At 39.4% G+C, this 131,662-nt stretch overlaps 3 protein-coding genes and 2 long non-coding RNA genes across 8 annotated transcripts; 2 read left to right on the forward strand and 3 right to left on the reverse strand.

The window, feature by feature from the left end:
* Positions 1-1,609: 1,609 nt before the first annotated feature.
* rassf10a (Ras association domain family member 10a) lies at positions 1,610-6,436 on the forward strand. The gene is made up of 2 exons (XM_082541989.1): positions 1,610-2,052; positions 2,241-6,436. The coding sequence occupies exon 2, from the start codon at positions 2,317-2,319 to the stop codon at positions 3,757-3,759; it is 1,443 nt and encodes a 480-aa protein (XP_082398115.1). The 5' UTR covers positions 1,610-2,052; positions 2,241-2,316; the 3' UTR covers positions 3,760-6,436.
* Positions 6,437-30,441: 24,005 nt separating this feature from the next.
* Positions 30,442-91,585, reverse strand: LOC309710021 (uncharacterized protein). Its single transcript, XM_082539118.1, has 15 exons — positions 91,072-91,585; positions 90,320-90,407; positions 90,104-90,211; positions 86,248-86,440; positions 86,017-86,142; positions 84,688-84,811; positions 84,349-84,418; positions 80,615-80,729; positions 80,342-80,459; positions 72,614-72,726; positions 54,026-54,127; positions 52,105-52,295; positions 49,775-49,887; positions 44,638-44,922; positions 30,442-32,087 (listed from the first exon to the last, which is right to left on the reverse strand). The coding sequence occupies exons 1-15, from the start codon at positions 91,212-91,214 to the stop codon at positions 32,021-32,023; spliced, it is 1,956 nt and encodes a 651-aa protein (XP_082395244.1). The 5' UTR covers positions 91,215-91,585; the 3' UTR covers positions 30,442-32,020.
* A 1,225-nt stretch (positions 91,586-92,810) lies between these two features.
* Positions 92,811-101,067, reverse strand: olfml1 (olfactomedin-like 1). Its single transcript, XM_082542302.1, has 8 exons — positions 100,517-101,067; positions 98,358-98,461; positions 98,033-98,223; positions 97,828-97,931; positions 96,342-96,530; positions 95,176-95,356; positions 93,877-94,036; positions 92,811-93,765 (listed from the first exon to the last, which is right to left on the reverse strand). Exons 1-8 carry the CDS (start codon positions 100,640-100,642, stop codon positions 93,609-93,611), a joined length of 1,212 nt encoding a protein of 403 aa, XP_082398428.1. The 5' UTR covers positions 100,643-101,067; the 3' UTR covers positions 92,811-93,608.
* A 4,580-nt stretch (positions 101,068-105,647) lies between these two features.
* On the forward strand, positions 105,648-108,489 carry LOC309709447. 3 transcript variants are annotated; one of them, XR_014277517.1, is made up of 5 exons: positions 105,648-105,696; positions 106,140-106,175; positions 106,534-106,686; positions 107,053-107,143; positions 107,738-108,489. It is a non-coding gene; the product is annotated as an uncharacterized lncRNA (long non-coding RNA). The 3 variants fall into 3 exon arrangements; XR_014277518.1 differs by having other exon boundaries at positions 105,660-105,696; positions 106,112-106,175; XR_014277519.1 differs by lacking the exon at positions 105,648-105,696 and having other exon boundaries at positions 105,716-106,175.
* An 8,633-nt stretch (positions 108,490-117,122) lies between these two features.
* Positions 117,123-117,865, reverse strand: LOC309712051. Of its 2 annotated transcripts, XR_014278167.1 has the most exons (3): positions 117,568-117,786; positions 117,341-117,490; positions 117,123-117,259 (listed from the first exon to the last, which is right to left on the reverse strand). It is a non-coding gene; the product is annotated as an uncharacterized lncRNA (long non-coding RNA). The 2 variants fall into 2 exon arrangements; XR_014278166.1 differs by having other exon boundaries at positions 117,123-117,490; positions 117,568-117,865.
* Between the last annotated feature and the right edge of the window lie 13,797 nt (positions 117,866-131,662).

Genomic DNA, 131,662 nt, shown 5'->3' on the forward strand with positions numbered 1-131,662 from the left:
CTCACAGGAAACAAGATCCAAGATAAGAAAAACATTCCGCGTTATCGTGCATCCCAGACGCAGAGCCCACAGTCCTCTTAATCCAAATCTACTGTTTGCAACGCATGCCCAGAACGTATGTGAACATGGTTCTGTATCCAGTAAGTGCGCACACTCACATGCCTTAACGCGTGTGCGTGTGTTCATATTCCCAGATGGTTTCCTAAGCAGTTATTTTACCAACAAACCCGGCCTGATGTATCACTCCTGACAGTACTCAAACAGACTAATGGTGCCTGCTGGGGATCAACGCTTGCCATCAATGCAATATGTTCACTACCACACACACCAAAACACTCTTAATGCACATAAATCCTTTTACGAGTTTGGTCGACCATATTCTGTCCTGAAATAGTTGAAAGAGCCGATTATGGGATCAGACGCTATATGAGGACCCTGCGGGGTGTAATAGATGGATTTCCTTCCGCTTTTTACCCAATCCAGCTGAGCTCTAAAACATTCGGCTCTGTGGAGATTATGAAGATGAAACTGAGTAACAATACATACTGCAGTCTTAACACTGCTGAGTAAGAGCTTCATCAGCGGTTTAGCTCAGTCCGAGTGCCTCTCTGCTCCAACTCTAGCTCTCTCTGTCTTGTGCGGGACACAGTAAGCAAAGCCAAAAGACTGAAGGTTCTGCTCTGTGCTTACCTTGAGATTGCACTAACCTAATGAGGCAGACAAAAACACACACAAAAAAATCTCATAGTTGCAAGCAAAAAAGAAAAAAAGTAAAAACATGAAATTCCACCTCGTCAGAAATTATAATGACAAGTCTTGCAGTTACCCTCATAGTCTTTAGATGAGAAGTATTTGAGTTAAAATAAATAAACCAAACATTAAACGTGTGGACGGTCACGAGCCAGTTTGCATTTCTGAGCAAATGCACAAACTGCAAACTGGTATCTCGCTCAGTCAGCCAGAGGAAGAGAAAGTGAGAGGAGCTGGTGGGGCTGCTGGATAATCTCCTGAGCTCAACCTGCACAGGTGTGCTGCATGGCTGAGCAGGTCAGCTCCACCCACCCACCACGAAGAAAGAGAAGACAAGAGGCCCACTCTGTGCCGCCCTCCCACTCCTGTGAGACATCTGTGAACACATCCGTCTATTTACATTGTGAAGAAACTGGACAATATGGAATTATGTTAAAATATTTTGCATGTGCCTGACCTGACATCCCCTTCCAAACACTTCAGAGTCTGTGAACAGATTCACAGTGAAAAGTGAAGAAGACTGCAGAAATCATGAAAGGCCAGAAAGTCGCGTTAAAGATGGAGATGATCAGGAACTAATCTGACGTGTTTCTCGTCAGCTGTAGTTAAGACTTTGAAATATTATAGCGCATTTTGGCAACCGCACTTTTTTCACCCCTTTTTGCTGACCTGAGAGATGACGGTTCTATTTCCAACCGAACTTAATAACTGTTGATTATTTGACATCCCAGATATCAAGTTTGACTTCACTGCAGTTCTCATGTAGACCAGACTGATCTCAAGAATAAAACCTGTGACATTAATAAAAATACTACAGAGCTCTAAGCAAACGTGGATAACAGCGCTGACTTTTAACCGTGTAAACACACCGGCCCATAGATTATTAAGTCACGCACGGAATTAGTTTGATAAGTGTGTTTCAGACAGTTATCTGAAGGCAACCTTGTCTTAACCCTCAGTACCGACTTTCTACTTAACAAAGGCTGGCATATCAGTCCAGATTACCTTTGTTATCAAGAGTGAGAAAGTGTGTGTGTGTGTGTGTGTGTGTGTGTGTGTGTGTGTGTGTGTGTGTGTGTGTGTGTAAGTGAGAGAGAGGGGGCGAGAGAGCGAGAGAGGAGGCAGGAGGCGTGTCCCAGCGTTACAGCACCCTCCTGTTTTGTCCTACACACCAGAGCAGCTTGCCCTGACGCAAGGACGCACTCCTCATCTCCTCTCCGGAGCAGCGCGCAGGGCTCAGATCGATATGCCGGGGAGAGAGCCATGAGGTCCCAGCAGACTGCCCCAAAACAGACCACGGAGGTAAATAAATATATGTGATTTTTTTCTTTTTAGAAATAAGGCAGATATTTTTAAGCGTAATGAGGTTACATGTCCGGACTTCTGAGCGCATTTAAAGTGAGAGCTGACACAGACGACTGCGCAGAGAATTCCTGATGAATGTTTTGCATCATTAATAAAAATATTTTTGTCTCCTTTATTTTTTTTAGTTGCAGCAGACGAAGGCAGCAGAGAGGATTCAGTGAGGGAACTTTTCTTTCTTTCTTTCTTGGAGTTCAGCCGGAGATGGAGCCGGAGGAGGGAAAGATCTCGGTATGGGTCTGCCGGGAGGAGAAGCTGGTCTCGGGGCTGACTAAGCGAACCACCTGCGCCGACGTGGTCAAAGTCCTGCTTGAAGATCAGAACCTGCAGCAGGGCGCCTCGGCAGCGATGCTGTCTGGCTCTCCTCAGTCCTACTGCGTGGTGGAGAAATGGAGAGGCTTCGAGAGGATTTTACCCAACAAGACCAAAATCCTTCGGCTGTGGAGCGCCTGGGGAGACGAGCAAGAGAATGTTCGCTTTGTCCTGGTGAAAAACGAGGCTTCGCTGCCCAACAACGGGCCCCGCAGCGCCGAGGCCCGAGTCGTCCAGAGCCGGGAGAGTGGTGGTCCGGGCGGCTTGCTCAAGGGTACCGCCCGGACCTGCTGGACCGCAGCGGCCGCCGCGGCCAACCTGTCCCAGGAGAAACAGCGGCGCATCGTCAGGAAGGCCTTCAGAAAGTTGGACAAAATGAACAAAAAGAAGGAGCAGACTGTTTCTAAAGATAAAAGCTCGGTGGAAAAGATGGAGACGTTGGTCCACTTGGTGATTTCTCAGGACCACACCATCCGCCAGCAGATCCAGAGGATCAAGGACCTGGACCGGGAGATCGAGCGCTACGAGGCCAAAGTGCACTTCGACCGCATTAAGAGACACGGGGTGAACTACGTGCAGGACACTTACCTCGTAGATTCCACTTCAGGGGCTCCTGCCCTTTCGGATTGTAAGCGCAAAGCGGAGCGTCAGGACGCGCGGTGCACGTCGGAGACGCTTGCGCAGTTTGAGGAATACGCGCGCCGGTGCGAGGAGGTGGTGAGGCTGCAGGAGGAGCTGACGGAACGCGAGGCGCTCGTGGAGAGCATCACCGGGGAGATCCAGGAGGAGCTGAATCGGCGGTGGATGAAGCGTCGGCGGGAGGAGAGAGGCGCAGAAGCAGCACAGGACACGGACAGTGTTTCGGAGGAGATGTGTCTCACTGTGTCCGCCCCTCCAGCTGTGGAACCAGATGTTGAGAGTTTGTCTGAAAATGAGCTCGTACTGGAAGAGGAAAGGATCAAAACGCAGCTGGACACCAGCCTTTACATCGGCCTGAGACTGAAGACAGATCTGGACGCCATCAGGGGGGACTTGGACCTGAGTCTGGCACTCTGGGAAACCAAGGAGAGTGAACTGCTGGACCTGCTGGCCAAAGTGGAAACCATGGAGATAGAGCAAGCAAACAACACACTGACCGATGATGGAAAGGGGGAGCTGGGTGCAGTGAGCGCTGATGCAGAACCAGCATCAGGGGAGAAGAGCGGCGGTTGGGTGGAACAGGCCCGAGGTCTTTCCAAAGCCTGCAACACAAACGATGAGGACTCGGACACGGGGCTGAGCTCCATGCACAGCCAGGACTCTGACAACACACCTGTGTGCGAGTCACTCGTATAGACTCACTTTGCTTGGAAGCATGTTGGACTTTTATGCAATGCCATAAACTCAGGGGCAGAGAAATCAGTGTTGGCAATACTGGGAGATGTTCTCCCCTACCCAAAATGCACCTCTGTATGGATGATGTAGTTCTATAGCAATAATTCTGACATGTAGTCATGCACAATAAGCTAGAAAGGACAGCATGCTTATAGAGAGAGATGCCATGCTGCTCTATAGCTGACCTTTGACCTGTAAGAGGAAGGTCAACAAAGCACCACTTGTTAGGCGAAATAACCTAGAAGAGTATTATAACAAGCCTCTTAAAATCTGTAGTCCTCAAATTAACTTTAAGGCGTCATTGATGGAAGGATGGCTCAGAGGTAACAGCTCGCTTTTGTCAGGGAGTCCAACAACTCGCTGAAGCGACTGAAAGACACGGCTAAGTGTTGTTATGCTGAAAGTAGGTCTAATGGCCATGCAAAGTTTCCTTTAAAAGGCCAACATGAAATGTATCTTAATGCACAGTAAAGACTAGTCAGCTATCCACTACTATACAGATAGATGAGTCAGCTAAGAACATGTTACAGCTCTTTCAGTCTCCAAAAAAGTAAATGTGGAATCAGTTCATTGCTTCCTTTTCAAAATAAGACTGGAAACTATAAGCGCTGACTATTATTACCCAGAACTGCCTAATATTCTGAATGATATCAGGGTTTGGAGCAATTATACCGTAAAGTTTATGAACGTATACTGATCCCTGATCTAGTCGGCTAAGCAGAGCTGATAGATTGCTCGATATTGTCCTGTCATACAGTATAGCGTGTCTCTTAAGCACAAGAAGTCATACGTATTTAACCATACTGCTGAACTCTCACATTCTAGACTTAAAAAGAAAAAAATGAACTATTTGATTCTTGTGGTTTTTGATTGCTGTGAGCTTGTGACCCTTTAAACCGATGCAAAGTCAACATCATGCATTATATATTTCCATGAGCTCTTAGCGTTTCAAGTAAGCAAAGCCAGAGAAGGCCAAGTGTTATGTCATGAATAGCCCTGAACAAGCACCAGGTTTCCAAACATTTTTTTTTTTAAGTTGATTTATCTATTTGATTATTAGGTTGGGTTAACAGCAAGAAAAAAAGTGCCATCTTTCTAACGAAACAGCTATGGAAAAAGGGGGAACTCCAGCAATGTAGTAACAGATTAGGGGAATCACAGGAAACGGACTGAAAAACAAACAGAAACAGCAGAGGCTCCTGTTTCTCAAACAGATCCCAAACCTCTGAATCTTCAGGATTTCCTAAAATACAACTGGATATGATCTCTAATTAGACCCTCCTGCCCCCTCGATGCCCACAGCTTTTAAATCTTAGACCAGACCATATGTTAGATAAACATGAGATAAGCTAGGTGTTGTCATGAGGAGTGACAGAAACAGAAAACATCAGCAATTTATTTACATCAGCTGGGGATTGCGCCTCCTGATGAGTACTTTGAATTTGGTTAGCGAAACTGACAGAGTGCTCCTTTAAATCTGGGTCTGGATTATTGTAATGGAACATCGGTTTGCTGCTCTGAGCAGTGTTGTTAACATGAAAAGCTTCTTACTCAAGCATAATCAATGTGAACAGACAAGAAAAGCCAGATGTTTATATCAAAGTTTAAGTCGAGGAATTACTTCCCCTATCAGACGCCACATGCATTTGTGTAACAAACTGAAACAGCAGGTTTACATGTGTGAACCTGCACGTTAGTTATTTACATTATGGTGGATATGTTTTTTGCCCAATCAGCAAAATACCCCCCCCCCCCCCCCCCCAAAAAAAAACAAAACAAAACAAAAAAACCCCCACAAGAGAAACGTAGGCCACATTCCACACATTTCCATAAATGAGATTTAATCTTGAACTTGTTTTTATTTCCAGTTTAAATAGGCATGACAACATCCCACTTATTTACAGAAACAGATTAGAAAACTGTCTAATCTAAACCTTTACATGCTGGCGGACCTCTTTGAATAACACCTGTGAGGCTTTAAGATGCTTTTTGGGAGATTCAGCACCCCAAAATTTAGCAGTCCCTCCGTAGCCGACCACTGGACTATTTTAAGACTCTCTTCATCTTTTTTCTGGAAATATTTGCTCCAAAGCAGTGTTAGCTGTGCTGCCTGGTATGCTACTCTAACATCTGCAAGGCAGGGGTGCCTCCAGAATTTTTGCATAGGGGTGGCCAAATGGGGGCCACTAAAAATATTGGGGTGGCACACCAAAAACTGAATTTCCAGTTTCATTATGCTGTTGTTAAATACATGTTACTTCAAAAATATTTCCAAAAAAGAGAGACAGAAAACAATGATATGCCTAGATAATTTCCTGCTATTAAAGTTGACATCACTGAAAATAGATACATGAAAACCACATCAGATTTTGACATCCATAATAATCTGTTTAAAGCTGGAATAAATAACAATTTAATGTTTTAAGTTGTTTTGGGGTTGTCTTCCTCTCACTTGTGCTCACATTTATTAGAATTATTACCAAAATAGGACAGTCTTGCCAGGGGTGCCACTGCGGAGGCCCCCTTGGTGGCGCCCCTGCTGCAAGGGGAGGGGTCAGAAACAGAAGCTAATATATATATATATCATTATTATTTTAAGATCGTCCTTCAAATAAATCATTTACCCTGTGTTATGTCAGCACTGTGTGATTTCAGATCTTGACTCTGTCTACCTGTAAATGGTGAAAAGTAACATGTTTATGACAGATAGCTGATAATACTGTGTCTGTGGAGTTAGCTGTGATGTGTCTCCTCACACCAAAATGACCAGCGTGTAGCTCATTTATGTCGCTTGATCAGGAACAGTTTGGGTTTCTTAGTTTGGGACATTCAGCCTGCTTTTTCTAGATAGACGGCTCTAGATTAGCAACTGTGAGGCTACAGCAACAGAAGTCACATGACGCCAGTCAGCACAATATTACACATGACTGTTAGTGTTGAAATAAATGGGGGAAAAAAAACCTGGATCAGTGTGTGGCTTTATTCGGTATGACTGACAGGGCTGAATGTATTTTGATCTCAAGCACGTCAGTGTTTTCACACCTCGATTAAAAGATGACTTCCTCCCGCTGCTAAACATCTTTTCCACGCACAAGTTTGGGTTTAGCCTGCATGCAGGGGTTAGGGATAGGAAGATACTTTGCATACCTCTAGGCCACAGAGCTTGACAGTGGAAGATGTGTGTGTGTGTGCATGTGTGTGTGCATGTGTGTGTGTGTTGGTAGATTGTGGACTACCTCTCCTGTTATCCTTTCGTACTCGTCATGCATAGTTGTGTTTAATCGCTGCCTCTTGATCACTCTTGCATGAACTCCTACATTAATTATGACAGGATGAAACGGAGATCTGAACATACAGAGCACAGCTGTACAGCTCAGGTTACTGGTTAGTAACACTTCCCTTCACATGGTCCTCAGGGGGTGTCTTAAAGGGTCAATTAACCACTTTATTAAAAGTGTACATTCTCACTTAGTCCTATCATCTTACTCCGTATCATCTCACTTTTTGTGGCGCTCACACTGATGATAAATTGCTTTTTTAAAATATTCATAAGTACAATGCTATTTTAGAAACTCTGTCCTGTGTGTCTGGATCATCCACAGACCTTAGTGTGGATAGTTTTGGATAGAAGAGTTTTCTTAGATGAAACAGGAGTGCTCCATTCACGTCTGCTGTGCTGGTTCTACAAATCCAAGAACAAGGCAAACTTAATTAAGTCAAAAGCTCCAAAAACTATTTTTCCAACTCCTGTTTCCAAAGTCAAGAATGAGTTTTCAGAACCGAGTAGAGAAAATGATTCATATCTAAGGGTAGACTAGCTGTAGTCTCAATATCATATAGTGTGTACTTTTCCTTAATGCACTAGCTCGCGCTCCTTTCTTCAGGCCTCGCGGACAAGTCAGTGCTCCTGTCAGCTTAACCAAAAGAATTCGAGATATTTCCTCGAACATAGGTTGTAATTTGGTACAAGTTTTCCTTGTTTGGTGATGTGTCACTCTGATCAGTTTTCCCCTCCCTGCCGTTGGCATGATTAGTATTATCTGCAGAGCCTGTGTCTACAGAATAAGCCTTGTTTCTACAACCTAACCTGCAACGGGGGAAATGGTCTTAAGTGTAGAGAGAAAACGTGTTTACCAAACAGGCACAGAGTATTAGCATCTTTGTGGGAATTCCAGAAAAGTGTGTGAGATGGAAAATGTGGACAATTGTTCCCCAGGGAGATGTGGAAAGAACCAGGAACTACAAATTTGTGCTTACTTCTACTGATCATTTGATCTGAAGGCACTGAAAGAAGCTGAGGCTAAAGCTGGGTGATAACACTAAGTTTCAATTTTATAGGAATTTAGCCTTGAGTGAAGCTTTCAGTAGAACCATTCAGCTGAAGTCAATGGGCATAAAAGAGTGATTTTGATTAACAGAAGCATCATTAAAGTTGAAGTCCTGAAAGAAAGAATGTCATTGAAAGTATACAAATTAAAAGATTAGATCAGAAATCAGTAAAAACACACAGTGAATGAAGAGAGGAGTGGGAGTGGTGCTGAAGATGTTAACCAATGAAAGCAGCTGAACTGGTAGCCATTGAAGCAAGTTTAAATGTGGAGTGAACTGACGTTAAAATAATACAGTTTTTCAATGAAATACCAGGTGAAATAATAGACTGTATATAAGTGATGGACACTGCAATTTGAGGCTTTAATGTGAGATCTGGCTGCCAAACAGTTATCTTGTTTCCCATCAGCTGTAAGCGTGCAACACAATGAACCGCACTCTGAAGTGCAGGATAGGTCTAGTTTAGTGACTCCAACTGAGACCTCACAGACACCGATTGGCTACAGCAACCTTCACTAGGACACCTGTCAATCAAAACAGCCACTCCCCCAGAATCCAGACTCACTTCCTGTGGTGGCTTTTCTGCTCTCTGTGACAGTAAACATGCTTTTTAAGGCTGCAAAGTTGAACATTTTATCACAGGATAAAACTCATTTTTGGAGCCACCTTCAAACAGCCATTAGAGGAAGTCATGTTTTTGGTATTTCATTCTTCATCCCCAAGGTTACAAGTGATAAATCAGGTTTCCTTGGAAGAAGTTAATGGTAACTAAACTTTACAACCGGGGTCTAAACTGGGGGGATGTTTGCCTCATGGTGCATGCATGAGGCTGGGCACGCTAGGCCTAAACTTTAGAATTGGTAACCCTTAAGGGTGAAACAGATTTGACAGTGTTTGCACGTGTATTAATTCTGTGACAGCGTGATGCTCTTTGAATGGCTGCATCAGCATCGCTGCGAACGCCACAGAGTCTACGTGCAGCGAAGCATATTTCAAACTTCAGTACTGTCATGTGTAGATAAGACATTTTCCCAGAGGGGTCGTCTCACATCTCAGCCAACTGTGAGCCTGCTGATCTGGGTCTCATCTAAACGTGTCACTCAGGATGCCTGCAGTCATCTGATACCATCTGTTTTATTCCTGCTCTGACGGGTTAAATTCATCTGGGTTCTCATTCACTGCTTAAATCCACCAGTGGTTCTGCTGAGTCCATCCATGCTGGACTGACGTAAGACGTCGGAGTGATCCAAGCTGGCAAACGACACCCACTTTCTCCTGTGTCTTCAGGAACAGAGTTTCAGTTACACCAGCAGCTCTTCTTTTTCCTCTTTACTTTCTTTTCTTTCTGCTTTCTTTGACACTCTTTCCCCATTATTGTTCTCCACATGTTTAAGGTTATTTTTTGCCCCTTAATATGATAACAGATAAATATTTTTTACACATGAATGTCTGCATAAAAAGAGCATTTTGCTGCTTTTTTTTTAAAGGAGAGAATATTATTTGCTTACCTTTGCATAAACTCAGAGACAGTATAACTATACTATATATGAAGTAATTTATAAAATAATTCCTTAATGGCAAATATGACAGTTGTCCTACAACACCCCACAAAATAGCCTTGAAATAGCTCATCTAGGAAACATTGCAGGCATATCGACTGGCTGTCGTAATAGAGATGCATGAGGTCTAAATAAAAAGTTCTAAGAACTGGTCCACAAGACTCAAACCCCTTACCCAATTTAAAAGCGGCTGATCTCACATTCAGAGTATTCTTCGCATTCACCTCTGGACCATTTTCAGCATTTAAAGTCTTTCTATGTTTTGTTTTGTGTTCTTAATTCGATTTGAAGTTCACTGGTGATTTTATACATGCAGTTTATGTCTTAGTGATGACTAGAAATCAAATTAATGGATCTCTTTGCATTCACTTATTTAGTTTCTTAAAACTAATTCCCTGGTAGTGTTAGCAAAACTGCCAAAAAGTAGTAAAAGTTGCTTTTAAAAGGGCTTTGCTAAAGTCTAACTCTATTCAAAGTTTATGGCTCAGCTCAAAAGTGAGACAACGAGAAATCAACTTTTTGTTTTTTTTTAAGGATCTTTCAGAAACATGAATTTTATTTAAATGATTAAAAAAAAAAAGCTGATCAGTGGACAACAGAGCACGATGAGGTCCAGTAAAAGGTGGGAGGCCTCCTGAGCCTCCTTCATACTTTTATCCACACTTCATAATCAGTGAAGCTAAAACACCACCTGTCTCATGTTTTATTCTAGAGTGAGACTTTTTTTGGCAAAGCAGAAGGTTTGTCTGTTTTCTCTTTCCAGCAATGACAGCTGCACAGAACATGCCAATTTTAAGAAAACATGTACATTTTCTGTAAAACAAAAAGTACTGGAATATACTGAAAACTGATACTGTGAATTGTTATAACTCTGCTACGTCAAAACACAGACTTACTGATTGCATCAAAAAACAAAAGCTGAAAAATCAGAAAATCTTGTAACTCCATGTAAAACCAGATCGGTCGTCTAACTGTTGGGTTCAGAATTGGTTTAAAGAAATTAAATACACTGAGTGAGAGTTCAGTTTTCGAGAGATTGGGAGTTACTGTCACAGTTCTGGGTCAGTTTGACCCAGTATTTTGAGTTGTGTTTTGGCTTATTTTTGAATGATGAATCTGCATTTCAAGGTACTTTGGTGTGTTTGATTGTTTTCTTATTCTCTTAGTGCTTGTGATGATGATTATGATGATGTTCTATGTTCCAGCTTATTCTGGTTTATTTTTAGTTCTGCCCGTGTTAAGTTTGTGTTTCTCAGTCTGCGTCCTTGTGTCTTATTTCCTGTTTTATTGTGAAAGTCTATGTCTTATGTTAGTGTGTGCAGCTTTGCTCCCCCTGTCTCGTTAGTCCAATTTCTCCCAGCTGTGTCTCCCTCCTGTTGCCCATTCCCTGATTACCACCCTGTGTATATTAGCCCTGTGTTTTCCTGTTCTCAGTGTCGTGTCGTACCCTCAGAATTATGCCTGTGTGTTCAGTTCATGTTTTTGTTTATCACCAGCAATAAAGCTAAGGTTCTCAGTTTCAATTCAGTCTCAGAGTCTCGCATTTGGATCCTCCTCTCCATCCGCCTGCACACAGAGCCCTGACAGTTGTGTTAGTTAACTTTAGACGTAACAAGGCCAGCTGTTCACCTGCACTTCTAGTCTTTATGTGAAAAACTAGGGTAATCCCATTTGGACTGTGACTCCACACTGACTCCACAATCTGACTTCCCACTCAGAGATCGGGCAGGTTTGCAAACAGGAAATAAGTTAGGGCTTTAATTTGTACCCATAGTGAGAGGCAGTTATCAAACATTTTAACAAACACCATTAAAAAAGTACAGTTTTTGGTATAAATGTTGTGTATTTGCATGTCCACCAACCCCAGCATCTTCCTCTTAGTCTGATCCAGTTCATAAAAGTAAGGCTTTATTTCCAAAACGACACCAAACAAACAAAACTCACAATGTGAACATCATCCAGAAACCAAATCTTAATCCTGGAGGAATTGATAGTGTGCTGACTTGTAACGAGGTCTGAGCCACTCTTTTTTCTCACTGAAGTGTGTCTAAACACACAGCTTGCGGTTCGGTTTGCACGAACGTGCCTTTTTCCACTGTAAACACTGGTCACTGTAAGAATTCGTAGCGCTCAACATGTATCCAAGTGAACCACAGAATAAACTGCACACTGTTGTGCAATCAGACAAACAAAACATGCAGTAATAGGAAGGCTGCAATTACTCTTAAACAGCCACTAACTACATGGGTTATGTGTGTGTCTGTGTGTTTCTGACCTCCTGGTGCCATGCTTGGCATACTCACTGCAAAACCATTCAATTTACTCAAAAGACTGGAAATTATGTAACTTGGCATTTAGGCTTCTGGGGATACATTCAGTGTGTGTGTGTGTGTGTGTGTGTGTGTGTCACTGAGATAAATAGAGACAAGCAGTGATGAGAAGACAAGAGGAGAGGGCGATACAGTTAGATTATGCAATTTTGTTAGAGTGTTTTGTGTGTGTGCAACTGTGTGTGTGCTTGACCCCCTGGTGCTGTGTTTGGCACAGACAGTGTGGGGTGGTATAAGGCCCAGTTAGCAGCAGCTGCTCACATCTTTATACCAAAAACACCACGGTTTATGTAACCAGACCTGGAAAAACGTGCAAGGACAACATGCATTATCTATGCACAATGGATGAGTGTAAATAGGACTTAACTAGCAGTTTATCGACATGGAGTTACTATAATTATATATAAACTCACCTGCAGGGACCAGATGCAATACTGAGGGACACAAGAAATGAGAAACGGGGCGAGAGCGTGGGGCATGAGAATGAGAAAAAAAGACATATGTAGTGAATGAGTGTATGAGTTGTGGTTCTGTTGCTGATATTCAGGTAAATTATCTCAAAGAGATGCAACATGCAAGCACTGATGTACTTTTTGAACCTCTCAATGATGGAAATGCTTTGAATTTAACTTAATTTTGCAGCCGGTGAATGTCTTCACCAGCTGTCGAGCTCTTTCGCTGCTTATCCCACAGATAAATGATTTCTTCCTTCTTTTAAACTATAGAAAATCTACGTGTGATTTTTGGATTCACCCTATTGGCCATCTGCCTCTGCGGTCTTAAAAAACCTGAGTTTATATACATACATACAGGCGGGCAGGGATTTATGGACAGCACGTGCACAACAATGATGTAACATTGTTACGTAGAATGAACTGAAAACCTCATAATGAAAAACAAAAGAAAAACAGGCAAAAGCTTACAACCACACAGCAAACTGAATAAATGAGTTTCTCCGAGTCCTTCAGGCCGAGGACGCGGATACACAAACAGCTGTCCAGCCTGGACAAAAGAGGATAGTGTTTGAAAGAGTGTGTGTATGTGTGCACGTGCAGTTGTGTGTTAAGTTAATCCCTGATGACAGCTTGCAGACAGACATACAGACAGAGCTGTGTGTGTGTGTGTTTAGTATTTGTGGAGTAAGATGGTCACCCCGTGTCTTCCAAATCATGTCACAACAGATCTGATGCACATTTCAGTGGAGACACATTCAAACACTATCTGGGCACCAGATCCTCGTCAGGAAATGTGAGACTGAAAGGTAAAATAGATGGAGAGAGCATCTGATCTGTTAAAGCAATCCATTCATTTGCCCTTTAAAGCTGCGAGTGTGTGTTAGCGTGTGTGTGTCGGGCACCCGTCGGTCACACAGCTGGTGACAGATGCAGCTTAATTTCTAGTGCAGCATTTTAAAAACACCTCGTTAGCAGCTCACCATGTCAAAATCTAATCCTCATTGAAAGGCTTTAACAGAATTTAATTTGGAGTGTGAGAAAGGGGCGGAGGTATTCTTAGGATGTGTTTATGCTCGGTGCCTGATTGATATTGTGCATTTCAGCTGATTTTATCTGGCAGCGATCAGCCACTGCGATAAGACTGAAAGCCACAGCTCGTCTTTCTGCTGTGTCCTTAACTGGCCTCTCACTTTTCAGAAGCCAGTTTGTCGGAAACTACCTGCAAAGGGATGAGACATCAACTTATGTTTACTGAATAAAAGAAAAAATGAATGCTATACGTGCAGGACTCTTCTTTATGGGGCTACACGGTGTTTTGCACAGAACCCCCCCATTACTACCACCACCACCACCACTAACAACAACAACAACAAAAATGCAAATAAAAACAGTTTCATTGATCCAGTTTATGGAATCCCAGGGCTGCCAATATTAAAACTAAGCAGATTTTACTTTTTTCTTTTTGCATAACTTGATTAATATTTTTACTGCCTGTCATACAATAATTCTTTTGCCTCACATACTATATTTATACTTATGTCACACAAGAATGTATTTATTCATTTTTTAAAATTATTTTATCAATTTTATTTTATTCATCTATTTTAGTTAATTTATCCATTTATTAATTAATTTAATTTTTTTGCATTTAAATTGGTGGTCATTCATAGTCAAAATTAAGTGTAGACAGCAGTTTAAATGTTTATTTTAATAGATGTAGGATAGAATCCACTGTCAAATATGCTGTGTCTCAAATCAGACAGTGTAGCACTAGCAAAAAGCTGGTATATAGCATCAACTTAAGTTAAATATATACAGTCGGGGCTGAAGTTGCAAAGCAATACGACATCCCAGAGCCCACTTACAAGCTCACCACATCCCTTTTTTCTTCTCATCCCAGTGATGCGTTCATGGTGCAGATGCAAATGAAGTTGTGGTTGTGGTACTACCTAGCTAGCATCTAGCAAGTGAGCACAGTAGCTAGCGAACATAAAAAGATTCGTGATTTCAAGAAGCTCAGCAAATGTGATGAATGTGTTCGAAATTGTACTTTCAGCTAGCAGACACATCCTGTGGAAAAGAGTTTCTCTGCAGTTTGCCACACAATGAATCTACAAGCTAAATATACAGTTTTCATTAATGTGCAACACAGAGATGGAGACAGAGAAGACAGCAGAGGAGGATGAGAGATTATGTTTAAAAGTATAGACTGCTAAGCAAGTCAAAAGTGGCAATTTAAGTCTTAAATTAATTCATTTTAGAGCTTTTAAATGAGATATTAGATCTAACTAACCCCCAGCTAAGTTGGTTAGCTAACAGAGTCATAAGACTAGCCCCAATAAAAGTGATCGTGTTGAGAATATGAATGTGCATGCTGGATTAGAAAAAGTCCATCAAGTGGGTAACTACAAGAACACCTCCCATCAGACACTGCAGTAGGATTGTGCAGTCACTCTGGCACATTAGAGTTCCCTCCATCATTAACCTTTTATCATAGCCTACACAGAGCCCTGACCCCGTGCAACAAGTCACTTAGCTCGTGATTTATAATGCTTGTCAGTGATATTATTTATTTAAACACATTTTTACCCCAGGGTAGAATGTGTCTAAATACACATCCTCTATGAAATCCACTAAGGCTGACAACCGAGTAAGAGTCAGGCCATAAATAATGAAGCAGAAACAGCTTGTAGGGCCAGAGCTGCTGTTCTGTCATGTCAGCCTGTATTAAGACAGGGACTGATGAGGACAGCAAGGGTGGAACGTAATCATACGTTTTACTTAGAGAATCACAATCTGGTGGCAACACTAATGAGCATGTCAACATGCATTAGCAGGCTTGTACTTTAAGAGACCAGCAGGCAAAAAGATACCAGGGAAGAGTTTTTAATGGCATGAATTTGAGCTGTGTGGTTTACAACTTTCAACGTGAAGATACTGGTTAAAACTCAGTAAAGAGCAAGCGTCCCTGACGCCGAGAGGGAAACTTAATCCTCTGCAGCATCGGGGATTTACAGATATGTTAGCACTTTGTGACGGTTTTTCCTTAATAATAAAAGCAGCTGGCAGCAGCGCATTGGTTAATGCAGGTGCAGAGAGCAATGACAGGAACAAGATACTCCAGTCATGGAAAGGGATGAAATAAGCTTGCTTCAGTTTTCTGGCATGAAATCTGACTCAACACAAACTACTTCTGTTTTATTTTGACTGCTTTTGTCTGCCTGCTGCAGCAGTGCTGTCTGACAGTGTCGAATCCTTCAATCCTTCTTATCCACAGTCGTGTCACAGACAGTGTCTGGAGGCCAAAATGCATCAGAACAGTTGATTGTTTTGCACGGCTGATATTTAACACCACGTTCACCCTTTGGCTACTCATCATGCCGGTTTATTGAAGCAACTGCAAATATACAAACAAATTCCTTCTCGGCTCTGTGTCTCTTTGACACGTTCTGTTCTTAAGCTCTGTCGCAGCATTTCTGGAAGAGCAAGAAAACAGGCAGGGAAATGTTTTCATGCTTTTGTATTGAAAACACATCCCCAGGTCTTTAGGAGGAAAAAAGATGATTACATTTTTACCAGCTGCAGTTAAGGAGAAACATTTATTGAGCACACCTTAATGTTTTTGAGAAGACAGATTTATCCCTCGCAGTTTTCTAGCTTAGTGGTATTAAGAAGGAGTTACATGCTGTTACTATCTCAGTGTACAAAGTTCATCTCCAGCGTCTCCAGCTAGTGAGGCTTGTTAGATTTGGTCAATGACAAGAATCAGTGCTACTGGTGAAATGTTACCCAAGGCCACTCATAACTGAATAATAACATGCTGTTTTTAACACATCCATCCTGTCCATAAGTAAGAGATACAGAAACAAAAGCACATTTATAAATAGCCACACCTGATACAGTTTTAGCCACGACTGTGAGAGAAGTCATGATAAACTCACTGGAACAGTAGACTGATTATCAGCCTGGCTGATTATTGGATCTAATATATCTAATGATCCATTTGCTTATTTAATACAAGTATTGGTATAATAAATTCATTTTCACAGAGAACCGCTGTTTTGGTTCTCTGTGACCAATACTGTTTATTTACTCATTAAAACAAAAATATGAAACATTTATGCTAAAAAAGAAATGATTATGTTTTATGCATCAGGACATGGAGGTTAGGCAGCAGCCATGTACTCATCAGCTGGTGTGAGCACCTCTATAAAAGCAGAAAATTTTGGAGTTTGATGCTCTGGAGCAAGGATTAGCAAATGCATCAGCAATGGTCTTAGTCTAGGAAGAGTTATTAGTCCATCATTCTACAGAGAGATTATTCACAAATAAAAAACATTCAGGATCGCTGCCAACCTTCTCAGAAGTGATCGTCCCAGAAAGATCTGCTCAGAGAAACTGCAAACAATCTCAAGAGCTACACCTGAGATTCTGTAGGCCTCGGTTATTGCGTTAAATCTTAAAGTTCATGACAGTAAGACTGAACAAGTATGACTCGTTTGGACGGGTTGCCAGGAGAAAGACTCCTCTCTGTAAAAAGAACTCATATAACCTGTGAAGTGGAGAAAACTCTGCTCTGTTAACTGTAACTCAGATTTGTAAAATCTTTCACATGACCCCTGTGCTGAGGGCAGCTTTAAATTTGGAATCCCATCCATGTACAACATAATCCAACAGAATTGTGTTTGCATTGGATTGTTCTGGCACTCCTTCCTGAAAGTGTCCTGTCAGATTTAGTCACTTATTCCAGAAGAAAAAAAAAGCTGGATAGAAAAAGAGGAAGACGGAGAGAGGGGAGTGCAGGAGCAGATGATAAACAAGAGGAATGAGACACTGTGATTTATACGGCGAGGAGGAGGGAGCTGGGCTTTGACGTTTATGAACTCGATGAGCCGGTTCTTTTTTTCTCCTCTTCTTTCGCTTCATTCAGACTCTTCAATCATTTCTGCGGCTCTGTTGCTGCCAGTCAATTAAGGCAGACGCCAGCAAGGAGGGCGGAGAGATGATCAATATTTCACGAAAGCAGCTCAGCGAGACAGAGCGAGTGCCGGTGGTGACGCCAGAGACATAAAGACACGAACAAACAAACAAAAAGCTCCAGAGTCCAAAAACTAAAGTCAGTCCCATATACGAATTCCATCAGTTGGCGTGAACAGAACAGAGAGGCGTGGGTTTGATCAGCGGAGGCACAAGATTTATTAGACTTCAGCTGCTGATGTCCTCTGTAATCTCAAAAGTTGCATGAAAGTTGTTGAGGCAGTAGTTATGACTTGACTGCTGTTACTCTGCTTCAGTGCCAGAGGAAAGCTGATGCTGCACTCCTTAACTTTTTCATTAGCTCTTCCTGCGCCAGTGTTTTGTGACCTTCACTCAGTCGGTGTAGCCACAGAGGAAAATGACTCAGTTTGATAATAACTTAGTAGTGTGCGGCAAAGCGCGATGAGATAATTGAAGAACGTATCGCTCAAACATCAGGTGCCTTTCTATTTTCAAGCCACGGCGCACAAATTCATATGATAGAAAATCCAAAGAGCGTGGGCTCTTTTTGTGCTGATGAGATCATTTTTCAAGTCTGTGCACTTACTTTCTAATCAAATGTTTAATCAAAATCATGCAAATTCTGATGAGAAGAGAAGTTTGAACTTTTGAGTGATTTCCTCTTTTGATAAACTTGTATAATCAGTACTTTTGGAGCGGGATGGTTAGCGGCCCCTTTCAAGCTTTCCTACATACTCATACTGACTAAAGTGCACCTTTAGATTAGATATATATATATATACCAGATATAGTTGTGGTCAAAGTTTTAAATACACTCATGAACATGAATGGGTTTGTTTAATTGGACCACTGTACAGCTTATGTCTTTAATGACTTTAAAAACCAAGAATTGGGTGAACAAGTTAGAATTTGATCTTTTTAGGATTTTCTCTAATCCAAGTATACGCCAACATTTGGTTAAATAGCAAGGTGCGCTTCAACTCATTTTCCAGCACAGACGTGGCTTCTAATCGCAGTCCAGACATTTCACAAATGTTCAGCTTTGGGAAGCCCAGAAGCTTAATGGTAGCATGCTTTATCCACTCCACGCGTTTGGGATCATCGTCCTGTTGAAACATCCAAATATGTCCAAGTTTCAATTGTCTGTTAATACAGGTGAAGTTGAAAACATTTGGATGTAGTCATTCTCATTCTTCATTATTGGATTTGTACTATTACAACTTGCAAAACAGCCCCAGAGCGTGACGCTAACACTGCCATAAGCCGAAGTAAAAACACAGAAAACAAATTAAAACAAGAAGTAAACTTAAATGAAAACAGTTCAGAGGCTTTTAGCATTTCACTGAATTGTGTCACCTGCACTTCTGTCTCCTAAGGCCTATGAATGAATCTTAGTACACCATGTGGAAATCCTATTGCATTGTGGAAAAGTGCAATCATTCTGAAAATGAAAGAAAATAGGGGACTATTACTGATTAGGCTGATGTGGGAATTTTGCATGTTAATGAATATTTTGCACACCGAAATAAAAACCCTGTTAAAAGTCAGTGAATTTGCTCTTTAAGACATACAGCTGGGAAAGGTTCCACATGGAAGAGATGCAGTATTGTGCAAAGATTTTAGGCATTTAAAATAAAGTGAAGAGGCTTTCAAAAATAGTGCCGCCCATAGTTTTTATTCATAAGCTGACTTCATGTGAAGTGTACCTTCTAAAGTGGCTGCAACCTTGTCTCAGTATTGTGGCTCTGGATACACACACAGTACATTAGTTGGATCAATTCATTATTGATTTTGGTCTTTTAATGGAATTTGTTGAGTGTAATAAAAATGGAGAATATAGCAGGAGGAAAATGCTTTGCACCCCATCTTCTTCCAGCATGGCAAGATGGTGAAAATCCTCTGGCTCCGTCTGAGCTCCACACCAAAATAGCAAAGACAGAAAAAGATTTGTAGTCTGGATGACAATGTCAGCTGAGGACGCACAAAGCAAGTCAGAGAGAACGCAATGAAATGTAGAGAGCCTCATCTGTTAGAGAAATTGGAGATAAAAGACAGAGCAGCTAAAAAATGGCATCGCACACGAGAGCAGTCCTGACATCATTCGTGGATCACAGGAAGGAAAAGCACTCGTCTATTTTAGTCATCGTTGTTCCAGATGGGCAGGGCCGGGTCAGACGGAGCGGAACAGCACGATTCTCCATCACACTGATAGAAAGAAATCGATTTGTGATGAAAGGTGAAAAATACTAAGGAGCCAATCAAATGAACCTCTCAGTTCTGAAGGCTCACGTATACAGAGAGCTTCAGTTTTGTATGCAGAAGTTTTGCAACATCCGCTTTACATCCTTAACAGAAAATGCTGTAAGTTTCAAAAAACCCAGAGCTGCATCGATGGGTGGTCAAGACACCCTCTGCTTACTGCGATGATATTAAACCCAAAACTATTTGCTTGGCAGGACATAAAATATGGCTCTGAAGTTTAGTGATGGTAAGCAGGTGGATTTAGGGAGTTATCTGAGGTTAGTCCCAGATTCACCCTACATGATATCTGTATGAAAGTAATCTGACCATAAAAGATTCAGCTTTCTGATCTGAGAAGTAAAGGAGGTGCTTTAAACCTGCATTCTTTTTAATTGTCAGCAGGGGGCGACTGATCTGGTTTCAAAATGAAGTCTCACAGTGTAGAAGTCTATGAGGAAATAAGAAAACTTCTCACTTGGATTGTTATCTCACTAAACAGTTTCCAGTCTCAGTTGCTACTTTTAGGCTTTCTGCAACACAGGATGACTTTCATTTAGAAAATTATTCTTTCATTTGAAGTACGATTTGTGATGAAGGTGGCATCTGATTTAGAGGATTTGTGAATGAGTTGAGTTTAGGCCCTCAGTGCTCAGTGACATGACATTATCTGTTTTTTGTAGCACACTTTTATAGCATTAATCACCAATAGCCCAATGAGCTCGTTCACGCTCAGTGTAGCAAATGAATGTCACTACACGCTGCTTTGAATCGTGAGACCCATTTAATTTCAGGTCCTGTTTTTCCTTTCATGTGTTTCTTGTAGCTGATGATGCCTGAATGGTTGTGAAAGTATGGAAGATATGACTGGCCTGTCAGTCTGTAATGCCTCAAACATTTAGGACTAATCATTTTACGCAGTGACTATCTTATCAGACACAAATATTGTGCAGGCTGAACCTAGCGCCAGGCAGCGACTGCTACTGGGCAACGTAAGTACCAAGGAAAGTCTCAAAGAGGCACCGCCTTAAGGACACACCAACGAATAAATGTCAAAATGTTCTTCCATGACTCACCGGCTCCGTACGTCATAACCTGACTATCACTCTGAGGCATTATTACTTCTGACTGTGCTACTCAGGACTACAAGCCCAATTCCAAGTTGGAAAACTGTAAAATGTAAATAAAAGTAGAATACAATGACTTGCAAATGTGATAAACCAATATTTTATCTGCAGTAGAACACAGAAAATTTCAAATGTTGAAGCTGAGAACATTTGAATGTGATTGCGGCAGGACATCCCATGTAAATAGAAATAGCTGATTATTTATCTCTCTATCGTTATGCATGTATGTGAACAGCACTCTACCCAGTTAAACATCAGCCAGGAGTCAACACACACTGCCTGAAGCTGCCTTAACCTCACATTCCTCAAAAAGTGTCAACAGCACAAACACCAGCCGATGTTAGGGTTTAAAAAATCATTATTTTAAAACACTAAATACTATATTTAGCAACTCTTCTTCTGTGGGTTGGTGAAAGACAGGATCTCTTAGGAAAAAGGAAGAATCTTTTTTTTTTCTCCAGACTTTCACATTTTCTCCGAAGGAAAATGGTCGATGGGCTGCGGTGGTGTGTGAATGTGTGCGAGCTCTTTCCCACAGGTGGGTGGTATCAGAGCTGAGCACCAACAACTTATCAATCATCCCACAGTGGAATTAGAGACAACACACATGCACGTGCACCCCTCCCCCACAACAAAAGGGTTTCTTTTTCACTGTTTAGTGGTGGAAAAGATTTTTTTTGTTGCTCACCAAAATCACCATTTTTTTAATCGAATAATATTTTAAGGAGGAAAAAAAACATGACCAGTGAAAACCACAGGCACACTTTTCAGTCTGTGAGTCACCACTTGTTGTTTACACTGTTGTCATCATGTCAGTGTAATCTGAGATAAATGAGGAAGGGGCTTAGAAGGCAAAGCTGACTGAGGGGTATCAATCAAAGCCTTAGGAGACTGTTGAAAGGTATGTACATTTAGAGATGATCTACCTTTAGCTGGAGACTATTGAGGCCGGGTGTTATTAACAGGCTCCCCTGGATTACAAAGAAACCTACCCATTCATTACCATTGCTGGCATGATAGGTACCTATTATGTATTAGTATAAAGGATGGATGTGATTTGGATGCTTATTACATAATGACACCATTTATTATATCTAGAAAACCAATACGAAGGCTGTTATGGGGGCTTAACTCCCACACTATTGACAGAAGCTCCGTCTCACATGTACAAGAAAATCTGTATAATGACAGTAGGTGTAATATATATATATGGAAATACTTATTGTATGTAGTTATTGTATGTATCATCATACATACAATAACTAGAAACACTACGTTTTATGGTAAAGCTGAAGAGGTGTTTCGCGATTTTGATACTGGATGATCCCCAAAGAATGTTTTGCAAAATTTTATGGAAAATGTTATTTTCACGTTTTTCAATCAAAACCAACAATGACTCTCCTGGTAAAGAAGAACATAGTTAGGACACCAACGTTGCTCTTCAGTTGAGATGATCAACAGAGTCTGCAATAATCAGAGACAGAAAAGACAAATCATGCCCTCATGAAACAGAGATCAGGATCAAAAACAGCTCAGTGTTAGTCAGTATTTCTGGTAAATGAACCAAAATCCGTATAAGTCAAGGTGGCTGAATCTTTCTTATATTCTGATTTACTGTCACTAAATTTTCGAAAGCTTTGTGCTGAGGTTGTTGCAGTATCTACGTAACACTTACAAGCCACTCTATAGTTAGGATTGATCTTGCTGAGATGGGATGCATGTTGAGTATTGAAAATAACAGTGTGCTGAGAACAGAGCCTTGAGGGATGCCGCGATTAAGTATCGGCAACTCAGGAGCTTGCATTAGTAATGGCCAGAGAAAATGTTCTGTTTGAGATGTAAGAAAATAAAAGATCCTTGATAACTAACCCAGACGTTGTGCAGGACAGTAGAATGATTGATGGTACAAAGACTGAGTTTGCGCAGAGCCAAGTTAGTGCTAGCAACTCCAGATCTGGCACAACCAAGTGTGTAGTAACACCCCCATGAGGGACTTTACGAATGATGCAAACTGGAAAAATGGAAAAGCTGCAAATCTGGATGGGCATGGTGAGTATGGAAGAGGCAGGCAGGATGTTCCCTAGGTCTCCAGCCTCGCCATCGTCCTAACCAAAAGATGAATAGAGGGAAACAGATGCTGCCTTTTTCTTTCCTGTCTGTCGCTTCCCATTACCTCTGCAGTGTGTGCGCACTTACATAAGAGGGGTGTGTGTGTACTATCATCAGCACAGCTACAAATGGGGGTCGGTGTGTAAAAGGGCACGACAGGCCCTAAACCCTGAACTCCTACTTCCTTTTTCTCTATACGCAGGGCACCAAATACCAGGTAAATGCATAAATATCGTTTACACCTTATAATGATATTAATCAGAATAGTTCTGTCATATAATATTTAAAGATGTTTAAATATAAAAATTATAACAAGTCTGCACCTCTGAGATTTCTCTAGTCGGCAAACATCATGTGTTTATGAACTGAAATGAATGTTTTATTCAAGAAAGATTGTTGTTGTTTTTTTATATATATATATTTTTTAATTCTTCCACTGACAAAACATTTTTAATGATTGTCTAGTTAAGGTTTTTGCACTGAATAAATTTGGCTTATCACCTACCCTTGACACTGCCTTTTCTACTTTTATTTTATATTATTTTAGATATATTTTCCCTAAAGCACTTTATGGTTCCTGTCTGTTAAAAGCACTGGATAAATATTGGTTGCTTTTATGTGATGCTCTTCTGCAAAAACAGATTGTAAAATGGGAAATATTTTGGGATTATGGCATCATTTAAATAATTTCCAAGTTCAAGTTTTACTTTAACATACTATCCATCCATCCATCTTCATCCGCTTTATCCGGGGCCGGGTCGCGGGGGCAGCAGCCTAAGCAAAGAGGCCCAGACCTCCCTCTGCCCAGCCACCTCCTCCAGCTTATCCGGGGGAATACCAAGGCGTTCCCAGGCCAGCCGAGAGATATAATCTCTCCAGCGTGTCCTGTGTCTGCCCCGGGGCCTCCTCCCGGTGGGACATGCCTGGAACACCTCACCCAGGAGGCGCCCAGGGGGCATCCTTGTCAGATGCCCGAACCACCTCAGCTGGCTCCTTTCGATGTGGAGCAGCAGCTGCTCTACTCTGAGCCCCTCCCGGATGGCCGAACTTCTCACCCTATCTCTAAGGGAGAAGCCAGCCAACATACTAATCTATCCAAATAGCATCATGTCACTCTACATATTTTGTATTTATATAAAAGTCAGGTAAATAAATGAACTTTTACTGTATGTCATGTTAGAGCAAGACTCTGCTTCTAAAGCAGATTATTACCACATACAGCGACATCACTGACCGATAACCTGGTTTTTCAACATGCTTTTGATTCATTAATCAAAATGTTCATGTTGTAATCGTACCTGACATGAGCCAGGCTCAGCTTAATTTAGTGAAAAGTAAACATCACATCAGATTAAAAGAAAGATTACGTATTGTGACGCATCAAATTAAACATGTCGGTAAAGTGGAACAATCTGAGCTGATGCTCAGATATCAAAAACCAGAATCATGTGTCGGTGACAGATTGGTGGAGATCTATTCAGTCTAGTTCTATGTTGTTCTCTGTTTACTTTGCAAAGTAACAGCGGCAGCACTCGATGCTGTCAGGAGGAACCTATCAGCAAAACAACAGCTTTTCCATGTGGAAACTGAGGTTAAAGGAGCGCACATGAAAAGCTTTGGCTTCACTCCTTCATGTAATTTAAAAGATGGTAGTCTGGTTTATTACACGTTGAGAAGCTGTGAACTTGATTAATATTATTTTACTTCTTCTCTAATGTGTTTAACTTGATAATGAGATAAGACTAGTGCTAATAAACTTGAAGAATAAATACAAATTCGGGAAATTTATGTTCTTTGATGGTTTTTAAATCCCTTTCTCAGAGCAACTGACAGTTTACTGTTTCTATGAGGTAAATCAGGCCACACTGAGATTATGCATCCCTAATCTGATAGATACTGGAAGCCCTCAAATGCTGGCCATTTCTCCCATTGACTTAGTCGTGAGTTGATCTCTTCTTAGGTTGTGAAAACAGTAATAAGCAACGAGCAGAAAAGGACGTAAATCCCAAAATGTTGATTCTGTTCATCTGGATGAAGCGTTTTCAGTGGGAGAAACGTTTCATCACTCGTCCAAGTCACTTCTTCAGACTTCTTTAGCAGAAAAGGAGGAAAATGAAAGATGCACAAGCATCCAGCAGGCTGGAGTATCTGGAAACTACAGGTGATCGATAAGTATTGATACTACTAAGTAGTTTGGGTTTGTCCATAAATATTATCATGTATAGCATACTAGCAGATCAGTACTCTTCTTAGAGCAACCGTATCTACATCTTCACATCTTTATTTACATTTTCACTACTTTAAAATTCTTAACCCAGACTTTAAACTCTCAGTATTTCCAAATATCACAGTTTGTACAGAACTACACTGTTTGTCTGTGAAGGTTCTCAGTCATCCAGGTCATCGTAGTCAAAGGAGCTTGCAAAGAAAAGCGTCTGGACTTCTTTAAGTTGCTTGAAGACGTTTCACCTCTCATCCGAGAAGCTTCTTCAGTTCTTCTTCAGTTTCTTCAGTTCTGATTGGGACCCACACCCAGTTTCACACCTTGGCTCAGGCGATTAGAGGATCATCAGGGGGTCCTTTTGTCCCTCTGTGGGGGGTTTCTCCCACTAGGTTTATATCTGGGACTCTCCACCATTTGACCTTAGAACTGAAGAAGCTTCTCGGATGAGAGGTGAAACGTCTTCAAGCAACTTAAAGAAGTCCAGACGCTTTTCTTTGCAAGCTCCTTTGACTACACTGTTTGTTTTTTCTGCAAATTAAAACTTCTTTTGGTTAATGGTTAAGTCAGATTGCACATAACCATCTACTGTTTGAATTACAAGGTTATTCATATCAAGTTCAGACTTGCGCGCACTGACTCAGATCCAAATGATGTGAAAGGTTTTCAAAATCATCCAGTGCAGTCATATAACTTGAATTTTGTAGCTGTTTACACGTATTGCGTACATTTCCACGCTGTACACTGTGCTAACCTCTTGTATAACCGTATTTCTGGGTCTTGTCATGCCAGCACTTGAACTAATTATGTATACAGACTTGGCATTATTATTTATGGTTTTATGATTAGTTAAGAAGCTGCAGTTCTTGCCTGGGTTGAAACCGACACTCCCACGGTTAGTTCGCACATTCAGCATGGTGCAGGGATATTTGGTTCAGAGGGACTGTCCTCCACTTTACCCTGGAATGAAAGAATGCCATTGTAGATTATCTGAGAGGGGAAGTTAAGAAACAGGTGGCAATCATTAACCTCCGGTTCCTATCCAACAAACTATGAATTCTCACATAAATTTCCCTGCTCCATATGCAAGAGTGACAGTATTTATGGTATATTCATACTAATTTGTTTGTGCAATGCATTTGTAACCATCAGAGAAACTGTAACAAAACAATTAGTCCAACCTTTAAGAATTTGGTGAAAAAAATATATTGAGCGGCATCACTCTTGCCAAAAGTAATTTTAAACCTGCAGTTAGTTGAAAGCTGAAACTAAAATAGCTTTGTTCACATTCTCAGCCACAACAGATCGTGCTACAATATACTATTGTAAATATTGAAGGAAACCATGGGAAAAATGTTTGCTGAAGGCATTGATTAAAAAAAAAAAAGGGTATTAAGGCAGCAGCGTGTTACCTTTAATGATAACTGTACATCTGTGGGGTGTGTTTGCTTTAGTCTATGTCCCATCACGGTTGTATGTTACAAAGAGCTTTGCAGGCAAGTGTCTACATACTGTTACTGCAAACTGTCACTTCAGTGTCAAAAACATATGGAATACGTTCTACAGGAAAGCTTCATTATTGTTGCTGGTCCTTTAGCTCGCTGCTGAGAACCCAAAACTTAAAACATAAAACAAAATGTATTTAGTAAAGTAAATAGATAGAGATGATTAAAAAACAAACAAACATGGACATAGAAATGTCTATGTTCAAAATTGGTGTTGAACTTTGCATTTTGAAGCCTCAATGTCAGCACTTTGGCCACCACAATGTTTGTCTTTACTTTAGCAAGAAGTTACTACATCAGGACCAATCACTGTCATTGATCAGGACCATAGGGCTCAGTGCTAAGTCATTATATAAGGCTAGCATGTTTTGTTAGCAAGCTGCATTCATAAACTGTATGTGCAAAACAAGCATACTTGCTCAGAACGACAGCAAAAGAACAACCCTGTTGGAGAGATTCAGTTCAATGACTGGTAAAAGTGGAGTCTATCAGGCAGCTACAGGTTAAGCCCCTTTCATGCAGGACTCGGCAAACACTCTGAAACCCAGTCTTTTCCATTGCTTGTATGAGGCAATAACGGTTGCCTGTGGACGAGCCGGTGAGTAGTCATGCATGCTGTAAAAGGGCCTTTAGGCAGCAAAACTATCAGTCTAAACAATCAAATTTAATCCCCAACAGTATCCAGATGGATAACTAATGAGCGGCTATGGAGGGTAAAATTATAATAATTATAATCCACAGAGGCCAAAGGTGTTTTTTATACCAGGCTTTAAACCAGGGGTCCCTAATCTCAGTCCACGAGGGCCGGTGTCCCTGCAGGTTTTAGATCTCACCCTGGGTCAACACATCTGAATCACATGATTAGTTCATTACCAGGCCTCTGGGGAACTTCAAGACATGTTGGGAAGGTAATTTATCCATTTAAATCAGCTGTGTTGGATCAAGGACACATCTAAAACCTGCAGGGACACCGGCCCCTGTGGACTGGGATTGGGGACTCCTGCTTTAAACAAACGTTTTAATGCTGTTAAATTGGGCATTTTAAAGGATGCCTCAAGTGGCCATTAGAGGAACTGCACTTTGTGTTGGCTTCACTTTTTAGCGGGGGGGGGGGGGGGGGGGGGGGGGGGGCGTTCCTTTTCTGTTTAAGATTTTTCAACAAATCTGTATTTGACCCACGGGATAGGTAACCAGCGCTGTCGGTTGGACTGCATTCAAGTGCAGCTCCAGAGCCTCTGCACTGGTTGAACTACAGTCAACGATGGATTAACCATAGTTGCAGATAGGAGTTGTAAAAAAATATTGTCTCCTTCATGATATTTGTGAATCCCAGTTCTGGTATTTAAAAGAAATGAAAGTGCTTCATAATGGGCATCTGATTACCATTTAACTGATATGACCTATAATTTTAGCACTTCCTTAAACATCGAGCATACACTTACACAGGCAGGATGGGGAACAAAACCTCCATGGTGGAGGTAATAATATGTTAGGTGCCTTACATATAATTATCCCAAACAGCAATTTTCTGTATTAAACTTAAATCCAGAAATTTAATGTTTTACACTGAAAATATAGCCCTTATGATACGTAAAAGGAAGGTCTGCTTAATGGGTTTGGTGTTCTTTTTGTTTTAAGACTTCCTACAATAAATACAAATCCTTAATCTGCAGCATGACAATATTTTAGGGGCTTCGGGGAAATGTGTAAAAACATCAGAGTGTTAATGTTTGACCAAAATGTGATCTGTTTCGTTTTACCTCAGCTTAGAAACAGACTTAGTATCCTGTGAATCCAGGGACAAAATACCTGCTGTAACCAGTTTAAAACTAAGCACAGGCTTAATGTTTCTCATAGAGAGAGCTGATTTCATAATGACATACTGAAACTGTGCAGGCCAAGTGAACACAGGTATGCGACCTGCTCTGTGCACCCCCGCCTTTTTGGGCAGGTTGTGCAGTTTGTCTTTGATCCTGAACTACCGGGTTAACTAATTTCAAGGTCAGAGGGTCCACAGTGTACATTCCACAGCTTTTAATAGGTCACTGCTACAACACTTTGCACTGGAAAGAATGACAGAGCATGTACAAAATTATTAATTGGACGAGGAGCAAACATGTAGAGGAGGTGAAGGATACAAAAATGTTCCCACAGTCTATCTTCTTTCACCTGCTCCCCCATTTAAAAGCCTCCGCCATCTGTGAGCCAAGTATCAGGAACAATGTCTGCTTGTCTCAGACTATGCCCTTCACCCATCCTCTGAAAATGCAGTTTGCTGCGACATGATAGATTAATGCCAGCACTAAATCAAGCTCTTCTGTTGTGACACTGCAACCTGGTGTTAATAAACAGGGAGACCCTGGGCTTTCCAGGTAAACAAGGAAACAAAGGAGCAGTTAGAGTATGTTAGAACAGAATCTAGTGTTTATCTGGTATAAGACCAAAAATAAATTATTATTATTGTATTACATGTAAATTAAGCTTCGTTACCATCGCTCCAGTCAGCTGAGCAAATCAGCTGCTGATTGTGGTTTCATATGTTTGACACAGATGCATTACAGATGCAATGCTTGCCTTGAGAGTGTTGGTAGAGAAATATACAGATGATCAGAAGTTGCACATCTGTGCGCCAAGAGAGGAGCTATAGTACTGCATGAGGAGTCGGGAGTGGCAGAGAAGTACAGTATGTGATGGTGCAGGACACGTAACATGACAGTGGTGAAGCATGCGGCAGGAGTGACAGATGGGATGGGGTGGGAGTACATCAGGGATCAGCTGTGAGCCCATTCTTATTTGCAGTGATGATGGACAGGCTGACAAATGAGGTCAGGCAGGAGTCTCCATGGACCATGATGTTTGCAGATGGTACTGATCTGTAGTAAGAGTAACAGGCAGGTGGAAGAGAGACTGGAGGGGTGGAGGTATGCACTGGAGACTAGAGGAATGAAAGTCAGTAGAAGCAATACAAAATACATTAGTGTGACTGAGAGGGAGACAGACTAAATGATGAGTATACAAGGAGCAGAGGTGGTGAAGGTTGTTAAGTTGGAGGTGTTTAGATTCTTGTTGCGTGTGGCCGGGATTACAAATAAGTATATGAGAGTGACAGCTGGAGAAAGAGTGGAAAGACAGATGGTTTGGACCTGTGCAGAAGAGGGAGAGTGGATAAACTGGAAAAGGGACATTGAATTTTTCAAAGCAGAAAGAAACAAGTCAGACTAGAGAGAATAAGAACTTCTACTTCTGCACCATCGAGAGCATCCTGACGGAAAACATTCGCACCTGGTTTGGGAACAGCACCAAGCAGGACAGACAAGATTATGATGGACCTCTCCCATCCCAACAATGGGCTCTTCTCACTGTTGAGGTCTGGGAAGCGCTTCCGCTTCCTTAAGGCCAAAACAGAGAGAATGAGGCGGAGCTTCTTCCCCCAGGCTATTCTTGCCCTGAACCAGGTGTAGGACTGGACTCTCTCACACACATCGCATCACCGCACACACTCTGTTTATTGGCACACTTCTTATAATTTTATTTTTCCCTTTCATAATTTCCTCTGTAAATCGTTATTTATTTGCACATTTTTACTGTAAATTTCTAAGTTAAAATCTGTAAATTTTGTAGTCTGTAAATCTCTAAATCTCACTGTCATTTAATGGTCGGGCATTGCACAGCAATAAGCATTTCACCACATGTTGTACTGTGTATGGTTGTGTGTGACAAATAAAATATGAATTTGAATGAAAAGGCAGAATTTAAAATTAAACAAAGTAGATCAGTTTAAAAATTTAATCTTTGCAGTCATGTTAACTTCCAAAACCAGTCACGTCATTTAATTACTTCAAATGTGAGTTAACTACAGTATCTTAAATTAAAACAGTTGCATGCTCTGAAATAGACATGATATTGTGAAAAGTTACTTATTAGGAAACCCTTTTTAAAGACATTTCCAAACACATCTGTGACATTCAACAAGTTGACTCCCTTCTGCTTTTGTAACTCACATAAACTTGCATTATTCTACTTTGAACTGTGGGAGGTGAGAGATCAGATTATATACACATACTGGCCTGAAATGTTGCCAAGTTTCAAATGTTAAGATCATGCTAACTAACAATGCAGCTAGAAGCTGCCAGCTTAGCTTCAGTACAACCAGCTGCTAACTGAGGGTCATCCCCAAAAATCTATTTCAGTCATTCCATGTCAGTCAAATGTTCTTCTACTAGAAGGCTACGTAAACCATTAATGATGTTAAACCATAAGCTTCAAAATATTTCCAGTGCTCAGCTTTGACTGCCGTCTTCAGTGGCTGGAACGCAGAGAGTTACATACTAACGTAAAGTAGCACCAGGACGAGTCAGACTTACGCACAAGCTTCCTGGTTAAAATCTAAATCACGAGGGAGCCACAATCATTGAAATCCAAACCAAAGTTCTTGTGTTTTCTTGTTTTCCACAGTTCTGTACGTTAAAGTCTGATTAAATGATGCTAATATTGAGCTTTGTCATATTAAATGTAAACCACAGTCTCCAGTATCGAAGGCACACACTGAACACCCTGAACTTATTGATATTTATTGCAGTGCTACAAAAACATTCTGCTCTTTCTGTTCCTGCTATTTTTGAGTCCGAGGGAGGAATGACAGTTAATGTTAACAAGACAGTCCTCGTCTGCAGAATGTGGTCATTTTCAGCATTTTAACCAGAAGCCACCGCTTTTATCCTGGAGCACAACTGCACCAATAACCAGTCAAACTGACCCAATTTCCAAAGCTTTTTGCACTCAATTTAAATGCAGTGAACACAAACATCAAAGACTGAGCACTGGTGACACTTTCTGGGTGTGACTGATAAGAGTTCCAATACTGGTTCAAAATAATTACATAGTAAGACGGTGGTTTTGATAGTCTGATGAAAAACTGGCACAACCAACGCAGAGTGCAGTTTGGGCATGCTCCTAAATAAATAACGTGTCACTTTCAAAAACAATATCATAATTTATTAGTGTCAGCTGCTAAAGGGAATAAAATGTCAGTGTTAAGCATTTATGATTCAACTAGAAGAAATACATTGCACCAGTAGACAGAAAATAAGCACACAATAAAATTTCAGTTACACAATCAAACTACATAAAACAGTTAGCAGGTTTCACACTGCGGCTGATCTGAGATTGGCTATACAGCTCAGCACAAACTATAAAATCAGATTGACCTCAGATGATCTGGGTGTGTTTGAGGTGCAACTTAATCACACATCCTTTACCAACTATTCCAGATCCCAAACCAAACTACATAGTAAGGTTTAAGCACTGTATTCCTCCCTTGTTCCATCACATCTTTTCTTCTTCCTTCAGTGTCAGATCAGCTTAGACTCTTTGGCCTTCCTGAACGGGAAGCTGTTCTGCTGTCTGGATGACAACTCCCTGAAAGACAGAAATAAATGTGAAGAAATATTCAACTTTAGGGGAAAACAAAAAGTGGAGATTACATTAAATGACAAATCCTAGCAAGTTATCTAAACAAAAAGAAAGAAAAAAAAAAAACACAGATCCAAGGGCTTGATGGCACTGTGATACAGAAGTGCTGCAGTTTTTGAGCCAAACATCTCTCTACTAACATTTCTCATTATCGTACACATTTAAATGTCAAGTACGTTCAGTGTGTAAAGACAGTGAATTTGTCACTCTGCCATAAATACTAGGGATCAGCCAAACACTGGCATCATAGAATCCTAGAATAAGATAACGTTTACTCGACAATCGTCTAATGTGTCCAATCAATCCTGTGCTAAATGTTCAAAGAGAACATAATAAAGGTGTGACACAGCCTTTTCCAGAGGTGAGCAACCAATAATGACAATGAAAATGGGACATCTACTTTTTAATATACAAGAAGAAATGTTTGCTTTGTTACATTATTCTTATATCATAACTTGGGTTGGTTCTCTAGCTTTAGCATTAGTTAGCATCATGAGAATACAAACACACAGCTGGAACACTTCATAAGCTTGTTTTGGCAGAATGCCTACATGTTGCTTCATCACATGCGTGTCTACAAAACCTACACACTGCAAGAGATCTTAAGCTTTATCATCTAAGCAGAATCCAATAACGTGAGTTTCAATTAATGCCGTTTTCCATCTTGAACATTTACTGTAGGACAGGTTTCATTTCATGGGAACAGTTTTTTAATACCCAAGCTTCCAGACTAATAAGTGACATGGCAGCAGACACAAACAACACTGGTGAGTTATAATTATGTTCTGGGATCTGACTGCTACACCCAGATGCAGCAGTTTAACCCGATCGACTTCACATATTTAGTTTGGTTCATTTAGTGAACTAATATAAAACGATTTCATTTTATTTCCTGGATATCAGAACCAATTCTGTGGGTTTATTCAGTTATTAATTATGGTTTCTGGCATTTATTTGAAATGATCCCATCCCATCCATACCACAGCTCCTCTTAAATTGCACCACAGATTATCACTCTCAGGAGCTCAAATGACATTTAGCTCATCTGCCAAAGCCAACAGACGTAGAAAATGTTCTTGGGTCCAAATAAACCACAAACAATTGTCCCCACCCAGCAGCTTATCTAAGAGAATCCGTCAGGCGAAAACCAGCAACGTGGAATCAAATATTGTACAAACATCCTGAAAGAGGTTATGCATACAAAGCGTGTTTGGATCCAAACAGAGCAGCGCTCTGAATATTTCGGATGCCATCTGTCCTTCCTTTATTTTTCATTGTTTCTGTTTCTAAGGACTTTAAATATTTGACACAAAAACACTTCATAGATACACAGCCTTTGAACAAAATTAAAAAAGATGCATTGCCTGTGACACAAAGTATTATCGAAAATTCTAGCTATGCTTCACTGCACAGTGAGACCCCGTCTTTACCGTCAAGGCCGTTTCACTCTCCTTTGCCAGCCAATAATAACCCAGCCTGCATCAACTCCACATGAAATAAACAGCAATTGAGTTTCTTGGATTAAAATGTCTGACTGTGCTGTGATGATGTGAAGGAGGACTTGTGGCTGGAAGAGATATGAAAGTTTGTCTGTGGGAATATGCCTTTTCTCAACTCTGTGTTTGATTGACTCAGTGCTGTTTGGCTTGATTGTGTGTTTCTGTCAGTGTGTGAGAAGTGATTAGACTGAGCAGGTTAGCTATGGTGGCTTTAGCTGCATGTGGTTGGAGACAGACCCAACCTGATGCAAAACAGCCATTCACTGTGACCAGCCCTCAGTCTGGCTGTCTTACTATACAAGCCAGTGGAGGTAATTCAGTGGAAGAATTGACACTATGGTAATGGTGCTCCTTGACCTGGTCCCATACTATACAAGCATATGGCCAAGGTGGTCTTTATAACCATTTAAATGTTTCACTAAGCAGCACAACCCCATGGAGCAACCCCACAGTATTCAGTGCTCAGCCTTTAAATGAACTCAAATAATTACTTTATATAGGCAAAGAAATCCTATAAGAAACCCCCCCCCCCTCCAGAGACAGCTGAATGGCACAAGAAATGAAAACACATGGCTCAAACAAAAACAAGAAATGACCATTTGGAGAATAATGCACACGCACAAGCACTATTAAACAAGAAAAACACTGTTGAACAATTGCTAGATCTGGACTTGCATGGCTAATGATTTTTTTGTTGTGTGTGCAGCTGGACAGTCTACATGCCTGCGCATATGGGTGTGCTCCCTTCATTCAAGGTGGAAACCTAAACTTGTGAAAACCCTTTCTCCATGCAACAACCCACATAGAATAGAATAGAATAGAATTAAACTTTATTGTCATTGCACATGTCACAGGTACAGGGCAACGAAATGCAGTTTGCATCCATCCAGAAGTGCTTTAGCCATGATAGATATATTACAATATATATTAGCAATAATATAGATATGTAAGTATACTACAGAATGGGTCTATTACAGTATGTAATATGTACACGGTATGAAATATGTTATGAACATGCTATAACTATAAGTTACATTGAGTCACCATTCAGTTTGCTCGTTCCTGCCTGCCATTACATTGACCACACTCAAGTTACCCCTCCCCCAGACCACATAAATGTAAAAAACACCACAACCAAATAATAACGAACACCCCCCCCCAAAAAAAACCAAACAAACAAAAAACCCAACAACAAAAAGTATAAAGTTGCCTGTAATCTGACATTGTTGCACGCATGGTTCAATTCACAAGGTGCATAGAGAATATTTAAGAGAACGTTTTCTTGCCTAAATGCACACTGCTTTAGCTCACTGAGATTTGTGGGCAATCATTTGTGCACAGCTTTTATACGGGCCCGTCACAGGGTTTTCATTTGAGCTGTATCGTTCTGACCCCTAAATCAATACACAAGGGACACATTGATTTGTTCTGTTAAGGGAACGAGAGGTGAAAGCATCAGCTCTATATGCAATACATTTATCCAAACATATCTAACAAAAAGTGAGCACAATGAGCTCTCTTGACATGTTAGTCTGACAGTCTGTAACTGTCAGACTGTTTGTCACTGACATATTTTAACATATTTCACCGTCGTGTCAAACAAAAACTGCTGCGTTAATGCTGTTTGCACTCACGAGGAGCTTCATGGCACTACTAGAACATTTAGTGTGGGTATCAGGTTGGGACCACACTACAGAGAGATGGATTTTTTTTTTAAATTTATTTATTTTTTAAAAATACACTAAGATGGTTGTGACATACTTGTGTCAAGCTCCGTCTCACACAGACACTCATACAATAAATCATGTAAAGCCTATTGTGTGTGTGGCGCAGTAATGGGGAATGATGAGCTGGGTAACATCAGTCAGCTAAACTGAGCTCAGGTTGCTTTTAGGCTCTAGAGGCTGTGTGCACAAAAGTAATCGGGGAAAGTTACAAAATAAACTGATGAATATACAGTAATGTATACAAACACAGATATGGACGGCACATACAGGCATGAAAAGAAAAGTCATTCTTACTCTGTTACTATTCTCACTCTCCTCTAGCAGACACACCATGCATAATTTAAATTCAATTAAACTGTAAGGAGACAAAGGAAACAGGAGAGAGAGAGAGAGAGAGAGGGAGGGAAAGAGAGAGGGAGAAAGAGAGGGGGGGGGAAAGAGAGAGAGAGGGAGAGAGAGAGAAACTGTGGTACAGTGCTGCACCAGTAAAACCATTTCCTTTGTCGTGACTCAGCAAGACCCACAAGCTGGGCTCAGGTACTCTGTGCTTCCTGCTTTAACTGGCTTCTTAGTACATGATGCGTCTGTGACACCTGACACCAGTGATACACTTGGAGAACCACTGTGGAAATGGGCACTGTTGCACTTACGGGTCCCCAGGTACAAGCGCATTAAATTTAAGTTGAGTTAATATTACTATTTTTCTTTAACCTGCACACACACACACACACACACACACATCGTACTAGTTTGTTGACTGTGGCTAACAGCAGGAGTGCGAGAACAGCAGCCTTCAGAAGCCTGTGCAGAATGTGGTTATGCATTTCATCCATCAAATGATTATATGCTACTTTACACTGACACAGTTCACATACAACAGCTCATTTTCTACATTAAAGTGTTGCAGAACCGTGTTGGTTTTGCACAGATGCCATTTATCTTAATTTTCACCTTCTTAAACCCCCCCCCCCAAAAAAAACCCCCACTTCCTATTACATAGAAAAAAATCTAACAGGTGGCATTATAACATATCTGAACTAACAGGTAACTGCTGTTCTATATTAGTAGAATCAAGTTGTTTAGCTTTATTCAAATAGTATTTTTGGCACCGACTAGCAAGAGCAAAAACGTTTAAACAGATCTACAAATTTTTTTTTTCTCTCTTTACAGGTGGCGCACATGCTCTGTGCATCTACACTCACTAAATGTCAACTGCAAAATTCTGATGTTTAACGAGTAGGTATTCACGGTTTGAAGTGGCATGTTAGCATGACAACATTTTCGCACAGCACAGAGGAAGCTGGTGGTTTAAAAAACATTTATAAAGAGAAATTCATCACATCTTCACCATCTGAAGGAAAAAAAAAAAAATAGTGCAAGGACGGGACTGAAATCACACACCTGTGATAAATGCAAGCGAGAGGATAAAGAAGAGTAGGCCAGTTGTACTGGGGGGTTTACAAACAGAATATCTGACTCTTACTCAAGTGTCGAGAAAACTCACTATGGCTGTATCTTTGTGATGTTTTGTCAGAGATTTCCTGTGTGGCCTCTCTTCTTTATTAACCAACATACAATACTCCATTTTAACACGTCAGTGGCAAGTTCTGCATTTGACAAGCAGAAACAAAGACCTCAGTCATACATCAACCTTTACAGCTCCCTCATCCTGTCCTCAGCAGGTGTTTATACTCAAGACAGCAGACATCAGATACAATCTAGGCTACGGGTAATAGGAAGCTCTGGGAAGTTAAAGAACTCGAGCATGACAGTTTATTTAAGACAAGTAAGATGCCGATCAGAGTAAGCACAGACCACCTCATTTTCCCCAAACACTTAAAAAAAAAAAAAAAAAAAATATTAGTTTTATTTCACTTTAAAATAAATAAATACAATAAAATGAAATTGGAAAAAAGTATTGAGAAATATCATCAAGTGATAAACTAATCCAGATATCCTTTAATTCTTATGCTGGGACTAATTTTATGCATAGTGGGAGGAATTTTCAGGAATATTACTGCAGTTACACATGCTCATTATTCCAGCTTCAAACTGTGTACCACAAATATCTTTAAACACATAAAACTTAAACAAGTATCAGATATATATATGCCTGCTGATTAGATCATGCTGCCCATTTTTCTTTTCCCAGGAAATGATCAGATAAATGAAGATCTTTGCTGGGTCAACTGGTTCTTGAATCTGGTGATTAAATCACAATGAGTCTCAGACATAAAGCCTCCTAAAATCTTGAATTAATATCTTTGCACAAAATACCCCCGTTGGCTGTTGACCAGAGGAATTACAGATTGCACAGCTCTTTTATCCAGGCTGTTCTTTTACTGGCAATCACAAAGGTCTTAGTGTGACAGTCAGCGACTTTAACCTGTTCCATTCATTGCTGTAACTATCATTCAAACCAAAGCCTTTCATTATGCTTGCAGATAAACAACAACCTATGACATATTTCTGGTTGAAATCTCAACATTGCTGCCTTTTCCATTTTTCAGTAACAAAATGACATTTTTCTTTGTTAAACCGGACGACGAGTGTGTACCTAACAGAGAAATTTATGCTTAATCCAATTTATTACTTCCATTTGGGGGTGGGAGGGGGTATCCTTTTCATTCAACCCTTACAAAAACAGTGAGGTGTAGTCCATTCATGGCTCACTCACTTTTACATTTGTACCTGTTAGCTTTTGTTTGCTTTTCTAGATACATAGCAAGGTGTGGGCCAGTGGTGCCATTTATTTACAGTATGCCATCCTGCTGCCTTGAGGCTGACCCCTGACAGTGCAAAGGTTAGCCCTTATAATACTGTCAACATGGAAAATCGACTCTGGTGATATGGTAAATAGAAGTAGTAATAGCAGAAGTAACAGTACGCCAACATTCGTCAGTTCCAAAACAGCCAAAAATCACCTTTTACTTTGTCATTAAAGCCTCCCAGGCTTCAGGGATGACATGCCAAGTAGAGTGGGTGTTATATAAGGTATGTATGATCAAGCCATAATCACTGCGTGGGATATCAGTGCAACTCCTGCTGTTTTTTTCTTTTTGCTATGTTTTTATGCATGTGTGACCTTAAAATTCACACGGGTACAGCCAGGTGCATAAGCTCATATCTCTGCAGTAGTTGAGGCCAGTTTAAACACACAAACGACAGCCGGGCATCGCTGGGAAATCTGGAATGATGTCATGAATGATTAAGAGTAGAGTGGTGTACTGTATCAAGGGAACAGCACTTAGCTGAAAACTGAATGAATGAATAAATAAATAAAAACATGGAAAACAGCAGTAATGATGACACAGTATAGCCTGTCATGATCAATTGAACCTGTCATGTTTAACAACAGCTGAGCATGAGAGGATTAGCGACTTGTCACAGGAGCGACAGGCAAGTTGAGACCAGACTTGAAACTTTTTAGAGGCACATTGCTTTTGGCTGTCGCATTACATAACTGGGTTTAGGAACAGCGTGTACTAAATACTACAGTCTTTTAATATTTTTAAACTGCCAGAGGCAGTGAGAGAGATATAATTATATACAAATGAAAATACATAAATTTGCTACGAAGAAAGGAGAAGGTAATAAGACACAAAAAGGACAGATGCTGATATTAGACTGTAATAGTGGTTTTTACTATAAAATTTTAAATTTTTATCAAATTCAGGTCTTGTTTGGTGTGAATTTCTATTTCTCTCTTTCTTTCTTATTAAAAACAAAAACACAAAACCAAACTAGTGAGTGATGATGGTTATTACTGCAAAAAAAGGTTAGCCAAGTAGAAGCTTGCTTCACTGGCAGTTTTTTTTTAGTAGTAAACTAGATGGCAAAGTAGCACACAGGTAAGTAAAATGAAAAGTAAAACCGCTGCTTAGCTGAAAAGCTTTAGCAGACTTTCACTGCTTACATTAGTGTACATTTTCAGTGCTGTGTTTGCTATGGCTGTGCATTGTCTTTATAGTGTGGACATATTCATTTGGTATAAACTTTAATATTCTTACTAACAGAAGGAGCTTTCGTATAAGACTCAGTCAAACAGTGCGTCATAAGCACCGAGAACAATCGGCACTAAACATAAAAAGCTAATCACAAGTACACTTCACACTAGATCTTATGTGAAGTTTAGTGAATGTACGGTCATCAGTTTATCATTTCTGGGATTTTTGTTGTTTCATGTTTTAAGATTGTGACTACACAGAGTAAAAAAGGCTTTAAGATATTATAAAAAAGACTAAATGTGCTCAATACGTTATCCTATAAAGTAACAAACTATCCAGTGACAGAATCCATACTTTACTGGTAGTGTTCAGGGGATGAAGGTCTCACGTGATTGGCCAAAGCACCTCACACTGCAGTAATGTTCCCACTGTCCCTTTCTTCCTTGTGATTGACCACTCATTCATCCTGTATCCTCACTACCCTGTTACATAACACTGCTACACCTGCATCTTAACAATGGTAAAGGTGGTGTGCGTGTGAATCTAGTACATCCATGCAAGCGCTTGACTTTTTCATGCACATAAAGGTTTTTGTTTTCCTTTTACACCACATTTCATTATATGGAGCATGTACGACTCAAAGGCACACATATGTAAAACGTGTATATAACACATTTCCCTGAGGGGAGAAGATGAGGTGAGTACCATGTGTAGTGGCTCCTACGCTGCTGCATATATGTCCTAGATGAGGATCAGATGACAGACACACACACACACACACACACACACACACACACACACACACACACACACAGCTGGCTTGTACACTTCTGCCACGCTGCAGAGTCACATATGTTCTGCTGCAATAATGTGTGTGAACTTTTATTACAGCCTTCAACACATGAGGACCGCTTTACTGTGTGACTCTGTATTGTTGCCTACAGAGACACACTTCAGTAGATTTATAAGACATCTGTAGCCTTGATATAAAGCCAGCACTTCTTAGTAAACTAGTCAGTGAAGGTGAAATCAAAATACATGCCATTATTTGTCGTGAATACAACGATATCTGTGTTATTATAAAGTAATACAAACGATTAAAAAGAAATCCTTTAGCAGACTTTGAAAGTGAACCTGGCTGCAGTTGGATTTAATTAAAGAAACTAACACGCCCAGTTTCTGTGAAGAGATGGCCGAGAGACACAATGTGTGTTTCTTAGTAAATGTCAGCTCACATATGTTTGCTCTAAGGAAAAAAACAAAACAAAAAACCTACCTTGAAAATTTACAATAAAAACAATATTCATAATAAACAATATATACTGTAGAACACACTGTACCTAATGCAAATGTGTACTTCAAGCACAAAGAAGAGTGTTTGTGTGTCTGTCTCTACTGCAGACAAAATACTGGTTGAACTAGTTACTTGGCACCGTGTCAGTAATAATTGGTTTTATGACACTTGAGAGAAAAACATGTTTTCTTGTCTCCTAGTGTGTCTATCTTGTGTTTCTCACATGATCACATGACAGAAAAGAGCAGATGGACGGAGAGACAGGAGGATGCACAGGAGTATGGGAAGTTCTGTGAGCAGGCCAAGATCTAGTGGTTTTTAGAAGAGTGTTAAGTACAGACCAAAGCTGAATTCAAAGCAATTTCTAAAACAGAAAACATCTGTCCTGGCAAGGCATCGTATAAACAAATTTAACTTAACCCCCCATTAAAAACCCCAAAAGGAATTCCAGCCCTTTTTCTTCAGCTTCAAGTTTTGAGCTCTAGCAATTGTGTCGCTTTGATTAAAGCATTCCTAACATTAACCAATACTGCTGGGTCAAAGAAAAAAATGCCACCTCACTAACTGTTTAAAAGAAGGAACAATCAGTACACAACTAATAACCAATACTGGAAACAATCATCCTGTGAGCAAACATGTGTTTTATGTGTGCACTCATTTTGCAGCCATGACATCAGGGTAAGTTTGTATGCAGTCATCAAATTTTCGAGGACCTCTGATTTAAAGGACTAGCATGCTATTATTTGCTAACTATGGTCAATTTATCAATTATTGTCATAACTGTAATTTTCAATTTTGTACTGATGATGGTGTGAAGAGTCAAGAGATCACCACAAAGAAATTACAAAGTCGTTTTAAATGAAACATTCATCAAATGTCATGACAATCCATTACCATCATTGCTCTTATTATGGTTCAAGCAATAGTCGCCCCAGTCAATCACCATCTGGTGACTATGAATGGAACAAAATGTTAGAAAGCCCTTTCCTTCTTTTTTAAAGAAAACAACTGCAAAAATGTTATTCCTAAGGCAATACAGCTAGCAAAGCACAAACCCCCGATTAAAAAATTATTTATACTTTTTATAGGTTATAGTGTGCGGTATTTAATGTTGTATTTCACAATATGGCATCAAAATAGAAAATATAGGCACAAGTCCCTTCTTTTATCCAATGGCTTTCAAAGTCCAAAATTATTGTTATTTAAATTAAAGGGGCTTTTAAGTCATCCCTGTTCACATACCCTTTAACCCTTTTTTCTTCTTCTTTTATGAGGGGCAGCCAATTAGATTTAATCAGCATGTGGGCGAGGCTTCTGTGTTTTTGTGTGCCTGCCTGCTTTTACCAACATAAAGAAGCTGTTTAGAAATTCTGGCCAAGTTTAATATGAGCTTCACATCTTTGGTTTGGTTATATCTAAAAAAAAGAAAAAAAGAAATCATTCCCTGATGTGAGCTGCATGATGGAAGTTATGAAAAGGGGAAAAGTAATTTCAGGTTGGGAGGGTCAGGGCCTCTGGCAGGCAGATAGTGTCCATCACTGATGCACTGAATACAGGACAGCTTAGCTCATCTTCCTGCACATACCAATCCTATTGCCTTGTTTCCCACACTTTCAACTGCTCATTCCTCAATTTGTCACTAAGCTGTCAATTAATATAAAATTCCTAATGGTAATTAACTTATTAAAGAAAGTAATTTAACCACGTGGATTCCTTTGATTATTGGGAGGGACACGATGTACAAAACCTGCATTGTGCGTAACCAACTCAACAGGAAAGTACTGTTCTATTTTAGTGCTATGTGTCCCCACCCTGACCTACTGTAAAACACTGGAAAACAATGCATCACAACGAGGGAAGGAGGGGGTCAACACTTTCTCGTAGTCTGTCACTCGCATACAACATATCTTATAAAACCATTAGACCCACCATAAACACACTGGTGTTTACAGCATGAAACAGTACATACTAATAAGGATTATAATCACTGGGAAATCTAGCTTTAGGTTTGTGGAACATGGCAGCCGGACGTTTGTGTGTTTCTGAGGCTAAAATATGACAATTTATAGTATTAAACATTCATGACAGCAAAGAAACATCAGTGGTGTATTATTAACCACTCCTGTCCCATAAATATTAATAGGATGAAAGATTAAAAAGTTGCACTTCAACCAAGCAAATGAATAATGAATGTTTTTGTATGGTGAGTAAGTCTGGTGCCATTTCCACATACCACCTGTTTCTAGAAAAGTGCACACAGTGAAAGGTTAATGGATTTCATATATCATTGAAAAAGTCTGTAAAGTATAAATATAACATTCACTGCAACAACATAATATCATAAAGTATAAACAAGCTAACAATCATAAGGCAGAGGTGGATACAGGGTCTTATTAGTGCTGCACAGCTTTTCATGCTAATATCATGATATTCAACGCCACTGTGCTCTCAGATATAGTTGTTAATACAATCTTTACATGTTAGTCCAGTGAAACACATCTAAATGTCAGTGTAATGGTGGGCAGCAGGAGTGAGCCAATATTCTCTTTCACTTTCTTGTAACTCGTAGCAGTATTACCTTTACTTGTGGCACTTGTGTCTGAATTTCTCCTTGAAGTACCTCAAAATGGTATATTATTACAATTCATGAATATTTAAGTGGCTGCTCTACATTGATTATCATAATTTGCATCACTAGTTGAAATTTTATTGAATGGCAGGTATAGAAATAGGAAGAAAAATGGCTTTGTACTTCTTCAAACTTTTGACTCTCTTGATATTGATTATACAGCTGGGTTTGGGAGACATTACTTCATAAACATTCAGTGTAAGAGCCAGCCAAACCACAAGTGTGTACCTTTAGACTAATTTTTTATGAAAGATAGTAAAATTATACTATATAGTAAATTAAGAAGTGTAGATCTGTATGCACTAAGCTGGGATCTAATATTTTGTTACTGTTTAGATTCATTCAATGTGTCTTGGCCTTGTTTTTGGAATCTTGGAGGGTGTAGAGGATGGCAGCGCATGGAAATTAACATTAATCTGGCTTCCAGTCAACTTTGGAATTTTCTGTTTAACAAAAGCTGAAAAAGAAATTGGTTTCTGTGGCAGCTGTCACTGCCTGTAAAATAAGTACACTTCCTCCAACCACATTATTACAGAATTACAAGCGGCTCATTTGATACTGTGAAACCTGATATGTTATGTGATGTGGTACGCTCTGCTTACCAAACTAATTTTAAGCTCGTCTCCAGCCTTATTCCATATCCGTTATCAGCCCATAAAAGAGTTTATTGGGCAGGTTACAGCCTGTTAATTAGCAGTAAGGTTGTCCCAACGTACTCGTTACGATCCAGCAAATCCACAGTAAGTGAAACCATTTATGGAACATTGTCAAATTTTAAATGTAGTAAGTTTTTAGCTCTTTTGTATCTTTTTGAATACATTCATACGACTGAAAACAATCAAGCCTGGCCATTTTAGTTTACCTTTAAAAATCCACGTCTGTCTAGATCCCGTACTAACATTTTTTCCCCCAAATTAAGTTGTTAGTGTTGAAATTATTCAGTGTGGATTAATCAAAATAATAACTGTACAAGTTGTTTCAAACTGGGTTAAGCCACTTTTAACTAAGAAAAACATAGGTGTTTATACAAAAGTCACAATGATATGCTATAAACCTCACAGTGCTTTCAGCTTTTCATATCTTTGTAACGTGGGACTCATTCAGAGAACACATTAGCATGCAGCACATTTATTTGAGGTCACTGGAGGATAAATAATTCAATCTGGGTGGAAGGAGATTTAATGACAATGTCAAATTAGTCTTTTAATGAAATTAATTTTATGCTCTCAGGCTGTGTACAACTAAACACCCACAACACTTAACACTTTCAAGAATCTAATATTCTGTGATATCAAATGAGCTTGTATAACTCTGGGGAATAAAGTTCTTAATTTTTCACTGCAGGAGGTATGGCAAGTCTGATGGCATTTGAAGGTGAAAAATGAATTTGTGGATCTTACTTGATGAGAGCTGTCCTGGGCGAGTCGTTCTGCTCCCCACTTTTAGGAACACTGGAGGGCTGAAGAGTAGAAGGTGGACTATGGGTAGATGGAAGAGTGGAGGATGAAGCGGGAACAGTGGAGGATGAAGCGGGAACAGAGGAGGAAGAGGGGGGAGGGGCCTGCTTAACTGGGCTCTTGACGCTTCGAAGAAGACGGAAAGACTTGACTCTGCTGTGATTGCTCCGACCGTGAACCACCTTGCAAACAGGTCCTGTACCTGACCTCTTTAAAGTTTGCTCTGACCTGAAATACAATCGTACATGGCTGTAGTTAATTTGAATCACTTCACTGAGGGATATTTCTACAATTAAATCTGAAATGTAAACATTTATACAATGCAGCTAAAGTGATCAGCAGTTACTTGTACATGGGAATGAATACATAAAAACAACAGCAGCAAGGGGTGAGAGAATCTATATGAATATGAAGCAGGAAGATGCAATGTAATGTTTTGGGAGCATAAGGGAAGAAGCTAGACCTTGTGGAGGGCCTTATTAGATTCACCTCAACCACATTATGATTCCTCTTACATTTACTCATGCATGTAACCTCATAACATGATCATTATGTAGGCCACCAACACACTTCATAACAAGTATGAATGAAAAATACTTAAAAAAAACAAAACCTGATGTGGGCAAGTACTTCAAACCTTTAGGCTACTTACACTACTATACACCAAACATTCTTCTATGTATATGTGTTAAATATACAATCATGACAATTTGTCACACTAACTTCAGGTTTTTGGGGCTGGGTGGTTAATCAGACTTTAATTTAAATTATGATTTTGGATTTCAGTGATTCAGTGAATGAAGCTTGGTCTTATGTTATAAATCAGGTTTGTCCCAATCATGTGTATGTCACCTTTCCTTAAAACTCACATCTCAGAGACAACATGACAAAAAGGAAAAAAAAACACAAACAAAAACAAAAAATAAGATCTACATCAAATGAACAAAAGTTAAAAAGGTCCAAAGTAAAAGGCTTTGACAAGTAAATCTGTGGATCGTTCACAGATGCACCACCACGCCCACCATGTTCACCTCTCTCTCTTTTTTCACCTGATTATTTGAACTTTAAAAAACAAAAACCTTTTCTTCTCATCTTGCAGTTTTTGCAGTTATTGAGCAAACTCAGCTAGGGGCAAGTATAGCTTCTTGTTCCATCTCATGACAAACATGCATATACTGTAATGGAAAATACAATGAAACTCAATATCTGGGGTGGGATTACATAAAAATGATGCTAATGTCAAGACTTCAAAAGTTATTCCATACCATAAAGAACTTTCCCAAATAGATTTTGGATCCAGATTTGAAGATTAAAAGTATCACATCTGTTGAATGTATGTAAGCCTGCTTAGGCAGGTAGGGAGGCCAGGGGGAATTCTGAGGGACAAATGCCACAAAGGAACGCAGAGCATTCCTACTGTTGTCTGATGGACTGCCTCCTGTACGTCGCTTCATGTTTTGTCTACTGGTTTCTTAACAAATTCAACATGTCTGACAGTATACCTCTGAGACAAAGGCTAAGCAAAAATACTCAAACACTGCACAGGGATAGGTATGTCACGCAGTCTTGGTATAATGCCAAGTGACTGTGGTATTCAAGTAGTGTGACCTCCTAGTGTAACAGGGGTCACACACTACCACCAATCCCTGAACTTTGACCCCGCTGAAGCTGGCCCTACTTAGCCAAGCCTGATAGGATCCTAAGCAAGATGTTTTTCTTTGATGTTTGCTGTGAGCACACAGTAACTCTCAAGTCCTGGTTCAACATATGAATCGTTTGTGAACACATTATACAGAAAAAATAATCCTGATGCAAACTGAGTATTTTTGTTTGCCCTCAAGAGAAGAGAACAGAGCCCACCCTCTCAGTGACTTGCTGATTAAATTAAGAACATTTTAGAAATCCTTTGCAGTAAGCAATGTTAAAAATGTATTTTTACTGAATCCTTGAAGCCCTGCTGAGAAACAAAAAGAAAAGAACAAAGCTAACAAACTGGATCAGACTTAAATTATGCAAAACTCCGCACAAGTGAGATGTGCAAAGGATTTTTCTCATTGTCTTTGTTACTGAACATTTTAATTTCACACTTGGGTGGTGTGAACTGCTTCATTTTCACTGACCTGCCGTGACGAGAAATCGGTCTAATGTTTAAAACGTGTGTTCTTAATGTGACAACAATCTTACAGGCTAATATGAGGTTTAATTAATCTGTATAATAACTTATAACAGCTCTATTACCATCTCAGATAATGGAAAACAATTACCAATGCTATCATCCTAAACCTGCATTAGTGTTTGACTCTGAAAAAGGTATATCATCCAGTCACACTTGTATTATTATCGTTATTGTTAAATACCAAAATATTTCTCCTTCTGTAAAAAACGCATCTGGAACGCAACTCATCTTGAAGGGGATTCAGTTTGGTTTTATAGGGCTTTGGAGTTGACATAACGCAACAATGCATTGTGGGAGCCATACTGGCAGGCCACGAATTAAAACAAACACTGTGTTGGAAGGAAGATTGCTACGAACCATACTTAAAAGCAGCTCAAAAGAAAAAGGACGGTATAGAGACAGATTGCGTCCGGATGCAGAGAGACGGTACTTGCAAAAAATAGTGTGCATTGGAAATGTGGACCCATATGAATTACAGCAGTGGAGTACAAACCCTCAAGACCAACCGCTATTGACTTACCATGATATATTCTCGTACCTTGTCTGTGGAGTCATACACGGCGAACCAGTTTTGCAATCATAAATCTCTGGAGGCGCACATCCAATTCACCAAGGATTGGGTGCAAGATTTGGCTATTTTTAAACCTCCACATTGTGAATACGTCATCATTCAAACAAAGGTAAGTCAGCGTGAGACAAGTCAGCTTGTTAAGACAGTAGGCATTTTCACCGCCTGGTCCTAACCCTCATCCCCTAATTTGCCACCCTATTACAATAATCCCAGTGGTGACCCCTGGTGACCCACAGCCTGGTTACAACAACCTAAACCACTTGACACGAAGACAAAAGCTGCGAGGAATGACAAGTATGCTTGAAACATGAGCACAAACACATGCATGAGTACACACACATGTACACACACACACACACACCACTAACATGAGTGTGACAGCCTATGAGAGGGGAAAAAAAACCATTACAATGGGAGGATTAGAAGACTTTTGTGAAATTCTAAAAGCTGCTGAAAACCGAGTTGGTTTCACAATAGAGAACAATACTTTAAGTGACTGTGAAATTGTAAAAGTAAAAAAAAAATTAAATGACTGTATGCTACCATGCAGCAAGCACAAATTGTAACTGTCTGTGTTCTTATGTAAGGATTAAGGTTTCATTACATGGTGTTTGGCAAAACCAGCGGCCTGATTGGCAGGTTAACAAAAAAAAAAAAGTATCCCAGGTAACAAAAACAGCAAGAAGGGTGTGCAAAACTGGACAGTGTAAGCGATTCACCTGCATTTGTGACTAAAAATAGAAGCATCCAGACTGTTAAATGTATTTAGGAGTACGTGCACGAACAAAAGCAAATGAGTATCAGCCCAGGCAGCCTCTTACTCTCACTTTTACATACAACAAATACAAAATAACCAAAAAAGCAGTGACAGTAATCATGTTATTATGGTGGTAGTTCATTGTGGTGCTGCCAATTCTCCTCTTTGACACACACATACACACTTTTCACTTACTTCCATCCAGTGCTGGTTGGTTTTACACTGTGAAAAAGCTGTTTTAAAATGAGGTAAGACAAAAGCTGCCTGTGTTTGTCTGCCCATGCAAATAAACTGCAAATCTGGCAGATTTCATGCAGGAAGACATCAACCATCCGCCTCTATGTCAGTACCTGCAGCATGCAGGTGTGAGTGCAAGAGCACGGGGCACAGTGTTTACTCCAAAACATATATTGTTAAGATTTTAACACAACTGAAGGTTTTGATTGTTAAAAATCTTAGTGCTCTACACTAAATATTTAAGGTTAAGCTACCCAAACATATTTAAAAGTAATTAAAACCAGTTAAATGTTTAATGGGCCAGTGAAACAAATGAAACCAATAAAATGGGAAAATATAACATTGACATTAAATTACCCCTTTCTGTAGTTTCCCTTTATATTTACTGTAAATAAAGGAATGAAAAGAAAAAATACATTAGCCCAATCCTGTAGTTTAGGACATGCATGTTTAAATACGAGTTTTTGCGTCTGTTTGTGTTGTTCCTCATGCTTTTAATTGTTAACTGTATTATGTATGTGTGGGCTAATTTGCGTGTGTGCATAACCACTTTTAAATATGCATGGGCGGTGGAGGTCACAAATCAATTTACTTCCAGTGCCTGTCCCAAGCCTGGATAAACATGTCTGGCATTAAGGCTGTCTGGAGTAAATATGCATATGAATCCGCAGAGGGAACCCCATTAAAGTTTCGGAGCAACCGAAAGTATCTACTACTCACTTTTAAGTATGCATGGGAAAACCTCTCATACAGTAAAGTCCCTATGAGATAAAGAGTTTCTTGAATAAGCCCTACAAAGTGAAGACCAAATTACGTTTGTACACACCTAACTATGAAAATGTTTCATAGTCTGACAAAGGGACTGATGATGAGCAGCCCTCAGGACAAAATTATAATCTCACATTCCAATTTGTTAATGACTCATGCACAAAAGGTTTCTTACAGCCCAAACAGCTGCAGGGGAAATTTTACCGGATTGTGGGAATCAAAGAGCCCACCACTTAAATGAGCATAAAAGAAAAGGTGTTGATGAAAGGAGAGGGTTTCATGACTTTGTTTAATGTACATAAACAAAGGGAGTCTGAAATGGAGAGAAGAGTAATGATGATATCAGAAGGTGTTAATGTGTATAAGCTTCTAAAGGATTTATTGTGGATTGTACATATTTCGTTGGAAAATCCTAGACAAACGTATCTGTTTGTGCTGTTCCTTTCAAACAAACAAACAAACAAAAGACTCATCCACTGTGGAACAGTGGACACTGTTCTAAACCACAGTCAAGCATAAAGTTTTAAATAATATAGCTGAGTACAGAGATCTCAAAATTAAACTTCCTTACCCTTCAGTTTTTTCGCAATCTTCTGCATCTCCCACAGTAACATCGTCACTGCTCTCCTCCACTACTGGCTGATTCGTGACGCCTCTCTGCTGCGTTCGCCTCCTGGATCGAATCTGAAAGAAGAAACAAGGAGCTGGTAAAGGAGCTGAAACCAGATGATTTGGGGCTGAATCACAGCGATGAGATGTATCTCATTCTGTCTCATCAGCTAGTGACACAATATCATTAATTATGAATGTGTATTAAGACGGTACTGTGTCATACCAACTGTGCGCATTTTCTATAAATTAAAAACAAACACACAAATTAAATGCTACACAATTTGATTCTTTACCACAAAGTGCTGTTGTTGATGTTGATTGTGCCAAAACTGAACTTCAACACTTTTATAGACAATGAACGGGGATCGTGATTGGCAGACAGAAAACAAGCTAATAAAATCCTCTAAGAGTTATTCAACAGAATTAACTGAAGCTTCTTTGCACTTTTATGTTTTCAAACTTTGTCTGCTTGTGGCACACTAGATCAATTGGACACCTCCAATTCTTTTTCGCTGCTCTTATTTCTATTATTTTTCGCTTCCAGTTTTGAATCGATCATCTTTATGGTTTTTTTTTTTTTTTTTTTAATTTCTTCCGATTTGTTTCCAGGTTGCATGCCCAAAGTCTCTCACAAAACCCTAAGAAATCCAGTTATTCTGTCACTTACTTCATGGACAATCAGAGCAACAGTTTGTTTGTGACAAAAAGGTCACTTAAACAAAAAAAGTTGTTTTCACAGAAAATCCTTTATGTACCAAGCTGTGGTGTCAAAGTGCAGTTCCAAACGAATGAACAGAGCTGGATGTCCAAATGCAACCACCTCCAGAGATTTAGTGACCTGTGTTGTTTCATAACCCAAAGCTCCATCAATTTTATGCTCACAGCACTGTCTAACTGAGCTGTGCTGCTGAACGTGACCAGTTTATTTATTCAGTCATCAGGCTAATAATGAAGAACTACACTAAGTAGACCAAGCTTGAAATAATAAGCATTTGTTTTAAGATATAGGAATGTGCCCCGACAAATAATCCTCTTTTTCCAAATTTACTGTAGCTGCTTCTGTGCTGGCATGTAAGGATACAAACACTTGTGGTTAGAAGTTCAGAAAATCCTTGTTACTAAACATTATGTAAAGTCATTATGGGGACTATAGAGATAAGCCCTGCTGTGTCACAAGTGATTTACATGAGATGCCAAATTGGTGATTCTTGCTGCCCAGATTGGCTTTAGCTAAAGGATTTTGGATTGTGAATGGAGCTGTTGAAACTCTTGTCGTCAGACACTTGGTCTTTTGTTCAAGGCTTTCATAGATGCTGGCACTCAGTGAATGCTGGTTAAATTAAAAACAAAAGAAAACTCAATTTAGGTGAGAAAAATCAGTCTCCAAACGGCAGGAAATCTTGCAAAGAATTGAAGTGAAGGGGAATGAGCACTCAAAGAACAGCTTGGAAGAAAGTTTGAATCTGAATGAACTGTGAATACGAACGTTATATTACTTTATTATTAGCGAGCCAAACAAAACAAAAACCAGAGTAACGTACAACGGCAGTGATCGGGTTTCCAAGCACACCTTCTATTTTTGTTCTGTGGTGGGTTAAATGGAAAATAATTAAAAGGATGTGGTTATTAATCATTATCTTCTCAGTCATCAAACACTTGTGTCAGTCACAATGGAAAAGAAAGAAAAAGATACTGAACAAGTGAGTTTTCATAATAAATGTATACTTTTGCATGTGTAGTAAAGTAAGGCTTTGGCATTTAGAAAAATATGACAGATGTCAAGATCAGGTCCTCTCTGATATCTGTCCAGTAAAAAACAGGTCAACGGCAAGCAGCCATTGAGCTCAGGGCAACAAACTAAGACAGGAAAGCAGCCAGGCAAGCCTGTCCAATGGTAATAAAACCTCCCTACCAGCAACTCTAAATCTTATCTCTAGACATGTTCATACACAAGGTCTGTAAAACTCAGGTGTGACTATGATACATGGGCAGTTTTATCAAAGGTTTTATGCTGGAATGGAATCAAATGGTGAATCAGAGAAACCCTACAAAAAGAAAAAGGTCCAGGACCTGTCTTACGGAAACTTAAAGGACTTGTAATTTACAATCTATAGCTTTTTGCAGAACATGCAGGTATGAGTAATAATAAACATCTTATCTAAATCTCTGAGTAGAAGACACAACAATTCTCCATACAAAAAGGCTTGTGCTGTGAGTTACACGCTTTAAAACCTACTGTTACTGTCATGGTTTAGCTGTATTTCAAAGCAAGATGTCTCCAAGTTTTACCTGCGCTTGTGTTAATGAAGCCGAAGTCCGACTCCCGCAAAAGCGTCCAGTTGCAGGACTCTGCTGTCTGGGTGCTGCCTGTGTTTGTGAACTCTTTTTTTCGACCCGCTGTCGCCCCATTGGGTCCAAAAGGTGCCGTTGAGCCAGGCGCATCACCCGTGTCAGTATATTTACAGCACCTGGAAGTGTGACTGTAGGCAAAAAATACAACACAAGAATCTCTCATTCTGCTTGGAAGAAATTCCTAGATCTTTCATTCAGAAGAACTATTGCCTTTTGCTTCCTGGCTCTGTAAAACAGGGAATGTCATTTAAGATGGTGTAAATCTGCTGTAATACATTTTATTCAACTCGGATATTGAACACAACACTAACAAAATCTCAGGTACACAGTACAGATAGTGCTGTAGGCAAAGCATGCTGGAGTAACAAAATAAGTTATCATTCCATGACAGAGCTGCCCCTACTAAAATGCCCGTGTGTGTACTGTGTGTGTTTTGGTGTGTGTATGCGTCCTTGCTATACACAAATGAATGTTATCAGTAGCTTCCCATATTTACTCAGGGGGCAGAATCTGCCTGCTTAGGCAAGCTGTGAACACAAAGACTCACTTATAAAGTGTACTGTCCATGTTTGTGTGCAGGCACACTGATGCATACAATCACAGTCAAAGACTCTGTAGATGCATCTCATGTTTATGCAAGTGATTAAAGGACTGTGATAATTTTTCACAATGTACTGAAAGGAGACCCTGATATAGTATACCATTTCAACAGGACATCAGAAAGTGAGCATTAATTTAGCAGTTTGAAATCTTTCTGTCATCAAGCTGTGCTAGAAGAAAACCTGTGAAAACCTTAACATCCTAATATTCTTGTAACATTTTTGACTTTAAAATCCAGAAGCACGATTTTGAAAAAAAGCATCCATCACATTTTAACAATGTACCAGCTATGTTTATGAGCCTTAGCCTACTAGTAAGGTTCAACTTTGAAGACAGCTGTGTGATTTCCGTTCATCTTGTAAAATGTGTTAACTTGAATTACTCAGAAGACCTGGGGCTCAAATGCCTGGGACAGGAACTTTTCGTTGTTACAGACCAGTGACTGTTCCAATAAGGTATTTCAAAGTTTGACATGATCAGCAGCCCAGAGTAAAAAAAATCAATAAAAAAAAAAAATCAGCTTACTGTCTGGCAAGCTGATTGGCCAGCTGCTGGGTCGTTGGGGCCAGTGATTATGTCACCACCAACCACTGTTGTGACTTGTGTGAAACAAACAGGCTGAAGTGACCTTTGCCAACCAGTAATTCTTTTTCTCGCCTTCAGTAGCCAATTTTCACATTATAGGAAGCCTGTGAGGTTACTGTGTTAAGGAGGCTGTTATTAGTGAAAACTCAGCAGGAATGCTGGCTGTGCTCGACAACACTTCACTTGCATTTCTAACTAAAATAGATGTATGCTGACTGTAAAATATGTAGGAGCATGTGTGTGATATAAAGTATTACAAAATTTAGCCAAAGCAGCCTCAGTGTTTCGACAAAAAAGCGGCTAACCCAGCTGCAGTGAAGATGATGTTTACTGTAGTTCACTGTGGAGTCTCTCCTCTACAATTGAGGCCTTAATTCCTTAAGCAAACTGATGACAAGCAGTTTAGCTAAAATATTAGAGAGGATTGTCTTGCAACAGTACTGTGGCTTAAATGGAACTATTAGACAAGTTTCTACTTGTCATACGTTTTGCATGGCTCTACCCTACTTTGAACCAGCTCAACTAAATTAGACTTCTTTTTTCTTGTTTTAGTATGGCCCTTTCAGCACTTCCGCTCAATACATGGATGTGAGGGTTTCAAAACATTATGTAGACCAATGATGTATGAACACATGAACATTTGTGCACATAAGGGCAAACAACAGAAACTCACCCTTCTCAGTGGTCTTTTCTCCCACAGATGATGGTGATACATTTTCTTTCTCTTTTCCTTCTGTGACTTCACCAGACAGTGTGCCCTGAGTTTCACTTTGTTCTAAAAACAGCACATCAAATTTTAGACACAATAGTTTAGTTTACAACATTAGAGGCAAACAGTAGGAAAATCTTTTTTTTTTTTTTTTTTTTTTTTTTACAGTTGGTTTTTTGTCGACACATGAAACATACACACAAAATCTACCAAAACTACCAGAATTTTCAGCACTCATTACTCGCCATAAAATTGTCTGATTTGCAACCAAGTCACAGTTATATACAACCCAATGTATGTGTTTTTTAGTTTATTCCAGTAGTTGGATTATTGTGTCTTTACTGAATACATTGTTTAATCAATCACACTTCCAAGCTGGGAAAGTAAGTGAATCTCTGTAGTGACTCTTCCAGAAGGTACTTGGAGTAAAGTGTTCCAAATTAAGGAGATGAGGCTGAAAGTGTGGGTTATAAAAAGGTACCTCTCTCTGTGTGTAAAAACATACAGTCTGGTTACTTAAAGTCTAAGCAGTAAAACACAAAATAAGAATGATGTTAAGCACTCCAAAAACACCCAAAAACTGCCATGTCTTAAGTTTATGGAAAAAAAACAAACAAACGTAGAAACACTTGAAGATGCTTGAAACAATGTTGTCTGGACAGATTAAAATGTTTTTTATATTATACTTTTTGGTGTAAAGCATATGTTTAGGCTTGGAGGAAAAAGGAACTGAACCCAAACAGTCAAGCATGGTGGAGGAAGCATTATGATTTGTGCCTCACTTTGCTACCACAAAACCTGGACACCAAGAGAACAATAAATTCAAAATTGCATCACGAAATGTTACATTTTAACCATTAATTCCAAATGAGATGCTGTATAATGATATGGTAATAAGCCTTGTTCTCGTGTTCATTTTGGGAACTAGCCAGATAAAGCTGTGGTATGGTTGCAGTAACTGGGTTTAACCTGTAGCATGTGGCAAGAATCTGCAGAATGAACACTTCTAAAATATCAACTTGGTCTGAGATGCTGAATTTATTTCAGGTTTGTGCCATGTGGGTGGGAATGGTGGTTTAGACTTCTAATTTATAAGGATAAGGCTTCTGGCAAACAGGAAGAGCCAACGGTAAAGCGCAGTGTGTCCCAATCAAATGCAAGGTCTTTTCTGGGTCCTGAGTACAGTTATCTTTGATGTTAAAACAAGTCCATTTCCCAGACACACCCTCCTCCCCCCTTTTATTGCCAATGGCTCTCTCCAGTAGCCTCATGTCTCTTTGCTTCCTTCCCTCCCTGCGATCCATCTCAATCACTGTCAGACATCAGTTAAGGAGAGGTTACCTTCCATAGCCAAATGCCAACTTCAAAACACTGACATGTTAGAGCATGTCTCCCGTTAGCCACCCAAAGACTAACAGGATGAGAACATGTGGCATTAGCTCATCGCCTCTTTAAAATAAATTACAACGTGAAAGTATGTTCACTGCTGTTGTGTCGTGTGTATGCATGGGTACAAATTAGGAATGACTTAATAGCAAATACAAATAGTTGTCTCTGACATACTTTATCTGTGACATCATAGAGCTGAAACAGTTAAACATACGTATATAAAAACTAACCATGGATTCAGGAACACCTGTGACCTCAACTCAAAGTTTCTGTATGACTCAGTGTTATAATTAGAAGTTCCAAATGGTTGTGTGTGTTTGACTTATTGCTGAAACTCACCCTAGAAGCACGTCTACCCTCACTGGAGCTGCCACCTAACAGTCGGCATTTTCACAGAACCTCAGTGATTTAAACAATACACGCAGGCATTACAGGACAAAAGCTACACTGTCCAGTATCAGACCAAACCTTACAATATACAGTTCAATGTATCAACACTATCAATTATTCCCTTAAACTGAGAAGAGTCAGAAGAGTGTGCAGTGTATCTTGGCACATGTTTAGGAAAAGGTGGGTTACAGGCTGGAAAAGCCCAGAGTCTATCACAGGGCTGACACAGGCTCAAATTGCAAGAGATTAATGGAGCTGCCTCTCCAGAGGGTTAGGGAAAAGTTCATGTCCCAGCACTTGGTCTAATCTAATCTAATAAGATCTGGTGTAAGGTAAATGAGTGGTGTTGAGTGGCTCTACAAAAAGGGACAAATTAATTAGCTATAAGGAGAAAAAAACCTGATATGTGAGAAAACTTGTAATGTTGCGCTTACGTTGTGATCTGCAATATCTTAGTTATTCCTAATATATGTCCGAGCTTACAAAGAGAGCATTAATGCCTGATACCTCTGCAGCTTTCAGTGAAAACTTCGTGTCGTTTGTTTTTTGGTCTGACTGATCAAAATTTGGGAGACAACCACCATCCAAAATCTGATCTTGTTTTGAAACTCACAAGCTGAGTCCATATCATTAGTTAACATGATGCTATGATCCTGAAAACTGAAGAGTTTGGAAAGAACAGAGTTGGTCGACCTAAAAGAATATTATGTTATGTATGGTATATTGGGGTATCCCTGAGTATCAAGCCAAATGGAAATCTATTTAATTAAAACTAGCTAAGACTTAACTTCAAGCTACGCGCAGAGATACAACAGCTCAAGATGAGGCAGATTCCATTTCAGGGATCACTATGAAAATATTCTGAGATTATCAAGAAATTCCAACTGGAAGGTGACAAACTTAATAAGGCATTCGACTGAAAAAGTCATTTGGATGAGTGACAAAAACGCTACGTCCAGATGAACAGAAGGCATTCACAGTTTCCCACGTTTGACTCAGCAAAGACAGCTAAAACATTTTCAAAGTAAAGTGGGAAGGACATAACAGCTTTTTGTAACCTTGTTAGAAGAAAACATTGAAAACTTTGAACAAGTAAAAAAATTAAATAATATACTTTCAGATCACCTTCACATTTACAGGACAATAGATGTACAATTGTGAAGAGTTTCAAAGCACGACCTGAATTCACTATAGATCACCGATATACAATGTAACCAGGTTTAGAACATCTCTTTACAATGTATAGCTAAGTGTATAGACGAGTGTTCCCTTCATCACCTTGGAGGAACAATGATCCCCCACCAGAACCTCCACCTCCAATCCCCACATGCCCACAGCATGCCTCAAGGTCTGTTTTTAGACACACCTACATGCATATCCATGTATATACACAAACAGAAAGACAAATATACAAAACCAACACAAACATAGTGATGTGGTTACTTGCAGCTATTACTACATATGGTCAAAATCCCAACTCCCACACAACCGGTTGGTAATGTGAGTGTAGGAAAGCTCAGCTCCGGGCTTTCTCTGTGACTCAGGGATATAATGAGAAGGTATGAATGACAGTGTGTTTTTCTGCCCACACTCTCTCTGCTTCTCTCTCACTCTCTCAATGTCAGTTTCAGATGACAGAGCACTCTGCTGATTCCTCAGTGTTCAGGAATTACTGCTGATGACACGCAGCCTTTTGAAGGTTGTGTTTTGGTGTGTTTGAAGCGTCTCTTGTCCCCTGGGAACAGGCAGCGCAGCACACCTGTAGCTGGGATTGGATAAGCTTTAATGTAAGCCTGGGCTCAGCAGATTCTGCAGCCTGGGAGCTTACTGACACTGCTCAATGGAGGCTTTGAAGTGCTGATCATTTACAAAAAGGAGGGGTGGTAATGGACACACAAAATGTCTTAAGGGAAGAAACACAGAAGAGGACGGGAAACATGGAGACAAATAGTCAGAGCCATGTTCATGTTTGACGTTTACCATGTTCCATTTTCTCTTTAATCTGTGCAATAAGTTTGGAAATGACATGTGACACCTGGGAGTCAGCGCAGAAAACACAAGGTTTTACTACGAGTAGTAAGCAGAAAAGCTGTCAGCCAGCATTTTTGAAAATTGGAAATTCTAGTGTGACATAATGACCCGAGGGTAAATGACAGGACTTCTGTCTACTAAGCAATCTTTTCATATGTTTGGTGATGTAATAAACACACAGACTGCTGACCTTAGATTCTGCAGTGTGCAACCCAATTTATTTTGCAAAAGAAAAAAAAAAAAAAAAAAAAAATCCTGCAGGACAAACAAGACATGATGAAAAATATCATTTCTTATTTAAATCAGCATTGTGAGTAATCAACTAGGGCTGTGCGATATGACCAAAATCTCATATCCCCATATAAGAATTCTATCGTCCCGATAATGATATAAATCACAAAAATGTAACATTTTCTGTAAATTCTGTGAATCTCGGGCAGCTAGTCTTGCGGGAAGTGTTTCCAGCTGCACGTCATGTAGCTGGAGTTGAGTGTTTTAACCGATGTATGAAACTATACATTTTTAGACACAAGTTGTAACGGCCGCCGTTTTCTTTGTGAGTATTTATTACACGGCGTGCTGCGGGGAAAAAGCCTGTTTGAGTCTAAGGTTTATTTTTTAGCACCTGACGGCTCTTTTTTTACTTCTCATCCGTAAATAATCTGCTCTTTCACGTAATTCAGTTTATTTTGGAAAGTCTCAACAGGATCTTGAGCTTTATTGTGAAAGGTTTATGTGGAACATAAACAAGCAGACACGCGATGCTGTTACCGTCGTTGTTGCTAACCACAACGCATAAAAAACAGGCGCTTGTCCGTCCGTAGTGTGGTTATATTAAATATAAAAGAAAGAGAGAACTAAGAAATTAATATAGCCACTACAGTGACCATCAAAACGATGAAAAAAATATTGCCGTAAACAGTTTATTTTGCGACACCACGAAACAAACGATAGCGTAAAATGAAACGATAGATGTTTTTATATCGTCATCCGATATATATTGTTATATCGAACAGCCCTATAATGAACTGATCAGTCACATCATTCACAATAGTTTATTTGTAAGCTAAAGGTACCCTCAGTCGTTTCTGTTTATTTATTAGAGAAAGAAAGAATGCGGTGGTTCATGCGTCATGAAGACACATTATCCATGTGTGCACCAAGATATGAAGAATGATAACTATGTTTTAAGGTGGACAAGGGCCAGAATTATGGCCCAAGCTCTCACTGTGGTTGTAGAGATCGAATGGCTCGTAGAATCAGGGTGGAACCAAATAACTGATTGTTGATTTTCACAGTCAAATGACTGATTTCAAATTATATAATTACATTTTGAGTATACATTAACAGCACTGACACTGTGTGCTTGAAGTGAAAAACAACTCTAGCATTCAGAGCGGACATTACAGTTAACTAAGTGTAAAACAAAAAACACCCAACTGTGAATTAACCTGCTCGAGTGGAAACATGTCTGTGGATATTCTTCAGCACGTCATACTCATTAAACCAGGGGCATAATCTCTTATGAGATAGATGGCCTAACAAAGTTCTTGTTATTTTAGCCTACTAGACATGACTAATCAATCTTAAGTCTGCAGACTAATAAATCAGACAACAAGGACACAGATGAGAATTTTTTTTACTCTAAATATTTGCTTTGGTAAAGACACTAAAATTCTAGTATGCTATTGGTTGGCAACAAGTGGACAAGTAGTCCTTTTATGTCTCTGGCTGATTCCTGAAATTAATTCAATTCAGTTTTATTTATACAGCGCCAAATCACAACAATGGTTGCCTAAATGCATTATATTGTAAGGTAGACCCTACAAAAATATATAGAGAAAAACCCAACAATCATATGATTCCCCTATGAGCAAGCACTTTGGCGACAGTGGGAAGGAAAAACTCCCTTCTAACAGGAAGAAATCAATATTTTAAAGCCTTTATTTAGAAGCATTCTTCTAAATGCCCTAAACTTTGAGGGAAGTCTCCAGAAGAAGAAGAAGAAGAAGAAAAAAGAAGAGGCTAGCTGAAGTAACTTAACTCTTAAATTCTTAAGATGGTTAAATAAAAGGCTCCAAGAACAACTGATTGATTTTAGAGGTCTGCCTCTGGTCAGTCTTATAGAAAAGTAAATAAAGCTTCAATATTTTACATTTTAGTTAGAAATGTATTCCATAGGCTCTATTTAAATAGGCTGACTAGAGCAATGGCAAGCAGAAAAAAAACAAAACAAAAAACTATACAGCTAATACTAATAAAGAAAAAAAAAAAAGGCAGACAAAAAGGTAAACACGAGAACAAAAACAGTAGGAAAGACGAAGACAAATGAACACTGAGATAATCTCTGAAGTCTGTGGCTATGAGAAAAAGAAAGGGGATTTCCACAAAGAGGCCACGGTCCACTTAAAGAAAGAAACACAGACCCTCCCCTTTACTACTCACAAAAGACCTTTCTGGACATACTCTTAAAAGCCACCACTATAAATCAGAAATTGTTCTTAATTATTAGCAATTTTAAATCTAGTTTAAATACAATACTGATTTTAAAGTTTACTTACATGACCGTTAAGGTCTTGAAAGTACTGAAATAACTGGCTGTTTCCTATGAACTGCTGTGCCATGTTACTCACTGGGTTTGTGTGTCTGCATGTATCTTAGGGTACAGTAGGAAAGAATTATCATTTGGCTACAGAAAGGCAAGAGGACGACAGAAGGAGGAAATTAGATAAAGGGGTTAAAAATAAACCCAGTATATTCAGGAAAATGCAACAAAACACACTTCAACTTCACCCTTACGAACAGTTTGTGTAGAAACTAAAACATTTAGTTTCTAAACATTTAATTAATCATAATTTAACTCAGTTAAGATGAGACCTTTTGTTTCCTGCTGAAGACTTTCTGTGTTAAGATGTTAGATTTTGAAACATAGATCAGTAAATTATTTTAGGCCTGTGATTGGCAGATTGGCTGTCTGCACCATTCCTTTCATCCGATGGCAGTCACCCTTTCAAACATGTTGTGATCTCAGAGTTTTGACCTTTTTTCTTACTTGAGGACTTAGAACCCCATTTCATTTTCATTATAGTAATTTAGAGAATTAGTTCTTATTTATTCTTATTCAATTTGAGCTACGCCCCTGTTTCTACAGAGTTTTGGGTTTAACTTCTAATTCTTAGGTTCTTATAAGCTTCAGTTCCTACATTTGAATTTATTTTTTGTGTTTTCTTCCCTTTGCTCTTGTACGCTCCTTTTAGCTGACAAATTGTGTTTGATAGTGCCAAGTGTTAGTCTTGGCATGATCAAATGATGTATAGTAAATAAACATCCAGCATCATAGGCACCTGATATCCTTCTGCAATTTACCTTAAACAGGGAAGTGATTAAGTCAAAACATGGTTCAACTTGTTTAACTCCCATTATGAGTTATGTCCTAAATCCTGAATGTGTTTACAATATCTAATCTTAACCTCTTAACTATTACGCCTCAAAAGGACTCAATCATCAAGCATCAGGCTCCATGAGAGCAAACAAACACATACACCTACACTTCTATTTGTCACAACAGTCTGGGCTTACAAAAACACTTAAATAGCCGAGGAGATCATCTCTTCTCAGACAGTATGTTGTCATTTTTCAAAAAGGAGACAGCAACTAAATCATTCTTGTGGTTTGTTTTTGAATGTTTGTCGCTTTGCGTGCATGAAACCGACAGACTGGAGAAGCTCCATTATTATTGGCATTAATCGGTGGTTAGAACTGCAAACAGCAGTCAGTAACTGATGACAGGGGAGTTGGGTAAAAAACAAAAACAAAAAGGTCTTCGCATGCGCTGATTCAGTCACTAATGTGGACAAAGAAATGAAAAGTCCCTTTAGTGTATTGGTATATCAATGGCTTAAGAGTATAGAGGCCATGACAGGGCAGGAGTAAGAGAATAGATGTTGCAGGGTAGGAAGAAGGGAGGAGGGAAAATAACAGCAAAGAAAAGGCTAAGGCTGAGGAGGATGGAGGCAAAATGAGAAAGAGAGAGGACAAGCTGAATAGAGTAGGAAAGAGTTTCACAGGAGAGGATAAGTTAGAAATAAAATTGTAACTGTTCTGTTTAACCATGAACTAAGCTTGAGCTAATCATAAACTACATTTAAGGTAAAGCTTATGTAAGAACCAGAATACTGGAGGAAAAAACAAAATAGGACAAGAGACAGTGGACCCCACAAGTCTGGGGATGATAACTTGTAGGAAGAAGTTATTAACTCGTGATAATAACTTCAGGGAATAAGTTAATTATCTTGTGCAAACAAGAAACTAACTTTTATAACAACTTAATCTGATGAAACTTGGACAAAGAGGATTGGGAGAGAAAACAGGACATAATGGATGGGAGTGGGCCTGTTTGGCCCTGATCCCCTTTGACCCATGGGTATTGACCTCTACCACACCCTGTCATTCAAAGTGTGCCTCTTAATATGGCTTAAGCCTTACTGCAAGGTCAAAGTTCATCCCCAAAGGGCTAAAGTTCTAACAAGAACTCCAGAGGCTGAGATGCATGAGTAATAAGTAACAAGTAAAAGGCAGGATATGATAAATGTTAGCTTTGACACTGTTAATGTTCTTAGTACAGTGACTGAGAGAAAAAGGGGAGGATGTGCTCATTGAAAAAATAAACAAGAGGAAGTGCATGAAAAGAATCAAAGCAGTCATTTATCTATTTTCTAACATGTAATTACAACTGTCAAACTACACAGATGAAAGAATCTAAACAGAATGTGATGCTGCTCATTTAAACCCACAACATTAATGCCATGCCATTGTGACATGATAATAGCTTGGTCTAACACAACACCTTTATCCAACACAGATAAAGGTAAGTTTGATTGGTGATAATGGAGGCAACAGTCAGGTCTACCCTGCAATTTCTCTGTGGGTCAGTATGAATGCCGATTTTACATCCTGTTTGTTTTACCGTTTTTTGTTGTGTGTTTATTTTTTTTAGCATTTTCTATTTTTAAAATAGTGCAGCAGAGAAAACTATTTTACACTGTTTGGCAAGAAAAGAGATGACCCAAATGTATGTGTATGCAAAACATGAATAACCCCTTTAACAAATTATGCCCTAGATTTTAACGGAAGTAAACATAATTAAGACAATCCATTAATTATTAAGATGGCACATTCTCTGCTCGAGCCTGAAAGCCAAGTTCCAGCACAATGTAAACAAAGGTGCTTTATTCACATGCATGAGCACAAAACAGTGCTTCTTTCCTGCTCTTATTTGATCCCACACAAGCACGTTTCTCCTTTTACCTCAATTATATAGCAATACACACATACGCCAGGATAGCCAGAGGGACTCCACAGGGTGTAACAGCAGAATAGGTCAATGTTGTGTTGGAGTATGTGAACACACACACATACTTCGAGAAAAGGAAAGCAACCAGGCAGGAAAACCTTCAGGGTCTAACCCTGGAGGAAAGTATCCGGGGCTCAGTATGATCTGAGCCAGCAGTGCTTTCCTTTCTTTCCTATAAAAAGATAAGCTTTTGTCTTCGCACAGTCTTATCTCCTCTCCCACCTGCAGCCTCTAATCCCATTATCCAACACATTTATACACAAATCACAAATAATTAATAAGGCTCATAATTTCATCTAATTAAGGACCGTGTGCAAACAAGCGCAGAATTTCAAACCAGCTGCCTGCGTCTCATTTAATGAGGAGACATGAGGACACGGAAGCTGTGTTAAAGTCTCTTGCTTTGTGTTTTTTCTGTGACAACTCCTAACTTATGAAAACATATTTAGATGCAATATCAATATAACTATTCTTTAACTTAAAACAAACTATGCACATGATAAAACAGATTAGTTGGATAGCCTATAAACTGATTAACAGAACAGATCAGTAATCCAACAACTATGTCAGTGATATTTTGAACAGAAATGACATTTTCCATTTCTTTAATTCTGTCATATGTTGATTTGCTGTGCTTTTAATTTCAGTCTCATGTCATATACCATTGGTAGAATTAAATGATTCTTCAAGGGTTTTTTTTGGGACAGAGCACACTGAAATAACAGTACATAGCCCCCATTATAAATGAGGTCATATGTAATAGTAAAGATGTTGTAGTGCAAGACATCAGAGAGGCCAAGGAACTGTAGACCACTCCAGTGACATAAACCATTTTGTACCTTAGAAAATATGGAAGCTACTACTTCCTTGATTGGTTAATTTGCGCTATTGTGTGACTTTGTATTTTATTGTGTTAGTTTTGAGCACTATGTTAAACTGCAAATGCTACACTGCTTTCTTGAGGTGTGTTTTTTTCCCTATGTAAAGACAAGTGGTGGTGAAAATGGAGGCAAAAGAATTTATATGAATTCAAAACATTTTTAAAATTAGCAAAGAATACTGGGTGAGATTCGCTGTTGGGTAGGGAATTCCAATGATGCCAATGACAATCAAGCAAAGGAAGAGGAGAGGAATGTAAGTAGACTAAGTGAAATAAAGATTTCCTGGTAAAGACAGGTGTACTTTGAAAGGACTACCCAAAACAACTACCCTGACCAACTTCTTCTGCCTTACAACACAAATTCAGCTAATAGAGAATTACATCATGGACTGATTGAGTAGGTGTCATTCCAAGTGAACTACCAAAGACAAATTAAGATGAAGGACAATTACAACAAAGCCTTAGGAGAAAAGCTTACTAGAAAGCATTCTCAACTGAAAGGTCGTAGGTGGGATAATGGAGGTTAGAAAGGTGACATCCTCTTCCGCTTCTACTTATCAGTTTCGAGGGAGGACTGGAGCCTATCCCAACTATCACAGGGTGAGGCGGGGTGCTCTCAGAACAGGTCGTCAGTCTATCACAGGGCTTCAAACATCTCTATACAATATTTTACTTTAGCAACTCCGATTGCTGTTGAGAAAGGCAATAAATATATTAATCTCAGCCTGACCTTTTTGCTAGCAAGATTTAAAAAGAAAAATTGAAAATAAATAAATAAATAAATAAATAAATAAATAAATAACAAAGGTGAAAGAATGAGATCACAGACACAAGCGGTGGAAATTAACTTTCTCCAAAGGACGGATGGGCTATTCCCTTTGCAACAGAGTGAGGAGTTCAGTCATTCAGGAGGGGTTCAGAGTATAGCTGCTACTCCTCCACATTGAAAGGAGCCTGTTGAGGTGGTCACCTCCTGGGTTCATGTTCCGGTGTGCCAAAAAGTGATCACTGAGCAAAAAGTGAATGTCTTGTTGGCCTAAAATCTATGAAATATTTGTCACACATATCTCTTGTGAATGCTATCTAGCCATTTTAAGCCAGAAAGAACATTTCTGTCATGAGGCAGAAGCTGCAATCAGTTGTTGACAACAAGACTATATATATTCTTTAATTACAAAAGTAGAATTCTGACATTAAAAATGTGTTTTACAAGAGAGATCAAGCCAAGAGAGTAGAAGAAATTGCAACCAGTGTAAAATAAGTTGATAATGATGTGGAAAACAGTATGTACAATAATGCAGAGTCATAAAGACATCTGCAAAACAGGTCATTTCTTTACTTTTACGTATAACCCCTTTGGAAATCCTGTTGACTTTAGACTATTTACCAATATACGCAAACACACAAACACCGGAAAACATGTTTTGAAACTCTGGCTGAGCGTGTCCTGCCAAGTGGACGCACCGTACTAGACCCAGGATACAGTGGAGAGATTATAGCTATTGGCTGATCCTTAACTATTTTTCAAGTGGTTGTCACGAACTGTAGAACAATGTACATCATTCATAATGCACAACACAAAGCAACTTTTCAAACAGCTTCTCATCTGGACACTTGCAGTAGTTGTGCAAGACTAATTTTTCTTTTTTTTAATATATATAAATAGGTCACAAACTTTGGACTCTGACACAAAAAAACAAACAAACAAACAAACAAAAAAAAAAGCACCTCTCTTGTCATTGTTTGTGTGTGGTCATTCCAGTTCTGAGGCCATTTATTTTTTTGCTAGCTTGTTCCAACACAGACTATTTTCAACTATTTAAACAGACTAATTTTAAACCCCTCTACCCTAAGAGAATGTTCTGTTAAGGTCTATGAGCTGTGAAAGAATCATACTTGTTTTATATTGTCTTACTCCCTTGTTACGCTCTCTTTAGCAGAAATGACAGCAAAAGCATAAAAAATGTAATACACCAAGTTGCAAAGGTAGTATTGTGTGCCTGAATCATTTATCATAAACCAAGGAAGCACAGAGAGGGAGGAAATGGTGCCGTTACAGTTTTCACTAAATGATCCTGAATAGATTCTGACGCAGTCTAGCCACACATACACACACAAACACCCCCCCCCCCCCCACACACGCTAATATACATAAACTACTGCAGTGTGTCCGCAGGAGCCAAATAACAGATGGACAAAGAGTCAAGGTCAAAAATGGTGTGAAAAGGGGATAAAACAGATTTAGAGAACAGATGGACACAAAATTCACCAAATAAAATGATAACAGTATGATTGCCTTAAAAATAACCCCCCAAAACCCCACTTTCATCTGGGTCAAAAATGTAAAACTGTTTGTAGTGCTGGATGTTATAAATGATTAATATGAATAGAAAAGAAATTAACTAATACCAAAGAGATCTATAAAACAGTGGCTAATACACCTTTGACATTAAGAAAAAAAAGAAAAAGAAAAAGAAAAAAAAAAGGTAAAATTAGTGCAATTATAGAATTTGAACTCGAAGGTTTGATATTAACAAAACTTTCCTAGACACTGCTGGATGAGCCAGTAGACTATGTTATGTTATACAGGTTTGCAGCAAACCTCTGCTATTCTCAACTAATAACATTCCTTACCCTCTCCTAGTCATTGATGTGGTAATTTTAATGGTAGTTAATAACTGAATCATTCAGCGTTCCAAAATGGGTATTACATTATATGACAGTATTTAAATTCAAATGTATGCAGGATACACAGCACTGGTTGGAGGAAACAGTTTGGGGGCACTGAATAAAATGAATGCTGAGTCACTGCACTGAGGCTCAAGAAGCAGGCGGACAGGAAGAAAACAGCGTAGGTATCATGGGAGCCTGCTGAGGAGAACAGGACACTGGCATCTGCTACTACACCAGGGGAGGTGTGGGAAAAAGAAAAAAAAGAAAAGAAAAAGGAAAGAGACATATGAGGGCAAGAGAGGAAATGGAAGTACAGCACAAAGAGGAAAGGAGAAATGATGAAGTGCAGCAGAGGACTGAAGGGTGAAAAGAGGGCAACAGAGAACCTAATAAAAAAGGAGAATAATAGAAGAGCAGAGAAGGACAGGAAGAGGACAGAAAGCAGAAAGGTCTAAGAGGGGCCAGGATAGGGACAGAACAACATCTATGCGTTCTCAGTGCTTCTCAGCTTGACTCAGCAATAAAGGGAGAATTGAGTGACTTCAGATTATGCTGACTCAGCCTGCTTTTGGACGTGACCCCAAGGCCCCTATGGTCACAGGATATACATTTTTTCCCATGAAAAATGCTCATTAATATGCTATGCAGTTATAATTGTAAATAACAGAGGTTGTAATTAAAGATTTTATATATACATTACCACTTTTAAAAACAATGAGCTTGAAGTGGCTTCAAAGAAAACTGCATTTCCAATATGACATGAACTTGGTGAGAAATGGCACAGATCATAGTTGATGATTAATGGAATTATTTTTGTTAATCATGAATCACATGGTTTTTAATGAAATGTCAAAAAAGCTGTACAAAGGTCCATCTCTCTGTCAATCCTGCGCTCTAATGCCACAGTATTTTGCTAGTCAATAATCTTGAGCATCAGCATTTGGGGCTTTGATTACAGTAAAACCTACCTTTATTAAAAAACAAAACAAAAAAAACTAAGAAAAGAAATTCCTTCTTGAACCAATCTGGATATTCATGGTAGGGCTGGGCGATATGGCCTAAAATTCATATCCCGATATTCTTTAGCTGGATGGCGATATCCGATATATATCTCGATATTTTTTTAAAGCCATAAAGTAAGAACAAAAAGAGAGTTCTTAGTCAAAGCTGTGTCCCAGATAATAATAATAATAATAATAATAATAATAATAATAGATTGGATTTATATAGCGCTTTTCAAGGCACCCAAAGCGCTTTACAATGACATTATTCATTCACTCTCACATTCACATACTGGTGGAGGCAGCTACAGCTGCCCTGGGGCAGACTGACAGAAGCGAGGCTGCCATATCGCGCCATCGGCCCCTCTGGCCAACACCAGTAGGCGGTAGGGTAAAGTGTCTTGCCCAAGGAGACAACGACCAGGACAGAGAGCCTGGGGATCGAAACCGGCGACCTTCCGGTTACAGATATGCTTCCCAACCCCCTGAGCCACGGTCGCCCCAGATCTCACATAGGCACTTTTATTAACATACAGCGCAAATGTACATGAAAAAATTACTCAGAAATAAATTATGAGCATTTAATAAATAATAATAATTCTGGATAAATAAATTAAAACAATGTTGTTTTTGTACATAACAAAACGCTCACAATTGCGCAGTCAAAATGTAAATTAAAAGACGCCGAGCATAATAACAAAGACAGACAGATTTCACAGCTGCTCTGTTCCCAAGTTCTACTGCGTGACTGACAGCCTGGAATTTGACATCCTCTTTGTAACCACGTCTCTTACAGGTGCCATTTGTGGTCCTTGTCGCTACCCGATCCGTACCGGAAACCCGATCGATACCATGCATGCGCAAATCTTACGTGACTTCCTCTGTTTGCCACCATTGTATGGGCTCAAATTGTATGGCGTTATTTTTGTGCCACTATTCTGAGTGCACGTAAAAAAAAAAATTGCAGGTGCAAGTGTTGCATTTTGAGGAGAAATTTATTTTGAGCGAAGAAAAGCTGAATTTGAGTGAACAAAAGTCATTGCTGCGTGCAAAAAATTTATTTCAATGACGAAATGCAACATTCAAGAATGCATTTCGTCTCAAACTCAAATGAGGCAGTGGCAGAGGAACGCAGAGTGGCGGAGTTTGAAATATTACTCTTTCTGGGTCACAAAATAAACTTTTAAGATATTTTCATGCGAGAATGGTGCTGTGTAAACTTCTAATATCTGCTCGATTCATCAAGACATCACATATTTGCACAAGTGCTCTAACGTTTTCGGAGATGCCTGTTCACAAATAGAGAAAGATTTGAGCGCGCATGGGCAGAAATGTTGAGAGCGCGAGCAACACATTGCGAGCAAACACTGAAATTTGCAGGCAGCAATGAATTTTGTTCACTAAAATTTAGCTTTTCTTCGCTCAAAATAAATTTCTCCTCAAAATGCAACACTTGCAATTTTTTTTACGTGCGCTCAGAATAGTGGCACAAAAATAACGCCATAAAATTGTGGTCATAAATATTTTGTACTTGTAAATCAGGATTTGCATGTGTAAAAAGAATTTGCGTGTGTAAAAAGAATTTGTGTGTGGACTTAGCCAAAAAATACGTGTGAAACTCTGCACTCAAGTTTCAAGTTACAAGTACGAATTTTGACCCTGTTTTTCTTCCTTTCATCTGATTGACCAATGTCATGTCAATCACAAATTTAACTATCCAATCAGAGAACAGATGGGTTTGGCTGTTGGAGGGGCGCTTTTTTGACTGCAGGTCCTTGAAGGGTAATACAGTTTGAAGCTGGAGGATCTCTATGTAACATCCGATAGAAGCTAGGTGCCCTAACTTTCAGCAGCTGTTGAAAGGATAAAGTTGTGGTATATCAGTGGTTAGAAATACCATTATTACTTTAGGATTAGTTTAACACAAAGTCAGGGCTGACCTGGGACCATGGCTGTGAGTCACAGTGCGCAGCATAAAGGTCCTTTCACATCGGAGGCAGCACGTGCTGCTAATGCTTTTGCAGCAGCTCTACCTGTACTAGATGCACCTGGTCCTTGTCGTTTCTATCTCTGACTTTATGTCCTCTACAAGAGTTTGGTTTTTTTGCTGGTTCTTCAAATATTCAATAAAAACATGTATGCTCATTCATAACGAAGAAAGCTTTGTAACTATCCACACTAGTGAAGACTGTCATTTCCACAATACGAGAGTAACGCTGCAGCACTAAAATAGTAATCTCCAAATGTTTTCTTTTTACCGACCAGCTCCTCTTTGATAACTGCCGGGTCCATCTTGTCGTTACCTGCAGGTGAAGCGATGCGGGAGGGAGAGTTGTGTTCAGTGAAGGAGAGAGGCGAGGCAGAGTAACGCAGCGTAGAGACAAAAGTGGATGAAAGAGAGGCAAACTTGCGGTCCCACAAGCATAATTATAATGTAACATATCGATATAAACGATATTGTCACATCTCTTATCTCGTATGAAAATATATCGATATATTTAAAAACTCGATATATCGCCCAGTCCTAATTCATGGTACGACACACGCATGCACACGCATGCACATACAAGAGGACAATTTCATGTGGAAACTGACAAATTATTTTACAAAAATTACAATTACTGTGTAAACCATCTTGGTATAAAAATAAAGCTGACACTTCAGAGCATAACAGCAGATGCCATTGTGTCAATGTAACTCAGGATAAAACACAGAAAAATATTTAGGAGATTTTCCTGGCCTGGTCTTTTATGGCATATAACCCCACTGAAAATATGCTGCAGTAGATCAAAAAATGAAGAAAACCACGAATCAACCACAACTTAACATGTGGATTTTGGCCTTGACGTACACTGAGAGAGAGCATGAAGGAAGATTTTATCGTGGTGGTAGCAGGACAGAATTCACACCAATGTTTTCCAAAGGTGAAGCATAGTTTTGGTCTTTTGTTGCTGGTTCAGCGAACTTTGATCGAAGAGAGATGAAACCTACAGTTTCAGATTCTGCGAGATGTCGGCTTTCAGCACCAGATGGCGTGTCCGTGTATGTGCTTACCTGTGCTTTAATCATTTGGTGTTTTATCTGTTTAGGTTGTTGAAATGGTCTTGTGAGGTTTTAGCTGAGATCGGGACGTTTCTTGCAAAATGCATTTATATTAAAAAAATGTTTTCAGGATTTATTGAATGGATATTGGATTAAAGTCCATTTGAATTGAGAAACTGATTTTTTAAACCCACCACTGAACAAATGTTAACTTATCTGGTACACATGTTAACATTAGCCATTAAAAATTTGACATTTACTCAATAGACACTTTCAATTTTCTTTTTATAATAATTTATTAAAAAGTGTTTTATCTTTTGTTGTAGCCAGCTGCAAAGTTTTAAAATCAGACAGTTACTTGCTAAATCTTTCTAATTTAGTATTTTGTAACTTCTCCATTTTAGCCAAAGTTCATTTTCAATTTTTTTAATCAATGTTCTCCGAGCATAGTTTCGGGTATGTGGCAGGCAGATTATGGAAAACTTGCCACAATTCTTTTGTGGGTTTAATATGTCTTATTGTCTTTGGCTTTTTCATGTAATACCAGTATGACTTCTTGATGCTGCGATTAGTGCTCTGTGGGGATGTACTTGTTGATGGAGGATAATTTGATCTTCTTGGGCCGAAGAACGTTTTTTGTGACTGTGGCAGACTGTTATGGGAAGTTCAGGTTGACTGTAAGTTATGTCTAAGTCTTGCTTCATGAACAGATCTATTTTCCAAAATGAATAATGTTCTAAAGCTGAGGCACTTTGTTTCAAGATTCAAGAGGCTGAAATGCTAATGAGAGTGTGGACCACACATCAAGAAATGTGTAATGACATTCTGATTATTCTTAAGCGTCACTGGCAGACAGAGTGAGTGAAAATGTAAAAGAAACAGACTGTTGGATTCTGTCAGAGGCAGTAAATGAATCAGCTCATTTCCCCCCCCCTGTTGTCTTCAGGGCTAGACAGTCAGACAGGCTGGCAAATAAGGATGACTCATCCTGACTCTCTCACACGCACGCACGCACGCACGCACGCACGCGCCCTTCTTTCTGCTTTCCCCACTACACTGACAAACAGCCCTGCAGCCACCAACATGTGACTCATCTCTTAGCCTTTCTGAGTCTGTCAGGATGCACCCCAAATACACACACACACACACTCTTAACAGTCTTTTGCGAAGATGAGACTCCAGTGGTGAGGGGTTTCCATGTCTTGTGGAGGTGATACCTGAACAACCTTCAAAAGAGATAAGCTCCTTTGTTATGTTCAGTTATACCAGGGACAGCTGAACTGACACACGCATGCACACATGAGAAGCCTTTTTTTTTTTTTTTAAATCAGTTTCTATAAGATGTCAACTGACACCCAGAGTCAGAGTGTGCCTTACCAGCATATATATTTACTTTAATTTGAACATTTCCATAAAAGCTAAATATTTTGATTTGTTTGTGGCAAGCAGCAAAACAACAGACATTCAAAAGCCCTTCAGTAGGAGACAAAAACCTAACAAGCAGTTTAACATTTATAAAGCGGTAAACTGTAGGAAAAAAGGGACTGAGGTGAACAAGGGGCAACTGTTTTCACCCTGTTGTAGCAGAGTTCTCACAAACAGGTTTGTGAATAAAGTGTGTGTGTGCGTGTGTGTGTGTGTAAGTAACAGGATCAGCATGTGTGCCACTAAAGGTTAAGTGATGAATGAGTTACAAGAATTTGAAAGGCTATTTGCGGAGTGCCCCAAAGTGTCCCTCTGCTTTGTAAGTTTCTGCCTAACAAAACATGTTCTGGTTGTGAGTGCATGAGTACCTGCTTTTGGTTCATTGTGGCTTTCATCCAGCTCCAGGCTGTTCATGCATTTAAGCTCCCAGTCTTGGACCTCTGTATTCCACAGGGCAGGAACCAACACAGTATACTGGGCCCTTTGATTAAGAGACAGTACAGGACACATTACTATGAAAATAAAGTGGACATATGATAATGCAACTTCTGATGTAGTATTCAATCTGCTTACAATTGCATCCAAAGTTATTCAAATGGATTCGATATGGTATGGTTTCTATAATTTAATTTGGGTTTATTGCTTCCAGCTTTTAAAAAAAACTGAAATTAACAGTAACTGAGAAGATGATTGATAGGTGAGAAAGAAAGTGTCAGGCTAGCCCCAGAGTTCACTGCAAATGGCATCTGTGTTAGAGGCAGATCATCTGTAACATACAGATTTGTAAAGTAAAAACTGGATCTTGGATAAAGAATAACTTATCTGTATGAATGATTTATGCTTCGGGGAATCAGCTTTAAGAACATCTAGCATAAATAAACCCGACTTCAATATGTACTTAACACAGAGTCCTAATACACATATTGATCTTCAGTTCACTCTAAAAGCAGACGAGAAATTTTAGTTAAAAACCATTTTTAACTGGAATTGGGATAGATCACAAGGTTCAGCCATGTCCCAGCATAGAATGACAGATGGCTGCACATAACAGCCAGAGCACTTTCCGGAAAATGAAAATTGAGTGAAATGAGTGGGAAGAAGATAGATGAATGAGGCAGAATTCTGATGGATCTGGGTTTTTGTCAGCTCATTAAAAGATCAAGCAAACGTTTCAGAGCCGGTGATGTGCTGCTGATGTATGATGAGCAGAAATCCTTCCTCACCAAACCAAACTGATGCCATAAACATACACGGCACACAAAAACGTTCCAGTTTATGAAGACCAGGCAAGAGATGCAGAACGGTTCTTTCAATTGTCACAAAACTTTACTTACAAAACTAAATAAACCATAATCCTCCGGAAGCTTGCACCACTAAAGAAACAAACAGAGCAGACCAGTATTGCTTTTACTGAAACTTTGCCCGCTCAAGTTCGTAAGTTAGATAAGAGTTCTTTAGTTGGACAAAGAATTACTATAGTGGTATAATTTGAAATGATCTGAAGTTGTATCCACATCCACTTTACTTACAAACTCTCAAAGCTAAAGATCATCGCTGAACTTCAGTGTTTAAGAGGAACACAGTGAAAGTGAAAGACATAAGACATGGCTTTGGAAATAACATGTGATCTACATCAAACTAACTTCAATGGTCTATTGTGAAGGTGTGGTTAAGAGGAGGTCACTGACCAGAGCACTTTCACCAACAGACATTTTCAGCTCTATTACCACAGGGAGAGATTCGGGAAAGGAAAGAAAATTCATTACAGTACCTAATAACTCTTTACAATACAACGCATCGCATTATCAATATGGTAGAAATATACAATAAGGTTGTTTTTTTGTTGTTTTTTAAAAAAAAAAGGAATTAACGTACTTTTAAAGTAGTTCAAAGTATATACCAGATGGTGTTAGATCTTTTAAAGAAACCACCGAGACGTTTCTGTCAACTTTCTCTCATAGACTGAATTTCTCAAAGAGCAAACATGCTCGATACGACACAGCACAAGGCTGATCAATCCCAGACATTTTTTGTATCAGGTTTCTAAGAAAGTATTTTAAAAAGTTTGATTCACTAAGAGCAACTGAGCAACCCTCAGTGTGAATGCAGCAGAGACTTTTTTGTAAGCCACCCTTGTCACTGTGAAATAAACAAATGATGTGTCAACCCCTCCAGCTGAACTAGAGTGGCAGTGTGGATAAATGAATGAATGAAAGAACGCATAGGAGAGGAAAGGGGGTTGCAGAAAAGAAAATGAGAACACAGGGGAGGAGGGATAACCCACACTGTTTTATGGGAATTGACGAAGGAGGGGGTAAACAAAAAAAGAAAGAGATCGTACTGGTGGCTAAGAATGCTGTGTATGGGAAGTGAGTGGGAGGGGGTGCAGAGGGGGAAGCACAGAGACAGGACTCTGCACAGGAGATATTGAAGACGGCACAATGAAAAGTAGCTACTGAAAGAAAGCGGTAAATGAGTCGGAGGGGTAGTGAAAGTTTCAAGGTGATTTGAAACAAAAACAAAGTAAATTCAAGCCAATTTTATTTGAAAATGAAGACTATAAACCTACAAATAAGTAACTTTTAACTTGAAGAGTTTTATATGTTTTACTGTGTCTCTACATGCTGTGCTCTCCAAATGCACCTAAAAGCAACATACTGAATAAGCACTGAATAGGTTTGCCAGCAGCCTCTGGAAAAAACTATTTAAAAGCAATGCAGTGCATCTGGCTGCTTTATCAGAGGTTCTATAGTGCAGCCTCCTGACTCCAGCTAAATATGAGGCTGACTCGACCTCAAGTCAAGATAACAACACTCATAAAAATAATTAACAAAATATGTCTGTAGTTTGTGGCAGTAACAGCTTAGGTAACAGCTTGTTAGTGGGCAGACATAAAAATCAATCCCCGCCCCGCAAAATAAAGAAAAAAACAAACCAAAAAAAAAAAAAAAAGATTAGAGTGAAAACATTTCAGAGCTGGACAGTGCACAGCAGGCTTCTCTCTGGCTGACACACACCCACACAACAAAGAAATGACATAATGGAAACAACCAAGGTGGAGTGACAGATAATGTCTTTTTAAAGATAAGAACTCTTGTTTTGAAAGTTCAATTAAAACCTTTGAGGTTAAAAAGCCTGAAATGTTTATCAAACACACACACGAGTAGACAAAGAATCTTTTCAGTTGCTCCACCCAGAACACGTGTTTTACTCAGCCACAGCAGGTAGTTAAACAGCAACCTCCTGGCTATTTTTTTTTCTAAATTCATGCAAAACGTTTTTTTGAAACGCGCGTTTGAAAAACTAATATGTGAATTTGTGTGTCATGCAGGCCTTTTACAACTCAGATGGAAAAGTGTGAATTTTAGGCAGCACTATTTTATTTCCCCTCATCAACACATATTACACCACACAAGGAAGTCTCTGTGCAATCTGCCTTGGTGTTCTGTGCAGTAGAGGGTGGCAGTGACTCCAAGCGGTAGGAATTGCGTGAGCTGGGTGTGTGGGGGTTGCACAAACTTGAACGCTACAGGACACGATTCCAGAGTTTTCATGACATGAAGCGCAATGGAGCTCATTTTAGTACTGCAAATAGTTCACATGGAGGATTACTTGTTTGCAAACACTTGCAAACGTCTTACCAAGTAGTACTGAAACTGAGAAAAAAAACAAAAACAAAAGCAAATGCAAATCGAAAACCGGCCGTTGAAATAAGTCCGCACAGCTTTTAACTTGAAGGTGAACATTCTTCATTTCCAGTTTGGGTTGTACTTTAAGCAGCAGTGAAACTTAAAACGAGTAGGTGGTGAGTGTTTGCAAACAAGTTAGCGTCTTCCAGGCAAACAAAGGTGACCAATCAAAAGGAGGTTTTTGGTGTAGTGCATTCTGACCAATTTCACTTAGCTTAAAATCTAGTTATTGCTTTTTTAATTTATTTGCTGAAGTTGCCAATCTGCAAGTTCTTTATGCTGTTTTTAAGGTGCCAGCTTTATGCTGACAGACTGCTATAGCCTGTATACATTTAACAGGTCTTGTAAACAAAAGGTACATATATCTTTTTTTTTTTTAAAGAGCCATCATCACCATTATGTTGTTTTGTTTATACCAACAATATTAATGAGAATATTGATCATTATCGATAAAATCCTAGCGATGAGCATAATCATAACAAATACTGTGTTCAAGACACGTGGCAGCTAACAGCTAACAATAAGGGAGAATGTCATTAAACCCAGCCTCAGGGGGTCACAAGCTAATGTATTCCTAGTGCTGGTCGCAAGCCTAAAAATAGGGAGGGTTGTGTCAGGAAAAGCATCTGGTGGAAAATCTGTGCCAAATCAAAACATGTGTATCCAGCTGCTGTGCCAACCAATTGGAACTAAAGGGGCAGCCAAAAGTACATACTAGAGTTTAAAAAAAAAATTCTAATCCATTTTAGGTTGATAAAGAAAATAGATTTTTATAATATCAAAGAAAAAGTACGCTAATGAATTCAACTGGAGCTCAGTAATACAATTTTAGGGTAGATAATTGAAAAACAATTTTCCATAAGCTGCTGACTAACTTACTATGCAAATCTTTTTAAAGAACAGAAAAATTAAGAAAAGTGAGAAAAACATCTATTAAACTCACATACCTGGATCACAGATGCAAATCAAATTAAAGAGTTAAGAGCTAAATTAGGACTTATAGGGAGTGCAGAATTATTAGGCAAGTTGTATTTTTGAGGAATAGTTTTATTATTGAACAACAACCATGTTCTCAATGAACCCAAAAAACTCATTAATATCAAAGCTGAATGTTTTTGGAAGTAGTTTTTAGTTTGTTTTTAGTTTTAGCTATTTTAGGGGGATATCTGTGTGTGCAGGTGACTATTACTGTGCATAATTATTAGGCAACTTAACAAAAAACAAATATATACCCATTTCAATTATTTATTTTTACCAGAAACCAATATAACATCTCCACATTCACAAATATACGTTTCTGACATTCAAAAACAAAACAAAAACAAATCAGCGACCAATATAGCCACCTTTCTTTGCAAGGACACTCAAAAGCCTGCCATCCATGGATTCTGTCAGTGTTTTGATCTGTTCACCATCAACATTGCGTGCAGCAGCAACCACAGCCTCCCAGACACTGTTCAGAGAGGTGTACTGTTTTCCCTCCTTGTAAATCTCACATTTGATGATGGACCACAGGTTCTCAATGGGGTTCAGATCAGGTGAACAAGGAGGCCATGTCATTAGTTTTTCTTCTTTTATACCCTTTCTTGCCAGCCACGCTGTGGAGTACTTGGACGCGTGTGATGGAGCATTGTCCTGCATGAAAATCATGTTTTTCTTGAAGGATGCAGACTTCTTCCTGTACCACTGCTTGAAGAAGGTGTCTTCCAGAAACTGGCAGTAGGACTGGGAGTTGAGCTTGACTCCATCCTCAACCCAAAAAGGCCCCACAAGCTCATCTTTGATGATACCAGCCCAAACCAGTACTCCACCTCCACCTTGCTGGTGTCTGAGTCGGACTGGAGCTCTCTGCCCTTTACCAATCCAGCCACGGGCCCATCCATCTGGCCCATCAAGACTCACTCTCATTTCATCAGTCCATAAAACCTTAGAAAAACCAGTCTTGAGATATTTCTTGGCCCAGTCTTGACGTTTCAGCTTGTGTGTCTTGTTCAGTGGTGGTCGTCTTTCAGCCTTTCTTACCTTGGCCATGTCTCTGAGTATTGCACACCTTGTGCTTTTGGGCACTCCAGTGATGTTGCAGCTCTGAAATATGGCCAAACTGGTGGCAAGTGGCATCTTGGCAGCTGCACGCTTGACTTTTCTCAGTTCATGGGCAGTTATTTTGCGCCTTGGTTTTTCCACACGCTTCTTGCGACCCTGTTGACTATTTTGAATGAAACGCTTGATTGTTCGATGATCACGCTTCAGAAGCTTTGCAATTTTGAGACTGCTGCATCCCTCTGCAAGATATCTCACTATTTTTGACTTTTCTGAGCCTGTCAAGTCCTTCTTTTTACCCATTTTGCCAAAGGAAAGGACGTTGCCTAATAATTATGCACACTTGATATAGGGTGTAGATGTCATTAGACCACACCCCTTCTCATTACAGAGATGCACATCACCTAATATGCTTAATTGGTAGTAGGCTTTCGAGCCTATACAGCTTGGAGTAAGACAACATGCATGAAGAGGATGATGTGGACAAAATACTCATTTGCCTAATAATTCTGCACTCCCTGTACATGCAGAACAGCTGTGAGTAATTCAAGAGTTTTAACAGCTTATACATATTGATGCATAAGAATGTGATATCTCATTTTAATCTGTAATCACCTGAGATTTTTAAAAATGTGAATGAAAAGAAAGAATAATGAGAAGTGGTTCTAAGAGTCCCTTGAAAAACAAATAGCAAAAGTTTAAATGAAAGAAAGAAAAATAATGTACCGGTATGAAATACAGAAGCTGCTCCTTGACTGGTGATATAGGCTGTGTTTGGAGTCATTATTATAGCCTATGTCTGAGATGACAGCTGACTGACAGCCAAGTGTAGACAGACAGTCACATGAGATGGATGAGCCTCTCAACCACTCATTAATCAGAATGGCCTATGTGGCTGCATGACAACACCCATTTATACCATTCACAGAGCAGAAGAGCTGAGAAGCTTAAAGAAAATTAAGGAGAGGTTGAAGGTCTCAGCCCCTCTCCTCCTTCATTTTTGTCCCTCTCTTCCCCCCCCCAAAAAAAATTAATAAATAAATAGAAAAAATAAAAAAATTGTACCATCTCTCCCAAGCCATTTCCCTCTCTGACCCCCCCATTCATCCCTTTTCCTTTCCCCACTTGCCCCCTTTCACTCTTTCTTCAGCAGTATCTTCCCACTGTAAGGAGATCCTGCCCTGGGAGACAGCCGGACCACTTAGTGTTGACTTCTGACCAAGCTTCTGCAATGATGCCAAGCAGGCAACAAGGACTTCTCAATGTGACGTGATGGCAGGCTGCCCACTGAACGCCAGGGCTAGAACAAAACGGGCCTGTCAGTGCTGCCCTTGATGCATGCTTTTACAAACTGCAGAAGAGGTTCACAGATGGATCGAAATGTTCTGTTTCTTTCCTTGTAACATAAAAGAAAACACAACTGATTGCTTTTTTAAGCGGAATGTAAGTTAGCTATAAATGTTACAAGTACAGCATGATTAAACAGTTATTAAGCTGTTACACTCAATAGTCCTGCATATTTGGTCCTTTCTAATCTACTTTGCAAGTCACTCGTGCGTATCTAGTACATATGCTCCATCTCTGGCTCATGATAAAGTGCTTTATCACTACCTGTGACACAGTTACACTTATAGAAACTACTTGGCTGCGTTGCCTCCATTTGTCCAGGGTCTACTTTACAGATCTTTGTCCAAGGTAAACAACCTTGGGTCCACACAGTGTCACCTGTCTACAATGAGAAGCACACAGGAGGGTAGAATTCAAGTAGCTGAAGGGAGCTTATCTATTAAAACAAATATGATAAACTGAATTTTAATATTCACTGTGCAGCTGCACGTCTCTCACAGACAGACTGTATACACAAACCCAGTGACCCTGCTGAGTTTCCATAACTACAGCTCCATGTCAACAAAACATGTCCGTCGGCATGTGACGTTTATATTCAGCATAGTGAGAGAGAGACAGAGGGCTTCAACCAAAAGCACCATGGGCTGCCATTGAAGAAACTAATTTAGCAGAAAGGATGTTTAATCCAGACATGGACGAAAACAACCTCGCCAAAACACTAACACTCTATTTTTCCTGGAATGCTTGATGTCAAACATGTCCAGTCTGATGAGCTGATTGATATTCATGAGCTGCCTGGAGTTTTATTTAGTGCCTAAAAACTGAGCCCTTGGCTCTGAGAAATGTGCAGCACATTGTACCCATGCAGCTCAAGCATGAGGGTGGTCTGGGAAAATATTAATGCATGAAAGTTAAAGACATGTGACAATGATAGATGTCAGAAATAGAAGGATAACTGTGCACTAATGCTAGAACAGCAGAGCATTCAGAAAGCTCAAGCTCAAGTCTCATTTTACTTACACATCAACAGGTACTCTTAACAGCAGGGGTAATATTGCTCCTTCATCCTTCAGGTCCATTAGTCGGGGCTCCAAGAGCTCAACAATGGTCAGAGCGGTACGGAAGACAGCTGACAAGCCTGTGGGAAGAAGTTAGAGCAGTAGTTTAACATTTTAGCAGTTTTTGCTTTTGTGCCCAGAATTAGATTAGAAGATCACTTTTACTGTCATCTTTACTGAAATCTGCAGGCCAGCAGCCAGTTACCCAAGTGAAGTTCTGTGACTGTGCACCCACCGTGTAGAATGATGAGATCCCAGACAGCCAGAACAGAGTCCCAGCAGGGCAGGGAAGTGAAAAGGGTCAGGAACCACGGCATCACAAAGTGGACTGACAAGATTCCCACTGACTCCTGAAGGGAGGATGGAAAAAAAAAAAAAATCAGGAAGGACTGATTTGGCATGACCCTTTAGTACTGATTGCCAATTTCCTTACTGAAAAATCCTTCCACTACATAAAATGATAACAGTCATACAAGGAAATTTCCCCTTGTGGGACTAATAAAGGTATATCAAATCAAACTACGCAACCTTGCAAAGGCTTTTTTGGTGTTTTCCTGTAACTATATACTTTAAGAAAGAACACACACTCTGGTTATTTTATGACAGTGTGGCATTCAAGATGCCTCCTGGCTGTGTGTGCTCAGGTCTGGTGTGTGCAGCACAAGTACAAAAATCTGTTTACAGCTGGTTTGCCTCGACTCTGATGAACAGCTCTACTACAAAGGAAATGCTGACCCCTGATCTCTAATAGGCTTCTTCTGTTTGGAGAGGAAAAAACTGCCTACAATAAACCCCTGGTGTGTGTGTGTGTTTTGCCTTCAGAGACAATTAATCAGCACAAATGGTATCAGTGAATAAATTTATGGTGGTTCTCAAACTGAGGCTGGCCACACTAATGGAACAGAGTCACTGCAGGTGGAGTGTGGATGACACAGGAAAATACAGAGCGAGACTAATTTGAATAAGTATACTTTTGTAGGGAAAACAAGACCTTGTTGATGTTATTTGTTGTTCATTAGTCATCTAAATAATGAATTCTTTTTTTTTTTTTTTTTTTTTTTTTAAATTGGTAAACTCATGTATATTGATTTAAAAAAAAAAAAAAAAAAAAGACAAAAAAGCCCCCCCAAAGCCCACAGCGGCCGGCATAGGCCATGGTTTACAGCAACAACAAGAGAACAAAAGCTGTGCATAAGCCTCAGATGACGACTTAAAACCCGAGCTACTTCAACAACCTCCAACAAAGCACTGCAGTCTGCAAAATACAACCAGGCCACGAAGGCATGCTGCACAGAAAGAGCAAGTGACGAACGGAAATTGACGCAGCTACACGGTAGAAAAGCAGAGCATTAAGCAACTAGTTAACAAGCACAACCTAAGATAAAGCATCCTTGGCAGGCAATATCTGTAAGGTTTATTATACAAGACAATTGAGTGCAGGCTACTGAAGACTTATGAGGTTAAGTGACTTTAATTTAACAATGAATAAAGTATTAAACAGTTGTGATATACTTTTACTTAACATTTCTGGGGTAAGCGCTACTACTTTTGCGCTTACATTTGACTTGCACATACAGAGTTTATATGGTTGGAAAAGAAAGATCTAAAACACCCTTCACTTTGTTTGCACTAATAAAAATGCTGCTGCCTTCAAGCTGCAATCACAGATAAAGCAGTATTCTGTAGTTGGTTTGCTATATTCTCATGAATATCATTATTGCAAATCTGAGCCTAGATACAGACATTTTAAAAATGTCTAGTGTAGTATGTGGTACACAGAATAAACTGACATCTGTAAAGAAAAGCTCAAATGAAAAAAAAAAGTACAATCTGTGGTTCACTAAATGAAACAAGTGTTACTTGTTCAGTAACAGTAGGCTTGGTGGCAGAAATCTGCACAGCTGTAGGTCTTTGCCCCGCCTAAAGTCACTCATTTTACAACTTTGACAAGCAACGAACCAACAGACTGAATGGGAAAGGAGGCCCAACTGATGATGGAGACATTACAGGGCCTCAGCTTGCAGATGAATCATTCATCACATAGCTGTATCTGGTCTCAAACACAAATGTGTGTATATACACATACACACATTAAAATCTTTCGGTTATTGTGGTTTTAGCAATGCCATTTAGATTCCCCAAATAATGCCAGCAGAAACAAAGGCACCCAAATAAGCACCAAGTTTTCAGTGTTTGCTTATATCAGGGTTCATACGCATTTTTCCTGTCAGGTCCTGTTATGCAAACACTTAAATTTGTCTGTTGTCTCAGTGGCTGATAGTGCCCCACAGGCCTCAATGTGAACTAGAAGCCATTTATAATTTTTAAGTTGTTTAATGTGTAGGTGCTCACAATAAACAGATTTTGAGTGAAAGCCAGGGAACTTCAATAGCAAAGAAAAGTGGCTATTCCCATTGCCCATATTGATCAGTCCCTCTTATTACCATTATTTGCTTATGCCATAAGTTGGCTAGTTAAATATCGGACTAACGTTTAAAGCTTTCACTTGAGTGAAGTAGCTCACATTACTGCTACTGCTAAGTAATGTTAGCTTACAGCATATTCCATATATCACCATGCCTTAACTAACTACTATAATAGCGCTGCCATACTGCATCACACTCAGTGCATTTCAATCATTTCTCCAGCAAGTTTGATAGCTAGCAAAATAATAATAATAATAGTTTTAAAAATTAGCATGTGTTATGTATGTATACTTGAAAATCATCTCATCTGTCATGTGACTCAAGAGTACAAATTCCACCAGTGTCGTTTTCTATCAAACGCTCATTAAAACAGCAACGTCAAGTTTGTGCACTCATCCCAGACTGTCCGGGGGGAGGGGCCAGGTGGCGCATTGAAACAGACTGACGATGCAGAGGTGCAAGGCGGCCCAGGCGGAGGAATTTTGCTTTACACTTTGCGACTCATTTAATTTCTCTATCTGATAAGAAAACTGCTTGGTCAGATAGTTATTTGTGGTGAATGAAATACGGTTTCAAGCACGTTTAAGCACCACATCTGAAATTCAAGCACTTTTCAAACCTTGAAAAGACAATATTAAAATTTAAGCATTTTCAAGGATTTCAAGCACCCTGTTATATTCTCAACTCTAGCTGCTAGTTGTAAAAACAAACATTTTACTGTGAAATGGAATATTCATCTGATGGCAAAAAGCACCATGTGTCTGCTGCACAGAATACAAAGTGTTGCATTAATATAATTCACTTACATGATCACTCTACTTAGTGACAAAGTCAGAACAGCTGTGTATCTCTTCCTGATTCTTATAGATGACAATGTTTTGGTCCACTGTAATTAGGGAGCATAATTGAATGGACATTACATGGGCAACTAAATTCAAATGTCCTGACTTCTAACATTTTACTAGTTCTGCTTTGTTTGTAAAAATCCGAATTTGGTTCTAACAACTCTTTCAGCATGTTTTTGCATGTGTAAAAACCCATTAACAATAACTGTATACAGACAGTTAAAGCTTGTGTCTAATACACATTTTAAAAATACAAAATTCTCTAATTTTCAGGCACAGCATGGGGCCAATTTAGGGCTCGAATAATTCATAAACAATCCTGTAGTAATGTTAGCAAAAAGTTCACAACAAAACTCTGCTCTAAGCAGGGTGTTTAATGTTTCATGTTACATTCTGTAATTTTATTCATGTTGTTTCTTTACCTTGAGATGTGTAAGGATGTTCATGCAGAGACAAATCTACCTATATAACAGTTGCATGTCTCTTTGTATTGGTGTGCCCTCTTGTGGGCACAACAGGACACTAAATTGTCCCCCCCTTTAAAATAATGTGACTTTTGGGCATCCCTAAACTGAAACAAATTACTTCCAGGATTTTTGTAACTCAGATAGCAATTTAACAAAAATTAAAGTTTATCATCCAACTTTCATTGTTTGCAGAAACCCAAATAGTGAAACGCGGAAAGTAAAACGACTCACCATGTGCTTGGAGAGCTCAGGCTTCCTGTGTTTTAAGAACTGGTCAAACACCTTTACCTGGTGCTGCACCCTAATCAACAAGAAGAGAAAAAGCCAGACAGTTTAGCAGATCACAGACACAGAGACACACAGGGACACACAGGGGCACCAAAAAAAACAAACCCCAACAACAAAAGGTTTGTAATGATCGTTTCATGATAACCCAACTATCAGATAAAACTGAATTTTTCTTTTCTTATCCTTAATTTACATCAGTTATATCTACACATAAACCACCCTCTGGTTGTATTTTCTTTGTATTTGTATAAAGGCCAACAATAAGAACTGAAGTTTTCTTACTTGGTGAGACTAAGGTCAAACATTTCACCCAGATATTTGGGTTTATCCAACAAAGCCACCAGAGCCCAAAAGGCCTCCTCCTCCCCCAACTCCATCAGCAGCACTGCTGCTATGTAGGACATCCCTGTAAAATGCACACACATTTTTTCCTGGATGAAGCACAGGGTAAAAGGTAGCATTAATATGGTTTGTCAAGAAAAATATACACGTGTTTATAGGGGTGCTCAAGATCCAGCTAATCACGGGTGTGTGTCACCACATTCTGCACAGGCAAAGAAAGAATGTTGCTGCTTATGATCTCTACACTGTGCTAAATCATCAGACATCATGTAAATAATGTTATACATAGCATATAACTGAAAAATTTCAGACACATGCTGTGTCTATCCTCAGGTTTGACTTGCTTTGACTGGATGATTAGTCTGACATCAGTTAATTGTTTTCTTGCTGCACAATGACATTGTCAAGCGCACCAACACCGACAATGAAACTGGCCATAAATAAATTTTTCTCCCACCCATAAATTTTAAAAGACATTCAAAATAGGACTTCTAGAATATATAATGTCATGCAGAAGATCACTAGAAACCATTGTTCATAAAGGGCCATCAAACAACATTGTTTTCTAATAAACATTTCCCAAACAAGATACAAAATGTAATTATGAGTATTGTCTATTTGGTGCAGATAACTGGGATCAGCTTTCGGTTATATAAGATTTACAAAATAACAAATGTTCTCTACAGTTTTACACTAAGCAGTATTCTTACAGAGACAAAATTAAAATGCCATTCTAACCATGATGTTATATATTTAAGAAGAAAATTGGGAAGACAGAGAAAAGGTGATGGTGATGTTTCAGAAATCCAAAACAAAAAAGCAGGTATAAAAGCTTATGTAGTTATTTCTGCAGATCTTTAGGTTTTAAGACTAAATTATTCTAAAGTGCATCATGACAGAAATGTGCAATTAATACAGGAAAAGATATTATTACCGAGCTATTTTTAAAAACAACTTGACCAGCGTCAACTCTGCTCTGTATTAAAAGGTCATCTACCTCCATCAAGTGGTCACATGATGTACTGCAGGTATCTATAGAATAACTGAAGCAGCTTTCAAAAAAAGTGTGCTGACTGATGAGGGAGCACAGTGTTAGGTTTAAATCTCCCACAATATGTAGCATAAGACCAATAAAATGTTTCTAATTTATTGATATTATTTGCTGTGTAGCACAGGCAGACAAAAGGAAAGGGTACCACTATAGTATATCCAGTTAAAATGCAGGGAAGTGAAAACATGCACAAACAGTTCAGTCATTCGTCCCATTACCTTGGGTGTATCCAACCTTTGGGTTGTATTTGGCGCAGGCGATTAGGACCCTGAAGAGTTTCGCTTGACCCTCGATGGCCTCGGGACTTTCTCCCATCAAGGACCGATGAGTAGGGAAGGAACGCTCTGTTGGCATGGACCATTTCAAATGAAGTGCATTACTTTTATTTGTTTCAGCTACACATGGTGCAACATACAGAAACACTATGTAAAGTGAGTGTCTGAACTCACGAAGGTCCAGGGCGATTTGTCTGAAGAGTGTGATGTCATCGACAGAGTAGCGGGGCTTTGAAGGGCTGGTGGACTGTTGACGGTTTAAGCCCAGGTTGTTCTGAGTGTCGCTCAGTGTAGTGATTGCAGACAAGATGCCGTATTCACTGACTCCCAGGTCGACCAAAGGTCCTCGCACCTCAGACAAACATGTCTGTTGAAAAGAATACAACATATACTCTGGCTAGAAATCCATCAATAACATTAATGGTTGAAGGAGAAAGACACTAAATGCATGCAGAGTAACATGGATGAATAAAACTTCAATGAAACTGTGGCATTTGAACGCATTGAGGCTCTACAGAGCAGCTGGGTTAGGGTATTAAAAAACAGGGTGTTAGGTAAAGAGCGTATTGGCTCAAACATTTTAAAAAAGTTCAGTTGTTATCTTATGTATATTGTTAATCCATGAAATTGCATTTCAGTGGATACAGCAGGGTCTTTATGTTCTTCTTTATTGACTTTAATAAATGAAATTCACATCTAACTACTGAATTTGCACTAAGCAACCTTCCGGTTATATAGGAATATAATCAGAATAAAACCAGCTGGCAGCCAGTTGACTCGAGTCATTCAGACTGATGGCAACATGCTGGCAATCTGTCTGAATATATAAATTAAAGAGCAATTATTTGCAAACCTTTGACAATCTCTCTAATTCTAATTTGCAATTCTAAATTGGCCAAATGTTGTCTGTTGCTGTGTGGTAACCATGCAACAGACTGGCTACCTGTCAAGTGTGCACCCCGACTCTCAGCATACGACAGCTGGGGTAGGCTCCAGCAACCCTGAACTGGATAAGCCGAAGAAAATGGATCAATGAAAGTTACAAAAAAATTCCCCCCAAAAATGACTAGGCAGTAGACTTGTAGTCAAGACCGCCTAAACCAAGACAACACCAAGACCAGAGAGTATCAAGACCAAGACCAAGACAAAGTCGAGATGAGACCAAGACTGAGACCGAGACAAAAAAAGTCTTTAAACTGCAGCCAGATGCTGCTTCGTTTACGGGTGTCAGGCATATTTATGTGTTTTTGCGATACACTCGCACAGCCCTCCTCACTGCTGTCTAATGTCTCACTCACTCACTGAGGGGACAGACACACGCTCCACTTGACTGTCGCGTCTCTCACCCTCTCTGTTTTTCACATGATGATATTATCCTATATCCTCGCATGTGATTGGCCACATTATGGAGGGCTTGGAGCATAGCGGAGCCACTGTGTGAGAGCTGAGCAGCGAAAGGAAATTAAGTGAGGAGCCGGCTCTCGCTCAAGGGGAGTCGACTCTTCTGATTCACTACAAAGCACTCTAAGCACGGCTCTTAGAGCTGGTGCTTTTGCGCATGACACATTATAAAACATTACGTTGTGTGTCATGGATACTGTTGACTCCAAATCTCCCGACCACTATGTTGAACTGAGACAGCAAGACCGAGACAAGACCGAGGGATCCGAGACCAAGACAACACCAAGACCATGTAAAATGGTCTCGAGACATCCAACTCTACTTGGCAGCCACAGATTTATTTATTTTTGTGTAGATGCAAGGACCTTGCTGACCTATTTTACTTGTTTGACTGAGCTTTTAGCACTCTCTGACATAGAAGGTAGGTATGTCAAACTAAGTATGTTCAGTGTTGGATGCTTTCCCCCCCCCCCCCCTCGTTGAATCAATTTAATGCAAGTTTGTGTAACTAATACTATTTCAGGATGGTGGTGCAAGAGATAAGCCCTCTTGTTTGTATTATTCTCAGAGTACTTTAAATTATTTAATAAAACACTGATATTTGGTGTATCTGTATCGATACAATATCACCATGCAAAATATTGCAAAACTATGTTTTACAGACTTTTTTCAAACACCACTAGTGAATCGACCAGAGAGGTAATTAACAAATACATTTTTCTTATTTGGTATTATGTTGCAAGTAAAGAAGGGAGAAGGGGAGAGATATTTTCTCTCTCCCCCCCCCTTCTCAGTTATTTTTGGTTAATTAAGTGAGATTCAGCAACTACAGGCTGCAGGTCTCTAGGCCTGTGCTTAGCTAACATTATCGTTAGCCAAGTTATTGTATGATGCAGTCCTACTGCTTAGTGTTACAGGAAATAACACAGCTACTAATGTTGGCTAGTTAACATTACTTAATTGCCAAATTGGGTTTGATTCAGCAGATGTAGAACTTATCCCCTTCTTTGCAACTTCATCTCACGAGCTGTTCACACATTTTTGTTTCACTTGAATTCATACAGTGAAGTTGCAAAATTATTCTTTTTTGTGCGCTTCCAGGCTGCCACTGTTTCACATAAAATGTTTTTCAAACAGTAACTACTGTGTGGAAAACTTGGAGCTGCTCCCGCAGTGACACACTGCAGTATCAGTACAATCTGAATCTGACATATCATTGGAAAAGCACATGGGTTTCAAACCTGTGACACTGCACGTAATGTGAAGGTACACAAGAATTTCTCATTCATGTCCAGTTGGGCAGAAACATTTCTCATCCATTTTCCAAGGTTGCAGAAATGTCAAAAATGACTAAAAACGAAATAAGTGCCCAGATCTCATGGGAGTATTTGTAATTTATTTTCAAATAAAAAGTATAAACCATCCTAATATTTAGTCAACACATCTAAAATCTGAAATGAGGGGATTTTTGTTGTTGTTTTTGTTGTTTTCTTTGGCAAATTGCCAGCATTTTTTTTTTCCAAGGAAGACTAATCAATGGCTCAATGACACAACTAAAGTTAAATGGTAGCCAAATTCTTTTAAAATTCCTGGCCAAAACGGATAGATTGAAAAAATATATGGAATCGCCACTCTTGGAGGATGTTTATTCAACTTTTTTACTTTCCAGCAAATAAAGAAATCAAAAATATGTCTCAAAACTATTTCTGTTTAAGAGCTGAACATTCTGGCTTCACGAAACAAACCTAAACCATATTAAATTCACTTATTTTAATTAATAGCATGTTTTGTCCTTCTCTACATCAAGTAGATGAAAAAGAAAATTATGGAATCACATTGCAAATAATACTTGCAGAAACCTAAATATGTAAACTAGTCTGTAGTTTGCATGTGATTTAAAGGAAGTTCATCAAGAGAGCTCTCAGCTGAAAAAGCAAAGAGCTATAAAACTGAAACTGAAACGAAAACCAGCACTCACATGCACACAGAAGAAAATAAGCTTACAGTGAGCTAAAGAGAAACAATCCTGGGCTGCAGTTGAAAGCGATGCTCACTGATGAATCATCAATCTATATTGGCCAAGAGATGATGCTCATACTTTTGTCTGGTACTTTTGCACCGATTGTGAGAAGGAAAAAAGGGACTTTCCTCCACTCATGTGACAAGGGGTTGATGCCAGATAAAGAGCCAGAGGAGATGGCAAGCATGACATCAACACTAAACTCAAAGCTCATAATTTGGACACCTTTTCCCTTTCCTTATTGTAAAATATATTTGGTGAAGATGAAGTTACTTTTTTAGGGTGACAATGCACCTTTCCACAAAGTGTTAACTCAGTGACATGGCCAGCAGTCCTGATATCAGTCTGACAAATATTTCCCCCCTCAATATTGCGCAATTCCATCTTTTTGCTCAATCTATAAAAATATGCCATATAAATTATATTTGTTTAAGACATGTTCCATGAAGCCAGAATGTTCCACCAGTAAATAAAAAGCAAACAAAGCAAACATGGAAATACTTTTTTACAGCGGTTGTACACCGTTGTGGGCAACTTTATGATGACAATTCAGTGTTAAAGTGTGCAGCTTTGCAATGTCATTCTTTTGGATGTCACATGGTATATTACCTGGTAGTTGAAGTCACTGGCATCTCTCAAAATATCAGTGGTAAGCAGGCACTTCCATACTCTGCCGCGCAGGCTTGGAGGGATACCCATTTTGATAAATCGCTCAATCTGAAAACACAGCAAGAGTGCGAAGAAAACAAGCATGTTCGAATGGTTGCCAAATGTGCAAAACACAAGATTTTCATCAGTGCTTTTTGTAGTTTATACAAGTCTTACTTGGCTCTTGCAGATAAAGCTGGCTCCATTCCAGTAGCTGAGCAGCTCACACAGCTCTTTCACCCTCACTGAGCTCAGCTGGGGGTAGCTGATAGACAACACAACATGGTGAGCTTGGGCTGATTCATCAGCTTTTTCAATCAGACAGATACTGTCATTTTCAGTAATTCTAAACTCTGGGCTTTAAGTGCTCAGTGTCTGGCAAACCATGACTGCAGCTAGTCAGAGTGTAATACAATACTCACTGAAGGAAGTATTCAAGTAGAGATTTTTGCGTTTTCATTATCATTTCACGTGTATGACGTGTGGACATGTAAGCCTGCAAGGTACACCTGAAATAGTTTTTAGCAGAGTAGCTTTGTCTAACATTATAAATATTCCGCTTAACTCAGCTTTTCTTGTTTGTTTCAGCAACTTGTTGAACTTAGATTCTATTTAATAAATGGATCAATACAGTTGGCGATAAATAATTTAAAAGACTTTAACCTTATTAATACAACGAGGTTTACACTTTTAAGAACAAGATAGTTAGAAACTCTTAAAGCCGACAGCTAATGTTACCACGACTATAACTTACTGAAGTGATTAGTTTACTTTAACAACAAGATTAAAATCATACAGTTAAAGAACACAGTTGAGACAGTGAATACTGAAATAACTGGCGTTTAGGAGTAAATGACTCGGGTGAGGAGCATAATAAGCCAGGCTAGTTGCTTAAACGGGAGCTAATGTATCGTGAACCTGTTCCGCACCTGTAATCGTGACACCGGTGATGAAGTTTCTGGTCCTTTTTTTTAGTGAGAGCAAAGCCGAATTCATCAAAACGCAAATTCTCACTGCGCCTTTTAATTGTTGAACTCCTCCTGGTGACGTTGGTATTGCTTCTCCGCTTCATGGTGATGAGAAAATCCTTCGAACACTACTTCATCCGTTCCCAAAAAGGAAAAGTGAAATTCACCGTCCAAATGATTTCTTGCCGCTGCAGTCAAAGTAACCGGCCGCTCTGGAACCGCCCCCTTTCCCCACGTCATCTCCAACCGAAAATGGGCGGGTAAATCAGAAACTTTGAAATGAGTGATGCGAAAATGCTCTAAATCTATATGACTAAACATCAAACAACAATATAATTCTTCTAAGATAAAGAAGCTTAAGACCTGATATATATAGTGAAATGTGACTTAACAATATTAATGCACTGAAGCAAACGCAGTATTCGAATGTATCTGGTCAGCATGGAGCTGATTTTCACAGTTCTCCACCCTGGGGTCAGGCCCTTAAGGGTCCCCGAGTACACCTGTTAAGCCATGTGATAATTAATGGGGAAAGCAAAAAAAGAAAGAGCAAAGTTCTTGAAACTTCTTGAAAATGGTGGTTTATTATCAGTATTTTGACTTTGACTTTTTGCAAATAAATGAAATATATTTATTCTGTCACAGTTAATTATTACTATCTTTTACATCACCATTTTCTATCACGTTTAAAACAAGGGAAATGAAGTAATCCACTCTGAGACTTTAATGCAAAGGGGACACAACGAAGGTAAACGTATAACCGGTCATAACCAAGAGAGGGCGCTGTCGCACTATTTACATCTGATTCACATGCATTTCCAACCATCTCAGCGCACTCACACTAAAAGTCACAAACAGTTCAAAATAGAACCTTCATCTATATCAAACTAATAAATAACGTTTGTTGCAGATTATGGCAACACAATCTGTAAAAAGCAGATTCCACAATTTATGTGTCGTATTGAAGTTTTAGTCTAGTCTTACTGAATGCCTGCTGTACTTTGAGGAGAACTGGATAATGTAAAAGTAAATCCTCTTAAGATTCTGATTTTAAGAGCATTCTACAAGAAGATGCAAATGTGCAGAGAATGAATGCAGCATGTACTCTGGTTCTGCGTAAACTGAGAACATTATTCTTTGATGTCTTGATGCATGCTCAATCATAAATGCAAGGAAATCCCAGAAAGCTGATTCTCTTCAGCTGGACGATGCGTTTTCAGTGGGAGACACGTTTCATCACTCATCTCAACACTTACATGAACTGAATCTGCTTTTTGGCATAATGTTTGATGTCGATGAGAATGTGTAGTGTAAATGAAATGAGAGTTTCCAGCACTATTTTGTTACTGTTTGCAGAATATACAATGTTGACATTTGGTTGTCCTTTCCTTGCTCTGCCTCCGCGAATCTTCACTCCTCATTGTCTTCAATACTGATTTAAGTAGGGTTTTTTTTGTGTAATTCTACTGTGTTCAAGTGCAATAAATAAGCTTTACAATACTACTATATTAGCAACTTATACATGAGGGATTGGAAGATTTTAACAACTGGGTAGACTGTTGACCAACTTCAGCAATGAAATAATGCCAACATTTTTGGGAGAACTCAGCTATTCAGCTGACAGAGACATATTCTACGTTACATATTTCAAACAGTTTTTAAGATGGAATTCATCATTCTGAAAAACATACTGAAAACCCTGACATGTAAATGCTCTTTATTGTGTTGCTACAAAGTATAAAGTACAATGCTTAAAAAGGCTTCAGTTAGACATGGAATTCATTTCTATAACCCTTCACAGTGATAAAGGCAGCATCCATTGCCAGCAAAGGAGCACTAAACAACAGCAGATTATAAAATACCCTATGATTAGCTTTCCTAGACGTGCTTTTTTTTTTTTTTTTGCATGATTTTCAAGTGATAATAGAGATTTTAATACAGGATGCAGAATTAACCAACACATTCTCACACCCCACTCATCACACACTAAAACTTGTTCTGGAATTGCCTCTTGTCATATTTTAACACTGGGGTGCCTAGTTGATATCAGCAAATCAGTATAGTGTCAGAAATTCGCATAAAATAGCATGCATTATATATGTTGGCACAGTTAATGGCAGTTTTGAGTTTAAATGCAAACTTTCTATTTGAATTTCTGCTTTTTTGCCTCATAAAACTTTTCTCTAAATATAGTGATAACATCGTTATGGTGAGGTTTTTTGATCACAAAAATCATAAAGTGTAAATCTTATATTTTGGTAAACCAAGACAGAAAACAACCCTGTTTTAGGTTAAAATACATCTTTCCTTGAACTACACATTAAAATTAAACATTTTAAAACATTTCTTTGGTTACCACATCTTTCAACAGCAACAACACCAGTAGAGCAATTTTTCTTGGGAATGTTGAATAATTACACTTAAGGGGTACCCAGTACATTACAATGCGAAGCAGCTATGTCCTCAACAAACATCAGTATATTAACACTGTTGTAATATTAGTCTGCAATGACTTGGTCATTCTTGCGTGTCTCCACTTTGTAAATCGTCTGGTAGCCGTCATCCCAGGCATACAGCTGCTTGTCTCCGGGGTGATAGTGGATGCTGCTATGGCTGGTGTAACGTTTCGGGAAGAACATCACAGGACTCTCATTGCTGCACAGGGAACGGGATGGCACAGGGAAAAGAAAGTGGTTTGTCATGTAGATACTGTATGTATGTATGCAGGTGTATACTGTGCATGCATGTGCATGTGTACAAGCCAACCTGTGAATAGTGTCATGGATGTCATAGAGACACTGTATGGTGGAACGTCCTCCATAGCGTGTGTTGTAGACCACATAAAGGGTGCCACATATTAGGAAAGCTCCTTCAGCGTCATGGCTTCTACACTGTGTGTCCCACACAGACTCTACTGCCAAGGTTCCTAACATATAAAGAAACAAAGCTGGACTGAATGGATATATGTTCTTGCTTTATGTAAGTGGCGAGATCAAACCATAGAGGGTACAAAAGATGGATTTACTGCTCTGGGCAAAAGTTTTGAGTCACCAGTCATTTCCCAAAAAATATGCAATACAGGTGCATTTATTAAATTTACATAGTATATAGGAAAAAATAGAGTTTATGCAGTTCTTATAGTTTTAAAGCAAATATTTGCTGTGACCACAACACAGCCTGAACTCTATGTTAGGGAACCCTTCTTGCTATTTTTTTAAGTAGTCTAGGGGAATAGTTCTCCAGGCATCTTGAAGGACATTTGATGTTGGCTGCCTTTTGTTATGTTCTCTCTCAAGATTATCCCATACTGCTTAAATAATGTTTCTGGGCTCTGGGAAGGCCAATCCATGACTGATAGTGTTGCATTGTGTGTTGTTCTATCCAGGTATGCTTTTACTACATTAGCAGTATGTTTGGGATCATTGTCATGCTGAAAAATGAAGCCAGTTCCTTTCAGATGCTTTACAGATATTATTGCATGGGGAATCAAAACCGTGCTATACTTTTATGCTTTGATGAGACCATTTATGGTAATGATAAACTGCACAGTAAATGGGTCAGTTGCAGGGCCAAATGCATTTCTCAGGTCCTGTATCAGGTCTTTACCAGAATTTTTTCCAATTTTTTTAGTAATCACTTGCAATAGCTGTTGTTTTTTAGCCTTTCGTGTTCTTTTGACCTCCACTTGTCCAAATAAATAAATAAAGCACTCCTTTGAAAACTGTTAGGAGCAAGAACTAGAATGAGTGAACAAGCAGCCCATGTACAGAAAAACTTTGAAAGACCTTTAGATCTGTATAGTCCTCCTTTCTGACTTGTTGAATGACCTGAGAGCATAAACGCATAAGTTTTTAAAGAGCAAATAAGGTTATGCCTGTTTTCCCGTACATTTCGCCTCCTGTTGCCCATAAAAAAAGTTTTTTTTTTTAATACAGTCTACGGATCAGAAACCACTCTGATGCTTGTTTTATTATATATATATATATATATATATATATATATATATATATAGACTCAAAACCTTTTTCACAGAACTGTGTATGTGTAGCAGGAGTAGTACTTTACCTATTTCCAGTTTGGTGATGACCAGGTTTCCTCCATACTCAGCATCTGCATGGATGACCCAGAGGCCAAGTTCATCAACAGCCATGTCCAGGTAAGTGTTAGGGTTCAGACTGTAAACAGGCATATGACCAGCTCCTGGAAGAAGCATGTTGTCCACCACTGTGCCATTCAGCAGGTCTACCTTTAGGAATTTAATTGATATGAATGGACATCATTATAGCATAGAGGGCCTTTTGTTTAAGTCACTTTATCTAACCACATAATTAGATTGAGTAACTACTGAAAGTATGTGAACAGTGGTGTGCTATTTTAGTCACTTTATTAGCACAGAGTTGGAGGGTACTGCATGTTGAAACTGGACTAAGATAAAAGTTAACGTTAGCATGCTAACAAGCTTACAAAAGATTCATTTCAGAGTAGCATTTTTGAGGCGATTGTTGTTGTGATTTGGTGGTATATAAATAATAATAAAATGAATTGAATATTAATGTAGACTCTATTTAATTTTGGTGACTAGTACTTGGCTTGTACAAACCAAAGGCTTTAAAAATCCCAGACAAGCCAAGTACTATCAAAATGTGGTTACTTTATGTACTACTTAAAGAAGGCTTCTGTAAGAAGAAAAAGAAAGAAAACCAGTGCACACATGAGCGACCTTACACAAATTAGCTGTGTTAGCAATGCTCCCATGTCAGCTAGAGTAGGTCAGAATCACTTGCATGGCAATGAGAGGGACACCACATTGCTTACTATTTACTATTAAGAAAGTGATATTAAGTACAACTGAGGCAAATATGACATTCCTCACAGACATGTATTATATTTGTGATTAATGGAATAAAATACTGGAAATTCTTCAAATCCCCCTAAAGTATCCTGACAAAAGTCTTTAGCTCTACTGGAACAAAACTGTTTTCTCTGCTCACTGACCTCAGTTGACACAGAAGTGAAGGAAAGAAAACAAGACCGACTCCTCAGTGACTAAGCTCCCTGTTATGAAGTCTCAAACTGGTAAACTGCAATTGTATCCAGGAACTGTTGCCAAGCGACATGAACAACTTTAATCAACCCCTTTTGTACACAGAGTGCAAATCAACACAAGAATGCCTTGATGTGAAGTACACATGAACAACGTCACATTCATGTTTGCTAAATCACTTACAAACCTTCACTATTTGGTTTGTTGTATCTGCTTTGTGGTAGTAGAGGAATCCATTGTAGACCACATGACCCGATCCTTGCCAGTGGAAAGGCAGCTGCACCACCTTTGCTGGAGATGAAGTCCTCTCTGTGAAGCTTTGCAGGGAAACGTACTCAAGCATGGTGTCGTTACGAATTCCGCTGAGCAGATAAATCTGAAAGATTTCACATTGGGACAAGCTGAGATTTTGCAGCTCAGCTTTATATTCTATTCTTTACAATAAACTGTATAAAAAGGCTGTTTTAAAAAGCTTTTAGCATTTTGGTTGGCATCATCTTAAGTGTTTAGAGCCAGGAAAACTACTTTTGCACAGAAAAGTTTGTTTATTACCTAAATCTAGTAAGTGTGGTTAGTAATGTACATCTGCAGGGTGCATGTGTGAACAGCCGCAGACACTGTTTTATTCTAACTAACATTTAAATAAAATCATAGAATTTTACTCACTTATAAAGTTTGAAAAGACTTCTTGGACAGTCTATTAACACACCTGATCATGCAGCTGTAAACATGTTCATTTAAAGCACTAAATTTTGCCACTTTAACACAGCAGTCCATGGGAATTGTCTCACTTTTGGAACAAGCCTCAATTGGCCAAACAATAAACTGCAGTCTGGCCTCAGCTTTTAAGTTCAGCTCCAGAATATTGGGCAGGTGGTTTTATTCTGTTGGCCAATCTTATATAGCTACAATACACCCACCCATTTACATCTGGGTGGAATTATTAATTATTAGGAGCTCCATAGTTTACACATTTGCCTAACAAGCCAAAGATTCCTGGTTCAGTCCCAGGAGGAATTCCTAAAGCACTGGCTAAATGTAGCTTTGTAATTATTAAAGTTGTGAACTATTATTTAGTCACTTGCTCACTCACTGCAAGCAAAGAAAACATACATATTTAACAGAAATACCGAAAAATTAGCATCTTTGGGAGCTGTTTTTCTGGCTCCCTGAAAAACAGAGGTCAATTTTCTTACCCTGCTGAACCATATTTTTTGTCACTAACTCCTATCAGGAAATATCTGGCTCTTCAGATACAAAGTGACAAATGTTACAACAGCTAGTGTCAAACTTGAAAGGAAAGTGAGAGCCAAGGGAGTAAAATTATGCATTATAAAACCAAATGATCTGAAGCTGAGCTCAAAGATGTTAAAATGTTTTGCTGAATGGAGGGAAGCTGCTCAGTTGGTAATAATTGTATGTGGTTTTATCACCTTAAGCCAGCCATTTCCATCACAGGTGGTCATCTGATAACAGCTGATCCAATCACATAGGACAAAATAGTCCAAAAAGCATGATTCATTTTGATTATTCAGAGAACAGATCAGTGAGTGTCCATTAACAGAGCGACAGTGAGAGAAAGATAAACAGAAGAGTGCAGCTCAGAAGGAAAGACAGCTTTACCTCTGCTGCAAACAACCAGTTATTTCATCATCTATAAAAAAAGAAGAGACCTTGGCTGATCCTTCCGAGGGGTCCTTGAACCAGGAACCATAGGTGTCTCCTGCCTTCTTCACAATCTTGAGAGACTTGATTTGACTCAGACCAGTGCTGCAGTCTGGAAAAAGCACAGAAGCAGGAATGAACATTTTGTTGTTTCTTTCTATTTTCCAAACTTATGTTATGTGGACCTTTAAATATCTCGTCTTATTTAAGCACCATTTTGCACTTTGATCTTGGCTTTCCTTTTCAGTAGGTCGAGTTCTGCCGCTTTTATCTGCTGTTCCAGCAGTGCCTCCTCCATCTCAATTTCAGACTGACTGGGAATTTTGTTTTCCAAATATTCCAGCTCTCTCTCCATCCGGTCTACACGTACAGACATGCCGTCCATCTGGCTCTTCACCTCTGATCTGTACAGCAAAACAGCGCTTATTTCATGAATTTCATTCAGTTTCTCAGAAATTTGTCATTATTTCATTCACTTTTCATTTAAATAGTGTGTACTGAGAGAAACTTTGTAAAGGAGATCTTTCACATATGTTACCTGAGAACACTGAGTGTAGACAGATAACCTCTGATTTCACTGGAAAGGTCAAAGGTTCTTTGGGTGACGCTTGTGGTGCTCTGCTCACACTGATTCAGGCGTTCCTGGTTTCATGAGAAAAGGAGTTAAAATGAGAATATTTAGTTTGAGAACTGATGGAACCTAAAAAGGTTCACGTAAATTTTACTTGGTCAGGAACAATACCACAAAGTCTTGCTCCACTCATTCTGTACATTAATAGCACTTGATGCATTGCTTTGTTTTTAAGTTATTGCATTCACAAGAAAAGTTGACCTCTCACTGTTCATGTCACCCACCCACCCGGCCGTCTGCCAGGCAGGGTGACAATACTCCATCGGCCCTTTTACGGCTCAGAGGTAAAAACTGAACTGTAGCCTCCCACTGTGATGGGATCTAGTGTGATGATCATTTGTTCCCTTAATGGAAGGTGTCATAAAGTTTTTCTTAGCATTCACCTCTATTAAGATGAAACACAGTGGACCACATCATAGTGGTCTGTTTAAGCATGACAGTGACCTCAGCCTCAGGGCATGGAGGCTTACTGAAGGTTTAATGAAAATCAAAATGGTGTGAATTCTCTGCTATTGCCTACACAGTCACCAGATCTCAACCTTGTTTGGAAAACATAGTGTTAGACAGGATTCACCACCACTGCCATCAAAAAACCAAATGAGGAATATCTATAGAAACACTTTATTGTCTTGATCCCAGTTTCATATTCTTGGTTTCACTGTTTTAAGTCATGATCAGGGCATTCCTGTTTATTTTTGTTTTGTGTGGAAATAGTTTTTTTTTTGGAAGGGTCTGGGAGTTGGATGGTTTCCTTCACACCTGATCTGCTGCTCTTCATGTAGCGGGCAGTATTTCAGAGCGCCGTGTGCAGCAGATCATCGCCAGATTGTCTTCACCTCTTCGGTGCCCACCAGCCGTCAGCTGAACTCAACTCAAACGGTCCGTGATCTCCAGCCTTCTTTCCTGGAAATTTCCAAACGCTTTTTGGAACCAGTAAATCGCGCCCTCCTAACCGCTACCACCTGCCCACTCTCTGCCAAACTCCCCAGTGCCCTGGATGGTAGTATGGACTCTTCCTTCCTGGTTATGGAAATATCACAGCAAAAGTAAGGCTGAAGACTTTGACTGCCTGCTTTGGGATTCATTCACTACCACTCGCTTACACTCTCTCTCCTCCACAGATTGCACAGTTCACCCCCGTTTTTTGTCAGAGCAAGTTTTGTGTTTGTTGGATTTCTGGATTCCTGGTTTGGTTTTTCTTTGCTAATAAACTGGAAACTTTATCGTGACATCATTTTGTGTTTGAGTTCAGTTTTTGCTTTATAGTTATTCCAGAGATGAGTTTCAGTTTTGCAGCCCTGCCTTTTGGCTCATGTCTTGATTTCTATTAGTAGTTTTCAGTTGCCCTTAATGTTGCCTGTGTCTAGCCTCTGTGTTTATGTCTTGGTTCTCCTGTGCTCACTTGTCTGACATTTTGTTAAGTGTTAGTGTTCATGTCTGGGGCTTACATCATATGTTGATTTAGTTGTGTTTCTGTTCCCCTCCCTACTTTTTTCTTTCTTTCGTCTTCTCTTTCTTTTACTTGTACAGGGTATTCTCTCCCTCTCGCTCTATGACAGCTGGGGCTGGCTCCAGCTGTTCTGTAATCCCACGCTGCATAAACAGTAAGAATGATGGAACTGGCATAATTTGTATCTTGACAGCCTCCAGCCAAACACTCTTTAACTGCACAAGTTCACTGATCAGTCTTTTCTCTATTTGCTCCAGTTCTGCAAAACTTCTGGATTTTGATAACAGACTAAGCTAGTACCTGAAAGTCCTTCAAAATGTAGTAAACCCACCATAATGAGACATGTTGTATTTCTATAGATTGGAAAAACATACTGACTGATATTTTTTGTTGCCTCATTTAGATTTCCACAACTCTAGATGATCAGATTATGCAGTAAAGAGGAAATTTTCTGAACTGAACTGCACCATTCAGCAAAATGTCAAAGCAAAGTGAGTAACACTACAAACAGCAGTTAATAAGTGGGGGCTGAGTCTATGCTCTTTGTGTCTCTGACCTCGTGCCAGATGCACATACATGTAGTTGACGTGAAACAGAAGAACCAACATCAGCTTACCTCCATCTGAGCCAGTCTCCTCTCCAGGTACTGGATTATAAAGGCATCCTGAGACGAGCTTTGGCTCTGGACTGAGCCCACGATCAGACACAAAGATACGAGAAAGAGGGGAAGCATGCCCGACATGACTAAAACTCAATAAGTCTGGCCAGAGTAGTCAGCCCAAGTTTCACTGCCTCTGCAGCTGCAGGGAAACTTTAGTCTTTTTGTTTCTGAAAAACTTGTCAGTATTAATGAGACCACTTCCTGTATTTCCGGAGCACTCCTGAAGCACAGAGCTCAGTAAAAGTTCTCCAAAGTGAGAGCATACAACAGTTTTTCTGTGTTAAAAGCAATCCCAGATTCCGTAAGTGACTGAATTCTTCTTCTTCTGCTTTATTCAGGAAAAGTTGTTGCTCCAGAACGTTCTGCCTTGTTTCTCTAATAAGTTGTTGCTACACTGGGTTTTGGATCCAAGTGAACCTCACCCACGGTCCCTCCCAGTCTCTCTCTCTTCTAGTTGCTCCGTCTACCTCTCTCGCCCACCCTTCTACACTCTGTTTTTTGTGCATTTAAGGTATGAGAGAACCATCCAACAGAGGAGGGGGAGAAAGAGAGACAGTGAGCGCTAGAAATAACCCCGACAGTTTATACCCCATTGGTCAATCCAACATTTTTTCCATTGTAATACTCTCCAGATGGCCCACTGACACGTCCTCAGTTCTCCCACAGAGCAAACCATGACCCAATAAAGTTACCAGTTGGATATATTAACCAAATCAGTGCTCTATAACCTGTCTGTAAATATTTCTGAAGTATGAGGACAACCGCCATTTATACTAAACTCATTCATAAACACACAAATTGTATTTTACAGGCAGGATTTACAGGCTTTATTTGAATATACTGATACAAAACAATAATTACAAAGTTGTCTTTTAATTTCCATCTACTTATTGTTGTCAGGGGGGCTGGAGATAATGCCAGCTACCATAAGAGGAGAGGCAGGTACACCCCGGACAGCTCGCCAGTCTAACACATAGAGACAAACGACCATTCACACCTATGGAAAAATTTGATTTACCAATTAACTGCGTGTCTTTGAACTGTGGGAGGAAGTCGGAGTACCTGGAGAGGACCAACACAAACATGGGGAGAACATCCCCCAACAACTCCACACAGAAAGTACCCGGCCAGTTGCTGGAATCAAACTCAGGATCTTCTTGCTGCTAGGAAACAACCGGGGTTTTAACATTGGTAACATTTTTAGCTCTCAAACAAAGATATTTTTTGTGTCCTTGGGCAAGACACTTCACCCGTTGCCTACTGGTGGTGGTCAGAGGGCCAGTGTCCGGCAGCCTCGCCTCTGTCAGTGCGCCCCAGGGTGGCTGTGGCTACAATGTAGCTTGCCATCACCAGTGTGTGAATGTGTGTGTGAATGGGTGGATGACTGGATATGTAAAGCGCTTTGGGGTCCTTAGGGACTAGTAAAGCGCTATATAAATACAGGCCATTTACCATTTACCATATGTGAAAATATGTCAAAATAACAAATGTGTTTTGTGTTACAGGGATATCTTGTGGTGATAAAACACGAGCCAACTAGCACCATCACCTCCAGTCTCATAGAACTGCTTTGTTTTAGCATAGCTTGAACCCCTGACCCTGTGCCATGCTTGGTTGCACACTGCACATGACATACCTTTTACAATCTGCCAACGATTGGAGATCTGGTCGCTACAGGGGTCCAGAATTACAAGGCTTATCCATTGTCATGCAAAGGCAGCCACTGAGGGGCCACATTCCTGTGTACTCCTACTTTGCCCAGCCTCCAATAAAAGGGGAGGTTTGCTGCAGGAAGGGGATCGGGTGTACAATCTTTGTCAAATCAAATATGCAAATCATAAATAAATAAATCCAACCAGATGTAGGCAGATGATACTGTGACCCTTTAAAGATGCAGCTGAAAGATGAAGAAGGAGAAAAAGATACAGCTGTCACATAGGCCATCCACCCATCCATCTATCCTCTTAACTGCTTGTCCATTTTATAGTCACAGGGAAGCTGGAATGTGTCACAGGTGCCACTGAGCAAAAAGGAAAGGTGCACCCCACACAGGCTGTTAGTCTATCATCAGGCACCATGTAGGTCATGCTTTGGATCATTTCTAGGCTGTAGCAGTCTTTTGGTGATGATAAATATAAAGACAAGCTCCTTGCTCACATTCTGAAGAAATGAAGGAAAGTTAGGTTAAAAACAAAACTTTGAACTCTTTCACGCATTACAACTTAAAAAAAAATAAATCAGATTCTGTACAGAAAATAGAAGTAGCCACCATTACATCATATTTTAGCATCATGGCCATCTTATCCTCATGACCATATTAGGACGAGAAGGCGGAGTGTTAAGTTATCAGCCAATGAGCTTTGTTACCAAGATGCTTTTATAGATGGAACACACAGATCGCTGCCAATTAGTAACAAAAAATAAAATACTTGAGTAACTGAAATCACCAAAATCGAGGGCTCACTGGTTGCCAGATAACTCCATGAAAAATGCTGTAAAACTCATTTGCACCACAAACACGTTTGAGATTAGCAAATGTGAGGCACACAGTTAGTGGCTACAGGTGTCTGTGTTGAGATCTACCTAAACAGGTGAGTTATTTAAAATAAAATAAAAAATCACTCCAGATGAATACGAAGGATGGAAATTAGCTATAAGCTAATTAGCTGTAAATTGGGAGTTTTGGGGATTAACTCACTTTTGTAGCCAGCCTCACTTCTGTATTGGCTTCAATTTTCTTTACCCTCAATTGTTAAAATTACGCTATAATTATATGTCATTAACATTTCCTGATGTAAGTGCTGCTCTGGAAAACTTTAAATCAATGCCACTTATCATGCAGACATATTAATGATAAGCTTTTAAGACATCTTCCTTTAAGATATCTTACTGTGTGGTTCCAAGTTTAAACTATTTCAGCTGCGAGGTTTCTGCCCTTGCTCCCATCCCTGTTGATCCATGTAATATTCTGACTGATTTAGGTCCAAATGTTATCGCTGCCAGATAATTCTTGCTTAGCTGCTGTTTTTCCACAAGTCTCCATTGGCTGCCTTTCAGAGGCACGTGAAACTGTTTTCTTGGCTTTTGTGGTGACAGACAACATCTGGCTATCAGCTTTCTCAAACACCCGATCTGGGCTGCATGGAACGCAGAGGTCTGGTTAGAGTATCAACTACATGCGAGCAATAAAAGATGATAGAGGAGAGCTTTCTAACATGTTAAGACAGAAAAATTTTTTTTCTACCCAACCTATTTGTGAAAAAACACCAACACTATATCATGCTGTCATCATTACAGGTTTTAACCATGAGATGGCGCCACATCATAAAAAGAATACACACAATACTACAGCACAGTACAACCCGACAGTAGGCACTGGCCCTTAACACCACACCCCCATGTCAAACACCCACTCCCCCCACCACTTCACCTGTGGTCTATAATAACAGCCTGCTGCTAAATCCTCTGTGTGGTGCAGTGGTAATAATGAGGCTCCTACTCATTGCTGTGGTTACCACGGTTTTTGGGGGCTTGCATGCTGTAAAAAATAAAACATTGCCCATTAGTGACTCCAAATCATGGTTTATTGTTGCATGTCTATAGGTCACAAGCACTTTAACAGCTTTTTCTTTCTTGGATGGTTCCATCTGGAATATCTTAAGAGGTATACTCTTCGTTATCTCAAAGAGAGAAGTTATGATCAAAATATAAAAAAATTACACATAATCAACTCAATCTCATATTGTAAGAGCTTTTTGCTATTTATTCCTTCCTAATTATTATTATTATTTTTTACTGTTAACGCTGCATGAACGATTTGACAAATTACCTATCATATATCGTTCACTGTTTCATCACTAGTAATTTATTTCAGCAAAGACAAACACTGTCATTCACTTTATTGGAGTGTAACACAGTGAAGCGCTTAATTATTTGAAAGGATTATGTAATGCTTTCGATTTCGTCTTGCCCTTTGTATGTACCTCTACTGATATATTCTTTTATTCTTGTTCTATCATTTTTCTATTTTTTATTTCTGTACAGCACTAAAGTGCTTTAGAAATAAAGTGAAAGTGAAATAATTATTCAGGATCTCTTTCACCTAATATTACCCCTGCTGAACCCACATTATAGGCAGATATGAAGATTCTTTTATTACATTTTTAAATCATAATCAGCTTTTTTGACTTTTTTTTGTACACATATATGATACTGGGCTCCAGATGTTTCTTAGCTCTCATTGTCACATAACAATGCATAAAAAAACTGACAACATGACACAGACAATAACAACAGGCATAGCATATTTAGTTCAATGCTGGAATTTAATCTTTTTTAAAATTAGGTATGTGAGGTGAAGTAAGGTAATGGTTCTTGCCCTGTTTAAGTGGATCTCATTTCTCTTAACCACGACTTTATAATCTTCTGGTTGTGCACGACACATTCGTGTGGGCCCACACAGCCCAACCACACATAAACACACAATGCGATGTAACCTCATGAAAGATTCATTACAATTTGCGCAGGAGTCCTATAAAATATCCATAGAGTCACAGCAAGACATCTGAGTTTGCATTCAGGGCTGCCAGAAGTAATCCCTAGAGCTTTGTGTGTGTGTGTGTGTGTGTGTGTGTGTGTGCATGTTTCTCTGTATGAGTCTGTATTTATGTAAGAAAGGAGCATGTTTGCAGTATGTTTGCTCATTTATACTGTATGGGTTTATACTTTTCTATGCATGTGTGCATATGAGCTATGCATTCATTTACATCGTCTGACTTTAACAGTGTCTTTAAATACATGTAAGCACCATACCAAAAGCTGGGTAGGTTTGTGTGCATGCACATACACTGAAAAAAAGGGACTGGCCATCTCTTGGATTTATGTAAGCATCTTGCATGCATTTAACACAATTGCCTCATGTTTTAAAGTTAAATGTAACTATATAGTGTAAAAACTACATGATATGCAGAAAGGGTGTATTAAATTGTTCATATCATGTTCAGGTGACGTAAGTCAATAAGATAGCAACGTTAAATCTCGTGAAACCACGCGTGATTTCATCTCGCGGGCTTTGGATCGTGGTTTTAAAAAGGCATCCATCTCAGTCAAGTCGAGCAGCCAACTCTACGTTTTTGGTATGTCTTGATTTTTTGAATTCATTTTTACCATACTTCAGCCAAATGTAGTTAAACGTCTAGAGTGTCGCCATGTAACATGCTAAAAAAGAGCCGTTAGCTTATTTGCTGTTTTATCTGTTGTCAAAGAATTGGCGCTTTTTCATTTGAATTTGTCTTTGGCACAAGAGCCGTAATATCACATTAAACCTAATTACGAGGCACTCATAACATAATTTGGTTTTCTGTGTGAATAGATTTGTCAACTGACTCTTCAGTTACATTGTGTATTTACTGCACCGTGGTGTTAGTGAGATTTTGGACATTGAACAGCTTTAGCTAATATCATCAGCGGCATTATGCTAGCTTACATCCCTACCCCTCCTGCCCTCACCTGCTGTCCTTTTGTTTTTGTTTTTTTTTGCTGCACATTGAGAGATGACCTCTATTCTGCATTTCACCAGGAGTCAGCTGATGGATTGTGGGTTCAAGGTGTTATGGTAAGAAAGTATATTCTATTTTCGTTTCTGTAACTTAATTATAATAGGTTTTTTATAATTATTAGGTGCATGCATACTCACCCTATTAATACAACTGAGAGATCCAAAATCTGCCATAGGTTTAACTTATACCTGTATGTATTGCCAGAAAGGTGATTACTGGACTCGCATTAATGCACACTTGAACTGAAATGAGGTTGTAACTTGTGGGTTGTTGGGTTGCAAATCAGAAACAAACATCTTTGGATTTTTTTTAATCCCATAAGATCTGGAAACACAGTTTTTATTCAACAAAACATTACTGATTAACCAAGCACAGTGCCTGCTGTTATTTCAAAATAATTTTATGTCATTTCAGATAAAATGCAGCATTCCAGTGCATCCCAACCATGCCTTTACAGTCAAGGTTTCTGACGGAGCTGAGTTTCTCTCTGACAGTCTGCTGAAAGTGTTTGCAAAGTGATCGGGGGAACAGGGCACAAAGCTAAAGGATGTAGCTGCCATAATGACAGTAAGAACTTTAAAATTCTTTAACTACAAAGTGTATATGTATTGCATTAGGTCAGTAAAAGATTTTTATGCTACATCCATTGAAACAGTCAACTATTACCTGTGAGTAATGATTCCACTAAAAGGATGCCATAATTTTCGTCATGCATTTACTGGCCCACTGAGAAAAAATTCTTTTTTTTTAAAAATAAATGTTCTGGAAACTATATATCCATAAAGTTGATGTCAAACAGGAACTTTTGATATTGCTTTGTAGATGCTGGTGTTGCATGTTGACTGGTTTAAAAAGTCAAGAGTTTTTGTCTGGGATCATTTTCTTCTGTGCTACTGAAAAGTTCACAAATCTCTGTTTTCTTTGTTATAATAGTCAAGGATGACATTAATGCTCGGAGTCCCTCATCAAAGTGCTCCGCATCTGTGTGAAAGACAATTGCAACATCTTGGTGCAGGAGTTCATGGTGAGTGTTTTATGAGTAGATTGTGGCTTTGCAACATTTAAAAATGCGTTTAGTTATCCACTTGATCCTCATTGGACTGGTTAGGACCAGTAGTCCTCTTTAATAATTTGAAGTTCACATGAGGCCTGGTAGTGAACTCGGCCGCCGGCCCTTGAGGCCCCATCCCCACCCCTGTATTAGGGGTCACATCAGTGTGAAAAAACTTTAAATTTGTCATTCTAATGAACAAAGGAAAATCCCACCAATATTTATATTAGCTTTTGTTTGAAAAAATGACCAACTGACCAACAGCTAACCAAATTGTGGGGCTGAAAGTCTAAATTCTAACATCTTCTGAGTGACATAACCTGGATTTCTGATGGGCCGGTGTCTTTCTAACAAAAACTAATGTAAAGCATTTGAAATTATTATGTTTTTCACCCTCTCTTAGAAACTCTGTTAGACCATGAATGGCAGCATGGCAGGCCACTCTTTGGCTATAGCTATTTACTATGTTGCTTGCATTGGTTTAAATTACTCTAACATTAGAACTGGTAGATTCAAAAGAGATGAGTTTAAAAAGGAATCTTAAAGAAATGTTTTGTGTTTAACCAGGACTTGACTGAGGCCACTGCACAGATTGAGAAAACCACAATGAACATCTGTCTCCAGAGGATGCGGCAGGCAATGACTTTTCTGATGTTGTTCTTCAAGATCTGGATAACGTGACCTTTGCAGTAGCCATGCTGTTTGGACCTTTTTTATTCCTTCAACATGAGTTACCCATCACAACTCTGCTACACTTTTGAGGTGATTCAATGGGTGGTAATGGAGTTGGATGCAACTCAGCTCTCAAGAAAAGCTCACAACTAAGACAAAACTGCTCCTGCAACGAAGCTCACTGTTATGCATGTGAGGTGACCAGCTCTAGGTGAGAGGACATTTAAATCTCACACTTGTTCTGCTGCATTTTTGAAGCTCAATTCCAGGAACGGATCGCAGGGTTCATTTTTATATACTCTGCAACTGCCATGAGGACGAGCCGTTTTTTGTTGTTGTTTGTTTTTCCTTTTGCTCTGTACAAGTTCTGTTTGTCTGTTTGGCAGCATTTTTAAATTTCTCTTTGTATTTTTTCTTTCTTTTACTAGTGAAGAGATGTAGCGTGAACAGTTATACAGTCTAAATATCCCATATGGGTCGTGTGAAATGGTATTTTCAGTTTCATTCAGTTGAAGTAAAGAACGTTGAATATTTCTAAGTGTGCTGTTTTGAACCAAGATGTCACAGTATGATCAGTGCTGTAATTTTTGACAGTCACTGTATCAATGTTATTTTTGCGTCTCTTGAATAAAGGTTTTGACCTGCAAGTGCTAATTTCTTTAGTTATTGGGGTAAAATGGGTAGTGTTAATAGGAAGGTGTTTGCCAATTCAGTAACCTAATTTAATGTTAATGGAAACTAACATTACCTCAAATTGTTTAGTCATAATTGTTGTTTAACTGAATCTTGACGTTAGAGGCCTTAAATAGAATGTTTTGTATTGTTCTTTCCCAACATTTTTCAAAAGAAACAGTCTAATTTCTTTGCTGTGATTGATTCCAGAGAACACGGAAGAACTGACATTATTTAACTGTTGATTTATATAGATTCAGTAGAGGAGTAATGTCAGTTTAATTCTTTACCTACTGCAGTGAAATTAGACATTTTGTTTTGAAAGGTTACTGGTGGATGCCAGCAACCATCTTGGAAGAGAACAATACAATCTGTTATAAGGCCTCCATTTGAAAATTGTGTATTTGATACTAGAATATAATAGCAAAATGTAATTTGAAGATAACATGTAGTATTTAAGTGACCAAGTAGTATTGGGTAAAAGTTATTGAATCGTGTTGGGATAACGTGAGAAAATTGTGAAGGATTAAAATATTCCAAGAGCTCAAATTACTTCATCAAAACATGTTTAAGTCACATTTTATCAACACAAATTGCACAGGTTTATTGAACATGAATAAATTGTGTTAATTTAACTCAATTGTTTAAGTTGCTGCCAAAGCAAAACATCTGTGTGCAACAAATGTCCACCATTGAATTAAGTAAATCCAACAACATATTTTTTTCAGTGTATGCAACATCTATGTGTATTCCGCCATGTATGTTACTTCTAGTGTGCACTAGTGTGTGTTCTTGAATGTGTGTGTATGTGTGTCTGAGTGATTGATTGAGTGATGCCAGCTTCCCACCACCCTCTGTCTCTTGACCTTTCCTACCAGTCTTTGTGTTTAGCAGATGATGCGATTTTAATGCCAGCCAGTGCAGACAGGTTCCATCAGGATACAGCTTACACTGAGCAGTACGGGAGGCAGACAGCGGGAAAGAAATGTCCATCATGTCATTGGTAGTCTTTAAAATTGAGTTTTCATTGACATTTCGACATTCTCATTTCTAAAGTAAACATCCAGTAGATTTTTCTTTTAGTTAAAAAAGAAGCTAATTTAATTTCTGCAAAGTTCATTGTGAATGTACAATAGTCTTTTTTCAAGATTTCAATTGAGTCATGTAAATGAATGGACAATTATAAAACAATAGACTGAACAAATGCAAACAGATGATGGTTCAAGTCTGAGCTTGCGTATCTAAAATACAAAATGCTACTTCGATGAGGAAAACAGATCAACGATCATCATTACATACTTTTAAAACAGAATCATAGGAATTAAGAAGGGTGGTGACAAAAACTCCCTCTTAATCAAGATATGTGTGTTTGCCTGGAAAACAACACTACAAATACCCTCGTGGGCCGTACCTAATCAAGATGAGTGCTGAACTTTTTAATTCTTCTTTAAACCTTTAAGTAACAGTAACAGTGATTTGAACGTTTTTGAAAAAATGTACACAAACTGTGTATAAAGGTACCTATCCAATTCTTTCATATTTTTTGTCATTATTCATTGATATACTGCTACCACTATAAAAAGTCCATCTCATGTCTGCATGCACTGATTTGCAGCAATGTGATTCACAGCTTGCAAGTGGTTTTTCTGTGTCCTGCCTCCTACCTCTTGCGACACTGTATGGAGGCGCTGTCTAATTTAAGAACAGTGTTTTGATAATATTTTGATATTTTAATGTGTTGTGTGTTATGTAGAAAATGGTTTTAACCTGACCTGTTTTTCACAACACAGAGTATAGTATGAAATCAGCTCTAAGTGGAAATCAGAAGCCGCTGTGGTTCAGGTGGCAGAGCAGGTTGTCTACCTATCAAAAGGTCAGTGGATTGCACCCTGACTCCTCCGGTCTGCATGCTGAAATATCCTTGGGCGAGGTAGTGCACCCTTAGTTGCCCTTGATGCATCATGTGAAGTGTGAGTATGAGTGTGAACGAGAATTATAGTAGTGCAAAATAAATACCAGTCCATTTATTTCACCAATGATGAACGAGCTGTAATCTGGCCTCCCAATTTTCTCTTAAATGAGAGATTTCTATTTAAATTGGATTTTTCACTAAAACAACAAATTAATAAATTTGGCCCTGTGCCAGCAGTGTGTTCAGCTCTGGCCCCAGATGTCAGCCTAATGTGTACCATAACCCTGGAGAACCCATGGGGTCAGAGCCGACCCCATTGGTTTACTAGGGAAACCATGGGGTCAAATTTGACCCCATGGTTTCTCCAGGGTTAATCAAGCCATGTAACATGATAGTGCAAAAGTAACATGACGAAACTCTGTTCAGACACTGAATGTGCTCTATACAACATGCCACATTCACACACTTTCTCTAAACTGAGTGCTTCTTAACTACAGCCACACACATTCTCACCCTTGACATGCAGACTGGAGGAGCCAGGGATCGAACCACTAACCTTCTGATCAGTAGGTGAAAATATATTTAATGATGTAAAATATATTTAAATATATTTTACATCATCTGGTGTTCTCAGGATCTATGAGACTCACCTGACTTTCATCAGACTGAATCAGTGTCAAAAACGCAGACAATGTCAAGGTAGCAGACACAGTTTGTACTCAGTTGTAAGATCTGACGAGATCAAGCATGAGAAAGTTGTACAGAATGAGCAACAGAATGAGAGCAACACAGTATTGAGGAGAGTGTGTATTGATTGCATTTCCATTTAAAGGGGTGGCAGACAATAACTGGGTTGTAAAGTGGAAGATGAAAACTAATAAGCCTGCTGTTTAAACTACAAGAGTAGAACTATAGATGGACGACATAGAAAGGATATTCCTTCTAATATATCACAGACGCCGTGTTTTTTAAATGTTATTTTGAGATGGTTATGTTATCTTGAATATTTGGTTTTGAAATTGGTCATCTATGGATAGTCACAATTTGTCATTTAGTAGTAATTCATATGCACAGAATAGCACTATTTACTCTTGCTAAATGCCACGTTAATGACTGTATGGTAAAGAATAGCTTTTGAACTGTGTGCACAGACTGAAATAAATATGAAATATGAAACATGGTGAAACAGCTAAGCTAGCACAGAAGGTACCCAAGTCAGTATTTCTAAGGCGTTAGGCTTCCTTGCAGTTGCACACAGAGTTGCAGTTTTTCCTATTTCCTACTTTTTAGAGTACATTTAAAGCACACATTCCTGGTTGATGCCCTTTTAGTTTAGCAGTTGTTTAGACAGGCCAGAGCAGTCACAACAAATTGGTGAATCTGTTGACAAGACTCCAGGAAATAACTGCTCCCTGTAACAAAACACTTAAATACATACAGAGAAAGAGAGAGAGAGAGAGAGAGAGAGAGAGAGAGATTGTGTGACAAATATTCAAGAGTAACTGAATAAATGCTTTAACCTTTCACCCGCTTTGCCATTACAGTGATATTTTTGGTTTTTAGTACTGTGTCTAGACAGTTTGTATCAGATTAAAAAAAAAAAAAATCTGGCTTTTTGTTTTGTTTACTATCAATATAACGGTGAGTACCATATGCATACATCTGCATAACATCAGCATAGGCAGTTGTGGAAATGCTCAGTTCAAGGCAGCCTTACTGCAGAACAGCTAGCAATACAGTAGATCCTAGTGTCCTTTGCATTTATTTTTTCCTCACAGTATGACTCGCCATCATTCAGAATGCAAAAGAAATAATCTGCTACGTGCCAAAGCTCCCTTTGTTCCTAACATTATTTCACTATTGGTCCCTGACCTTTGTTTTATCGCACTCTTTCCCCTCATCTGTTTCTCTCTCACTCTGTGGGTCATCTGACTTCCCATGGCTCCCCTTCTAAAAATTTCATTACCAGGATGGTACCTGCTGCCACGAGTCAAAGTGAATGTTGTGTCAACCTCAGGCTAAGATATTAATTACAGGTTATTGTGAGAACAATGGAAATAGGAGGTTTATGTGTCTATTTGGCAGCATGGTGGCACGGTGGTTGGCACGGTGGTTAGCACTGTTGCCGCACAGCAAGAAGGTCCCGCGTTCAATTCCACCATCAGGCCGGGGTCTTTCTGTGTGGAGTTTGCATGTTCTCCCCGTGTTTGCGTGGGTTCCCTCTGGGTACTCCAGCTTCCTCCCATCGTCCAAAGACATGCAGTTTGCGGGGATAGGTTAACTGATTAATCCAAATTGCCCATAGGTGTGAATGCAGGAATGAATGTGAGCGCAAATGGTTTCTGTCTCTCTGTGTTAGCCCTGCGACAGACTGGCGACCTTTCCAGGGTGTACCCTGCCTCTCACCCTCACAGCTGGGATAGGTTCCAGCGCCCCCTGTGACCCTGAAAAAAAGGATAAGCGGATGGATGTTTCTATTTTGTCTTCTCACACTCACTGGCAACTTCATTACCTTGTCTCACTGTGTTCTGCCTCCCTGATTGTCTGCTTTTGCCTTTGATATCTCCATTTTTGTCCTTGGGTCTGTGTGTGTGCGCGTGTTTTAGTTCCTTTTTTATTTTGATAGTCTCATGTCTTGTGTGCTTTACACTGAGTTTGACTTCCTGTGTCTTGTTTATCCTGATTTGTTGCAGCTGTCTTCCCTGGTGTTTCCCATCTCCCTAATTACCTGGTATGTATATAATGTCTCAGTTGTCCCTTGTGCTTTGTTCAGTTCAATTCATATAATGCCCAATCACAACAGATACTGCGAGGTGCTTAACATTGTAAGGTTGAAACCCCAACAATCATATAATCCCCTTGAGCAAGCACTTTGGCGACAGAGGGAAGGAAAAACTCATTTTGAACGGGAGGGAACCTCAGGCAGAACCAGGCTCAGGGAAGGGCAGTGAGTATATCTGCCAACACAAAATAAATCCCAGAATAATGTGGAGATGCTTTCACTTTTTTGTTCCACTGCACTAAGTCAGCTCTCATCAGCCTCATAGCTCTTTGTTTCCTGGATGGTAAACTGAGAGATAGTTTGAAGTTTGACATCTTGCAAGATTTATATAAAGTATAAAATTCCATTTGCTGTGTAGATAATTTAACTTTAAATGCTTACACTGGCACATATAAAAGCACATACAATAATATTTCAATAATACTGATAGACTGAAGTATGAAATGAATTCACTGTTTTGCTTTCAACCGTGTATGCTCTGTCTCAAAGTTCTTGCCTTGTTCCCAGCATCATCAGTCAGCTGTTTTCTGTAAATAAAGCTTTGATGAAATCTTTGCATACTGTTATGTTACTCTTTAAATCTTAAATTACAGTGTTTCTGCCATTACAAAGTACTCTGTTATGTCACAATGTGACCTACTGGTTTAATATGAGTTTATTAACAAAAATAGCACACACGTGTTGGTTGTATGATCACATAACAGTATGATTTTGTATGTCACTCACTGCATAGAGAGTTGTGCCGTTTTCTCAACCACATAACCAACAACAAGTTAATTTCCACCAGATTGATGGCTTTCAGTAGCTTCCAAAAATTGAACGCTGTCCTCTCTCTGCGCTCACACTAGCTGACCCTGGCATGCTCCTGGATACAGCTATTTCAGCTGTGAACCAAATAGTTGGAGGCAAACGCATAAAATGTGTCAGACTTTTTTTCCACTTTTGTATTGCAAATAAAAATGTTTTTTATCAGTGTTTATTGGAAAGTGTAAATAAAAAACTGACTAAAGCAAAAGTATAGCATTACAATGAATAGAAAGTAATCTGACTACTGATTAATCTGATTACCATAAGCCTCTAATTTATAATGCGTTACACCTTGTTACCCCTTTTGTCCAATACCACAAGACAGACGAAGTTGGGCAACTGTGCCAATAAAGAGAACAGCGGGACTTACATTCATAAGGTGGAAAGAATGAATCATTCCATACAAATACTCATCATTCCTTTAATGGCCACTTAAGGCTTCCTCCAAAAGTGAGTGCATCTCCATAGACTCCCATTTTAAAATACACAGTTTACTGCATTTAAAAGCATGTTTACCATCTGGTATACAAACTGTTTTGGCCATCACCGACAGTTTGCTCTTTTATAACATGGATGCTGGAATTAGAGGCACAGAGCTCTTCTGTGTCTGCTTGCTGGCGTCACTGAACTGAACCTCTCATTTACATTTGTGTCTTTTGGAACATTTTAATGGCATTTGCTGACAAATGATATAATCAGTTGTGTGGGGGACTGCTCCAGAAGTTTGTTCCAGTTTTTTGGCACTTAGGTGCTACTTTGCACTTATTAGCATATATGTGTGTTGGAGTGTTGTACCTGTATGTTAGCTGACTATGTGGTCACATTAAGTATACTGTAACCCCCAGAGCTGTCCGTAGTGCTGAAACTAAAATTTTACATTGTTTACAAGTCAATAAACTCAACAGTACCATCCTGATATTTTCACATGAATCCCACTTTGCAAGAACTGTGCCTTTTTCCACTTTAGTAAAGCATGTGCACATACTCACAACTGCCACTAACTCCTAGAGCATTTAAAAGTAGAATGGGAGGGAGAGCCTTCAGTTTTCAGGCCCCTCTTCTGTGGAACCAGCTCCCAGTTTGGATTCGGGAGACAGACACTATCTCTACTTTTAAGATTAGGCTTAAAACTTTCCTTTTTGCTAAAGCATATAGTTAGGGCTGGATCAGGTGACCCTGAATCCTCCCTTAGTTATGCTGCAATAGACGTAGGCTGCCGGGGGATTCCCATGATGCATTGAGTTTTTCCTTTTCAGTCACCTTTCTCACTCACTATGTGTTAATAGACCTCTCTGCATTAAATCATACTTGTTATTAATCTCTGTCTCTCTTCCACAGCATGTCTTAATCCTGTTTTCCTTCTCTCACCCCAACCACTCACAGCAGATGGCCCCGCCCCTCCCTGAGCCTGGTTCTGCCGGAGGTTTCTTCCTGTTAAAAGGGAGTTTTTCCTTCCCGCTGTCACCAAAGTTCTTGCGCATAGGGGGTCATTTGATTGTTGGGTTTTTCTCTGTATGTATTATTGTAGGGTCTAACTTACAATATAAAGCACCCTGAGGCGACTGTTGTTGTGATTTGGCTATATAAATAAAATTGAATTGAATTGAATTTAGCTTACGGCACAATCTTCACACTGCGGTGCTAAAATCACAGGAAATTCAGGGGCATTACAAATACAGTGATGCTTAAGACACTTTTCATGCCCATTTCAGTGCTTAGTCATGCCTTTTTAATACTCCTTTTTTCTGCAGCCTAGCTTGTGTAAATGGAAAGTTATGCTTTGGATTAGTTTTGCAAACAAGGGGATTCCCACCATGTCTCCATCTGTGAGTAGTTTCTTTTTACAGTGCCCCGTTGTAAGAGATGTTACAACGCCTTATTCTCTCTCACCTCAATTTGTGGCTCTGTGGATAACAGGCTCTAAAAGCACAGGAGACATCAGACATGCATTAGGGGTGGACAGGATCATGTCATTAGGCTATTAATATTAGAAACCTTCAACACAGTGCAGCACACAAAGAACTAGCAGTACTGAAGAAAGTGATGCCTAATCACCAAGTGGAATGTGAAAGAGAGGTAGACTTCAGAAAAAAATGGAGTGCACTGTCTCCATTCAGGACATTAGTTACCATAGAGACTAGTAAGGTGTATAGGTGTATGGCTGAAGGAATGTAATGGTAAGGTTGCAACACACCTCTCCAAACACACACAAACAGCCATCGGTATGAACAGCAACACATAATCTGAAGATTTATTGAGCGACCTTTTCAAGATTTTCGCAAACCACAAATCACATTGGGAAAGACAAACTACCTTATTTTGCAAAGGAAAAAATGTTGCTTTCATGGTGTGGCATCTAATTGGGAACACAAAGGGTCCCCCCCCCAAGACACACACATTCTTTCATAGTACTGATTTGCATTAATTGGAATTATTTTCTTGTGTAACTAGAATGATGGCTTGTTAAGGAAGGTGTAAAATATATTTTTTTAAAACTACAGAATGATACAATTGCCTGCAACAAGTGAGAGATGACAACTGAGCACAAGAGCAATCTGGGTGGGGGGACTTCAAAAGGGGAAGGTATGGAGGAAAGTGGAAATGGGATAGAACCTAGACAAAGGTATAAACAATATTATTATAATCAAAACTAAAAGAGTGGGTGAACTTTACAGAAAGAAAACATCAGCTGATTAATGGAGAAAGCCAGTAATTCCAGCAAATGAAGAAAAACCTAACAAATACATGAACATGAGACTCAAATAACAAAGTGTAAGGAAACCAGAGAACCCACAAAGACGAAAAGGAAAAAATCTACTTTAAAAAATTCAACTAAAAACTAAACTATAAAAACAAACTGTGTTTTCACACAAGAGTTGGAAAAAAAACTTGTATGAACACACAGACATGTATATTAATTTATCATGTTTTTTTTAATATTCTTATATATATTCTTTATATTACTGTAACAAAAACTCCTGTTCATAACCAAACAAATCAATAATAAATGCATATATTCATTGCTGTTCTTTATTACAAGCTACAGGTGTCAAGAACCGAAGTTCAACACACAAGCTGGACCCAGGAGCAGAACACACACACAGCGGTACGAGAGAAAAAATAAACTTTATTATAACTGAGAGTGTCCCGGGAGAGTAGAAGGGAGAAAACGCACGGAACCAGAGAAACCGAGGGACCGGGAGAAGAATCGCGCAGGAAACGCCGAGAGCGGGACCGTGGGAGGCTGAAACAGAAAAAGAAAAAAGGATTATTGGGGTGCGGGTAAACCGGCAGCATACGAGGGGAGGTAGTGTACGCGTCTTACGATGATAGCGGGGCCAAGGGAACCGGAGGGAGGGGTGAGGGTCCGTGGGGAGAAGCTCCAGAAAGGGCGAGGCGGCTGGGGTTGATCGTGATCCAAATTCTGGACAGGCAGGTGGACAGGCTGGTGACTCAAAACACGCCGAGCAGTGATCTGGGTATACAAGGCAGAGTTAGTACTAGTTCACACGGATAGGATTGCCTAAGGACTTTCCCGTAGGTGTGCGTTACCGCTGAAGGACGATTACGGACTGGCGTGGAGCAGCAGGCTGGGCAGGATTAAATGGTCCACCTGGTGATCGCCTGGGATGGGATGCAGGTGTGGAGTCAGCGGCCACGCCCACGGGAGTGGGCATCCCATCAGCACCTCAGACGCCGGGCCGCGGACCATGACAACAGGTTTATTGTATAACACAAAGTAATCAATTACAGACACCAACACCGACACATAATTCCAAGAATCCTACATGCAGGGTATATGTAATCATGCCATTCGTTTTGACAGCAGTACTACATATAATATACTTTGTAAGGATTTGGGTGTAATTCCCAAAAGCTGTTTAGGTATTGATAATCCTGATGACCTAGGCAGTTTATTAAATTCAGTTTCATCCAGATTGATTAATGCTTCCAGGAAACAAACACATATCATATCATTAAGAACCAGTAAGTTTTATTAGGCACTGAAAACTACATTTTAAGTTTAGAAAGATTACATGGAAAATTTTAGGACATAACACCAAAAAACATGTCCCAACACATTTTGAATGGACATGTCTGTAAAAGGATATACAGTATAGAGGTTTCTGCACATTAAGTGTGATACAATCAGTGGACATGAGGGGAAACTGTGCATTCCCCCACTGTTTGGTGAGCGGTTTCCGTCACTCGTAAACTGATCATAAGAAAACCAATGCACAAAAAAACAAAACAGAAAATCACATTGTCCTGTGCATTCTTAATCATCCAGTTAAAGAATCTTAGAATATTGTGATTGCATATTAGTAATCAAGAAACTGACCCCACAGCCCACTGTTAGTCAGTGGTGCTAGTTTCAGTCATTATGCAAATGCACTGTTTAAAGATTTGGGGAAACTAGCAGTCAGCTGAGACTGAAGAAGTCACTGGGATAAGTGAGGAAATGTTTCTCTTACTGAAAACGATACATCCAGATAAACAGAACAAACTTTTTGTGATTTCTTTGGTCACTAGTAGATCACGATTGCCTGTCATTTGCATGAATGACACCAAGTTGTCTGCCAAGACTCACTTGAAAAAACTTGAGAAAGGTGTTGTGCAAACTGTAACTGTCATGTCTGCTCCTTGAAGTAATATCGTAACATGGTATCAGAAGTGAACTGATAAGGCTATAGAAGAGTGTCGCACACATGGAAGGGCTTAAGCCGCCAGCTGGACTTGATTTGCTGCAAGGGAACCTCTCGGAAAATTGGAGACGGTTTCGGCAACGGTTCGAGCTGTATCTCGCGGCTACAGGAGGGGCTAGCAAGCCACCCAAGGTACAGTCTTCACTATTTCTTCACGTTGCTGGAGAGGAAGCGGTTGAAGTGTACAATACCTTCACGTTTGCGGAAAATGGTGATGAGCATAAGCTGACGAAAATAGAAAATAATGGAGAAATTTGAGGAATACTGTAACCCAAAGAAGAACATAACCTATGAAAGGTACAAGTTTTTCACGTGTGTGCAAGGGGATATGCCAATTAGCCAATACATCACAGAGCTAAAACTAAGGGCCAAGTCACGTGAATTTGGACAACTGCAAGAATCCCTCATCAGAGATCGCGTAGTGTGTGGAATTACATCGGATGCAATGAGAGAAAGGCTGTTAAGAGAAGATGATATTACTCTTCAAAGACATCTTCAAAGAATTTGCTGATGTGTTTGAGGGGATAGGTTGCCTTGAGGGAGATAACAAAAAAGTGATGGCTAAAACCTAAGACGGTGTCATGTCTGCTCCCTGAAGTAATATCGTAACAGTAACTGCACAATGATCACCTTTAAAGTAAATGTTGTACCTTAGCACTGCATTCATCATGCAACATTCAGTTTCCATTGTTTTACTTCTTCTGTTAGAGCAGCTGGTAGTTGTGTACCATGTAAACTTTGGGCAGCTGTTGTAGCAACCAAAGAAGATTAGTGCAAACCAGCTATATTTTTCCTTATGACCAGTGGCTGCCTGTGTAACTGGGATCTTATTAAGATAATTAAGATATGATTAGTGTCTACAAATCCTGAGTAGGGAGGATTCACATCAATTGCTTCAGTGCTTGATTGTGGTCATGTAAATGAACAACAGAAAAAACGGACATAACAATTGTGATCTCACCCATTTTGATGCTTCAGTGTCCATATCAGTGTTTTTTTTTTCCCCTTTTTTGACCCAGAAGTTACAATATTTGGATGACTTGATAGAGATAGCTATCATTAACTAGCTGCATATATAAATGATATGGGGAAAATGCAGATACCTGCTACTTTGTTCCAAGTCTAAAGAGCTTGGAAAGAAAAGCATCTCAACTTCTTTAAGTTGGTTGAAGACTTTGTGCCAAGTAACAGATTAATAAAAAACTAGAATTTCATAAGCACAAACATATTGGATAGTCTGTACCAAACACCAAGCCATATTATTGTTACATAATTTCAGTTTAGTGACTCCAGTTAGCAGAGGTAGGGCCTTGCAGATGTGGATTGGCTCTAATGGCCTATATGGGGATACCTTCCAAACAAAGCAGCCCCTAACTCCAGTATCCAAGGAGATGAGTTATATAAAAAAAATCACTCCACTCAGATAAAAACTAATTTTGTAGTGTTTTTGTAATGCTCAAAAAATGGAGTCTGTGGGGATTGATTTGCTTCTGGAGAAACTGCAGTGTAGCCACAGAGGGCTCAGTTAACAGATCTTCCATTAGCAACTGGCACAAACTAAGTTTCTAGTTTTGCTGATTGTACTAGTTAAAAACATTCTGAAAGGTTACAAAACCGAGTGATCACTCCCCACGATGATGAACCTTGATTACTGGCAAACAACAAGCCCACTTTATGTAGTATAATTCTGGTTACAGAATGTCCGAGTGTGTGTATATATTGTGCTTTATCTTCGTTGTAGCCAAATGCTAAACTAATTAAAGCAAAAGTCAATAAGGATAACAAGATAATTTCATAATCTACATTGTCATAATTGCATTAAATGCTTCTGCAGAGATTCACTGAACCTGCTCCTGTACTTGCTGCCACTTGATTTAAGAGCCAGTGCATGATGCTTAAGAACACATAATCAGCTTATACACTTACTTTACTGGTTGTACTTTCCAGTGCCTTATACTGAGGAGAAATCCTTGGGTGATTTTTTTTAAGCTTACTTGGCTGGACGTCGTATAAACAGAAACACCAAGCAAACGGAGTCATCCCCTTACACTGAGATTTTTTTCAACAGAGCTCCACAAAGGCTTTGGTTCTGCATCTAATCCATCACAGCACTCCCAGCAAAGTGCTAGGAGTTCATTTCCACCGTGGCTGCGCAGGAAACCACACCCTGCTAATAAGCAAATGCTCTTACTCGTTCAGGGACAAACAAACTCACAATCAGCCGGGAATGCAGCTCACCGAAGTGTGGTGTGCATTCAGGTGTAGCCACTGATCCCTGTTGTGAGTTTGAGTGGGAGGTAATCACACGACAGATGTTCTGTTTATTGTATTTGGAACCAAGAAATAAAAAACAAGACTTAAATATGTTTTTATATATTTTTCAGTGATGTGCTCATGCACCTGCAGTAAGTTATTATAAATGACTATAGTGGCACATCCTCTTTGGAAACAAAGCATGCAAACAATGAATTCTTTAAAGGTTTAGTTCCTCCTTATTCTTCAGTAAAGTCTGAAACAGAAAGCTAAAACATGGTCATTCATTTCCTTTACATTCTGATTAAGTCTCATTATGTCTTTTAGTTTACATTTATGCAACACGGCCCCTTTAACCTCTTCAGTATTAGTATTGGATCTCACAATATATTTATAATAGTGAAATGACAGGCTTTTATCTTCCATTTAATTACACCTCCTGCATAAACCAGATGGTAGCATACCTACAGGGACCAGGAAGCCAAAGCTTTGGCAGATAAAAAGGTCCTCTATAGTGTTTGACTGAAGTTAAATATTTAAATTCCAGGTATTGCCTTTCATAATTTTACACATAATAAAATAAGAGAGGAACTTCAATCAAAGACTCTTTTGGACTACTGAATAGTTTATGTCAGTGTAAAAAAAATCCCCAAAGCTAACAAACAAAAAAACTGGGCATTTTGTAAGCCTAGTCCCCCTCCATTGACTCCTCACCTCTGTGCTGATCGTTGGGGGCCTGATACACACAATTTTCACTTAACTTAACACTTTTTCTTGGCTGTGTACATGCTTTTTTAAAATTTCACACAGCTTGGGGTGTGTAGGTTGCCAACTTTCCCACAACCAGAGGTGGGTAGGGTAGCCGAAAATTGTACTCAAGAAAGAGTAGCACTACTTCAACATAGTTTTACTCAAGTAAAAGTAAAAAGTATCTGTCCAAGAAATTACTCAAGTAAGAATAAAAAAGTATTTAGTAAAAAAAGCTACTTTCCTGTCTAACCAATAAATATTTTGTAAAACCACCTGTTGTCTCTGTTCTGTCCAGTTTTGGTACTGACCACATATACGACACATCCTATATGAGCACACAGCAGGAAGCCCAGTATGTATTTTTATTTAGCACCCAATTATTGTTCTGTACAGTCTCTTCCTGCCACTTGTGTGGGATCGAGAACTCCAAAGTCTTAGTGCAACAAACAGAGCTGACATCTTAATAACAGCGAAGACTCTTTCATGTGACATGAACTACATACAAGCATCGTAAGAATAGCTTCTGCCAGAAAATGTCTATATGCTGCTCTATGAACTAAAGCAGCATTATTTCTGCAGAGTCCTGTGCGTCTGGCCGAAGAAGCAGAGAGGAATAAAAGTATGCTAGATGTACTCATGATGAGCACATCTAGCATCGAGTTCAAAAGGTGTGCCTCTCTTAAAAGCTCTGTTGGTCTTCCGTAACAGCTATATCTATAGCTCTTTTGCAACTGAATGTCAGCCTTATTCTCAAAGTGAAAAGCTCAAATTAATGGGTTTCTCTGTGTATATCACAGAAATACAAAGGTTGAAAAGTGAAGGCAACGGAGAAGTTGTTGGTGTGTGTGTGTGTCTTTTTTTTTTATTTTTTTTAAAGAGACTTGATTGTATTCAAGTATGTGGAAAAACAGCCTTCCTGCTTCCTTCCTCCATGACCTCGATGCCCATTACCAGATTGAAGCATACAATGGGGGACCATATCCTTGGAGCCACTAGAAGGATGCAGTTTTTAGTGTTTTGTTGTTTACAGTATCAACACAATGTCAGGTTAAATTATTAAGGTGAACTTAAAATTGTGTTTCGCTCCGAACTTTAGGATATCTGTCTACTAAAAACAAAACATTACGCACACTCCTGCACCTGCCTGAGCAGCCACATTTGCTTTTAATGAGGCAGAAAGCCAAAGTCTTTTTAATGCACTATTTAATGCAAAAATGCTATTAGCATAAAAATATTTTAATCATGGAATTCGTTGCTCAGAGTAGACACTGTGTTCTTGGTGAAATGCATAAATGCTCCATAAGTTGGCACAATGCTCCCTGGCTAAGCGTTAACAGGTGAATCTGCAGAATATGCTGATTTATTCTTCATCGAGGTGCAGTTTGGCAATGTTGAAGCTGCAATTCAACTAATTTATTTATATAGTGTATCATATTATATAGTATGAATTCAAAATGATAATTATTAATGGCTGTGTTACAGAAAGCACGTTTCCAAAATCCCTGAATACAGCGTACTGAATTATTAATGCTTTTTCAATTCAGAAAGTCATTACTAACTGCTGCTTTAAAAACCCTTGTGTACATGTTATCTCTGTAGGATGTTTAAACATTTAAGTAGTTTAAAAGCTGCTAACTTTAGGTCTCATGTTTGCATGAGAGAGGCATCATTAGTGGTATGAAATATGGAGAATCCTTAATCTTATTTATATACATGCCAAGGAAAAGAATAAACAGTCTTGGATAATTTAGAGACTGATGTATTCATGAAGCAAATGCTGCATTTCTTCAGAATGAGAGTAAGAGACGGGCAAAGAACAAACACCTTTCATGTAGAGCAAGCCTATTCAAATGGCGGCCCGCGGGCCAAATGCGGCCCAGAAGCAACCTGCGAGTGGCCCTGCCTGTGGTCCTGGCAGAAACACAGAGAAAACGCAAAAAATGAATTCATTAATTAATTTTTAAAAAATTAAAAATTCCTACAGCGTAGTGTAGACTGTGAATGCAACACTCCTAGTAGCCTAGCAATATTTAACCCGCAATGCACCGTGATGTAAACATATTAAACAATCATCGTAATATATGATGCGACAACAGCATGTCTTTCTCACTCCAAAAGCGCAAAATTGACAATGAAAACTGTCGGTTTAACCCTGCCTGGACTGACAAATACTTATTCATTTTACCGAGTTTAATAATCTTACAACCGGAGTTGTACTACCATGGTGAGGGTCCTGTACAGCCCAAGAGAGAGCTGCAGCAGCTTCCCTTCGTGTTTGCTTCTTGGCGAAGAAGAAAAGGCCTTTCACAGATTCTGAAACAATGAAATACTGCATGCTGGCCGTGGTGGATGCGGTGAAAAGTGAGGGTGACATCTGCTATTAAAAACGTACCCCTGTAGGACAGTTCAAATATTAGTAGAATTGAAGTTCTGGCGTCAGACGAGTTTGAAATGCTGTTAGATGACCTGAAGAAAACTGATGTAATGTCTATAGCAGGAGATCACAGACAGAACTGATAATGCACAGTTGTGCGTATATGTCCGTTTTTTGGATGGGAAATTGCTCGGTTTACTACCGTTAGAGGGACACACAGCTGGCGAAATGATGTTTGAGAAGATTTAAGCTCTTTTTGAGGAAAATGGTCTGGATATGAAGCGTGTCTGTATACTTGTGACCCATGGGGCTCCATCCATGGCAGGAAAAGTGAGTGGTCAGCGAAATATTTATTTTAATTTGAAAGGGAATTATCAAAATGTTTTTTGTTATTATTATTTCAAATGTGCAAAAAATAGTTTAGTTATAGCTCCCTTTTTTTTTTTAAATGGACCTTTTGGTGTGCATTTGTGAGAGGTCACCAAATTCAAATTCAAATTCAAATTCAAATTCAAATTTTATTTGTCACGTACACAGTCATACACAGTACGATATGTAGTGAAATGCTTGGACAACTGCTCGTGACCTAAAGAAAACAAAAAAGGAAAGGCTATGAATAAGATAGGAAATAAATATGAAAAATTAAAAAGGGTAAATTTAACTAGGAAGGAATAAAATATAAATTAAGGTTAAAAATGAAATAACTGTACAACACAAATTAGAATGAAGGGTAAATTTAACTGGGAAGAATAAGATAAAATATATAAATTAAAGTTGAAAATAAAATAACTGTACAACAAAATACACAATACACAATATAGAACTATATAAGAATGTATGAAGAAATCTAAATATAAATAAATATATACACAATAACAGCAGCTGTACAAGTATTAACTGGAAATGAAGAATATAGTGACCAGTGTTGTGCAAAAACAATGTCCAGAAAGTCCAGTGTGTGTGTAAGAACCATATGTGTGGGTCAGTACTGTGTGGTGGTGTGATTGAGAGACCGTATCGCCTGCGGGAAGAAGCTCCTCCTCAGTCTCTCTGTGTTGGTCTTCAGGGAGCGGAATCGCTTTCCTGACCTCAGCAGAGAGAACAGTCTGTTGTTGGGATGGCTGAGGTCCTTCACGATCTTCCTGGCCTTGGTCCAGCACCGCCTGCTGTAGATTGAGTGCAGGTCAGGGAGCTCGGAGCGGATGGTGCGCTCAGCTGACCGCACAACCCTCTGTAGAGCTCGTCTGTCCTGCATGGTGCTGTTCCCGAACCAGGTTAAGATGTTTCCCGCCAGGATGCTCTCTATGGTGCACGAGTAAAAGTTCCTGAGCACCTTGGAGGGCAGTTGGAAGTCTCTCAAGCGTCTGAGGTGGTAGAGACGCTGTCGGGCCTTTTTCACCACGGTGTTGATGTGACAGGACCATGACAGGTCCTGCGTGATGTGAACTCCGAGGTATTTGAAGCTGTCCACTCTCTCCACTGGGCACTCGTTGATGACGGGGGTCTGGTAGTTCCTCTCCTGCTTAGTGCTGAAGTCCACTATCAGCTCCTTTGTCTTACTGACGTTTAGAAGGAGGTTGTTCCTCTGGCACCAGTTCTCCATATTCCTAATCTCCTTCAGGTAGGCCGTCTCGTTGTTATCAGAGATCAGGCCCACCACGACGGTGTCGTCAGCAAACTTGATGATGGTGGTGGAGCTGGTAGTGGCCACACAGTCATATGTGTATAAAGAGTACAGCAGGGGGCTCAGAACACACCCCTGGGGGGCTCCAGTGCTGAGAGTGGTGGAGGCTGAGACATGTCCGCCCATCCTTACTGCCTGTGGTCTGCCAGTTAGGAAGTTGGAGATCCACTGACACATAGATGAGCTGAGTCCCAGATGCTCCAGCTTGGTGGTGAGTGTGGAGGGAATTATGGTGTTAAATGCAGAGCTGTAGTCTATGAAGAGCATTTTAACATAATTCCCCCTTCTAGTGTCCAAGTGAGTGAGTGATGTGTGGAGGAGATGAGAGATGGCATCGTCTGTGGAACGATTTGGACGGTAAGCGAACTGTAGTGGGTCCAGTGTGTCTGGTAGTGAAGAAATGATGAAGTCTCTGACCAGGCGTTCAAAGCACTTCATCACTACTGAGGTGAGGGCTACAGGGCGATAGTCATTGAGAGAAGCAGGGTGGGGTTTCTTCGGGACAGGAACAATGATGGACTCTTTGAAGCATGTGGGGATCACCGACTGAGATAAAGAGATGTTGAATATCTCAGTGAACACAGGAGCTAGCTGGTATGCGCAGTCTCTTAGGATACGACCTGGGATGCCGTCTGGTCCTGCTGCTTTCCTGGTGTTCACTCTCTTGAAGGCTCTCCTTACTTCATGCTCGGAGATGACGAGCACGTTTCCGGTGCTGGCAGTATCTTCCTGTCTGCAGCCGTAACACTAGCATTGTTGGAGAAAGTGTTCAGCTCGTCTGCCAGAGTCACGGCCACGTTCGTCATACCGGTTGTTGGTGCTTTATAGTCCGTTATTGTCCTTAGTCCCCGCCACAGGCTCCTAGAGTCACTCTGTTGGAGTTGTGACTCTAGTTTCCTCCCGTAGCGCTGCTTCGCCTCTTTCACCGCCCTCCGCACGTTATATGACGCGGCTTTGTACGGGTCCATGTCCCCCGTCATGAGTCCCGTGTTGTAGGCAGCGGTGCGGGATCTCAGAGCGTCGCGGATGGTTTTATCCACCCACGGCTTCTGGTTGGGAAACGTTGTGATAGTCTTTGTCTCCACGGTATCATCCGCTAGTTTCCCGATGAATCCCACAACCGCTTCCGTAAACAACACCACCAGATTTACAGGGGAAAAGGAATAAAAAAAATACTTGTTTTTCAGTACAGTTGTGTGGGTTTGAAATTGATCATGATCTGCTGCTTACTGGCTTCAAAAAAAAAAAATCTGGCCCAGATAAATTCCTCGGTTTGAAAATCTGGCCCAACTAACTTCGTAGTTGAATAGGCATGATGTAGAGCATCAACAGGATATATTCACAGATGAAAGTTTTAGACAATCCATAATTTTATCAGGATACGAGTGAAGTAAAATCTGTTACTTTTACCTGCTCATTATCCAAAACAAGTGCATGTTAAAATGAGTACAGCATCAACAGTAGTGCATTCAAAGGGAGGAAAAGAATATCACAAAGGAGAGCTGTGCTTGAAGGAAATATGGGAGGGTAAGACATCAAGTGAACAGTCAGTGATAATTCTATTGTATTAGGTCAGATTCAAAGCAGAGGTCTTGGTTCAGTCAGGGAATGGCTAATAGGAAAATCTAATTCAAATCCTGTCTAGATTACATTATGAATTCACTCCAGGCCATAAGAAAAGAACCTTTCAATTCATGGGGTGTGTCAGATACTGGAGATAATGGATGGGCTGAAGCTTTTCCCGGAAACGATAAAATTATGAAAGTATTCCAGTTTATTCCAATGAATGCTGTGATATTGTTTTATTGAGCTGAATTAGACATTTTCTCCAATTAAAGAGCTGCAAATGTATCTGCAGGTTTATTCAAGAATACAAAGGTTGGTGAGACTGAGGTATTTATATCTCTGACATTCACACAAAACACTACACATAATCAGAGAGATGGTTCAGCGGCTATTGAATGAATCCACCGTGGCCATTGTCCAAATCAGACTGGAGGCTGAAGGGATAAAAGGAGGCATTGAAGGGTTTTGATTGCACTGAAGGTCATTTTGTGTGAACGGGAGTGCTAACCACCACTTGAAGGAAAGATTTTTATGAATGGTAACAGTTTCTGTCTGAACAGCGTTCTCCAAAGAACAACAGTCAAGCCACAAGTTCTCTGTCTGACAAAACAAGAGCAACACAATTTCTTTGGCTTCTTTTGAGACATTCAAGTCACAAAAAATAGCTGAACGAGGGAATTAGGCCAATCTGTTTTACCTTGTTCACTCACAACTTAAAACATTTGAACAAACTATCATAGACCAAATACAAGGTGTGATCTAACAAGCGCTTTGGTGAAATAAAGATCACTTTCACATCACACCAGTTTAATTAATGTAACGTGAAGTGATATTACATTTTCTATTTGTTTTCCCAAAACATCTAAACATATCCAGGGATTTACAAAAAACATTCAATCATATTGTGGGTTATGTTTAGCTGGAGAGATTCTAGGTTAGGCACATGTGGAGTCTGAGTGCTGAAAATAGCCCAAGTTTAGTCCAGTCAGTTAAAATAACATGTCTTTGTACCTTGACATTTGAGTTTTTACTCCACATACATAGATCTATGTGTAAATGACATTCCTGTGTCATTGTGTGTGGCTCTGGATGTCTATGTGCAGACCCCAGGACAGTCGGTGCAGAGTTGAAAACATTTTTTCTATAGAAATACAGCTAAAGAGATTGCAATTCTATAGCAACTGCTTTGTAGAGATTGCTCTATTATTATAACCTACAGTTACCTTGTTGTCACCTTTAACACTCTGAGGTCCTCACACGTTGAGAGCAGAGCAGTAGAAAATTGTACATTTAAAGATCAAGCAAAAACAAATACCTGAATCTCAAATATCTGTTGAGATGATCTAAAATGTGATTTTTGAGTCAGTATAATCAGTGCAGCAGGTGTAGAATTCGTGCATGCAATGTTGTTTGGTGCAAGAACCTAAATCAAAATCACCACACAACTGAGCTCTGAGGGCTTTTATAGAATGCTGACAGACTGGACCCAGGTGCTGCCGGTGCCACTGATGGAAAGAAGCCACAACAGCTCCCCAGTGCCCACAAACGAGACCTGCCACACCAACAGGCCATAAGGGAGACCAGACTGTGATGTCATCGTAAATGTGATGTAGCATGTGTGTTAAAGGCTTGGACACAAGCTCATTATTTTACTTCAAATATGATGAAACCATTTCTCCATAGACAACCCAACCAGGCATGTGACAGCATGTGTTTTATCTCTTAAGGTCCAAAGAAGGTACTGAAATAAGAGAAAGCACACAGATTGATAAAGATCCTGTAACCGTGCAACAGTTTTTTTCTCATACGTCATTTGCTGTTGATTTGCCCTTTAATAATTTAATGCTCCATTGCTCTCTAAGAACATAATGTGGCACACAGCACTTTCCTGCAATACTTAGCCAGGAACAATTGCGGAGGATGCACATAACAGCATCTATGCATATGGTCTATGTATTGAATTCTCTTCAGTGACAGACCACACATGCTCAACAATTTCTGCACTAGGAAGTGTGTTTGGCCACTGCATTGGAAGACGTGGAGCTGATGCTGTTATGAGAGAGAGCTGGATGATCAACCCATTATTTTATGTTCTGCTGTAACTGAGTCTCATCGACTGTTGTCTAGAAAAAAGGACTCACAAAGCTGAAAAAAGCCATGCAAGTAGCCTTTAAATTGAAGCCATGAAGCTTCTTTGATTTGTGAAGTTTTGCAATCATTTATACTGGAGTGCAATCACCATCAAATTTATGAAATCATCCCTTGACTATTTTTTCTTTTCTTTTTTACTATGTTCATCTAGTAATTTGGCCAGAAATTACAATAGAGTAGGGTCAGGTTAGGATGCATTTTAGCCACCTGCTGAACAGGCATAGTTTCAGAAACTAGAAGGTATTACCTTTCAGATCAGGTTGTTTACATGCACTTAGCTTTCTGCTAGAAGATTTGGATTAGGCTAACATCCATCCATCTGTCCATCCATCTTCTCTCATTGGGACATTTCTGAAAAATCTCCCGTAAAAAGTGTCCAGGAGGCATCCTAGTTAGATTCATCAACTGGATCCTTTTGATGTGGAGGAGTAGCGGGTCTGTAGTACTTCATGAACAACGTAAGGTGTTAAAAATAACATGTTAGTGTAATCACATTACATTTCTTGATTCCCCTCAGAAGATCCTCATTTCTTCTGCTTGTATAGGTGAACTTAATCTTTTGAATCTGATGTTCAGCTCTCCTCTCCAGTACCCCGACACAGAACTCCCAGGAGAGGCTAAGGAATATGATCCTCCCAAAGTTGGAGGGAGGTGACCTGGTGGAAGTCAAGATGTTAAGGTTAGGGTTGGAGCTGCTGCAACAAGATGCCAAAAGGTTCCAGAAAAGCAAAAGGACAAAAATCGAATTGACAAAATGCTTTTAAGTTTTTAGTAGTTTTTTAGTGAAGTTTTGGGGATCAAAATCACATTTCCTCATGAATAATATATATAAGTCAAAAGTACATCTACACCTCCTCCACTTTTTTCAGATAAACTTGATCTTTTCATGGCCTGGAACTTGTTTAGGCTAATGTTTGTACTAAAGTAGGAAAAAATTAATATTTACATATTATCTCCGTCTAGGGAGACAGTCACATCTAACACACACATCTAGAAGGACTTTCCTGCCAGGATCTCAAATGCTAAATTGTGTGTTATAATTTGGAGAATTCAGACAAGCACACTGTAACCTTTCCCTCTGATTTGCTTTTCTTGCTCGCTCCTGACTGGATTTCTTGTTTCTGTTGGCAAGGCATGGGTCACAGTTTTCCACACTGGATAGTGCAGTTCACATGCTTTGCATGGTTCAGAAGATATTTTATATTTCATATTTCTATTTGGTGCAAGGCAAATAGAAATATGAAATAGAAAAAGGTTTTTAGAGTGGTAGGCGGTGTTGCTATTGCATCTTGATGGAAAGCTCCTAGACAAAGTCAGCAACTTAATACTGGCCATAATGAAATGTATTAAGGTGAGCTGAGGATTTTTCAACAACTTGTATCACATTAAGGCAATTTTTCCAAAGCATAAAAGTAATGTGATACAAATTGCGGTTGTTGGACCTCTGACTGACAGAAATGACCAATTTAAAGTGAGAGAGAAAAAGACAGCTAGCTAGCAAACACTGATTTAAACACTGAATGAACAATAAAGAATGCATTTACAGAATATAGAAGACACTGACAGAAAATATACAATGCTTTATTCACATAGAATCTACCAGAGAGGTCTATAGTTTTTGAACCCTGTAATCACTAACCCCTAAGTTGCAGGGATACTCAGACTCGGGAGCTGGTGAAGACAGCAAAATGGAGAATGATTAATATTTATCACGTCTCCTATCAGCAGAACTCAAATGCTTTTCACTTGACAGTCGACTGTGCACAAATAATGCATCTGTCCTTCTGCTGGAGGATGGTGATCCAGGTCAGGAGTCCTTATAACTAAATGACAAAATAGCTTGTGTCTCAGCAGCCCATGTGAATGCTCCTTGGTGTATAGTCCTGCCATCAGTTGGATACATTAGCATTGTACTGGAATATTGTAACTACTGTAATGTTGTCCCTAAAGTGGATGGCACTGCAAACACATGAAATTCAACAATGCATGTCTATGCTTTTCATTGGCTGCTGTGCATAGCTGTGTAACTCAAACTGCTAAGACATTTTTATCTATCAAACACAAAGAAAGTAAGCTTGATTCTGCTTTATTTCTGTATGGCTGTTTCTATTCTTATGTCACAGTGCACTAAAACAGAAATGGTGCTGCTACTTATTTAGCTCT

The sequence above is a fragment of the Aulonocara stuartgranti genome, assembly GCF_965226115.1.
Source record: "Aulonocara stuartgranti genome assembly, chromosome: 7".
Taxonomy (NCBI): domain Eukaryota; kingdom Metazoa; phylum Chordata; class Actinopteri; order Cichliformes; family Cichlidae; genus Aulonocara; species Aulonocara stuartgranti.

What these genes read in the sequence shown, in the direction of transcription:
- LOC309710021 (XM_082539118.1), bottom strand. Translation starts at nt 91,214, where the DNA reads ATGAAGCGGAGAAGCAATACCAACGTCACCAGGAGGAGTTCAACAATT. An exon ending in AGAAAAGACCACTGAGAAGG is followed by an intron (nt 52,296 to 54,025) that starts GTGAGTTTCTGT and finishes TTTTGCCTACAG; the next exon opens with TCACACTTCCAGGTGCTGTA. An exon ending in CTTCATTAACACAAGCGCAG is followed by an intron (nt 49,888 to 52,104) that starts GTAAAACTTGGA and finishes TTCTTCTTTCAG; the next exon opens with ATTCGATCCAGGAGGCGAAC.
- olfml1 (XM_082542302.1), bottom strand. Translation starts at nt 100,642, where the DNA reads ATGTCGGGCATGCTTCCCCTCTTTCTCGTATCTTTGTGTCTGATCGTG. An exon ending in TCTACACTCAGTGTTCTCAG is followed by an intron (nt 98,224 to 98,357) that starts GTAACATATGTG and finishes TTTGCTGTACAG; the next exon opens with ATCAGAGGTGAAGAGCCAGA. An exon ending in CAAGATCAAAGTGCAAAATG is followed by an intron (nt 97,932 to 98,032) that starts GTGCTTAAATAA and finishes TGCTTTTTCCAG; the next exon opens with ACTGCAGCACTGGTCTGAGT.
- rassf10a (XM_082541989.1), top strand. Translation starts at nt 2,317, where the DNA reads ATGGAGCCGGAGGAGGGAAAGATCTCGGTATGGGTCTGCCGGGAGGAG.